The sequence below is a fragment of the Biomphalaria glabrata genome, chromosome 5 (genome assembly GCF_947242115.1).
Source record: "Biomphalaria glabrata chromosome 5, xgBioGlab47.1, whole genome shotgun sequence".
Taxonomy (NCBI): Eukaryota; Metazoa; Mollusca; class Gastropoda; family Planorbidae; genus Biomphalaria; species Biomphalaria glabrata.
This window is the reverse complement of record NC_074715.1, coordinates 37,285,008-37,400,124: the sequence shown is the minus strand read 5'-3', so window position 1 is coordinate 37,400,124 and position 115,117 is coordinate 37,285,008. Positions and strand designations below refer to the sequence as shown.

The 115,117-nt window shown below is 34.2% G+C and overlaps 6 protein-coding genes and 2 long non-coding RNA genes across 23 annotated transcripts; 4 read left to right on the top strand and 4 right to left on the bottom strand.

Moving 5' to 3' along the window:
• Positions 1-9,796: 9,796 nt before the first annotated feature.
• On the bottom strand, positions 9,797-21,333 carry LOC106059651 (uncharacterized). Its single transcript, XM_056028931.1, has 5 exons — positions 21,243-21,333; positions 20,634-20,893; positions 13,058-13,562; positions 12,061-12,211; positions 9,797-11,226 (listed from the first exon to the last, which is right to left on the bottom strand). Exons 3-5 carry the CDS (start codon positions 13,370-13,372, stop codon positions 10,643-10,645), a joined length of 1,050 nt encoding a protein of 349 aa, XP_055884906.1. The 5' UTR covers positions 13,373-13,562; positions 20,634-20,893; positions 21,243-21,333; the 3' UTR covers positions 9,797-10,642.
• LOC106059671 (vesicle-associated membrane protein 3-like) lies at positions 19,858-30,298 on the top strand. Of its 2 annotated transcripts, none has more exons than XM_013217348.2 (4): positions 19,858-19,910; positions 27,531-27,670; positions 27,792-27,935; positions 28,589-30,298. In XM_013217348.2, the coding sequence occupies exons 1-4, from the start codon at positions 19,873-19,875 to the stop codon at positions 28,693-28,695; spliced, it is 429 nt and encodes a 142-aa protein (XP_013072802.1). In that variant the 5' UTR covers positions 19,858-19,872; the 3' UTR covers positions 28,696-30,298. The 2 variants fall into 2 exon arrangements, with proteins under 2 accessions (XP_013072802.1, XP_013072811.1); XM_013217357.2 differs by lacking the exon at positions 19,858-19,910 and adding an exon at positions 25,723-25,882.
• Positions 30,299-31,298: 1,000 nt separating this feature from the next.
• On the top strand, positions 31,299-34,698 carry LOC106059683 (uncharacterized). The gene is made up of 2 exons (XR_001216284.2): positions 31,299-31,833; positions 34,232-34,698. It is a non-coding gene; the product is annotated as an uncharacterized LOC106059683 (long non-coding RNA).
• LOC106059635 (prolactin regulatory element-binding protein-like) lies at positions 34,144-48,693 on the bottom strand. Of its 2 annotated transcripts, XM_013217317.2 has the most exons (10): positions 48,538-48,667; positions 45,927-46,004; positions 45,368-45,566; positions 43,938-44,158; positions 42,399-42,482; positions 41,654-41,772; positions 40,295-40,465; positions 39,585-39,657; positions 36,453-36,612; positions 34,144-36,177 (listed from the first exon to the last, which is right to left on the bottom strand). In XM_013217317.2, exons 3-10 carry the CDS (start codon positions 45,483-45,485, stop codon positions 36,092-36,094), a joined length of 1,032 nt encoding a protein of 343 aa, XP_013072771.2. In that variant the 5' UTR covers positions 45,486-45,566; positions 45,927-46,004; positions 48,538-48,667; the 3' UTR covers positions 34,144-36,091. The 2 variants fall into 2 exon arrangements, with proteins under 2 accessions (XP_013072771.2, XP_013072764.2); XM_013217310.2 differs by lacking the exon at positions 45,927-46,004 and having other exon boundaries at positions 48,538-48,693.
• Positions 48,694-49,547: 854 nt separating this feature from the next.
• On the top strand, positions 49,548-62,455 carry LOC106059692 (serine/threonine-protein kinase RIO1-like). Of its 3 annotated transcripts, none has more exons than XM_056030125.1 (17): positions 49,548-49,640; positions 51,272-51,493; positions 51,702-51,724; positions 55,439-55,545; positions 55,676-55,736; positions 56,132-56,150; positions 56,313-56,493; positions 56,991-57,052; positions 57,827-57,907; positions 58,019-58,105; positions 58,382-58,519; positions 58,694-58,797; positions 58,896-59,068; positions 59,734-59,826; positions 61,253-61,306; positions 61,427-61,648; positions 62,003-62,455. In XM_056030125.1, exons 2-17 carry the CDS (start codon positions 51,297-51,299, stop codon positions 62,105-62,107), a joined length of 1,707 nt encoding a protein of 568 aa, XP_055886100.1. In that variant the 5' UTR covers positions 49,548-49,640; positions 51,272-51,296; the 3' UTR covers positions 62,108-62,455. The 3 variants fall into 3 exon arrangements, with proteins under 3 accessions (XP_055886100.1, XP_055886102.1, XP_055886101.1); XM_056030126.1 differs by having other exon boundaries at positions 49,619-49,740; XM_056030127.1 differs by lacking the exon at positions 57,827-57,907.
• LOC106059704 (tetraspanin-9-like) lies at positions 59,919-78,848 on the bottom strand. Of its 3 annotated transcripts, none has more exons than XM_013217403.2 (9): positions 78,714-78,842; positions 72,920-73,077; positions 72,459-72,659; positions 72,239-72,313; positions 70,096-70,215; positions 69,482-69,569; positions 64,557-64,720; positions 63,762-63,845; positions 59,919-60,195 (listed from the first exon to the last, which is right to left on the bottom strand). In XM_013217403.2, exons 2-9 carry the CDS (start codon positions 72,986-72,988, stop codon positions 60,163-60,165), a joined length of 834 nt encoding a protein of 277 aa, XP_013072857.2. In that variant the 5' UTR covers positions 72,989-73,077; positions 78,714-78,842; the 3' UTR covers positions 59,919-60,162. The 3 variants fall into 3 exon arrangements, with proteins under 3 accessions (XP_013072857.2, XP_055886103.1, XP_013072852.2); XM_056030128.1 differs by lacking the exon at positions 59,919-60,195 and adding an exon at positions 62,016-62,718 and having other exon boundaries at positions 78,720-78,848; XM_013217398.2 differs by lacking the exon at positions 59,919-60,195 and adding an exon at positions 62,016-62,718.
• A 2,507-nt stretch (positions 78,849-81,355) lies between these two features.
• LOC106059723 (tetraspanin-18-like) lies at positions 81,356-107,533 on the bottom strand. 4 transcript variants are annotated; one of them, XM_056029981.1, is made up of 9 exons: positions 107,376-107,533; positions 89,707-89,817; positions 88,282-88,482; positions 87,819-87,893; positions 85,585-85,704; positions 85,024-85,111; positions 84,675-84,841; positions 82,827-82,910; positions 81,356-81,454 (listed from the first exon to the last, which is right to left on the bottom strand). In XM_056029981.1, exons 2-9 carry the CDS (start codon positions 89,773-89,775, stop codon positions 81,395-81,397), a joined length of 864 nt encoding a protein of 287 aa, XP_055885956.1. In that variant the 5' UTR covers positions 89,776-89,817; positions 107,376-107,533; the 3' UTR covers positions 81,356-81,394. The 4 variants fall into 4 exon arrangements, with proteins under 4 accessions (XP_055885956.1, XP_055885955.1, XP_055885957.1 ...); XM_056029980.1 differs by lacking the exon at positions 107,376-107,533 and adding an exon at positions 97,040-97,174; XM_056029982.1 differs by lacking the exon at positions 107,376-107,533 and adding an exon at positions 97,040-97,054 and having other exon boundaries at positions 89,707-89,821.
• On the top strand, positions 91,510-98,762 carry LOC106059741 (uncharacterized). Of its 7 annotated transcripts, XR_008778022.1 has the most exons (5): positions 91,510-92,009; positions 94,207-94,393; positions 95,163-95,279; positions 98,121-98,215; positions 98,524-98,762. It is a non-coding gene; the product is annotated as an uncharacterized LOC106059741 (long non-coding RNA). The 7 variants fall into 7 exon arrangements; XR_001216309.2 differs by lacking the exon at positions 94,207-94,393; XR_008778025.1 differs by lacking the exon at positions 94,207-94,393 and having other exon boundaries at positions 98,040-98,215.
• Positions 107,534-115,117: the final 7,584 nt, after the last annotated feature.

Below are 115,117 nucleotides of genomic sequence, written 5' to 3'. Positions count from 1 at the left end.
TCTAGAATTGGGTTAGTTAGTCACATCAGATTCTGCCAGAACTCAAGAAAAAAAAAAATGTTTTGATTTTTTGTTTTTGGCGCATCCATCGTCTGTGTGTGTGTGTGTACGTGTGTGCGTGAGTCCTTTTATTTTATACTATTTTTAACTTAGTTTGGTTTGATTTGAAAAAAAAACTACAGACATGATATATATGTCAGTGATGACGACCGACCCAAAAAAAAAAAAAAAAAAAAATTAACATATTACATTTTAAAAATCCAACAGGCCAGATATGTTTCACACACACACACAAATGTGAAATGAGAATGAAGTTGAAATAATTATTTCGCTTATGTAGACAGAATTGCTGTTTGAAATCGGAGCACAGTTAGGACTGGAAAAGAAAAAATCTTGAAATGAAATTGTATTATTACATAGAAGCTGAGAAGTAATTAGATTTAATGAGCCTCAAAACTTCAATGATTTTCACACACACAAGAATATAAATTAAATCATTAGTGAAACATTAGCTCATGAAATGGACAGTCTAGAATTGTTTCTCTTTATTTTTTAAAGTATATTAAATGTTATCTGTAGATATAATAGTGACAATTAAATGACATGTTATCTACATAATTATCTCAAATATATAAATTCTATACATAATTCAGAAAATAATATAATAATTTAGTTTTTTTTTTAAGCTAACAAAACTCATAAAGTAAAACTGTCATAAATGGATGAACAGGCCAACAATAAAAACTATGTTTGAAATCTAAATTGCATGTTTAATGTATCAACCCAAAGTTAGATTGACAGACACCACATGAAGGATCATCCATTTATGACGTCCACATAGATGAGTTGTACAGATGAGAGTACAGTATATGAATATAAGAAGGAAAAATATGAAAGCAATTGAAATCAACATAGTCACCCACATATTTAATTAACAATTTACACATGTATTTGTTTAACTCAAAATGATAAAACAGAATAGCTATTTACACTTTTTTATCAAAATAATACTTTTTTTTTGTATATTCAATACAATACAAAAGATTTTGTATAGTGTACTATACGCTAAAAAATGTAGGTCGCAGCTGGGACTTAGTAACCAGGTGAAATACTGCACTCCTCATTAACCTTTGGACTGAAAGACAAGCTTTTCTATTATACTATAAATTTGTTAGCATATCGACCTCGTATGATGAAAATACGCTGTTAGACACATGATGTTACATTTACGTCTTATGTCTGTCCTTCCGCATGGCTGTTACAGACAAAATATTTACAGAAGCTATTGAAAATCTGATTTATCCTTTAGGAAAAAAAACAACTAATAGTAATAATAATAATAAATTAAATGTAATACAAGTCAGAAATGCTATCGTCCCATTGTCGCCTAGACTTCTCAAACTAGTTTGTCTGATGTAATCAGCATACAAATCCAATCGAACTGTCCTTATTCCATATTACCAGTGTACTAGGAACATATGCCTTGTTTAATCAGCGATGCACTCAATGCCCCGTTACACGTAATGAGATGTAAGTCAGTTAGGTCAGACCAAGGTGCAATGTTGTTTATTTTCACTTTTCTTCAACATTTGAACTCATTCTGAATAACCGTAGTCCTAGACTTGTAGGGTAATTAGCAATTTTTGCAATTACTGCGCTCGCCTACTATTGGCATCAGTCGGATTCAGTTCAACTAGGATAAGCCGCCATTTCACATTGTACAAAATCTTCTTCTATTAGCTAAATGATCAGTTTGCAAGGTCATTCTAAATTCTAATCATGGTTTTTCATAAATATTTAAACAAAGATACATAATTTAACTAATGGTACGACGAAGTCTCAGTGAGCTCTTAAAATGATGTATTATCCACTGACAAAAATTGAATAATAGATAAATACTATTCGAGCACCAATGATACAGAAGCCTGTTGACATGTCACGTGTGGTGCCCCAATAGTTCTTTAGACTTAGGGATAGGTGAAGGTGTTTGAATAATTCTTTAATATATAGGCTGGTGAAAGTTGATATACTCTGTACGTCATACCATGGTTAAACAATGCAATTCAACAATTCAAGTGTGTGCAGTTACTGCAGTACAAAAGATTTGTAAAACTTATCAGCGCACGTGACCAATGATAAGTAAAGAAATTTAACAGTGTCCAAAGTAATCAAAAAAAAAAAAAAAGAATGCAAAAAAAAAACAAAAAAAACGATTCAGTTCCTTCAGATTCGCAAACCAAACTTGGAGCACGCGATCTGCCTCTGTTGAGTTCCAAGAAGAACATTGAAATAGCGTAGCTTATTATTGCATGCAGTCAGTGCTGTTTCGATGGATTAGCCTCTTACTGTCATTCCGTACAAGATCTAGTGTCAGGCTCTAGCCACGTCATTTACTATCTCTACGGTTTGGGAAGATTGCCGTATGGGCGCGAGGACTGCAACGTAAACCTTCTGAAAATATCAACAGTGCTAAATGTGGCTACGCACTAAGACGATTGTCTACTCAAGTCACGCCAGGTTGAATGCCACAACGATAAGCAGTTTGATATACACACGTCACTAACACACATTTGACTGAGGCTTAGATATAGTTGGAAAGTAATCACTGGGATTAACATACACAATACAATAAAAAATATATACTAAAAACTATAAAAGCATTATAAAAATAATTTAAAAAAAAATAAAGAAAGCTTATTTTAAGTGTAATTTTGTCAATTAGTTTGGATCAATTATGCAATTATGATATGGTTCAGTATAGATATAATAAATCTTTGCGATTAGAAATATTTTTACCAATTGTTTTTGTTTGGTTTTTAGCTTTCTCCATCCGCTATGCTCATATCGCTTGTCTGGACAACTTTTGAAAGGGGGAGGGAAGAAGGTGGTGAATTTTTGTTACACCATCGTTTTTTTTAAATGCATAACAAATGTTCATTTAAGGCTCGAGTCCTCAAGGGGACTAACTCAACTCATGCCATCTGTCAAGTACGATATCTTTCCCTTGTTCAAGTTACCTAACAAAATAATTAATTATCAATAGTTAATAAACTAATTTTTTTTATTCGATTCTTTTGTTTTGAGATAAAGGAAATAATTGTGAAAAATTTCCGCTTAATCCGAGATTGGGTGTTTGAGAAATAACGTGTACAAACCTTCTACCATACAGAGAGACAGGCGGACAGATTGAATGAGTTAATATAAGCTTTGTAAAAACATACCAAATCAGGTAACTATGGGTTTAACACCGGCGCCTAGTAAATTAGGTGGGATTAACATACTTATATCTTCTCTACTTGTGATATACTTATAGTTTTCTATAAAGTTAAGTGAAAAAATACACGAGGTTAAGATTTTATTTTAAAGTTTATAATATGCGTTCACACTTTGAAAACTTATTGTACTCTGCGTTGAATAATATTTCAGAAAATGCTACCGACAATCTCATCAATTATAATCAGTCAAAACAATCTTGTATAACTGTGTATGTGTTTGTTAACCTAACTGTGTTACCTCCCTTCGGCCAGTTGCACTATTCTTCTCTGGCAATTACCGGTGTGAAGTAATTTGGTTCCTGGCGTGGAATATCCTCTTCCGTAGTTATGTGAGACTGTATTCACATGGCTATCCCCTCAACGTGAGTAGTGCACCAGCCGTCAACGAGTGGAATGAGCCAGGCTGTCGCGATTTGACCTGACGGGACTTGAATAACACACACATTTTCATCCTACCGTTATTGACTAATAAGTTGCCTAGGGTATGGCGTCAGAATACACATAAACAGAATGTACATATAGTTTGTATTTGTATGGCATCAGTTACAATACACATGAACAAAATGTACAAATAGTTTGTATTTGGAGGCGCGGTGGCTGAGTGCTAAAACACGTCTGAACCAAGGGGTCTCGGACTTGAACCCCGGTGAAGACTGGGATTTTGAATTTCGAGATTTTTAGGGCCCCTCGGACTCCACCCAACTTTAATGGGTTCTTAACATTAGTAAAGGCGGTTGGTCGTTCTAATGGCCACATGACAGGCTGGTTAGCCATGGGCCACAAAAATCTGCCGTACAGATCGCAAGGTCTAAAAAGGGGGACTAATTTATATTTAATAACAAATCAATTCCTGAAAATGTTTAATTGCATGAGTGGCTAGTGGGATTAATAGAGTGTAAACATTACCCTTGTTTTTTTAAATATAGGAATACAATATTCATATATAGGATTATATTGGGACCCCTCAAGTCAAGATAACATTAAGAAACTGGAACAGACACAAAATAGAGCAGTGAGATTCATAACAAACGAATATTCACATTTGACCAGAGTAACACCTTTAGTAAAATCACTAAATTTAGAAAGCCTTCAGGACAGAAGGCACAAAAGTAAAGTAGCAATCATACATAAAACACTGAACCATAATCTTCAAATACAAAAACAAAATTTAATAAAATACTCTGAAAGACACAAAGATAAAGGCAAATTCCTCGTCCCATATGCTAGGACAAATTTGTACAAATACTCCTTCTTCTCTAGTAGTATTAGAGCATGGAATGGGTTGCCTGAGCTAGCCAGGAAAACCAGTGACTTGGCAGAATTTAAGTCATTGGTTAGTATGCATGACTAAATGCAAGACGCGTAGGACGTAATCATCTTCTTTTTTGAAGTAACGTCTGTATTATATAAGATAAGAAGAAGATATTCTATACTCTATGCTCTGTAGTATTCTAGCCTTTGTCTAGTCGTTCACCTAAACAATGTGATCATTAAGTGAATGTAGTAGAATACACTTCCATTGACTTTAACACACATACCCAATATCTGAATTAAATTATTTATTACACTACATCAAACAAAATCTTAACCACGTATATGTTATCTGGGTGTTAGGATATAGAAGAAATCAATAATAAGTCAAATATAAAAACAAATTACTTTAAAACAAGAAAAATAAAAAAAAAAACTTAAAAAAAACAACAAAGCTTATACTAAGCGTGTTTGTATCAGAGTTTGGATCAGTCATGAAAATACTTTGTATTAGATCTAGACTAATATAATAAAGCAGTGCGATTAAAAATATTTTTACCGTATGTTTTTGTTTTTAGCACAATATCATGCTTTTAGTTTTCTCACTACGCCGTGCAAGGGAAAGGGGTGGGGTGGGGGGGGGAGAAAAAGTGGGTAACTAGGTGATCTCTTTTTAAATGCATTTTATTTTAATTCTAAAAATTAAAAAGAAAGAGCGACATGAATAAAACAAGCAAAATATTAAAAAATTCTTTTTTTAAAAAAAGCTAATCTACAGGGGAAGAACTCCGACCTTAAAACTATATCTACCAATAATGTACAAGTTATTTCCCTTTTTCGAAATCTACAAAATAATTAATTACCAATAATTAATTGAATAATTGAGTATTTTTATTTACTGATTCATTTTTTGTTACTTACAATAAATAATTGTTTAACGTATCAACTTGATCGGATAATGCATGTGTGAAAAATGGCGCTAACAATTATTTAAGGGGACTAAACCCATATGTGAATACTGAAGTATTTGTTTTACTTGTTACTATTAAAATAACGAATTACCAGCTTAATTAATTGTCTAATTGGATACTTTTTTTTTTGTTTTATTGATTCATGTCTTGTCAATGTCAATGAATAATTGTGCAAAGTTTCAGCTTGATCCTAGTATGGGTGTAAGAGAAATAACGTGTCACACTTTTTACAAGACAGACAGACAGACAAAATGAGTTGATATAAGCTTTGCACAAAAAAAAAAAAAAATGCTTACTATTTTCATTGTCTAACTCGGAAAGAAAATTAGCAAAGATCAAGTAGCAGTCAAGATATTTCCATTTCTCTTTTTCTCTTTTCTGTTAGACTTCACGTGCCCTTGAGAATGTCTGGATGGACGTGTCCTGTCTGGGCTCTGGCACGCGTAACTTAAGATTGCTGACATTGCTTCGGTGCGCTGTTATGACTTGATGGCAAGGAGGGAGCTAGGACGCTGTTAAACTTCAATTTTCTCTCTCTTCTAATGATTGCTAAACAAGGAAGACAATTAAGGGCGCTGACCACTGACGACGCACTTGTCACGTGATTAGCATGACTCTTCTCGGCACGTGGAGGGATGACTTCGGCGCCTTGGTGAGTGTGGGTGGACAGGGAGAGTATTCACAAATAACATCAGTGGGTTGCAGGTTGATTCGATTAATATACTTTTTGGATTAAATTTAAATTTAAAATTGATTTAGCCTTTTTTTTTTAAATAGTGTATGTGTATGTGTCTAGAATGTATAAAGAAGCGGTAGATAACCCTAGGTTACTCACAACATATGAAATGTTTTCTGATTAAAGTTTACATATAACCAAGACAGCAACTGTCTACAGTGGACTTTTGTTCACTAAAATATCCAATGTCTAAAATGGTTATAGGATAGTCTTACAATGCTCATCCCCTATCCAATGGATATAGAAGGGTTATAAATACTCTAGAAACTTTATTGTTTCACGTTGAAGTTTGGGCTTTGTGCGTGTGTGTTTGTGTGTGTGTTTTAAGCTCTGAGTAAGATTTGTATGAAAAGATATCAACATATTTTGCTCATGGGTTAAGTCCATTCTAAAATAGTGCAGAAAATGAATTAAATAAATTTCAAATAGTTAATGTAGCTTAAAAAATATTTATTTATGTTTCAGGACTCTTCCAAATATTTTGAGGTATAATTGTTTTTTTTTCTTTTTTTTAATATTTATAAATTAAAATACAAAATTGTCAGGACATTTCTTCTTAACAGAATGTTTGCATTCAATTCTCGCTACTCAAATTGCGACTCGGATTGGGAGACATGACAATGCTATGGCCTTTCATATCATTAACATAAAATAGAAAGTTATCGAAAATCTCAAAATGTTTGTATTGACATATGTGAGTGATCCCACAATGTTTGTCTGTATTGACATCTGTATCTGAATGATCCCACAATGTTTATCTGTATTGACATTGACAGCTGAATGTGAGTGATGATCCCACAATCTTTCTCTGTATTGACATCTGTAGGTGAGTGATCCCACAATGTTTCACTGTATGACATCTGTATGTGAATGATCCCACAATATTTGTCTGTATTGACAGCTGAATGTGAGTGATGATCCCACAATATTTCACTGTATGACATCTGTATGTTAGTGATTCCCACAATGTTTATCTGTATTGACATCTGTATGTGAGTGATTTCCACAATATTTCTCTGTATTGACAGCTGAATATGAGTGATTCCAACAATGTTTCTCTGTATTGACATCTCTATGTGAGTGATCCCAAAATATTTCTCTGTATTAACAGCTGAAAATGAGTGATTCCCACAATGTTTCTCTGTATTGACATCTCTATGTGAGTGATCCCAAAATATTTCTTTGTATTCACAGCTGAATATGAGAGATTCCCACAATAATTGTCTGTATTGACAGCTGAATATGAGTGATTCCCACAATGTTTGTCTGTATTGACAGCTGAATATGAGTGATTCCCACAATGTTTGTCTGTATTCACAGCTGAATATGAGTGATTCCCACAATGTTTGTCTGTATTGACAGCTGAATATGAGTGATTCCCACAATGTTTCTCTGTATTGACAGCTGAATATGAGTGATTCCTACAATGTTTTGTCTGTATTGACAGCTGAATATGAGTGATTCCCACAATGTTTGTCTGTATTGACAGCTGAATATGAGTGATTCCCACAATGTTTCTCTGTATTGACAGCTGAATATGAGTGATTCCTACAATGTTTGTCTGTATTCACAGCTGAATATGAGTGATTCCCACAATGTTTGTCTGTATTGACAGCTGAATATGAGTGATTCCCACAATGTTTCTCTGTATTGACAGCTGAATATGAGTGATTCCTACAATGTTTGTCTGTATTGACAGCTGAATATGAGTGATTCCTACAATGTTTGTCTGGATTGACAGCTGAATATGAGTGATTCCTACAATGTTTGTCTGTATTGACAGCTGAATATGACTGATGATCCCACAATGTTTGTCTGTATTGACAGCTGAATATGAGTGATTCCCACAATGTTTCTCTGTATTGACAGCTGAATATGAGTGATTCCTACAATGTTTGTCTGTATTGACAGCTGAATATGAGTGATTCCCACAATGTTTGTCTGTATTGACAGCTGAATATGAGTGATTCCTACAATGATTGTCTCTATTGACAGCTGAATATGAGTGATTCCTACAATGTTTGTCTGTATTGACAGCTGAATATGAGTGATTCCTACAATGTTTGTCTGTATTGACAGCTGAATATGAGTGATTCCCACAATGTTTCTCTGTATTGACAGCTGAATATGAGTGATGATCCTACAATGTTTGTCTGTATTGACAGCTGAATATGAGTGATGATCCCACAATGTTTGTCTGTATTGACAGCTGAATATGAGTGATGATCCCACAATGTTTGTCTGTATTGACAGCTGAATATGAGTGATGATCCCACAATGTTTGTCTGTATTGACAGCTGAATATGAGTGATTCCTACAATGTTTGTCTGTATTGACAGCTGAATATGAGTGATTCCCACAATGTTTGTCTGTATTGACAGCTGAATATGAGTGATTCCTACAATGTTTGTCTGTATTGACAGCTGAATATGAGTGATTCCCACAATGTTTGTCTGTATTGACAGCTGAATATGAGTGATTCCTACAATGATTGTCTCTATTGACAGCTGAATATGAGTGATTCCTACAATGTTTGTCTGTATTGACAGCTGAATATGAGTGATTCCTACAATGTTTGTCTGTATTGACAGCTGAATATGAGTGATTCCCACAATGTTTCTCTGTATTGACAGCTGAATATGAGTGATGATCCTACAATGTTTGTCTGTATTGACAGCTGAATATGAGTGATGATCCCACAATGTTTGTCTGTATTGACAGCTGAATATGAGTGATGATCCCACAATGTTTGTCTGTATTGACAGCTGAATATGAGTGATGATCCCACAATGTTTGTCTGTATTGACAGCTGAATATGAGTGATTCCTACAATGTTTGTCTGTATTGACAGCTGAATATGAGTGATTCCCACAATGTTTGTCTGTATTGACAGCTGAATATGAGTGATTCCTACAATGTTTGTCTGTATTGACAGCTGAATATGAGTGATTCCTACAATGTTTGTCTGTCTAAAAGTAACTTGGACTTCATTGAAGTCTGCTTCCCACTACTACTACGTTTTCATAAGATAACTGGGGGAGCATTAAAAGCAGGACACACTGGCGTGTAAATGATGTAGAATTATATAAGGCAGGGCACACTCGAGTGTAAATGATGTACACTTATACAAGACTGGGCTTACCAGCGTGTAAATGTGTATACAGGAAGGGCTCACCAAAGTGTAAATGTGTATACAGGAAGGCTCACCAGCGTGTAAATGATGTACACTTGTACAAGACTGGGCTCACCAAAGTGTAAATGTGTATACAGGTAGGGCTCACCAAAGTGTAAATGTGTATACAGGAAGGCTCACCAGCGTGTAAATGATGTACACTTGTACAAGACTGGGCTCACCAAAGTGTAAATGTGTATACAGGTAGGGCTCACCAAAGTGTAAATGTGTATACAGGTAGGGCTCACCAAAGTGTAAATGTGTATACAGGTAGGAAGAGTTATACACCACACGTTTACATAGTGTCAGAGTTGTAACAATTACATCTGTTTACAGAAACCCAACCTCACGCATGCACTCAAAAACAATCTTAGAATGATAATGAAAGAAATTGACCAAAAATATATTTTATTTGACGTTTCAACAGTAAAATGACCAACAATGAAATGACAAAAAATGGCAAATAGCACAATGACCGAAGTAACCAAATTTTGTATTGTTGTTATCCCAATACAGCAGACCAATCACATTTAGACTAGTCATGTTATCTACAACATATATTCTTGCCATCTTTCAACACTGTGCGAGTTCTATCATTCAACAGGATAACAGCTAATTCGGGGTCTCCAGATTTTAAGGTTAAAGAATTTTTATCCCTAATTGTTATCATTTAAGAATATCGATCAGTCACAGACTATGCATGTCACTAACCTAGCGTAGTTTTTTTTTTATACTATACGTAGAAAACACCTTCTTTTTTTTCTTTAAAATGATATTCTAAAAACGGAACCATATTACACTAATTTCTAAACATCTTGATAAGATAATCCGTTTTTTTTTAGAACACTGTGTTAAATACATTATTTTAGAATATTTTTTAATCATAATTATTATAAAGCTGTTTATTATTTTATGAATTATACAGACTGTGTCTGGAAAGAAAGCAAATTTAAGTTGACAAACGAATTAAGCACATTAAAAAACCCTCAATCTCAACAGATTTAGTAATATCTGCCACTAACACTGAAGCTATCATATTGCATATAATTAACTTTCGGTAAATAGTAAATAGACATACTAAAAGAACTAAAACAATGTTACATTTAATCAATTTTTAAATCGATTCTCTATCATCTACTCTTTAAGTCTCCACATTAAATATTAAACACTTGGAACAAATATTAGCCTTAAAAAACGCATCTTAGTCTAAAAAAAAAAGTCCACATCAGATTAATAACTACTGATGATTAAGAATTGGCTCAGCAATCTTTTGTCCTGGATCTGCCTCCTGAGCGTCTAGCATTTCAAAAAGATAATTCGATATAGAGTGCTTAAACTTGCGATTGTTCGCTGGCGTCAGCTGCCTGACAGATGGAAGAAGTCCTTTAAAAAACACCAGGTCATCATCAGAGTCTGAGGTTAAAAGCCTTACCAAAGTATCCGCCATAGGCGAGGCCGAGTCATTAAAGTAAGATGATGAGGATGGTTTAAGTCTCTTCAGTGAGGTAGGTAAAATAGCATTGGGAGAATGATAGAATGAAGAACCTGAATCGTTTGTGGAATCCTCGAGCTCCTTCTCTTGTTCCTTGATGTAGCTGTCCACCAGCTCTTCAGTGGATGGACCAATCTCATCAAAGCCATTGTGGTTTCGGCCAACATCCAAAGCAGACATGGTGGACATGTATTCCCTTAGAAACTCCATCTGGTCCTTCAGATACCAAGTTGTTTTTCTACCACCCGTCAAGCTTTGCGCCTTCTCACTAGCCAGACATCGTGTGTAGGAACTTCTTAAGTTCTGCCAAGTCTTTTTAGCCACATGACCTGCACAAGAAGCAACACACAGCTCAGCATTCAAAAAATGTATTAACTTGTTGTTTCTAACAGACACTGATGTATAATATAAATATATATTAGAGCGCAGATTGTTAATAAAGAGAGAATATAGTTTTTCGTATCTAAATTTTGTAGGGGGCATGGTGACCGAGTGGTAAAGCTCGAGGCTTCAAATCCTAGTAAAAGCTGTGAATTTAGGACATCCCTAAGTCCTATAAAGTCTGGCATTATCTGAGAAAGTAAAGCTGTTTCGTCATTGTGCTAGTGACGTATACCGTCAGCCTGAGAAACAGGCGAGGTTTGTATCATTGGGAAACTACATATTTTTTAACAATATTATTTTTTCAAATATAAGCTTTTTTTTTTTAAATAAATGATTTTTAGAAAAAAAAAGTAGAATAACAAAAAAAAAAAGATTATCATTTCAATATTTCCCATACATTATTGGAACTTTAAGAAAAAAATGCAACAGAAAACAGGTAAAGGAAAAAAAGAAAAAAAACATCAACCATATAAAATGGCTGCCTGGTCGTGCGGTTTGCGCGCTGGACTGTTGTTGGGACTTATCGATGGTCCCGGGTTCAAACCCTGCCCGTTCCCATCCCCATCGTCCTGTGGGAGGTTTGGACTAGGAAGTAAATTATCTTCAAAACATCCAAAAATGTAAAACAAACAAACAAAAGTAATCAAAACGTTAAATTCCCATTAAAGAATTTCGCCAATAATTTATTCCCAAAATTGGCTACGGCTGACATTTGGGTGATCAGAATCATGTAATACTGGGTAGACAACAATATCAGATTGTTTTTGGACAAGACTCACCTGAGACTCCTAAAATCTGGCCAATCTCTGTCCACTCTGACTCCAACTTCTGCCTGTCTTTGTACTGTGGGTGGGTCGGCACATACAGACATTCTCGATTCTGTACTTCCTGTATCAGGAGTGAGTACACTTCTCTGTTTCCTTTAGGCATCTAGAAGAGGATACGTCAAAACGTTAGTTATTAAGTCTACGGCTAAACATTTACCTTGGTAGGAAAGAGGAACTTGCGTCATTAGCAAAGGAGGTCATTCATTTAGAGAAATGAACATAATTTCTGGAATTAAGGCTTGAAATCTATCTGACTGTAAAAATGACTTTTATTAAAAAAATATACAACTTATATGTAGAGTCCCTACCAGTAAAATACTACTTTATGTGTTAATAAAACCAGACAACATGGTAAGATCTAGATTAAAATGAGAAAATATATTTAATTTATTCAGCTAGCAAAGACCAGAACTGAAATATAGATATGGCCTAGTGACTAACACAGTAGTGCTATGTCCTAAAGAGGAGATACCACACCCATTGAAACCATTTGTATAATGGAAATGAATGTTCCCCCTGGTGTGAAGAAAGGTTCTGGCCGCTCCCTCTGTTGCAGACTCATTCAAATGGCATCAAAATAGATACCGACATCTATTATAAGGCTCTCTCGCTTCTCCTTCCCCCCCCCCCCCAGAATGAGGCAAGAAGCTAGGCATATTTTGAAAGAAAAGTAACTAGTAATAATTGCAGAAGTTAAAAATTGGTTAGCCAATCTCGAAACTAGCATAAACAAAACAACAACAACTGATATATAAAAAACTAAGAAGGCTTCATTTTGTCGGTAATTATTCGAACTTCCGAGTTATTAAACAAGGTGATTAAAAGAATCGATGGACGGTGGTGTAAAAGACCCTTAACTAATATAGCTCCAGTAGAAAACAATAATAAGTATAATAATTGCAAGTCAGAGCAAGTACAACAAAAATATGTATATTTAAAAGATAATTACCAAACGTAAGCTGCCCCCTAATATTTTGTCTCCCTCAGATTCAGGAAAACAAACGCCATATCTGTATTTCCAACGACACAGCCAACTGTCTGTTGCTTTGATATCCATGCGGCCCATATCCTGAGCAAACTCTTCTAACTTGGCTTTTAACAATGCATCATTGACTATATCGCCCTGTTTCGACAAGGCTGAGAACCACTGATACAAAGCCTCATCTAAGTCTGGGTCATCGCCTTTCCTCTTTCGTTTTGATGGAGCTTTTTGAGATCCCTCGGTCCCTAACCATTCTTCTTTGACTTTCACTTCTTGCTGCATCTCTGATGAATCTCTAGAGTTGTTGACAAGGCTATCTTCTCTTTTAAGTCAAGAAGTGTATATTCTCTTTCAATTACACTAGTTGAATTCAATGTAGTGAGACGAGTATTAGAATGCTGATTAATTAGTCGCTTTAATAATACGTTGGTTTTCTCTTGATATTAAGTCCTTGTGCAGGATGGGAAAATAACTGAAATAAAAAGAAAAATGATTCAGTGAACCAAAGCTCAATATTGGCTAATTTCAAAACAAATAAAATGATTACACAAAAAGACACTGTTACTTCTGGCATGTCAATTTTAAAATTTCGTCTCGAGCTTTAAATAACTGTTACGTTAAAAAGTAAAAAGACTAGAAATATCTCATGTTCTAGAAGAGTAATCCGTTCTACGCCGTGTAATATTTATTTGTCACTTGTATATATGTTTGTATCATTGTATTTGTGTTGCAGCTTTGTACTAAATCTTTACACTAGTAGGCAACATTGTAGTCTGTACTAAATCTTTGTGCTAGAGGGTAACAATGTAGTCTGTACTAAATCTTTGTGCTAGAGGGTAACAATGTAGTCTGTACTAAATCTTTGTGCTAGAGGGTAACATTGTAATCTGTACTAAATCTTTGTGCTAGAGGGTAACAATGTAGTCTGTACTAAATCTTTGTGCTAGAGGGTAACATTGTAGTCTGTACTAAATCTTTGTGCTAGAGGGTAACAATGTAGTCTGTACTAAATCTTTGTGCTAGAGGGTAACAATGTAGTCTGTACTAAATCTTTGTGCTAGAGGGTAAAATCTTTGTGCTAGAGGGTAACAATGTAGTCTATACTAAATCTTTGTGCTAGAAGGGTAACAATGTAGTCTGTACTAAATCTTTGTGCTAGAGGGTAACAATGTAGTCTGTACTAAATCTTTGTGCTAGAAGGGTAACAATGTAGTCTGTACTAAATCTTTGTGCTAGAAGGGTAACAATGTAGTCTGTACTAAATCTTTGTGCTAGAAGGGTAACAATGTAGTCTGTACTAAATCTTTGTGCTAGAGGGTAACAATGTAGTCTGTACTAAATCTTTGTGCTAGAGGGTAACAATGTAGTCTGTACTAAATCTTTACACTAGTAGGCAACATTGTAGTCTGTACTAAATCTTTGTGCTAGAGGGTAACAATGTAGTCTGTACTAAATCTTTGTGCTAGAAGCGTAACAATGTAGTCTGTACTAAATCTTTGTGCTAGAAGGGTAACAATGTAGTCTGTACTAAATCTTTGCACTAGTAGGCAACATTGTAGTCTGTACTAAATCTTTGTGTTAGAAGGGTAACAATGTAGTCTGTACTAAATCTTTGTGCTAGAGGGTAACAATGTAGTCTGTACTAAACCTTTGCGCTAGAGCAGTGATGCTCAACCTAATTTGACCTGCGGGCCATTTTAACTTTCGACACGCGTGTTGCGGGCCACATCAACATAATGGTAAAATATGAAATCAAAATTCACTTGAAACCATTTGAAACTATTGGATCTAGTTCTTACATTAATTAATGGGATAGTTAAAGTCTATCATTTTTTACGCGTCTAAAAAATGTTGCTTCATTTCTACTTTAAATGAGAGCAGCATTGTAGCTACTTTTACCACCAACTATTTTCTTGTCTCTTTTAGGTCAAATCTCTAGGCGTAGTTTAACCAATCTTTTATACGCAGCTCAAACCAAGAAGGCTCAAACCAAGAAGGCCTTCATATTTGTTTTATAATGCCACTGTATATGTTGTTTTTTTTAAACATCCAGACTTTCTTTACAAAACAAACTATGTTGGCTTATTATAATGTTCCACAAAAAAGATCCATTCACTTATCCGGGTAGATTCTACATTCAGAGTTCCATTGCACAAACTCATACTCGTTAAAGGTCATGGTACCAATCCATCAGAGAAACAAGTGAGGGCCCTAACAAAGGTAAAGATATATTTTAAACTTTTTTTTGAAGGGGAGAGAATTTATTACTTTATGTGCCGACTTTTCGGCGGGCCGGATGCAACCACGACGCGGGCCGGTTCTGGCCCGCGGGCCGTACTTTGGGCATCACTGCGCTAGAGGGTAACAATGTAGTCTGTACTAAATCTTTACACTAGTAGGCAACATTGTAGTCTGTACTAAATCTTTGTGCTAGAAGGGTAACAATGTAGTCTGTACTAAATCTTTGTGCTAGAGGGTAACAATGTAGTCTGTACTAAATCTTTGTGCTAGAGGGTAACAATGTAGTCTGTACTAAATCTTTGTGCTAGAAGGGTAACAATGTAGTCTGTACTAAATCTTTGTGCTAGAGGGTATCAATGTAGTCTGTACTAAATCTTTGTGCTAGAGGGTAACAATGTAGTCTGTACTAAATCTTTACACTAGTAGGCAACATTGTAGTCTGTACTAAATCTTTGTGCTAGAAGGGTAACAATGTAGTCTGTACTAAATCTTTGTGCTAGAAGGGTAACAATGTAGTCTGTACTAAATCTTTGTGCTAGAGGTAACAATGTAGTCTGTACTAAATCTTTGTGCTAGAAGGGTAACAATGTAGTCTGTACTAAATCTTTATGCTAGAAGGGTAACAATGTAGTCTGTACTAAATCTTTGTGCTAGAGGGTAACAAACTAACAATGTAGTCTGTATTAAATTTTTGTATCATGTTGTACTAGAGGGTAACAATGTAGTCTCTATTAAATTTTTGTATCATGTTGTGATAGAGGGTAACAATGTAGTCTGTATTCAATTTTTGTATCATGTTGTGATAGAGGGTAACAATGTAGTCTGTATTCAATTTTTGTATCATGTTGTGATAGAGAGCAACAGTGTAGTCTGTATTCAATTTTTGTATCATGTTGTGATAGAGGGTAACAATGTAGTCTGTATTCAATTTTTGTATCATGTTGTGATAGAGGGTAACAATGTAGTCTGTATTCAATTTTTGTATCATGTTGTGATAGAGAGCAACAGTGTAGTCTGTATTCAATTTTTGTATCATGTTGTGATAGAGAGCAACAGTGTAGTCTGTATTTCAATAGACAAAACAAATGTGTTTTGTTTTCGTTACATGTTTCGGTTGTTGCTTAAGAATTGAAGATTAATACATCCTAGTCCAAACTGACCCAAAAACTTCCGAATAATGGCGGGGGACGGCAGAGTAGGGAGGGTTTGAACCATGGACCATCAGGACAATAGTTCAGAGCGCGTACCAGGCAGTTGCCATTATATACTGTCAATTATAAATAGAGAATTCCTCCGAAACACGCTACAGGATGTCCCATTCTAATGTGTTGACTGCAGCTGTTATTCGATCTTGCATGCCATTGATATTTACTGGTAAAAGTAAGTAAAAAGTTTCGCTTTCAGACCTTGTGGTCTATAGGACAGATGGTGTAAAGGTCATCTGATTCTGTGGCCTACAGTTAACGTGTGTGTCATGTGGCTAGCACAAAATTTACTTTTCCCCAACTAATGTCAGGTACCCATTAGAGCTGGGTGGGTTCGAACCCGAACCCCGGTTCGGAAGTTAATCGCTTTACCGCTCAGCCACCGCGCCTCCTATTTACTGGTAACTGGTAACGTTGGAACAAAAACTTTGTCTTGAACAGTAAAGTTTTACACACAAGCAGATGTACTTTTCCAAATTTTATAGTAGCTTCCCTTGAATTGGGTTCATATGCCTTTAACTGACAGATTATTCTTACGTCACACACCATGACGTGCTCATGACACGCTTGAAAGAGATCACGGAGAATAAGTAGGCACTATCTGTTTTTAGCTTAAAGAAAACGTCAGTAACACCTAACCTTGAATGACGGAGGACTTCAAGCTGTGGAACTAACAAGTTACTTATCTTGATATAATTTGTATTCAATTTTGGGGGGTTTAAGAAGAAAATAAAAACAGTTAGTGTAAGCCTCAAGAACACTTTGTTGTCAAGAGTTACATGCCCAATAAAAGCTGGCATGTCTCTATCAGATCTATGTCCATTTCCTGAAAAAAAAAAGGTATATGTTTGTGAGTTGCTCTTTCTTCTGTTCTTGTGCTGGTGAAGATGATTGGCTGAGTGAGAAGTGTAGGATCAATAGCATTCCTTAAAAATTGAGTGAAAATAAATGCAGCATTGCTAATAGACAGCTTTTTTAAAAGGAGAAGGGGATTCTTCTCCTTGCCACTGCACACAGCTTACATGTCTCCAAGAAGGAATACGGTTTCAAGTTTCTTTTGAAGTCGTACTTCCGCATAACATTACACACAAACTCACACTTGCTTAAATTACAACCCACATAGGCCGCCATTTTATTAACTCTAGAGACAGAGAAAGTCTCTTGTTAACACTTGTTACATTTGTTTGTTTGTTTTGTTTAGTAATCTTAATGAAGTTTTAAAATGTTAAAAATAGACCAATTATAGATTGTATGGCTTAAAATTCTAGCCTTTAGCCATTTGATTGTGCAATGAATATGTCGTGCTGGCGGTGCTGCAAAAAGTACTTACGAAAGGGACAGGTATTTCGCTAACATGATCTAAACTCTAAACCTTGTGTGTGATCTCAGGGAATTGAACATTTAAAGATTTACGAACATTTTCTTGAGATGACGAATAGCTAACTCTTAACATTCACATACTAACATTCAGATTCTTTTGTACCTGTATTGACTTTGTTTAATGCAACAATAGAAATGTATTTCTAATCCCATCAACTTATTACACATATAAAAAGAGTCATGAAGTTCATAAGTGTAAATCTCTACTCGTTTTTCTTAACTTAGACACAACTAACCAACCAACTTAACATGAACATTAGAATCGACATTACTATTCAAAGATATTTCAGTCATCTTATTGGTATTGAAACAGAAGACAAAACTATGACAAATTATGTGAATAATAGGCCTTCTACTGGTGCAAATTTTAAAATGTTGCATTTAATTGACATATATTATGTATTTTATTATATTACACAAGTTTGAGAGAATAGTTTATAATGGTGTCTGGGATTGAGACTTAACAAAATCAAGTGAGGATTGGATTCTAAAAAAAGAAAGTAGACCAGTTATTTTCATATTATAATTTAAATTATCAACATGAATAAAGAAATATTAACGTTTAGCAATATTGCTGACATTTTACAGGTAGAAATCATCATCTGTCCCATGACTTTCGTCGTAGGGTTGCTGTGACAGTTCGTGTAACCAAATCCCTCCACTTTTCCATGTCAGCAGCTGTTTTTAGCATGATATCAAAGGAGAGGCTGATTAATTCTTTAACGTCATCCTGTCAGCTTTTCATTGAATGACCCTTTCTTTGAACGACCCTTTCTTTGAATGACCCTTTCTTTGAATGACCCTTTCTTCGTGATCCCTCCAATGTACCTTGAAGAATGACTTTTGATAGTAAATCATGTCTTACGATATGAACGAACAAGCTCAGCTTTCCTCTCTTTGCAGTAGTGAGGAGTTCTTTTTTGCAAGCCAGAGTTGTGACTTGTTAAAGTACAAACTTATTTGTCTTTCATGGTGTCTGATACCCAGCAATTTTCTGTAGCATTTACTCTCAGAGGCTTGAATTCTTTTTTCAGCCTCAGCCTTCAGTGTCCCACTTTCACAACCATATAATAGTTTTATAGTACAGAGACTACTTGGGAAGAAGACTGCTTTTAATTTTACTTGAAAGATGAAGCTCTCCTTTTGTATTTCCAACAGTTTGCTCAAGGCAGGCAAGCTTAAAAGGGTTTCTATTTCTTTTAAGTAAACGCATGCTTGATTAATTTGTTAGTATATCGGTTAATATACATACAAAAAAATAAAAATAGAAGAGGAGCAAGTAAACATGTTCATGACTTAAATGATGATTTTTTAATGCAACTGAGTTTGTGATATAAAGCTAACTTTGTGTTTATGTTTGTTTAAACTCATGGATATTGTTCATTCTTAAAAACTAGATTTCTACCTTTACAGAGTTACTAAACCAGTGTGCAATATGAAAACCAGGTCGGAAATCGACCAAGGGTTATATATGATATGATTTCACCCTGACTGCTCCTCTTTTCTTTTTTTTTTTTTTTCACTTTTGGCTAAGAAAAATAAAAACTCACATAAAGGGATGAAGAGTGGTTGGAAAAGTTGGTAAAAACAAAAAAAATCTACGAAATTAGCCCAGACCAAACTAACGAAATACAAGAGTTTAAATAGAGCAAATATATCAACAATAGTTTCTGAAAATGTGGATAGCTTGGTCTTTATCTTCAAAGTGTTATCTGTTAAACGTGATGACGTAATCAGGAGCAATACATTTAGATGCACAGTATAGGTCATTAAAATTGGAGCTCTACCGCTGTAGACAAGCATTGGTTCAAACAGTCCTCTCTCCCTTCCCCTCTCTCTCTCTCCTATTTTCTGTTGCTCTCTTGTTATTTCTCACCAACCATGCAGAAGAGATTACTGATAAGAGAAGACATACGAGTGGGTCATGTGTTATAATTGTTAGCAACCGAATTGTTCATGAACAATAATCATGAAAGAGGCGCTCAATTCAATATGTAAGGAGGGTATTTTTTTTTTTTATCACTCTTTAAAATAGGTAAGAGCTTGTAGCGGGGATACCATGGGAAAGGAGTCATTGCAACACACACACACACACACACACAAATATATATATATATATATATATATATATATATATATATATATATATATATACACACACACACACACAGTGCTTTTATTGTGACGGTACGCACCGGTTAGGCGTACCGGCACCTTTTTCAATGTGGGGAAAAATTACTACTTTTCTTGTATTTTAACGTTTATTATTAATTTATTAGTAATTAAAAGTTAGGCAATCCATCACTGAGTATCAGCACCTATTTTTTTTTAAGCACTTTTGATATATATATATATATATATAGGCCTAATCTACTCTTATCTCGCGTGGACTTTCAGTATCATCGAGGAATTTAGTTTTTTATTGGTAAATATTTGTTTAATAATTAAATTAAGGTCCAGATCAGTGCTAAGCTAGATGTAGATCTAGGCCTATATAGCACCTTTTAAATCACCAAACATTGCACATGCTACTTATTAGATCCCGATCTGTAGATCTAGAATTAGCTCTAGTATCATAGACTAAATTCTAGATAGACGAACAGATAACCGTAGGCCTACGTCTATTCCTTAATCTAGATCTAGAATCAGTAAAAGTAATTAAGATGTTTCTATTTTTGGTTTCGATTTTTAACTGTTAGAAGGCTAGGTCTACTAACCTCTACTTGTATGCATGATGGTACTTTGAAAAGACTTATGTTTCGGTCTTTGTGTTGGATTCCATCTGCTGCTACACAAACATGGCTTGCCTTATGACTGATACAACATGGCGGATGACGGGAGTGAAGTGTGTTGTGTGTTGGTCCTGTGCGGGGCGATGCGAGGTTAGTTTGATCCAGCCAGTCGTACGACAGACGAACGCTGTCCGTCCTGCGTGCTTAGAGCCAACAGTTACCCAGTGTGTGTTTGTAGGCTTTGTCTAAATGAGAGAGAAATAGAAAAAGGAATTGGTAGACGTTGGTGGAGGCTAAAAAGAAATGATTTTATTACAACTAGAGATCTAAATCTAGTTAAACCTATAGTCAATTAAAATTTAGATCTACATCTAGATCTAGTTTTCGAAGACAAGATCCATATTACGACATGATCATTGATATTGATATGCCTGATATGGCTATTCCATAGATCTAAACAATTCTAGGAATAAATCAAGATTAAGATAACAAGGCCTATTATATATTATATTTTTCTGATGTTTAATAATTTATTGACCTATAATATATGTAGACCTAGATCTAATCTAGATCCAGAACTAAAACATCGCTTACACCTATATATAAGTATATATCTGTTCAATACACCTAACAAACAGGCGAGTGTAACATAATATCTAGATCAAGATTCGATCTTTATGCGGTAACGTGCTGCATGGTACGCACTGTCGCGCTAATGTGCAAATGTATAAATACATTAATATGCAGTCATAGACATAAATAAAGACTGGTTGAAGGAATTAACTTCATGTAACTTGAAAACATGTATATCTTTTGTATTCTGATTTCCGAATTATGAAAAATTGCATGATCTTCGTCCTTAGAGATTAAACAAAACTACAATGCCTCCTTATTTGGGCCTACAATATATATATATATATATATATATATGGCTCCTTTTGTCTCGAGAGGCAATGAATGCGCCCAAATGAGTCACTGGTTTTGGCTTAATCTTCAGACGGGGCAGAATCTGGTGTGGCTAATCAAGCCAATTCTAGAACGGCAGACTTTGCCACATTTCGTACATGTGTATGCCTCTGATTTAGGGCTAGCAGACAGGGCAGCTTTCTTTTTTTCCCTCTTGATTAAAGCCGCTTCAATTCTTTTGTTCTCAGCAAGGGTTGTCCCAGCACGCACAGTCTGTCTCCATGCACTCCGGTCTTTGGCTATGTTTTCCCACATACTTTCGGTGATGCCTAAGGCTCTCATGTCTCGCTTGCAGACATCTCTATATGTTAGTCTTGGTCGGCCCTTGGGTCTGACTCCTTCCACAAGCTCAGCATATAAGATATCTTTCGGGATTCTACCATCTGGCATGCGGGTGACATGTCCGAGCCAGCGTAATCTTCTTTGTGTCAGGAGAGCATACATGCTGTTCATATTGGCCAATCTCAAAACTTCCTGATTGGAGACATGGTCCCTCCAAGAGATGCCCATTATGCTTTATATTATTATGCATTATGCATTATATATATATATATAGGTTATGGCTGAAATAAATATGAATACTTAACTTTTATACTTCTCATAAATGCTGTATAATAAAGTACACAAAATTGCAAGTCACAAATTTTCGTTTCATAAAACTCTTTAATCGGCCAGTCTATATTTATTTATGTCTATGTATGCAGTTTAAAAACCGGAAATAATGCTTATAGTTATCGAAAATAATATAAAGCTTGTCTTCAAGTCCGAAGATTAATGAGAAATTCAGTATTCCTCGTGGCTACGCAGCACCAGCTGAGACCTACATATTTTGCCACAGCCATTCTTTACAAATGTATTCTTTTTGCATTCTGTATTTTATAAGATAAGATAGGAATAACATGAATTAACATGCATGACTAGATAAAAACTGTCATGGATACGCCTATGACGTAGAATATATTATAGTAGAATATATTCTTTTTCATGTTGAAGGAACGTCTGTAATTTATAGGATATTATATAATGTTATGTCTACATCTCTCTTTTTTAATTAACAACTACAACTTACAGTAAATGAGTAGGCCTACACACAAAGTCAATTTAAGATGGATAGATAATTTTATTGGTTTAAAATCAAGTGATCTTAATTTTAAAACTATAATTTTTTAAAAGTGAAATAGATCACTACAATTCAATTCTTTTTATAAATAAAATATTATTAAGATAACGTAAATTCTTTAGCATAAAATAAAAAAACAAAGAATGCACCCAACTGGCATAGAAGAAATCTCAGAATGGTAGCTGGCAGCAGTTGACTTCTGAAAGAGACAACTGATAGAGCTCAACAAGGTCGCGGAACACAAGAAAAAGCCCTTGTTAAACAGAAGGTGCAGAAGACGAAAAGAGAACTTACATAGAACGCCTCCGCTAGCTAGGCTCTCTGACGCCCTCAAAAAATACAAATAAAGCAGTTAAAGGACGTTGTTTTCCCAAAAATAATATACATTCATTGTTCAAGTATATAGCTAATTCACAGAAAATCAATTTTACACCAAGAAAAATATTTTAAAATACTTTAAAAAAAAAAAGTTTATAATAAGCGTAGTTGTATCAATTAGTTTGGATCAGTCGTGTAATTCAATTTGTAATATATCTTGACTATTAATAATAAATCTGTTGATTAGAAAAATGTGATCAGTTGTTTTTTCATGCTTTCTCAATGCACTATGATCTTATCACTTGTCTGGATCAATCGGGAAAGGATTGGAAAAAAGAAAGGGGGGGGGGGAGATTGAAAGAAGGGTGTATATATGTGAATCGATCGCTATTTAAATGCATTTAGAAAAAAAAAGTTGATTAGTACTCGAACTCAAGGGTTCAAGCCTCCTCAAACAAACACACTAACCATTGTGCCAGGGAAGTGCTTCTGAAAAATAAGAGGTTTTATAGTTATCTATTTTTAGTTTCAAACTTTAAAGCAGCAACCTATTTCTCTCTACAAAATATAAAGGGGGTGTTGTGTATTTATGTTTCTTGATGTGAAGACATGAAGACATCCGCAGAGAGTATGGTTCCACTTGCTTTAAGAGCAGAGGAAAACACCATTGAAAATGGACAAAAATCACCTGCCAGAGATACGCCCATACAGCACTCATATAATCTCAGAAGTAGAGCGAAAAGAAACTAAACGCGGGGTGACATTGTGTATTTATGTTTCTTGTTGTGTGTTGTGAACTGATCTGTATTGGTGTGTCAAAATGTCGTAGTGTCTAGGTAAGCTTGTGTGTGTGTATAGGCTACTGTATTCTTGTGAACTGTTATAGCCTAAGTAAAAAAAAAAAAATTCCTGCAGTGTTTTATAAAGGAGACTAATTCAACTTATCATGAGCGTAGACAGGATATTTGTTTTCGGGGAGGGTATTTGTTTTTTTCTCCACCACCCAATTATATATGTATATGTGTGAGTGTGTGTGTTAATGATTTCAGTTTGAGTTGGCAGTCTCGCATTGACGATCTTTTTTTGAAAGTAGGTTTAGGGTTATTTCAGTTAATACAGGGGTCCTAAACCCAAGGTAGTGAGACTGCATTAGATAAGTTAAGTATTTATAAGTATAGTATATAAGTATAAGTATATATATATATGAGGCGCATTGGTTGAGGGTTAAAACTCTTGCCTTCCAAACCGTGGGTCCCGGGTTCGAATCCTGATGAAGACTGGGATTTTTAATTTTATGATCTTTAGGCTCCTCTGAGTCTACCCAGCTCTAATGGGTATCTGACATTACTTTGGGAAAAGTAAAGACGGTCGGTCGTTGTGACACCCTCGTTAAAATCTTAGGCCACAGAAACAGATGACCTTTACATCATAAGCCCTATAGACTTTTACTGTATATATATATATATATATATATATATATATATATATATATATATATATATATATATATATTAATATATATATACATTTTCTCGTGCATATAAGCAAAAAAAAAAAATTGCCTCTTTTACACTACGAATCACTTCATCGGTAACTGTTTTTTGACATCTGTGTGGTCAGTAATTTTGAGTAATGGATAAACTTTCGAGGTCTTCGAACTGCGAGGCCGTGGGCGGTTACTCGCGTCACCTACGCCTTGTGCTGCCTCTGATGAAAGGCAATGCATTATTTTGTACAGGAAATTTCTCTCTCTCACTATCTGTCTGTCTATCTATCTATCTATCTATCTATCTATCTATCTATCTATCTATCTATCTATCTATCTATCTATCTATCTATCTATCTCTATCTATCTATCTATCTATCTATCTATCTATCTATCTATCTATCTATCTCTATCTATCTATCTATCTATCTATCTATCTATCTATCTATCTATCTATCTCTATCTATCTATCTATCTATCTATCTATCTATCTATCTATCTATCTATCTATCTATCTAATCTATCTAAACAGTCAAAATATGAGGGATGATTTGATATCAGTGCCTGTGAAACAAAAGTATCTATTCTTATATTATCTTCTGACATATAGACGTTACTTCCTAGGTCAATCTAGTCAAGCAATATGTTATCATGCAATGACTTAAATTATGCCAAGTCATTGGTTTTCCTATTGCAATATTCAAAAATCTCTTGCATAATTGTTCGCTGAAACAGACTGAAACCTATATAGTGAACTAATTTGAATTATCATAAAAGCCTTCGATCTAGATTTAGAGAGAAATGTCACAGGCCAACATCATGATGTAGATTTAGAGACATGACATAGGCCTACATGATTCATGTACATCTTCTTTATCCACAATTGCATAGTTGCAAAGCAAGACTTAAGCTAATCCATGTCTAGATCTATATTGCTTTGCCTATATAAGGCCTACATATCTTATCTTATAGATTACAGACTTTACTTCAAAAAAGAAGATATATACTTTAGATCTAAATATTTTCACGAAAAATATTGCATCATTATTTGTTACAGATATAGTAACTCAATAATCGAGCAATTATTAAGCAAATAAAGTCAAATTATTATTATTATTATTTTTTTTTAGAAATAAAGAAAGAATGCGAAATACTGTTTTACCGCGCCCCATCGTTCTAAATTTATCCCTAAGCGGGTTAACTCTTGTTAGTCAGCTGATCATGACGATATTTTACTTTACCTTCGAAGGGATAGATATTGTTAGATATAGTCTAGTATAAATTCTAGTCTATAGATTATAATTTATTTCAGATCTGAATAGACCTACTTGACATCTTAAAGATGTAAGATGCACAATCTGATTTAGATCTAGACCTAGTTTATACCCTTTTTTAACAACATTTAAAATCATTTATCAAAAAATGAATAAGTATAATAGTATCTGAGAATACTATCTGTATTCTGTATAGTACTATAGACGACTATAGTATAGAATTCTTAGAATTAGTCACTCAATTAGATCTAGAGTAGACTATTAGTATTAGTCTAATTAGTACTATTAGTATTACTAACCCGTATTTACCGTCACTATTCTAGAATCTATAGTCAGTAGTGCCACAGTGACAGTAGAGTCCTAGACTCTACTCTAGACTAGACTGTCACTAGACTAGTCTCTAGAGTCTTAAAAAAGACTACTACTTAGTACTAGAAATATCTAGATCTAGTAATACTACTACTACTATCTAAATTCTAATAGTAATGTAATAGTATAGTAGAATGATAAGTAGATCTAGTATTTCTAGTACTATTAGTATTAGAAATTGGTTGTTTAATTTAGTATGAATATGTAGATTTATAATTAAAATAATTTATTTCATTCAGTATGATTCCATAAAATAATTTTGAATTGAGTGTAGTGAGGTAGTGTAGACTAAATATACTAACTAGATCATGATCATGAATGATATGATGATCTATAATTAGGCTATAATATAATAGTCTGACTATAGAAATAGATCTCATAGTCATAGTATAGATTATAATAATATTAATAAAATTAATATGATACATGGTTTCACTTTTTTTGTAAAGTTTGATTTTATTCTATGATTTAATTGCTTAGTAAACAAAAGAACTTTTTGTTTTGTGGTCATTATAATTATAGTCCACTTAAGAGAGAATCTCATTATGGGTCCATCCTTGTAACTAGCTGGTCTGGGAGCTCCCATCATTTAAATTTTTTTGTTGTGTACATCTATACTGTAGCCCTGAACAAGTTTTTTCTTCATTCTGTGCTTCATTTAGCAACAACATTGAGCATACAATACGTGCAACTTAAAAATTGTGAATGAATGGGTTTTGAATTGTGAAAGCTAAGTTCTAATGCTCCCACTTAGAGGCAATCTAAAACATGAATTTTAAATAATTTTTTTTTGCTTGTAACCATGTCCTTGGAATAGCAATTTTTGTGTGTTTCAAACCTATATCAACTTCCATTTGGAAACAATTAATTGAGCTCATTTTATCATCTCCCATGTGATTGCAAAACCCTAACAAAATTCTCAAAGTTTGTCAGGTAGACAATAAGCCAGTCAATTGAATGATTAAGCCATATATAGATTCCATAGTGTTTTAGGTTATGTAAAGGAGATTATCTGTTTACAACCTTTTATAGATAAATTACACCATCAATAGAGCATTTTCAGATTTTTATGTCTTAGGATAACACATCCCCAGCAAGCTGTTTTTGAATTGAAATTAGGCTTTTAGTGACAGAAGGGATGTTTATTTATACAGGGAAAACCTTAAACTTTAGTCTCTCCTTGCACAGAATTAAATCTCTCTCTTTATCCCAGGTTCAGAATGATTTTAAAATATTTTATAATATTTTGGACTAATTAATTAAAAATAAAATACATTTTAGAATTACCTTTTTTTTTTTACAAGAAATTTGGGGGAAAAGTTGAATTTGTTCTCTTTTTATGTTGACAGGGCATACAGTAATGCCAGGCGTACTGATAACTTGGATCATCTTCAAAATGAAGTTAGTGAAGTAACCTCATTATTAAAAGACAATGTGGAAAAAGTGTTGCAGAGAGGGGAGAGAATTGATACTCTCCAGTCCAGATCAGGTAAATAATTAAGTAATAAAAGCAGGTTAAAATGAACTTATTCTTGCAACTGATACATTGAAAAATTTCAGAAATTTCTAAGAATAATTGCATTATTATGTTTGCCACTTTGTTTTTTCAGAGGATCTAGAAAATAATTCCACACAATTTAAGAGAGCAGCTGTGCAGATTAAAAAGAAAATGTGGTGGAAGAACTGCAAAATGGCATGCATTTTGGGAAGTGTAATCTTTCTGATCATTGCTATTATAATTATTGTCATTCTTGGTGAGTAAAAAAAGTATTCAATTAAAAGTTAAAACTGTATTGCTTATTAAATATATAGTTCAATTTTTTTTTATACAAATATATGCCAGAATTTTTAAAATAAAAATTTAGCATTTAAAAAAAAGGAAAATGTACAAACTTCTTTGTAGTTTTTATAAAGTTTAGACATTTCTGGTCACTTAAAGTAACATACCACATCAATTTTTTTTAAGCACTTACATTATCTTATCTTATAAATTACAAATGTTTCTTCTTAACATGTAACATGTGAAAAAATAATTTTTTTGATATTTTAAAAACTAATTAGAATGTTAAAAAGAATTTTCTTGCATATTCTCTTCCTATTACATTAAATAATGGTAGGCTATTTTACAATCTGTGCAATGAACCTTGCACATTTACCATTTAGAGTGTTTTCACACTTCTTTTTCTTCTTCTAGCCAGCTTTTTGCTGCTGAGCATTTCAGCTCTTTTGCAGACTGTGCACTTATGTTTCATGGTTTAGTTCAATTGTAAATATACACAGTATATGAATGGCATTTAGAAGTTTTAAGTAAAAATGGGTATCGATGTAGTAATATTATTTTGTTTGTTTATTTTATTGAATTTGTAATTAAAATGACTTTAATGAAGAATTTTTCTTTGACTCACAGTGGAAACCAAACCTTGGGAATCTTCAGGAGGGCATAGTGGAAATGGTTCCCATGTTGAACATCTACCATCTACAATTAGACCACCAATCTCTTTTCAACATAACTGAGGTGACATCTTGTGTATAGTGAACAGGACAATAAGTTTTATCTTTTGCAGCAGCACACACTGGCAACAAGATTGCATGTAGAAATCCTCATGATGATATTTTGATCACAAGTGCCATTGGATCTATGCTTTTGTTCTTTGGATGAACTTGAAATGTTGATGGATGTAAGTTTCTGAAAATGGTGTCTTTCTCTTTTTTTTTTTTTTTTCATGTGCTCTTTTTAAGCTAATTATAATAATTATACACCTTTGGCATATTATTCACTGTATAGATGTGTATAAAGTACCAGTCCATAACACACAAATCATTACATAGTCATTTCAAATATTTTATAATTTATGTTATACCCATATTTGATTATATTTTACTTGTAGAAAAAGAGTTGAAAAGTACTAAATACTTGATGCCTTCAATGAGGAAATCATTAAAAACAAACAAATGTTTTGTCTTCTTCAAGTAATTTATGTACTAGACTAAAGTTGGTTTCATTAGAGATTGAAAATTGTTTAAACAAGTTTATCTGAAATGTATCAAAATGTAAATTGACTTTGTTATATGTGTGTACCTATTGTTGATATAAATATTTTTTTTTTGACAGACAATTGACATTAGAGTTTGTATGTGATAGAAACCTACATCTCTAGTACTATAGTATGTTCTTTAGTCAATACATAGAAGAAAGCCTTACAAATCTATACAAACCACATCACAACCACATCACACTTACATTTTTGTTTGACACATTTGGATTATGTGTATTTGTTTCCTTCAATCGACATTATTTGGGAATAATGTATATAATATATAGAATGGACTTTATGTAATATACATGCCTATTTACATTTTCTGCAAACTGTTTGTCTATATTTTTACAGGCTCAAATCAAATACATTTTCTTGTTTTTAGTCCTGACTAAATGTCTGAACTGGTGGATGTATTCTGAAATAGTTTTCCTAGGCCTTATTTAATTTCTTCTAAGGTGAATTTGGAGACTCAAAGACATGTATGATTGCTTTGGTCCCTGCTTTAATTCTAGCATGACATGGTATCTTGAATTAGGCTTTGAGACTTTGAAAAATTTATTATGTTTATATTAATATGAGTGATACATTAGACACAAAGCTCAGAGTTGACAAAACAGTTTAATGCTAACACAGTATGCCTAGAAAGAAAAAAACAACTAGGATGAAGCCTCATTTACCCAGATGCTCAATGGACCTTTTTTTTTTTTTAAATATTATATAATGGTATAGCCCTGACATGAGGTCTGTATCCCTGGACAACCCTTTCATAGCCAGTTGTGTCCATATCTGCATTTTTTATATAATTGAATTCATTCCTGTGTGTGCAAGTGGATGTAACAAACTTGATGAAATTTGATGATAATGTGATAAACTTTTATTTTGACATCAAACTCATTGTTTCAGTTTGTGTTAGTAAAAATTGTTTACATTTGTAAATGTCTCTGCAAATTTACCATTGTACAAATAGCATATGCAAGCCAATATCAACCCAAAATGATTTTTAAATCTCCCCATGTTTCATTGACACATCTTTTTTTTTTTATTCTTTAAAAAGAATAAATGTTTAATTTATATTTCTATGCACTGTTTCATGTTTTATTCTTGTTTTAGATATAATTCTGGACAAAAAAACTGCACAATTGTCAATATTACACTATAAATAATTGTGGCCTTTTAATTTTCATGATGGGTTAAAAGTTGTGTTGTTTTCCCTGTCGCCCAGTATGTTTGATGAAACCACTGAGTTAACTTGTCTCTATTTGAAAGCCTTCATCTTCAACTATATAAACAGGAGGGGAGCTGAATGCATCACTGCATTTAGGAAAATGGAAGCAAAATGTTTACATAGTTGTCAATATTTCCCTTTGGCTTTGACCAGGAGGTTATGCTCCAAACCTTTAAAAACTTTTTGGCTTTGGCAGTCCTAAAGTTCCAGAAATTTGTACGGATTGAGTTCTTGCTCTTTCATTGTTTACTCTGTCTGTCTTTGTTAAGTGTGTGATGAAAAGCAAAACTTTTACTTCTTCTATTCCTTCTACTAAAGATAAGAAATGGGTGACACATATTCCATTCATTTTGAAAACTTTTAAAAGAAATATTCTTGCATTCAAAGGTCTTGAATGGACCTCATTCACCAATAGTAAACAAACAACATTTTGTCACGTGATCTTATTGATAAAACAATGGAAAAAAACTCACGTGACAACCATCATGAATTAAACATGAGATCGTAAATTATATAGAAGTGATAGAGCACCACGTGGCTAAATGTTGTTTGTTTACGATTGGTGAATGAGGTCCATTGAACCAATTTGTTCAAGTTTGCTTTAGGCCTACTAGACATCAACCTTGCCTGATAAGTCCATTTTCTATTATTTTACAGCCAAGCTATAGCTCGACAGCCGAGTAATTAGCTATGCTGTTCAGAAAAGCATTCAAGTCATTACAAATAGTGAAAGTAAACATCCCTAATAGTTTTCTGGTGGTTGAAATTGAGAAATTTAGTTTGCTCTTGTGCGTTTGTAACGAATGATTTTTGAGGCATGAAATCAACCAAACTACTGCTCTGCCTATTACAATTAAATACCAAAAAGAAACATTAATTATCACTGAAATTCCCTTTCCACATTTAGTAAGCCCTTTGTTAAAAAGGCTTTAATCTTAATGCTGAAAATGATTTCATTCGAATTAAATCATTTAGGCCGAGATAGCGCTCAAATTTCCCACTTAATCTCTGATGTTATTCTAAATGCACTGTAACGGGAAATCCCGACCCTTGAACTCGTCCTGTGTGGGCTACCCTTTGACCTCTCAACACTTCGTCTTGTATAATCAGCTAGACGCAAATAACATCACTATACCCCCCCCCCCTTTTTTTTTTTCCATCTCCTTTTCTAGGTCTACGTGACAAATGTCCCCCACATTTCTGGACCTCGAGTTGGCGCTCAAGTTCACTGTCCACGTGCTGTCCTCAAAACGTTGTGACCAGTCTTCTTACGTCTTTGTCCTATCTGGTGGCCATCTCGAGTATTGATTTTCTATTTCTGTTTTTAAACGGATCGACAGTCTTCCAGAGTGGCCGTATACTTATTTGTGGCATCGTCTGTCGTCCAAGGTTAGGGAATAGATCTATTGGGGCGCGGCACTAGGTGGGAAGTGGGGATATCAAAAGTGAAATCATTTCTAATAGAATTAATGTCTCGATTGTTTTTGTTAGACACTAGAGCCACAGTGAACTAGATTTTTAGGTTAAACATTTGGTATTTAATCAAAGTGTGCGAGCATTTTTAAGAAAAATGTGTAACGAAGATAATAGTTTAACTTATAAAGCAGAGATTTATTATTGTTGAAGTGAAGCTCCTCTTTGGTGCACAAAGTTAACCTTTATTTCCTGTGTGCACAACTATGTGCAATCTTCGCCTTAAAAAATTACATTACGCTACATTTATGGGAAGCGGGGTAAAAAGCGTTCCATTTTGTTTTAAATATCTAGTTATTGAGATAAACAATAATCGCTCTATAAGTTGTATAAAGGAGGTATTCTAATTCTTCTTGTTAGAATTCCTCTTCTCACCTTGCACATTCTTCATCGGGTCAAAAAAACAACAACAAAAGTTCGAAAAACTTGGACGGCTCTAACGATTTTCCTAGAAATTCGATGCATATCTTTTGGAAAAGAATTACCACCTAATTGGCATCACTTGGAAAACTCTAGATTGACCGTTATAATTTTTCGAAATTATCCTCTAAAATTAAATTTGGCTTAAGCAACCTTTTTTTAAGTGTGGATACACCTATCATTAGAATTTTATACTATGGTAATAGTACTATAGTAGATTTATACATTAGCTTAGCTATGATTTTTTTTCGCAGGGGGGGGGGGATAGGAGTGGGTTATAGTGTGATTCTCTTTAAATTTATCATTCATTCGTCATTAGGAGCATAATAATCATTCATATAAGAGGTTGGTGAGCTGTAGAAAGTAGGAATGTCTTTTTTTTTAATGTCACTTGTTAATTGTATTAAAATGTCTGATCAACAGCGACTTTTTCTTCCAGGGGCCGCAGAGTTCAGGTAGATATTTTGTGAGACTTCAAATGTCTCCTGAAAACGTGAAAGTAAATGAGTTTGTCACAAAATGTAGATGTTCAAAGATCAATAACTCCTTATCACAACTCTGGTCATGATTTTACCCTCCAGAAATAGAGCACTGACATCATTGGAAATTCCGATTTTTTAAGCAGTGCTTTTAAGCTTGTCGTTTAATAGGTTTGAACATTACCATTTCGAATATTTTTTCTTAAAAAAATAGAACAAATGTTAGCTTGCAAACCTCGAGAAGCAAAAAAAAAAAAAAAAAAAAATTTAATAGGTTACCATGAATCATTTTTAAAGAAGATATTAGAAATACAAATGGAGAACTAGATGTCTTTTTTTCCAATTAGCATTCAGTCAGTTATCTTTAACCATTCAATTTAACTAGAGCTAGACTAGTTGGCCTATTGACAAGTTGGACCATCACCATCTTTCAAAAAGCTAAATTGCTGATATCTATCAGTAGGCCTAAATATTAATATACTTTGGGTTGGCTTCCTAATTGTGTGACATGCCTCCTTATCTGAAAACCCTTTTTGGCAGGAGATTACAAACTAAGATTATTCCCTTAGAACAAGTGAAAATAATTGGCAGTGTCTTAAGGTCTCTGTCTCGTTAAAGGAATAGCCTGATCCTGTACCAGTTCTCTCTTTCAAAACCTTGTCAGCATGCAAGACGCAACATTCTATGAAAAGTTGGCTTCCTCGTCCTCTCATGCACTAAAGACTTTTTTCATGAATGTTCCGGGTTTGAATGCTGCCCTCAGCCATGCCATCCCTGACAGGTTTGAGCTAGAACCTACAGAAATAATCTGCGTTTCTGAAGGAACACCTCGAAACTAACAAGTCAATAGTTTTTTTATCCCTGATTATTTAGTCTAACATAGAAAGAATTCACATTTGAAAATCCTAGCAATAGTATGCATAAAAAACAAAAGAACACATAATTTAGCTTCATAAATCCATGTTTTTACATTATAATTTAGTTTTATTAAAAAAATAAAATAAATGCAGAAATAATTTTAAATAACAGAATCAACAGAAAACTGGAGCATATAATGAAAGATTGTCTTAGACAATAGGGTGAACCCAATTCACTAGCATACTGATAGTACTATGTGTAGCATACAAGTTAGTCAAATCTGTTACACTAAACTGAAGCCAGATTTATAAAATAAATAAAATACTAACAATAAGTGACAATAGGAGATACAAATTTTAAGGGCAGACTTCTGAAATATATTTTTCAAATTCACCTCATGATACACAAAAAATTTAAAAAACAATTGATCTTAAGCTTAATTTTTTTTGTTGGGGGGGGGGGGGGGGGGGGGGGGGGGAGTGGGGGGGGATAAAACTCTGTATTTTAGTACCTGACAATACAATACCAGTAGAAATATGTTGCCTTTTTTTTTTCAGATCTACACAAATGTTCTAATCTCCAGCCAAGTGAGTGACAGTAAGATTTGTGTTGTCAGTAATGCAACAATGTGTGCTACAGCTTCTGAAATACCTGAAGAATTAGATTCTACAATGTGTGAGTAGTGGGAATCACACAAGTAAATGGGACCAACCACACTCTATCAACAGACCTTTATGTGTATGGGATAGAATTAGGACAGTTTAATAAATACTTGAACGAAAATGGTAATGTCTACAGTAAATTATCACACACTGCCAGATTCAAACCCTGACATTGCCTTTACTACCAAGCACTTCCTTTGAGATACCACATTGTACAAAATATGTATATCACATATTGAATTTCATTTCTATTTGGAAAAGCTTTTTCAATGAAAAATAAAATTCTGCCCATTTTGAAATTCTAAAGTGAAATTGTAATTTTTAGCCACAAAATTAAAAGTGAAATAAATATTTTTCTGAGTCATTTGTGTTTTTTTTTCTTAAATGATCTCATTTTCATATGAGTGTGAACTAGTCTATTAAATATACGTTTAAGTAAATTGTCATTTATTACATGCTTACAGTAGTTTTTAATAAATATTTTTTTTAGAAAAAAAAGGGCAATAAAAAAAGTGTTACCATAGTTACTTATGAAATATTTAAATAAGATCAGACATGCAATAATCTCTGACAAAAATTTATGCTGACATTTAAAAGATAGCCAAAAAAGTAAGGATATTCTACTGGATAAAGCAATACAAATATTAAAATGCTACATTCATTGTGCACATTATTATAGCTAGAAATGAGCATTTTACAGTACTTCCTGATTACTGATATTTCAGTTGTGCAAGCCATACAAAACCAAATTATTTCGCAAATGAAGAAAAAAAAAGATTGAATGAATCTATACATTCTGTATAGTTGTTGGTGCTAGCTGCATATAATGAACATAATGTTACTAGCCTTCAACAGTCCTTACAGTTACTATAGATCAAGTAGACAAACTGACACAAATGGTAGAAACATCATTAAAAATTGGCGTTTAAAACAGCAGAATATGCAAATGAAATATAAGTAATATGAAACCACTTTGCTGCATACAATGAAAAGCCAAATGTTCACAGATATATGAAATATTTAGCTCTGAAATAAACCTAATTTAATAGTCAACACTTGTGAATATTTACTTTGATGCATGCATAATGTAATAGTTATTCTAACACTTCTAGCTCAAGCTAGTTGTAAAATAGAATGGAGAAATGTGTGAAATAATATCTGGCACTATGTCAGATACAAAGTTTGATAATGAAAGAGTTTAAAACAAAAGAGTATGCATACAATGTCAGGGTCATAACCTTTAATCACAATGGCAAAATAAGTTGCCTTTATAAAGCTACCAAAAATGAATAAAAATATGAAGTAATAGAAACAAGCTGAATGTATAAACATTTGAAGTTAAAACAACAAAACATTTGGCTGATGCACAAGGGCAACAGATAATGTCCATAACAGTTCCAATTTGAATCTAAAATTTCATTCATGCTGATGGAAGGCAGTAAATGAACACAATCATAGAAACATGTTTGACTCAAATTTATCATGTATTGCTGGCAAATCTATACAAGAAATAACTATCTTTCTTAAATTTTTGCAATGTTTGGTTCTGAGTCTTGTACCATCACAACTATTGATCTAATCCAGTAGCAACATCATATACTGCTAGGGAATCTATATAGGCGATAACTGTTGTAGTTTTCTTTCACAATGTTTAGTTATGAGTCTTGTATCATCAAGCCTTTTTTTTTTTCTCTAATCCAGTAGAAGGTAAGTTCAGAAAACACTAATATAATGATAAGAGTTAATATCTTTACATCAAAGTCCCAATTCTGACATCACATAGAACATTGCAAAGATAATAAATATCAAGGCAAGTATCAACCAAACAGGGTGGATGGTAGCTGCAAGTAGAAATTATCATTTTAATTTACTGAAAAGAAAAAAACTTATCTTAAATTAGAACTATAAACCTTATTTAAATATCTTTACAATTAATGATCAGTCTTATTTGAAATCAAAAAGTTTTATTTCATTGTTAAACAATTTTTTTAAAATTTAAATCCTCTTATAAAATTTATACTATGAAGTATTATGTTAGTATTATGTTAGTATTAAAACTATCTATATAATTCTGGTTAAGCACTAAAACTAGCTACATGACAAATAACTAACATACATCTCTCTGGGCACTGGTGAAGGCGGATGGTATTATCAGCAGATACGCTGAGCAGGTTAAAGTCTTGGTTACCAGTGACTGCTCGGGCAGCTTCAGAACATGGTAAGAAGTCAACACTGGTGACAAATATACTATGAGCTTCTTGAACATGATACAGTCTCTGAAATAAAAAAAACATATATATAATCAGCATTATAAAGCTCATTTTATATTTTATTTATTTGTAAGTTATTTCCATAATTTAAAATTTGGTGAAAAACGATTGAACATGATACCAAATGCGAAGAAATATCCATCACTTTAAAGTAATTAATAATGTTGCAGTAGCTGCTGATATTAGTGAAACAAAAAACATTGGAGTAAGATCAAATTTTCTGAAAGTGTTACCAACAAAAATCTAATTTTGAAAATTTAGGAATATATTTTCAGATATTTTAAACAGAGATGTTAACAGACTTAGCAAAAATAAAATAAAACATTAAAAACAACACAGGATATTGAAATTTTACAAAGAGAACTAGAAGAATTGCAGAAAATGGTAATCAAATTGGAGCATGTTTTTCCACCGAGAAAAATGCCAAGCATTAAAAGTTACAAAAAAGCAAAAACAAATGCATACTACTTAACTTATTCAGGATAAACCAGTAACACAGACTAAAAACTCAAAATATCTAGGTAATTAATGAAGAATTATCATGGAATCCTCATATTGACAAAAATTTTTTAAAAAAATCATATACATTATTTTTGTTTAACCAATCAAACAAGATAAATTTTAAATGCTATTTAACCTTGGTTAGGCCAATATTAGAATTACAGCCTCTCTTTAGGACACCTCAACTCTAGAAAACAAGAAACTAGAACAGATGCAAATAAAGCTGTGAGATTTTTAACAAACGAATATTCACATTTGATTAGAGTAACACCATTACTAACATAATTAAATTTAGAGACACTTCAGGGCAGAAGTCTAAAAAGAAAGGTAGCAATAAAACAAAAAAACACTGAACCATAATTTACAAATACTAAAACAAAACCTAGTAAAATACTCAGATTACAAGAATTGTAGTAAATATAGATCAAAATAAGATTTTTCTGAACAGATTCATCTAATCTAGATATATCTAGTGGGAAAGATTGAAGTCTTAGTTCACATTCTTCCAGAAATGGAAAATAAAATCAAAACCGGATTACATCCACACACAAAAAAAAAAATTAAGCAAGGTTACAGAGAAAGTTTGTGTGGAAACACAAACTCAAAATCTGCCCCCGAAGTGGTTCACCCATGCAGGTAAAAAGGCAGGTTTCAATATTTTCAGAAAGTATATCAGAATGAAATTCTATCAAAGACAAAGAATGGAGAAAGAATGTTGACAGATCTTGTGTGATGCCTCAACGATCCAGCAGACCAAGGGATAGGTGAAAGTGAAGGTGAAGTTGGATGTGAACCAGGCCTAATTGATGTCATATAATGATTATCTAATTGACTAATTGATGTAATTGTTTCGTAAAGGGTCAATCTCTTTTTCAAATCCTTAAGAAAAAAAAAATTCATTCCTTTAATAAAGTGTCTTACCAATTGGCCACTGCAGTGCAGTTCATGCGATAATGTGAAAAACTACTAATTAATTGTTGTTTTAAATTATGTTCCTTTTATATGCATACAAAATAATTTTTTTCTTTTTTTTTGTAAATGTAGTAGTTAGTAAGACAGAACTTACTTAACTTAGCAAAATATTATGTAAAAAAAATTTTTTTTTTGACAAATAATCTAAATCGGTTTGCATAAATGTGATAAAAATATGTAAAAAGTCATCTCCCTTACTAAATAGCCTCCAATGTTTGTTACTATTGTTACAAATGAACAGTGATAGGTAGAGGTCAACGTATGACCCCGGCGAGATGACACAGCAACTAGTGTTCCCTGGAATCTACATGTGCAAACAAAGACAGGATGTGACGTGTCCACACGTGTTGTTCCAGGGGACGAACAGATCTAAGTAGGGGGACAGTTACTAATGAACAGTGACAGATAAAGGTCACTACGTGTGACCCCGACTTGATGACACTGCATCGAGTGTTTTCTGGAATCTACGTGTATAAATAAAGACAGGATGTGACGTTTCCTCACGTGTTATTTCAGAGGATACTAGCCGTGTTTGTGCAACTTTGGACAAGCGATTAGGGACTCTATATAAGCCAGAGAGTTAATGTGAAAGTGAGTCGTATGGAGTCGTGAGTGAGTCGTCGGTACTGTTGTCTGCTGTGCGAGACAGTAGAAGAGAGATGTGTACGACTCGATGTAAGTTAACTAGGGTAGAGTTAACTGGAGTGGACTACTGTCGTTAAAGTCTATACAGTGAATTACAGTGGACTTGAGCCGTTACAGTCGATACAGTCGATGTAAGACGTGTGCGGCTCTGATGTGGTAGACTTGAGTACGACTTGGTTCAGCTCTGGGAGACCTGGAGCGACACTGGGAAGTGTGTCGTTGGTCTGTTCTGTGGAATACGGCTCGATGCAAGTTGAGAAGAGATGAAGTGCAACGAAGTGAAGAGATGCAGTGCAACGAAGTATAGCTAACTGTAAACTGACAGATATTGTACAGTCTTCTACGCTACATGTTAGAGTTAATAGTCATTAAAGTTATATGAAACTGAAAGTTTAGTCGTCAAGTTTTTTGCTGTGTTTTTATTTGTGTGCCAACTAATACATCTAGCCAGAAGATACAGAAATACGTAACACTATTAATAGTGAAAAGTAGTAAAAATAGTGTATTTTTATGAAAAAAGTGCTTGCATAGTTGATTTTAAAAATGTATTTTTTTTTGCTTTCAGCAAAGAAAAAAGAAGCTGTTGCACCAGAACTTTGAAAGGCCTAAAATATTTTCAATATCTTTTCTAGTTTATGAGATCTAAACATTACGAATGAATAAACAGAAACAGACAGACCACACAAAGCTAATAGCATCTATTTCCATTTGGGGGGGCCTCTAAAAATCAGATATTTTAAATTTTTCTAGGTGAAAATTGGGGAAAAGAAAATATGGATTTTTTTTGGCCACAAAAAAATGGGTGTGACAAAATAATAAAAGGCAGACATATTGCTTAAGAGTTGGGCTAATGACTTTACCTGAAGACTAAATGAGATATACACAGAAACACTCCCAGATATTGAGCCAACACCCAAATAGATCCCATCATTACTGAAAAGAAACAATTATTTGAACAGTTAGTGTTTTCTAAACAAAGTGAAAACAAACAGCAAATAGGTCATGTTTCTTTGGTAGGTCATTCTTGTTAGGACTATTTCACCACAAGGTTAACAAACTTCTTTTGTTTGTTAAGATTTAAAGTACAGCTAGCTCCTTTCAAGATCCAGCAGTACAGAAATCTGTTGTTTCTGTGGATAGTGAGTATAATATGAAAAGTACAATGGCCTAAGGTCTTAACTCCACCCCTCACATACAAATGGTAAGGTATTCATGAGAGCAGTTTGAAATAGAAACTTTCAAAATCCTTTATAAAATCCCAGTCATCATCATTATTAAATTGATACCCAAGTTAAGTCAAGCACTAGTAGACAACATCCATCAAATTACAGTAGTCTTCTTTAATTAACATTAATCAAGACCAATTGTTATGGAAGGCCTTAACACTGACCTGCAATTTCCCAACCTGAAGCTTTCGCTACATCGTGTCCTGGTGTAAAACATGTGACATGGCAACAAACTATTGGTCTAAACAGGTCAGTATTGAGGCCTTCTATAACAATTAGTCCAGCATTAACTATGTATATTAAAGTTTGTCTATAACTATTAGCACTTTGTGCACAACATCTACCTGACAGCAAATGCAGAGATGACTTCTGTACCAGCACTGGCTGTTTTCTTGAGACTAAATTTACTACTATCCCACAATGAGATGTAACAAACAGACTTTGCTGAACGAGTAACAGGAATGTTTACAGTGTAAATATTAAACTTGTCACGCTTGCCTTCAATAAGACCATATCTGAGAGAGAAAAAAATCTTAGTTTTGTAATAACTACATATATGACAACAAATTGGACTTTAAATATAATTCAATAAAAACAAATTGATAACAACAAAGACCAACAAATTTACTATCTAAACATTCTGATAAAAGGATTATTCAATTCAAAGTAGGGATTTTTGTATGCCTCAAAGTAGCAACAAAATACATATTCTCTAAGCCTTTTTAGAAATTTGTTAACTATAGCTCATTTGTTTTTTTTATTAAAAGAAAACAAATGTATATCTAAATAGTAATAATTGCCATTTTTCTTTACCTAATTATGTACCTCAAATTTTATGTTTGAAAAAAAACAAAACAACAACAAAACCAATAGCACAATATTTCCCTGAGTTGAAGATTAAAAAAAGACACACGCATGTCGCAAGGATGAGGAATAAATATAATTGCGAATGATGTAAGTCGGGGGTGTAAGGGAAAAAAAATTGACATGATAACAGAAGCTAATTCTTTTAGGGTTCACACTATACCCCTATTAGCCTGCCAATTGATGGCAGCCTTCAGCCGCAAAGCAACTATAGATCATCACATGGATGATGAGATGAATGCCTGGGCATTAGCTATGGTCTGAACAATGTAGCCAACACATCAGTTCCCCCCTCTCAACTCTACTGATGAATCCAAAGGAACAGTAAGTACAGATACAGTTAGGATCAGCAGCATCGCAAGCTCTTCCAAGGTGTAGCACTGAGTGCCTAAGAGTCCCTGGCTCCTGATTATTCCTCAGGGTTGACTCCCGAAGCCTTTACCACAACTAGGTATAGTTGCAAGTCAGCAGAGGTTTGAATTCAGAGTTTTCCTTCTCCTAATGGCTAATGAGCCACTGAAGCTTACTGGTTTAGGTGCTAGTTACTCATTGAGATACCTACATTATCACATTTTTATTTTCAATTACAGCACATCTGATAAGCATTATCTTAAGGATCAAATGGGATTAAGAGTAAATGAAATGCAATGTTATGCTAAAGTTTGTGGATATGATGTATTAATCAATTTAACATTCTTGGTTTCAGGCCGTGAATGTATAAAAAGTAAAGTTCCTCTTTCACACCTTACGATCTATAGGGCAGATGATGCAAAAGGTGAAAAAAAAAGATGGTGGCAAACTTCATTTGGATAGAACATGGCATATTAGCTAAATCTTACTTGCAAGCTTTAAATCTGTAAGGTTGAGATGTACTGTAGTTCCAGATTAAATCTGTCACTTTCTTGCCATTACCAGTATTCCAAACACACCCATTTTTATCTCGAGATATAGTAACAATCTAAAAAAAAAATAATGAACTGATATTTATCATCTTTTTAAAAAGCTAAAATTCAACACATTGTTTTTAAATTAGATTTTTTATTCATTAATAAAAAAAAAAAGGACTATATTACTCTATATAAATTTAGTAGTATTCATATAAAACCATCTGCAATGCCAGCTGCAGGGGGGGGGGGGGGGGGGGGGGGGAATTAGGGGTATGTATTATTTCTGTAGCTATGCAACTTAAATTGTTCAGTGTGCTATTAACTCTTGTCTACTTCTATTTGTGACCATTACAGATAAGACTATATCTGGGAGAGTTCATGTAGTCTAGAGCTAGAAGTAAATCTCAAATGAAGATTTTCCAGTATCAACCGGGATTGAAATTCAAGCCCTTCAGTTTTGCAGTCAAGTAATTTAAGCTTCTCAGCCCACCATTTTGTTTTTTTATAGTTATGTTTTGTTTGGTGTAATGCACAAATTGTAAGACAAATTTCCTTATGGACAATAAAGATTATTATTATTACATTTAAAAAAATTTAAAAAATGTACTAGAAGAATTGAACAGATGTATATTTTTTTTAAGGATAATGTATTAGGACATACAAATTTAAATAAAATAGTTGTCAAATATTAAGAAACCTTTGAACCATCAGGGCTAATATCAAGGTCATCTATTTCTTGTTTATGTCCTTCTGTATCCCAGACTTTCTCCAGCTCTGGGTACTGTAATAAAGTACAAGAATAGTCATTAAAACAAGACATTCATTACTTGTAAATATTAACAACATTGGAGGATAAACACACACACACATATATATATATTTCTTAATATTTCTAAAATGGCTAGTTCCATAGTAGTTGGCAATAAGTAAAACTGAAATTAAAAACAAAAAGATAATAGAGGAAGTGTGTACTACATATAAATTAATCACTCTTATTACTATCAATGTATCGATAATATAAGATGGACACAAAATGTAAAACAAAAAGATATATTGAGATACTGAACTCTAGCAAGAGTCAATCTAAACCTGAACACTTACAAAAGTTAATCATGTTAACAGCCTAAATGTTAATAGCATTTGAAAAAGATGAGATAGCAAAGACCACATTGAAATGAGATGTCAGGCTCTGTTGGTCTTTCTGAAGAAGTTTTTTAAAAGACATGCAGATTTCTTTACATTAAGTTTAAAATAAGGGTGCTAGTCCATTTCATGCTATTAACATTTCTCTAGACCAAAATTTGAAAGTTTTTTTGCTCCAACTACTAGGGTATTACTCTAATATAAGTCGAAAGGTAATTTTTGTTTCATTCTAAAATCCATCTTAGCAGACAAAGTTCTATCAGAAAGTTTGGTTTTAGAAGAAATAGATGTACAACTGCTATGATTGGGGCCCTTTAGTTCCACATCATTCTCAATCAAAGAAAAGTTAACTTTAGACAATGATGACCTATTTATTTCTCAGTATATAAAGCATGGAGTGTTCTGGTTCATACACATTTCTTTGGTCTGAGTTTAAAATGTAACAGCACCTGCTTGAAATATCTCAGGTCAAAAGATGAGTGCTACAGAACTTTTCAATGCCAACCATTGCACAAATAGAAGCTTCAGACTGTTGTAGATAAATTTACTCAAATAGTTACTTTATTTAGAAAACAAAACTGTTTTTAAAAAGTTATGTACCAGATATTCCTAAAGTAAATCTATTTGATTCAATAATCATTGAGATGCAGGCACACTGCTGAAAAAATAATCAGGACAAAATGATTTCTCTTAAACTTTTTCAGTATATGGACTAGAAAAGAGGTTACCTGTAAGTTCAACTATTTTATTTGTGATTTAAGTTGTTTGCAATCATACACTTTTAATCATAACAATTTAAGATAAACACAAAATTCATTTTTTCCTTTTATCAAGGATGCACAATTAACTGGTCTATTCTTTTTCTTTCTTCTTTTGTTTCAAGGCCAATACAGGCAGTGTTGTTCACTCTTACTACAAGTGTTTCTCAAGACCAGAAATAAACAACACAAAATGTCATTGAAATATGTTTTTTTTTGTCAGAATGATTGTTACAAGGTGAAATAGTATGTACAGAATTGCAAAACAAAATTATTTATTAAGTGATTTTGAAAATAATTCTTTTGATCTAAAAATAAATGCTAAATTTAAGAACCTTCCAAAATCTGAGATGACCATCAGCTCCTCCTGTTGCCATGTGGGTCATCAGAGATGAGAAGCGCACACATTTCTGAAAGCCACCATCAGGTGAGAAATCTGTCACAACTTTGCCTGTATCTTCTATTAGGAATGTTAACTGTTTAGTATTACTGTTGCTGTCACTTTTCTCTTTTAAATCATTTTCTGGTTTTCTCAACCGAACTCCATCTTGTTTTTCTATAAATAATAAAAAAGGGCATATAATGGGGGAAACTCTCTACAGAATATAAAAGGTCAAAAAAAAAAGAAAAACTTTGCTAGAAATAAAAAGCATGATAAATTGTAGTATGTTATTTATAATTTATAGAGAAGAAAATATTTTCTGAAAAAAAAAATGTTTTCACTCCAAGACCTTAATGTCCATAGGAAAACCTACATTTTCATTTTAATATAACTTTAGCCATTAGAATAGATAGTCAAGCATCAACAAGTGGGATAGACCAAGGCAAGTGAATTGACAGCTATTATTTTCTTCTGTCACAGCTAAGTAAAACAAAGAACAAAGCCTAAGCTTAGCACTGAACTACAGGTTTAAGATAGAGAATGGCACATCTGTAAACTTTGATTCAATTTTATTAAAGGCATTAACTAGGACATAAGAACTTTTACTGTGGAATTTGTTTCACCATAGCCTTTAATCCATTTATCCTGAGTGTTCCATTGATGGAACAGCAACCCCATGGTTGTTATTTATATCCTACTGATCAAAGCCACAGCTGGGATATGATTTTGTATTCATGTAGGCATTCATGGGATACACCTTATCATGTCATCCACATAGTTGTAGCAAGGCAGATATATTGGTGTGGCCTCCTCAAAAATGTAATTTAAATGTTCTGCACATTTTTGAGGACACCAGGGAACAATACCAGAAAAAAGAAGAAGAGGCAGAGAAAGAATGGACGGGCCTGTCATTGAAAGAGATTGTATGAAGGCAAAAGATCTAAAGAGGAAAGGAGAAAGAAGGTCAACATATCTTTTGTAGTTCCCAAACCGTCAAACAGACTTAGGAATAGGTGAAGGTGGAAAAGTATATTAAATTCAATCTCTTCAAATATCATAATTATATTTAAATTTATTGAACAAGTTGGTAAAAAAAAAAAAAAGATTTTATGTACACAAATTACCCTAACAATACAAAATTATAAAATATTTGCTAACAAAATACAAGGTAACTCTATTTGTAAAGGAAAAGTGTTTTTTTAAATTATCATTTATTGCATAAATAAAATCTGGCCAAATTGTATCAAAAGAACATTTTTAACACTATAGTCACATTGTCTTAGATTCTCCATATTTAAAAATGTGAAATTAAACTATTTAAAAATATTTGATAGTACAATAATAATTTCGTGTTTATTAACAATCAAATGTAAGCATACAAACCAGCTTTGTCTGAAGATTGTGAAACGACCTTGTATTTCACAGCATACGTATGACAGAACTCATCTTCTCCTGTTGCTAAGTGATGATGTCTGCCATCATAGAAAGTAGCACAGTTCATGATGGCACGGATATCTGTTTCATGTCTGCAAATGTTAGTGCTAATGACACCATTTTGATTTGAGCTTATCTTGTAAATTTCCTGTAAAAAAAATATAGAAAGTGTTGAAGTTGAAGTTCAGTTTGTGCAAATACATAAATACATGCAGGCTGTTTGACATTAACAGAGCTTAAGACTTTATATTAGATATTGTATTCAGTAAAATAACATGGTGCTTTAAAAAAAAAAGAATGCAGTTCATTTTTGCAAAGATAATATCTCAACTCACTCTTGGTGGAATCTTGTACATATGCTATTTCTCCCACTTCCCATTCTCAGATCAATTTGAAACTTTGCACAATTATTCTTTTTGGATGACAACACAGGAATCAATTTATAACAAAATTAAACAATTATTTAATCAATTAGATGTAATATTTTTATTTTGTTTTTGTTACAAACCTTGTTTCCACCTCGGGTGTTGAAAGATTGACTATGGTTACTTTTTCTGTAGTTTAACTCTGACTTATTCCCTTGTCACTATGTTTAGTAAACAAAAATTGTTTTAAACTTCTATCTATGTGTAAAGTTCTTTGAATGGTGTACTTGTATTACTTTAATACCTCTTCTGGTATTATTAGAATGTATGTATCACGCTCACTCCAAACATTTGCTCATTTATTCTCTATAAAAAAACAACAAATAAATCAAAAGAACATGTTTTTCAATATAAGATCATTAACATTGATGTCCAAAACTGGTTGTTTGGAATAAATTTTGGTAAATAGAAAATTGTAATTTAATACAAACACCCTATTACATTTTTTTTTTATGAAATCAAACAACTTGGCTTATGAATCAAATAAATCAGCTCCAAAAACACAATAAATTTTGGCGGGCTAATTAGTATCTACTATATAATATATCTAGACGAACCAAAAAATATCTAGTCTTAACCCTACATAAAAAGACAGCTAAACGGAAGCCAATTGGGTCAGAATCATTGGAAAATGGACCTGCACATTATACAGCGCAATAGTTTCAAAACATCAAAATAAGATGCAATGACCACAAGAAAAGCGAGTTGTTTGGATTCATGCTGAAAAGGATGTTTTGGGACAGCGCATGCCTAATTTTAGATATGTTCCGGTATTTTGGTTCCGCTTTTCCAAAGTAGATGGCAGTTTTTTAGATTCTCTGTAATCATGTATGTAAAGCTATTGTTTTAACCTCCCCCGGCAATTCACACCCATATAAGGGATGAGGGCTATATTATGAGCCTGTTTGATCGTAGGCTGATGGGCATATCAAAATAAGCTTCCAAACATCTTTAGAAAGACATTCCAATCACATTTATACTGTTAGCTGTTAAATAAAATTTAAAAAGGAGCTGTCAAAACAAATAAGAATGAATTTAACTCATTCTCTTTCATTGGACACGGAAAAAACATAATAAGAAATATTATTGGGATTAATAAATCTATGATTTTTTCAATGAATAAACATCACATAGATCGAAATATCTAGAATATATCATTTATGAATGAAAGAAAAAGTGTGGGCTGCTAATTTGAAGCCAGAGACCACGCCAGGTAAGCTGGTGGTGAGGAGAGGTATACACTAAGTGTGTAGTGTCACAAACTATCAAACAGGCAGTGTAGGGAAGGGGGAGAGATTCATGAAAAGAATTATAAGCATCTATGGGAGGGAGAGGGGTGTTAAGGTGTAACAAAAGACATCCAAATTAAGAAAACAAGAAGAGAGGGTCCATGGATGGGAATTAAAAGAGAGAGAGAAAATACATGAAGCCTAGTTGAAAATTTCATGTTTATTAAATTATAATAATTAATTTATAGATCTATAGTCTATATAGATTTATTTCTGTCTGTTTCTACAAATAAATTATAAAAATATATAGCATATATATAGTATAAATATATATATAAATAAATAAATATTGCAGAAGTGAATCTATCTACTTCTTTTAATACAATCTAAATTATTTTTAATTAACAGAGATATATATATATATAATTTATTAGCAATTACATAGTAGTGTTCATTGACGGTGCTCAGTATCCAATGAAGGGGAAAGCACAAAAACTGTGTTCAGTATAGAAGCATGAAGTGACACAATTTATTTTAAAATAAAATCTTGACTATGAGTGGTAATTCAAAGGAACACAGCTATTTTTATTGTTCATTAGATTAGTTGAAGAATAAGAATAGAATCTGTTTTCAGTTTTTTTGTAAGTTAAACCTTCACCAAATAAAAATTAGACCTAGTTCCCGAAAGTCTGTGTTCAGATATATCTACTCAGAATCTACAGTATATAATTATTATATATATACAGTTGTCTAGTTTAGAATATTCTAGATTTAGATAGAGTGATAGTTTCATTCATACTAGTTAACTAGTCATTACTAGTGATAGATCTAGACAGTCTTCTACTAGATCTAGAGTAATCTAGATCTACTTCGTGTTCTAGTCACAGAGTGAGAGTGCTAGAAAATAGTTTTGTAGTTAGATCTAGATCTAGACTTTAAATTTTAGTGTTAAGCCTTAGCGTTAAGAGAGTGACTTACTCAGACTCCAGAGATAAGAGTCATCATGATCAGTCATGATCTGTCATATGATCAAATTCAGATTAAGATTGAGAATATTGGCAATATCATATGATTATAATATATGATAATACTATAATACAGAAGTTACTTAAAAAAGAAGATGATTACGACCTAGATTCTAGTCTCAGATAGAGACTTTTGAGTAGAGAGTCACAGAGACAGACAGAACTCAAGAGTCAGAGTGTCACAGTGTGACAGTGTCAAGACAACTGACAGGTATAACTTATAAATAACTATTAATTATTATAAGACTAAGTAAGTGAGTAAGTCCAACTCCAAGTGACAGTCAAACTCACTGTCACTGTCACTCACTCAGTCGTCTCACTCAGTGACAGTCAGTCACAGTTGAAGTTGAGTGTGAGTCACTGTGAGTGTATAAATAAATTTTAAGTGTTTAGATTAAGTAACTGGTATAATTTTGTAGATAGTTAAATAATACAATTACAATTGCATTAGCTATTCCAGTTTTAGCTTGCCCTCCTCCTCCGGCAACAAGAAAATGTCTTTCGTCAAGTGCACGAACAACATAAAGTGGAAAATCTGTATGTGCCAGCAAGACACCTTTTACCGGTGCCATATTGGAAGTAACCAAAATACTTGACGTAGCTCTGATTTCTATCGATACGTAAACTGAGCTAGAATGTAGTAGAAATGTTATTTATACATGTATTAGTATTAGCTCTGGTAGATCTAGCTGATCATTAATATATATTTTTTAATTATTTAAAAGACGTCTTGGGCTATTGACTAATTATTTGGTTTGTAAGTATAGATCTAGATCTCTCTGTATAGATATAAAGAAGACAATGATCTAAAATAGACTGCATTATCGTTTATTATATACTAGATCTAATGGAACATTCGGATATTACATCTACCTAACGCCAAAAATCTTCCTTTTTAACCTCTCCTTCCTCTCCCCCCCCCCCCTTTCAACCCTTGAAACAAATTAATTGTAACAAAACTCAATAACCCCCCAACCCTACCCCGTAGCGTAACAACAAACATAACAAGAAAATTTGAATTTTAGAAAGATATATTAAACTAATTATCATTTTCCCGTATTTTTCCAAAACAAATTTAATAAGACATTAAAATTATAAAGCGCGGTTAACAAACATAATCGTAGGCTCAGGGCGTTGTGACTGTGAGTGTGATAACGTCTGTTTTTCGTAAGAAAATACATAACATAAACACGAGAGTTCATTAAATTAGTTAAAATGGCAAAATAATCTTTAAAAATGTTGTTATTTCATTTAACTTTTGTTTTTTTGCGTAACAAATTTTCAAACTCACCCTCCCCTTTGAAACAAATCGGGTAAAACTTAACATCGAAGGACCCTTTTGAAGAATGTTACGCAAGTGGCAGCACCGCGCTGTCTATCGCTACGGTAACACACAAATCGTAACGCAATATCCAAACGTTCCTTAACCCGTTATAAAAAAAAAAAAAAACAGAAACAACATATCAAGGGAAAGCACTCCAATCAACTCTCATTCACACATGTAATAGACTATGTTTAGAATCTTCATATAATCTAGTTTCAGGTAGATCTATTAGTATTACGTATGTGCTTCGCAATACTTGGCAATAGGTTCAATAAGCTACTGATTGATTTAGAATCCAAAGATCTAAACTAGACCTGAAGTATATACTTATACTCATACCATACTTCATTTTGATTACGGCATTTACTATTGGATTTACGCATACTCATACTGATACTAGAATCTAGATCTAGTAATACTAGACTAGTACTAGATGTAGATCTAGATCTAGTAAATTATACTTGTATACAGTTATACTACTAATACTAGGTCTAGAGTCTATTAAGTTATTATATTAAGTCTATAATTATAATATAATTAAATATTAGATCTAGATTCTAGATCTATATAGTATATATATACGGATCTATATCCGTATAGTATACGGACGAATATTAATTAATTAATATTAATATATAAATATTAATATATACTATACTTACTATTAATATTATTTTATATTTACTATATTAGTGTATATTACTATATTTATTTATATTAATTATATAATACTATTACTATAATACACTTATTATATTACACAAAAAAAATATAGATCTATTTAAATCTATTATAATATATATTATAATAATTATATTATATATTATATGTTTGTAAAATGTTTTACTTGTTTCGGATGTTCCCTCAGAGTTGAAGATAGTAACATAGTTTACTTCAGAAACTTCCTAGTCCAAACCTCCCGCAGGACGAGGGGGGATGGAAGCGGGCAGGGTTTGGACCTGGGACCATCGATAAATCCAAACAACAGTCTAGTGCGGAAACCGCACAACGAGGCAGCCACTTTTAAAGGATTTTTAAAATCTGTCTGTTTTAGTCCTAATGGAAAGGAGATGACCACTGTCACCACTTCACTCAGATCTGATGTAACAGTGGTTTAATGGGTGCAGGTTGTCTTTGAGAATCGTGTGTGTTTTGGAAAGGCATCTTTAATGAAAAGGTTCTTAAGAGATGGTAGCTTTGTTTGAGTGATTTACAATAACCTGTAATAAGACCGATGATTGCTGTGTCGTCAGCAAATTTTATGATGGGAGTATCAGCTGATAGCATGCACCTCCTCCGTACTGTGTTGCCATGGTCACCTGACCAACTGAATAATGGTAAAAAATAAATTTTGAATAAAAAAGCATTCAGTACCTATATAAATCTGATGCTCAGTAGAATTGATGCCTGCCATAAAGTATTTCAGCCTGTAGCTATTTGATGGATACACACATATGTTTGCAAGCAACTTTCAGTGCTATTGTCTATTATTGATTTCTTAAAATGTGTCTCTTTTCAAAAAGTTTACTCGCCTCATGAAAAGCAAGATCAGTTAAAAAATAATATTCCATTATTGTATTAAAAACATTTCATGGAAGAGCTGCAGCCAAGGAGTCAAAGAGCTGCATGCACTGGACTATATTTAGTAACTAGACCTTTACTGAGCTAATCATGTGTAGTACCAGGTGATAGCCACTGTATAATTTATTAAATACAATGTAGTAGAATCTAGACCTAGTCTAAATAAAGACATAGTCTGACTACTCATTCTGTCTCTAAATTATAGAAAAAGTTAAATCTACATTAGTTTTCTAAATCTAGTTCTAATTTAGTCTATTTATTTTTTTTAGAATTTAGGGCTGTTTTTGATTAAAAATGAGTCAACTTACTATAAAGCAAATGATGGATTATGGACATTATGGTGAAAGCCAAGAGGATGATGTTATTCACTTAGAATATGCAGACAGTGATGTTGTTAGTGGTCAGTTTGATGATGCAGATTGTGATGCTGTTAATGATGAAGATCTCAAAAAAGATCTAAATGATTCCAAGAACTGTTCCAATTTTAAAAAGTAAGATTCTGGTTTTAATTTTATCCTTTTAATTTTCAATTATTTTTTTTTAACAGTTGATCTAGATTCTATGTAAAGTAAGAATATATATCTAAATCTAGTTTTTATGATCTAAATTGAACTATAAATAAATATTAATTTAAATTATTTTCTTTCTATTTATTTACACATTTATTGGATTATAAATTAAACAAATACTTTTTTGCAGATTGACTATATCAGATTTTAAAGGTAATTATATTCGTTGTGATTCAATCTAATTTGATATGGATGATTAACTTTTTCTGCTATCTTTGATATTTAATATAACTCAAGTTTAGTGAAGTGAAACTTATGTCTGCATATATCTAGACATACTTCTAACAAGATCACAGTACTATTAGGCGTGCAAAAAAGAAAACTTGCTTTAGTTTAACATCATATTAATCATCTAGTAAAAAATGATGCTTATCTAGCATTGTGGTTACAATAATTTCAGTTACTGGTATATTTAATTTACGCATCTATTTATATCTAGCATTGTAGTAATTTCCTTTACTATTTTATTTGAAGCATTCTAAGATTTTTGTTTGAACTGGTACAAATTAACTAATTGTGCATAAAAGTTTATTTTTGATAATAATAGTAATGAGGGCATTTTTTTAAGGTTTTTAACTAACATAATGTAGACTCAAGGCACTAGAGAATGTATCACACAACAGAAAAAACAAGAGTTTAAAGTGCAAAGTAATCTAATTAAATTCTGAAAGTGTAGGTCTTAATGTTCTTTTTAATTCTAATGAAGTAAAAAGTGGCCTTTCTGAGCCTGATGGGGAGTGAACTCCATACTTTTGATAATGGCCAATTTGCACACAAAGCTAGAAGAGTATAGGTATCTCTGAGATGCATATAAAGAGTATAAAAAAATATGCAAGTCCCCCTTTCAGACGTTGCAATCTATAGGTAGATGATGTAAAAGTCATCTGTTTCTGTGGCCCACGGTTAACAAGGGTGTCATGTAGCCAGCATAACCACCAACTGCCTTTACTTTTCCCCAACTAATGTCAGGTACCCATTAGAACTGGGTGGACTCAGAGGCACCCTAAAGATCCCAAAATTAAAAATCCCAGTCTTCACCAGGATTCAAACCCGGGACCCCTTGGTTCTGAAGCCAAGCGTTTTACCACTCTGCCACCGCGACTCTATATGTAAAGTGTTCACATTTATTTTATCGTTGTTGATTCAGTGTTAAATATGAAAGATGTGATTTTTAAGTCTTTTACTGTGCATTAGATTGTATATATACATTAAATTAAAAAAACCAGTACTGTCATTAAGAACTACATATACTTATGTGTCTTAGATATTTAAATTTTCTTGTTTATATGATACAAATAAGTGTCATAGTAAAACTACAAAATAGGCATGTTTCAAATATCTGACTTGTTTTTTGTTTTACATGTTTTGGATGTTCCTTCAGAGTAGAAGATAATTTACTTTGTAGTCCAAACCTCCCACAGGAGGGGGGATAGCAGCGGGCAGGGTATGAACCAGGAACAATTGATAAGTCCTAACGACAGTCCAGCTCACATACCGCACAACTAGGCAGCCATTTTTAAACTCTGCTATAATATTTGCTCTACTCATACACTTTACATCCCAAACAAAGCTTGTCTTATGATGCTTCACAGTTTTCTTATACATTGAAGGACTTTCAAATAATGTATTGGGGAAAAGATGAAATGTTTTTTGGTTAAAAGAAACACAAACACACTATGTAGTAAACTGCTTTTAATTTTTGTATATGATATAATACATCATCTGCTCTGTAGATTGCAAGGTCTGTTACAGGAACTTTACTTTTACTTATACTATATTTAAGCAAAACAACTAAAGAAATCATTAATAAGCCATTTGTAATTTCCTACAGTAAAACAAAACAAAAAAAAATCTAAATAATGTTTGTTTTACAGTTCTCTACATTGCTAAGAAAAAAATTATTATATAGCTAAAAATTTTAATCTATTTTTTAAATCGTTTAAAGAATCCTGGTACTTCTTCTTCTTCTTCATCGTTCTCATTGTTATGTTGGAGTGTTCATATGACTAGACCAATACATGAGATGAACTGCGCAGTGGTTTCCAAATCAGGGAGCTCTCCATATAGTTTTCTTTCTATTGGGGTGATTTGGGGCCAATGTCTTATACGGGCCTCTTGGTAGAGAGAGCAGTTTTGGAGGACGTGGTCGGCATTTTCTGGTGATACTCCACATGGGCAGATTTCACTAGTTCCAATTTTGAGCTTCCGGAACATGTGTTGTCGCATTCTGTTGTGTCCGGTCCTGAGTCGAAAGATTAGACGTTGGTCTTGTCGGGATAGCTTATAGTAAGCATCATCTTTCTTGTGATTTGGATGGGAGCTCGTCCATTTCTCATTTATTTTTTCTACAATTAATTTCTTCATTTCTTCTGGATAGAGTGCAGAGTTTACTTGTGAGTTTGTTCTCCCACTCTTGGCGAGTGTGTCAGCCTTCTCATTTCCTGCTAGTTGTATGTGAGCTGGTATCCATTGAATAACAGTTTTTTTGCTGTTGTGGTTGAGCTTTGAGAGTGCTGTTCTGAGGTTTTTAATATAAGGGGAATCAGAGTTTTGCAGGCTTTGGAGGGTTGTTTTTGCGTCTGTTAGAAAGACAATCTGACTGTGAGGGGAACTTGGATGATTTGCTAGCATGGTAGCAGCTAGTGCTAGTGCTTCCCTTTCTGCTCTGTGACTGTCAGAGAGCTCTCCAGTTGCAAAGGATTTTTCTAGTTTTTCTCCATCTGGCCATTCGATAAGTATTCCAGCTCCTCCATTTGTGGTGGCTTTATGGGATGAGCCATCCGTGTAAACTCTGATCCACTGATTGCTAGGGTAATTGGTATGTAGAAAACAGTTCACTATTTCCTTGAGCTCTGTTGGTCTGTAATCAGATTTTCTTTTTATGTTTTCAATATGGTCCCTTATAGTAGGAAGAGGGCTTTCGTCCCAGGGTGGAGATTCATTATAGTGTATCGAGGATTCCAGAGTAATTTTTTCAAGTTGGTGTTTCTTTTTTAGGTTTAGGGATTCCTGTATAAAATTGGTCCTTTTGAGACGGTTTTTTGTGCCAGTTTTGTGGATTTTTGTTCTGAGTGGGTGCCTCTCCAAGGTTTCCAATTTAGTGAATTGGGAAAGGATTTTTATTTCTCTTCTTTCATCCAGAGAGATCAGGGCAGCGGTTTCCTCCATAGCTCTTATGGGTGTTGTTTTGATTGCTCCTGTCATTATCCTTAGACCAATATTTTGAACCTTGTCTATTTTTCTTAGGTTGGTTTGGGCTGCTGAGCCCCATGCTGTGGCACCATATTCTAGTACAGGTCTTACATAACTGGTATAGGTCTTTTTCAGGATGTTGTGATTAGCTCCCCAATCTGTGCCAGCTAATTTTTTCAAGAGGGATAGTCTCTGGATGCCTTTACTCTGTGTTTTATCAATTTGGTTTTTCCAGGTTAGTCTCGGGTCATAGGTGACTCCAAGATAAGTAGGGCTGTCATTTTTTTCTAAAGCTTCCTTATCTAATGTTAATTTTATTGTTTGTTGTTTTGTTGACAGTGAGAATATGGTATATGTTGTCTTTTTTGTGTTAATGGACATGCCCCAGTCTTTGGACCAATTATTGAGTTTATCAAGAGCATCTTGTAATCGAAATTTCGATGTTCCTACATATTCTTCTGTGCTAATTAAGGCAAGGTCATCTGCATACATGCTGCTCTTAACTTTTTTGGGTAGGTTTTGATTTAGATCATTTATGAATATTAGGAAAAGTGTTGGGGATAGGACTCCTCCTGGTACAATTCTATACTTTTTTGTTGCATAACCTATTTATTTATATTTATATTCCTTTTTTGTTTCAGTTTTAGTAAATTGTTTATATAAACATATTTTTAGATCTCAATGTTCTGGATAATCCTGAAGATGATGAAGATGAGGATGATAATTTTGATGATGATGATGATGATATTGAACAGTTTCATAGAGTATCTAGAGATTTTAATGTATGAAATTGTTTACTTTTTTTTTTAATACTAATTAGTCCTTATAAAAAAAATAAACTCCATTAATTTTCTCATTTGAAAAGTTTATTAACACATTTGATTTAAAGTCTACTTATATTTTTGTTTAAAGGTCCAAACTCAGAATGCTAGCCAGGGTCAACTTCATACACAAGTCAATAAAATCAGTATTGGTAATTTTTTGTTTATCATTTATGAATTGTGTTTATAGGAATCTTCATTTAGTCACAAAATAATTACTATGAGATAATTTGAAATTATGTGGTTAGTTTTTTTTATTCTATTTATCTATTCTTGAAAGTTAATATAATTATGAAGCTTATGCATTCAAGTTTTATTTAATTCATACAGAAAAGAAATCATATTCTTACATAATATTCAAGATAGAAATAGAAAATACTTGTTCATGCAAGATAAACAGCATATTAAATGAAACTATGCTACCTATAAAACCTATTTTAAAAGAATAACATGGTTAATTTTCTAAAATTAAGTATGGTGTAAAGAACAAAATATCATTTTGTGATAAAATCTCACCTAAAAATTATTGCTTAATGTGTTCATACAGGTGAAAGTAAAAGGGGCAGGTATGTAAGAAACATTTTTGAAATTTTTAGTTTGACATAAAAAAAAAATTATAAAAAAAAATATTCTACTAGTATGTTGCAATTGGTAACGTTCAGTAAAATATAAACAAAAAAAAACAAGCCTTCATTTATTTGGAATTTTAAATGTCACTGTCAATGTAGACGTAGAGACAAATCACAGCAGGCCACAGTAGAGCAAGTATTAGATCCCAGAACCAGAATGATTCTCTACAGACTGCTCTCTAAAGGGACATTGTTGGAGATTAATGGTGCCATTAGCACAGGTAAAGAAGCCAATGTCTACCATGCAACAGCTAAAGATGGAACAGACAAAGCTATTAAGGTAGTTTGATTATATTTATTTTATTTTGTTTGAATTTAATTTTGTTTAAGAAAATTTATTTAAAAATAATGCTACTGACAACTATTTTAATACTATATCTAGATCTATATTAAAATAGAGTGGCATTAAGTTAAAACGATTTGGTCTGTTTATACCACAAATTCACAGGGTAGCCTTACATTTTTTTTTAGTGATTTCAATTTTTAAAAAAGCAAAAATGATTTACAGAATTTGTACCGGTACTTGAGTTTTGGAATTTTCTTGTTAAATATATATCTATCATGGCAAACCTTGATTGCCAACATATTCTGATGTGTAAAGGTCAATGAACTTATACCAAAAATATTATTCATTGCTTTCTATTTCTATTACAAGAATTTCTTTAATAGTACAATCTAGAAATGTTTAATAGCATTTGTACATTTTATTGTAATCAGCAATACTTTCCATTTTCAAACTTTTTTCTGACTGAGATGATATATGTTTTCTCTACACAGATTTACAAAACTTCTATACTGATATTTAAAGATCGAGACAGATATGTCACAGGAGAATTTAGGTCAGTAGCTAATTTAGTTGTTTTTTTTCCATGATGATCATTATGTATAAGTAGTGCCCAATATATAGTTGGGCCTGAGGACCATATACAATTTTTACATGTAGCATCACCGCCAAAGAAAATTGCCTAAAAACCAGTGGCTTTTGTATTATGAATTTTGAGCAGATGTTCTAAGTGGCTGTATAGCATCAAGGGCTTGGTGTGGTCAGCAGCACTACTCAATATTCATTTATGACAAATATTTAATAAACATTTGAATTTACAAAAGCTGTCATCAACTGTTATGAACTTTTTTAAAAAAAGTTTTTTAATGCATTTCAGAGCTTACAGTACTTGCAAAAGGGAAATTTGTAAAGAACATTTTTTATGGGGCTTTTAGTTGAATGTAAAATGTTTTCTCATTTAGTTTAATTTTTGGTCTTTTGCTTTCACTGACTTAATTAAAATTAAAATATTTTGTTTTACGCATATTGAAGCAAAGCGTGGGAAGCGTGGCCGAGAGGCTAAGTGCACTTGAACTTGGCTTGTCTTGGCTACCTACAAGGGGGCTCGAGGTTCGACACCCGACTCGGGCAGAGTTGCGTTTACTGGGCGCCTAAAGGCAGCACATAAAACCAACTCCTAGATACCCCCCCCCCCCCCCCCAAACTGGTTCACAAATGAGATTGGACCAAAGCGCTCTGAGCATGCTTTAAGCATGAAAGTAGTGCTATATAAAAGCTATAATAATAATAATAAAAAGCTTATCAACGCAAATATATTTTTTACTTTCAGATTTAGACATGGCTATTGCAAATCAAATCCAAGAAAAATGGTGAGACTCTGGGCAGAAAAAGAGATGCGCAACTTGACAAGGTTTAAATATATTGTCCACTTACTAAAAGCCACAGAATGCTACACTTTCATCTAATCTTACTTAGTTACTGCTAAGAATTACAACGTTTGTATATTTATATCTGATTTCAGGATGCACAAAGCTCAGATTCCTTGTCCTGAGCCTATACTATTAAAGAATAATGTATTGCTGATGAGTTTTATTGGAGAAGATGGAGTGTAAGTTTTATGACTTTTAGCTTCTGCAGATTTTGAATAGCATAATAGTTTTAGCAGTCTAACTAATAATGATGCTAAAAGTGAGAATAGGTGCATCCTTCAATTTCTTTTACATTTCCTAGAACAGTTATAGTTGTGATTATCAACTGGATACTTTATCTTTCAAGTACATTACTTCTGTTTTTAATGTACACACTCTTAAGAGTTAAAAGCTTAGCATTAGATTAAATAGATGACCAAAAATTGTTAATGCAACACTAATTTTGTTCCACACAGTGCTGCTCCATTATTAAAAGATGCTACATTTCCAGATTCAAAAGCCCGAGAACTCTATTTGGATATAATTTTGATGGTTAGACGTTTATATCATGAATGCAAGTTGATTCATGGAGATTTGAGTGAATTCAATATGTTGTAAGCATCTACTTATTTTTTGTATTTTGTTCATTCAAATTGAGAAAATTATATCATTTTATAGGTCTAATGCTCGTTTAACAAATATTTTCAATGGTTTTTAATTTACTACTATTAATAATATATGATATACTATGTTGCTTTTTAGAATGATTTTAAAATATTTTTTTATAGATATTTTAAAGGTAAAGCTTATATCATTGATGTTTCGCAATCAGTTGAGCATGAACATCCACACGCAATGGAATTTCTGCGTAAAGATTTAGCAAACATTACAGGTTGGTGTTGTCAAATCAGACATATCAGCAATTTCTTATTTATGCATAGCTCCAGTTTGATTTGGTTACTGACTTACCAACCTTTTATTATCTTTCAGACTTTTTTCGAAGAAAAAATGTTCCGACAATGACAGTTAAGGAATTGTTTGAATTTGTAACAGACTCCAGTATAACTACAGAGAATATTGATGCTTACTTAGAGCAGGCAATGAAGATATCCTCAGAAAGGTCAGCCGAGGAAATATCAGAGCAAGAAAAAATAGATGAAGAGGTCTGAATGTCTTTTTATTTACTAAATATTTTATGCCAAATATGTATATATAATGAGAAATCTTCAATCCTCCTATTAAAAAGTCTCAGCTGAAACTGGTTTAAAACCAATTTTTAAAAAAGCAATGTAAGTCTTTAAAGCATTTTTTTACATAAGCATTTATAAATTACTAAATAATGGTTATTTTCTAAACTCAGTTTAAAACTGTTATTAAGACAGAAATAAAGTATGATGTAAAACATTTTATTATGACAGCCTTGTAACTGAGATAGGAGGAGTACATTTATCATTTATTAAATTTCACAGATTATCCCCTGAAACATTTTGAAATATATAGTTTAGTGCTTTCCTAAGTGACATAAAGAGCTATTACTGTCAGATGTTTTAGAGAAATTTTATTTTAAACATAGAAACATTAGCTGTCAGCTTTTCAGAATTATTGCAAGTACCTAATTTTTAGAATGAAAAGTACATAACAAAAAACATTCAAGCATTTCACTGCATAAAGTCAAAGTATCTATTTGTGCATCTTTCCAGATAAATATTTTTCTGTTTTCCTTAGAGGGAAATTTCCTCTTGGTTTTGCATTGCTACATTTTTCTAACACTTAAAAAGGGGCACCATAAGAAAATGGCTAATAGTACTCTCTGTGTTTGTCTCTTCAGGTTTTCAAGAGATCCTTCATTCCAAGAACTCTAGATGAAGTTGTGGACATAGAACGAGATTTCCGAAGGACTCAGACATTTGAAGGAGAGCAGGTTGGTGTTCTAGATTAAAACATAGTGAATGCTGTTTACAAACTAAACAACAGCTAATTAAGAATGTAATTTAATTATAGAAAAATGAAATAAAGGTTTTTCAACATTTTATTATATAGTTGCAATGCATAAATTTGAAATAGTAAAAGGAAAACACATATATAATAATCTAATTTATTGTAGTGTATAATATAAATACTGAACAAAAAATAACTATTTTACTATTTTATACATCGGGGACGATCTTAGGCCACTTCAACCTATGTGGCTGCAGTGGGCACGCACTTTCATAGGCCCTGCATGAATTCTAGGTGTAAATTTTGTAATTAAACCATTTTAACTTGTTATTAAAGGGTTCCTGGAATTCTCCTGAAATTGCAAAAATATACAAAAAAGTAATGAAAATCTTCATAAATTATTGAAATCATTCAGACAAATCTCCTTAAAAAATAGACAAAATGGTCATTTCGGGGTGTCATACAATATGGAAAACGCAAATCCTACCGTGATTAAAAAAAAGTATTGTCAGCTTTCATTTAATACAAATCTAATAATAAATTGAATTTTAACCAAAACAATAATTTCAAATATTTAATTTACTTTAATAGTCACTGGCATACAAATATTGATCTAAATCTATCTTGACCTCTAAAAAAAGCGATATTTTGCTAGTCGATAGTAAAGCTAAAAGTCAGATCTGAATGTTTAATGGCTTATTGTTGGAAAACTACTATCTACTATAGATGGCTCGTAAAGTTCATTTGGCCGTGATTATGTACGTAGTAAAGTGTGAATAAAAAAATGCAAAGACAAATTTATTTTTTAATACAAACTCTTAATTTTCACTTATTATTGTCCCTACCCAGACTGAGCCCAGCACAATCCGTTTTGCATAGGGCCCCGCAATCTGTAGGACCGGCCCTGATATACATTGTACAATTGTAAAACAAATATTATCTAATCTAAAATCTGAAAAAGTGTTAGAGTCTGAATTGCATTATTTTGACTTACATTGCATTAATTTGTAAAACATAACATTTTGTTTTAAATGTAGCAGTTATAAATATTATCATATTTTAATAGTGTAACAGAATTTGAATGTATAATTTTGCAAAGAAAATAGTTACAATCATTAAAAAAACACAAATGTCTGTAAAAAAAACAACTCATTTAGTTAGTTTGTTATTTTTAGTTACTTTACTGATTGATAATATAAAAATGCATGGAACAGCAAAGAATTTGTGTTTGCAAATTTACTTCTGTATCTAAAAGTCAAGCATTCTTTAATTTAATATTAGATTTTCTAAAAATGTAACAAAAATCAACTCAACATAATTGACACACTAACATACTAATTGTTTCTGTTCTACCTACTATTGTCTAATGCTACTAGCTTACAAGTCAAGTTATTTTTTTTTCTCCCCAGGTTTTATATCACACAGTCACTGGACTGAAGCCAGATTTAAGTGGACCTAGTCAGGTAATAGAAAATGAAAGTGTGAATGACTTTTTGTTTCAGTTCACTGCATCACATTTGCCTTCAGTAAGAAATGAGTATTAAATCTTGGCACTTCTTTAAGAGCTCTGATCTTGCATGTAGGTTCCTTTACTTCTGGAGCAAGTCACTGGACAGAATGAGGAGGATGATGATGATGAAGAAGATGAAGAAGATCAAGATAGTCACAATGAGGGAGGAAAGGATGAACATGAGAAAGAGAGCTTAAGTGACTACTCTGACAATGGTAACGATGGGGAGAGTAACAATAAAAGTAAAAAGCTTCATCCTGTGCGACAGAGAAATGAAACAGCTGAAGAGAAAAAGGTAAGTCTATCTATAACATATAAAAGTTATAAGTCTACCTATAATATGTTATAATGGTTTGATATAACTCTACCTATAACATATAATTTTTTAATAGTATACAATTATAAGATTGATGTAAGCCTTATACTTTTGTTTAATAGTATGTGTTTTATACATTTTTAATGTATATAATTTTTTTTCTGTTGAATTCTTAAAATAAATAGCTCAACTTTTTTTTACCAACAAAAATTATTCACACTTTTCAGATAATAATTGAAATAAAATCGTTTCTTTTACTTGTTGTACTTTTTAAAATTTAGTTTAAAAAGAGCCAATTTATTAAACATTTTCTTTTTTTTAATGTTTAACTAGGAAAGAAAGAAGCTTGTGAAAGACTCACAAAAAGAAAAGAGACAGACGAAAATTCCAAAGCATATAAAAAAGAGACAAGTAAAACTTGGTGCTGCAAAGAAATGATTCCATATCACTGCATGTTGTGCATATCCTGTGACAAGTAACATTGAGGACTATTTTATGGCTTGAAATATTCAAGTTGCATCTCTGAATTTAGAAGTAAAAATATCTCAACCAATTCCTTTTACTTGTGGGATGCCATTGGAAATAAAAAAAGAACGAATTTCTTTTTAATTAATTTAAAATGATAGACTAATGTAATTCTCTTTTTCTTGTGAAGAAAAAAAAAAGTGTAAGTAATTAGTCATTGAAAACTTTTTTTTCTAAATTTGATTCTTACATAGTATTGGATGTTTTTATATGCTGATTTGTAAATCTAATTTGTAAATAAATAAAGATCTTCATCTTTCATATGCTCTTGTTCACACAGTCACACTATAAACAAACTGTTTTGAGCCATGTTTGGGAAACTGTGTACAACTGTTTAGAAAGTATAGCTCCAGTGGTGTCAGAATAACTCTTCTTAAATCTAGTACTTTGACATTGTTTTTGTTATGTCCCCTTTTGGGCCCCTTGTCTTGACGCCATTGAACTCACTGCTGTTTTTTTCACACTATGTAGTTATATTGCCTTATTTCCATACAAACACATGTTGCTAACATAATACATAGTACCTGCATTGGTGAGAAGAAATGTTATCATATGTAATATTAATAATAAACTCATGACTAATCCTGGGAAATTTAAAAACTTGTAGGAACATACAATATAGAAGATAATTATTGGCAGTAAAAGCTAAACATTTTCATGAAGGATTTTTTTGTAGGGTAATTATAGAAATGTGTAACTAAAACTTAATAGTTATAAAGTAAACTCTCATCAAAGGCTTCATATCAATGAAACTATTTGTTGTATTAAAGCAGTAATGCCCAACCTAATTCGACCTGCAGGCCATTTTAATTTTGAACACTAGTGTCGCGGGCCACTTCAACGAAATATATAAAAGGAAATGAAATTGAACTGAAACTATTTTATTAGAAACCCGGGGATCAAGTACTTACATTAATTGATGAGATATTTGAAGATAATCTTCTTTTTTTTTAAGCATCAGAAAATAGCTCCACTTCTCTAAAAATGCAAGTGACATTGTAGTTAGCTTTACAACCAACTCATTTTCTTGTATATTCTCATAAATTCTCCAATCTCTAGTCTTGTAGTTTAACAATATTCTATTTGCGACCAAGAATGCCACCATATTTGTTTCATAATGCCGTTTACATGTTGTGTTTTTAACAGCCTTAGATTCTTTACAAAACAAACATGCTGACTTATTAATATTATCATGTCCCTCAAAAAAAAAAAAAAAAGATCTGTTCACTTTTCCTGGTAAATTTTCATTCAGAGTCCCATTTCATAAATGCACAAATGTTAAAGGTCGCTGTACTTATCCATCAGAGAAAAGGTAAGGGCCCTAACGTAGGTAAAGACACATTTTTCAAACTTTTTTTGGGGAGGATTTTCTACACTTTTTGCCAACGTTTCTACGAGCCGGATGAAACCATGTCTGGCCCGCGGGCGGTATTTTGGGCATCACTGTTGTTAAAGTGTGAATGTTTATCTTCCTTTGGTTATTTAACTGCTAAATACTCATTCAATAGAAATATATTGTTGTAAATATTGCTGATCAAAGGCAAAAGGAAATGTAATTGTATCTTACCGTGATTACAATACAGACCAGAACAATGGAGGCTATTGTGATAGTGTTCTGTGATATAGACTCCCTAACAGCATCATAGCAGCCCTGATAACAATGGTGATGATATAGGTTATTGCGGGTGATTTATATGTAATTAAAATACATTTATGTTTTAAACAATTCTGTGTACTGCTATAGTCAAAAACATTGCCACCCACACAGATCAACAGATGAACCATTGTTGTCCTTTGACTAAAGGTGACTAAAACAACATGGACTCCTTAATGATACATTTTATTTTAGGGAGATATAAAACTTTTTAAAATTTAGTTTAAAAAGAGCCAATTTTCTTAAACATTGTCAAGCTTTTTTGGAATCTAGGGTTGCAATTATTTTTATATATTAAAAACTGCAGTTAGTACTAAGTGTTTTGCAGTTCACTTAATGGTTCTACTTCAGCCCTATGTAGGCCTATATACAAAGTGCCCACACCCATGGGCATTTATTTTTACAATCACTGCTGTTCATATGGCACTTGTGTCTGTAATTGCAATAACACTTAGCCTTAGCCACTATACTATATACTATACTATAGTGACTATAGTAATGGAAAAAAGAATTCTTAAATTAATACAAAAATAAGTAATCTTGTTTTACATGGATTAAATGGCTGAGTAACAGACCTACATTTGATCATTCAATTCTATTTCCATAGTTGAGAATGAAACAAAGGTTCTCACATTATATGTCACTGATCTCTGTGGAAGCATATTTCTTAAAGTACTACACTATTCAGTTTGCAATACTTATACTCACTCTATGATACAAAGCAGGATTAACGTCTGTCACCATAGAGGGCTCTTTCTGTACTGGGATAATAAGAGAGCCAGCTGAAGGCTGCAACTTTTGACATTCTGTCAGGTTGGTGATACTGACATTGCAACAACTCTCTGGCACATAGTCTCTTGACAGAGCTGGCGCTGCAGCAATTACATATAGATGTGCTTATTGTGGCATCTATCTTAATGATATGGAAATGTTTAATATTACTGTAAATGACATTATGTATTCATACAAGTATACAATGATGTGCTTGAAGTAAATCATGAGACTTAAAGAATTACATACCAGTAGTAAATGTATTAAATCTTATCAAATAACTTTATTACATCAGTTGGAAATTTTCTAATAACTCTATAGCACTGTGGAGAGTCACAGAGAGGCTGATAATTTAAGGAACTTAACACTCCGTCTGTCTCAGTACTTTTTTTTTCTTATGGAATATATTGAAGGTAAACTGGATCTTATAAACAAACCATTTCAAAGTTTTGACTTTGATAGTGCTAAGTATTGTTTTTTTATGTTATTTTATTCATCAATATATTTAAATGACTGCATTCTTCTCAGAAATGAAAGGCTAAGCATTAGTGTAATTAGGACTTACTTCTAAAACATAACAAAAAGAATGTGATAGAAAGTTTGCTCAACTAATACTATTGTAAATGTTCCCCTTCCCACCTCTTGCTCCATTGGTTTGTGTTTTTAGGTTGAAAGTGTTTTTAGCAGTCCTCATTGGGAAAAGGACTTCATCCGTTTGTTTGTCTGTCTGTCCTTCTGTCAGTTTTGATTTTAAAAAAATAAACATACTTTTTGTACCTAACTATTTTCAATACTATTTCATCATCACTTTAACATGTCCAGAGAAAGTTGTTGTTTTTTTTAATTAAATATGCAAATTGATGTTGTTTTTTCATACACATGCCTGTTCAGTATACAAGTATTAGCACAAGGCTATCTTATGTAGTGTGGCAATACTACTGTAGTGAAAGGGAACTGATCATACTGTTTGGTTTTCTGGAACATATATATATATATATATTGTTACGAATCTCACTATCCAGGCTCTCTGCAAACTGCACCATACACCACCAACTTAAAGAACTTGACAAGTCAGGGCTCCAAAATAACGTAAAGGTTTAATGTCCATAAATAACAGCCAATACTGTACAATTGGCAGCACGTAGAACAGTACAAATAGCTCTGCGATAACAAATATCTCTCCGATAACACCGTTCCGCCGTATCAAGTCTTGCACTGGCCTCTCCGTCTCGTTCCGGGCTTGCACTGGGTTCAACAGTTCAGGACTGACTTCACACACTTGGGCTCGTTGTGTCGGACTCGATCACAGACCAAGATCAAGACGCCGTTCGTCTCAACTGTACTTGATAGTACTCCGCACTGAACCGTCGTAATGCTCCGTACAGAACCACACCGCTGAACTGTGCTGTAGTCGACCGTGTTCTGAACTCTTGTCGTGAACCTCCTTTCTGAACCTTGCTGTATTGAGCCCCTTTTCTCCCCGTCTTGACTGCGCAACCTCCGCTCTTATATAGGGTCCCTACTGGCCTTCTCGAACCGGACAGAACGCCCATCGACGTTTCTAGGTGGTCAGATGACTATAACTCTCGTGACGCTCCTGAGCTCTGTTCACGTCGGCGATCCTTCCCGAACTGTCCTGTTGACCCTCGACTCGGCTGACAGTCGTAACTCGTCACGCTTGACCGCTCGTCTAGCGCTGGCCTGGGGCGATTTGCGTCGGCTGACTACACACACACCACTACCCCCATCTGTGCCACCACCAGGTTTATAACACTGCCCCCTCCTTAGATCTGTCCGTCCCGGACAGAATCAACATCATGACATTGGCTGTAAGGTTTCATCGCTGCAGGCGGGGGTCGATCAGTGGCAGTCGGCTTGCCTCTTGAGCTTGATGGAGCCATCCATGTTGCAGTCAGCTTCCTTCTTCTCCTCCAGTTGGCCTTCACCTGTTTGCCTCGACGTCGTGCTTTCATCGCCACCCACGTTGAATTTAGTAAACGTTTTCTTCTTTTCCTCCAGTTAGCCTTCATCTGGTTGCATTGATGTCGTGAGCGCATCGTCATCCATGTTGCACTCAGGAAAAGTCGCCTTCTTCTTCTTCTTCTCCGCCAGTTGGTCTTCATGTGGCTGCAGTTATTTCTTGGTTGAATCACCATGCACGTTGGACTACGCAAACGCCGCCTTCTTCTTTTCCTCCAGTTGATCGTCCTCTTGTTGCAGTGACGTTTTGGTTGCATCGACCTCTTGTCTGTCGGTACTGAGGACAGCCACTTGACACATGGAGAGGTATAGGATGTAAGGGCTGGGGATACCAAGATCGTTGGCAAAAGAGGTAGCTTCATAGGGCTTTGCGAAGAAGGACTGGGATGGGCTTCAAACCCACAGGACAGGGAATTGTGGAACAGGTCATCATCTTCAGCCTTGTCTGGGGGGCATGCTCGTGGGGCAGGTTGGTAACACTCCTCGTGCAATGGTCCTTCGGCTTCAGGCTCCATTCGGCTTTCTTCTTCATCATCAGGACCTCTCTCTCTCTCGTCTCAGTATCGGGCCAATCGCCTGTTGGTTTCAGACCTTGTCGATGGCTTTCATCGTGCAAATGTCCATCATCTTCAACGTCAGGCTTCCTTGGGTTCTCTTGACCACCATCAGTGCTTCTCTCGCTAATCTTCGCATCTGGACGAACGTCTGTAGGGTCCAAGCCTCGCTGGTAGCTTTCATCATGTAAACGTCCCTCAGCAACAGGCCTGTAGGCAAACTCAGCGTTCTCTTGATCTGTCTTGCTGTTTGAGGTGCTCATATCAGGTACAGCTGCATCACGACCTTTGATCAAACTATTGGTCTCTTTTCTCGTTTCTTCATCAGTCTCCTTCTGCTTCTGGTTCTCGTTGAGAGCACAATCTTCATCAACACTACACTGGTTTCTGCCTGTTTCTTCAAAACTTTGGATGGGTTGTAGTTCGACGTTGAATGATGGTGCGGCTGCTCCATCCTTCAAATCACTCTGGCAGCATGGGGTTTCTACCACGTCTTTCGAATTTCTCAGCATGGGTCTCGTCATTTCCTTCACCGAAGTATACATCTGTTCGAGCCCGGAACAGGTCTGTTCATTCAACATGTTCCACATTGTACTCGTGGCACGAACCTCTTCTCGTACGGCGCTCATCTGCTCTTGCTTGCTACGGGTGATCTCTTCTTGCATAGCTGCCATCTGTTCCTGCATGATACTCGTACTGGTGATCAGTTGCTGCATGCTACTGGTGAGCTGTTCCAGCAAGTTAGGTTCAACTTCAAAAAGGTATGTGTCCGGATCTTCTTTTTCTTCCAACATGTCTTCTCGGAGGCGTGCTTGTAAAGTCTCCTTGTTACCATATATCTTCAGCCTTCGTCCACGGAGTTCTTCCTTCAGTTCTCTAAATTCAAGTTCGTACAGCAGTTTCAGACGAGCCATAGTAGATCCGATCCAATCCGATTCCGATCCGATCCCACTTCTGACACCAGTTGTTACGAATCTCACTATCCAGGCTCTCTGCAAACTGCACCATAACCACCAACTTAAAGAACTTGACAAGTCAGGGCTCCAAAATAACGTAAAGGTTTAATGTCCATAAATAACAGCCAATACTGTACAATTGGCAGCACGTAGAACAGTACAAATAGCTCTGCGATAACAAATATCTCTCCGATAACACCGTTCCGCCGTATCAAGTCTTGCACTGGCCTCTCCGTCTCGTTCCGGGCTTGCACTGGGTTCAACAGTTCAGGACTGACTTCACACACTTGGGCTCGTTGTGTCGGACTCGATCACAGACCAAGATCAAGACGCCGTTCGTCTCAACTGTACTTGATAGTACTCCGCACTGAACCGTCGTAATGCTCCGTACAGAACCACACCGCTGAACTGTGCTGTAGTCGACCGTGTTCTGAACTCTTGTCGTGAACCTCCTTTCTGAACCTTGCTGTATTGAGCCCCTTTTCTCCCCGTCTTGACTGCGCAACCTCCGCTCTTATATAGGGTCCCAACTGGCCTTCTCGAACCGGACAGAACGCCCATCGACGTTTCTAGGTGGTCAGATGACTATAACTCTCGTGACGCTCCTGAGCTCTGTTCACGTCGGCGATCCTTCCCGAACTGTCCTGTTGACCCTCGACTCGGCTGACAGTCGTAACTCGTCACGCTTGACCGCTCGTCTAGCGCTGGCCTGGGGCGATTTGCGTCGGCTGACTACACACACACCACTACCCCCATCTGTGCCACCACCAGGTTTATAACAATATATATATATATATATATTTATGTAGGTATATATATATGTATATTTATTTATTATTTTGGTATTTGTTCTTAGATGCAACAGCAATGTATAGTCTTCCGAAAAATGTATTTTCGTTAATAGAAAATGAGTATACATAAGTGTAGACAGGACTGTAAAGGACATACCTATTTAAACAAATGCAACATTAACACATCATTAGACTGAAAACAGTTAAGATTAAGTCTGTACAAGTCTGTATGTAACATTATGTAAGTGTACAATGCCCACACAGTGGCTCCTCTCAAATATACAAGTTTGTATTTAATGCAAACTCCCTTTTTTGTCTTTATTGTTAATGAAATTGGAATTGTTTAAATATTAATTATGAATTAATTGAAACTAAAGCTTGTTGATTCCATGTGATATCCACTTGTCTTGGATAGGGATGTTCTTTCTTCAATCAGTACAACAAATTACTTGAGATTGTGTAGCAATAGATGAGTGTATAGAAGACAAAGGAGTCATCTTAGATAATATTTGAGTGAGCTGGATAGACTTTAGGCTGACACATTACAAAAGTCTTTGGAAATAAATTTAAAAAACATGCACCATCTTGATTGTGAAACCACTTGCTCCTCTGGTAGAGACACCAAGACCAGCTGCTTTTTAAGCCTCCACTTACACCACAGCACTGGAACTGTACGGAAATTGGAAAACAAAAAAATCCAAATTATCTAGCAAACATTTACAAAAACTATTACGGTATATAATTGAAATATTGGAGCATCCCAAGCAAAAGACTGTTATTTAAGGTAATATTCAGTATAAAGAGTTATTTACATGGTGCCGTTTCTCGTTTCATTGTTTTTTTGTACATTTTAGGCAGTTTCCCACCGTCTTGACAATCTACTTCTTTCCTTGCTCCAAGGTCAAGGTGTTAAAGAGAACTCCTGACTTTTCCTTGGCATATTTTACGCTTGACTTGTCATAGGTGTTACTTCATCTTACAGTGACCTCAACAAAGAACGTTTACTAAATGTTTAAAACGCGCTACCAAGACAAGGTCTAACACCAAGATCTAGACCCAGACTAGTTCATTAAACCAAGACTGTCTAAAACCATCTCTGCTAAACTAAAAAGTATAATACCAGGTATATCACTTACACATTTTGTTTAAATAATGGGAAAATCTTTTACTGCAAAACAAAATGAAACTTTCTGACCTCTTTCTGTAGTTTATTCCATATGTCTGTCGCCAGTTTATTGGAACTGTCAGTGGTGTAGTTGACGTAGAACTGGTCTGTCAATGAGCTCTTCATATGTTGGGACAGTTTGGCTTCAAACTGAAAGAGAGAAACTCTTACTTCCTAGCCGCATATGTCAACGTTTGGGATCATGCACAAATCAACATCTTCATTCAACAAAGCTAGTTCAAATACATTATTATGGTACTAAAACATAAGTAAGTCTATAGGCTACATATGAGATTTGTTAAAACCTTTGAAAAGGAAGGTCCTGTTTGGTGAAGACCTACACGCCTGCATGGATGTGTGTGGTTATACCATTCCGACTGTCATCATGATAGCCCCGAGTTAGAACCTTGCCCGCTTTTATCCCCTGTCGTCCTGAAGGAGGTTTGGGCGTAATGTTAATTAACGAAACCAACAAAACTGTTCCTCTGGCCTCATTTGCTCTACGGCACCAATAGTTCCTAGATTTCTATTAGCCGTGTACCCAGAACAAACATTTGCTATACGGCAGTGCTCCTTCTTCCCTAGTGCTATTAGTGCATGGAATGGGTTGCCTGAGCTAGCCAGGAAAACAGGTGACTTAGCAGAATTTAAGTCATTGGTTAATATGCATGACTAAATGCATGACGCGTAAAACGTAATTATCATCTTTTTTGAAGTAACGTCTGTATTATATGAGATCTCCAGTATTTCTCCAGTAGCCGTGTACCCAAAACAAACATTGGCTTAATTAAAGCTAACTCAGAGGAGTTTTTTGTAAAGAGAGTCTTCTGTGAAGATTATTCCATGTCCATGCTCCACAGTATGTTTTCTTTTAATGTATCCAATGTGAGCCCAACATCGACGGTTTCTTAATCAGAGGTCCGCGGATTTCAATCGCCCACGTAATTAAACTAATTTCCTTTACTTATTGAGACACTCACAGACGCTCTATTAGTGACTTGTTCTTACAAAGATGTGCTCCACCGGAAGTATGGTCTGAAAAGATTGCCCGCGTTATGTTGCACATCTAGCACAGACTATTTTATTTCTAGATCGAGTGTGAATATGAATCAATACAACGATATTTTCTTTTCATCTCTTTTTGTTTTCAACAGCTAAGACTTCTAGGCTATACAAAAATCAATACATTGTTCAGGCCAAATGATTATATTTTATTGATACACTAACGCATGCAGCCAGAGTGAGATTATTGATGGATTTCAGAGCGGGTACTCGTTTACTGTGGTTTCAAATAATTGATGAATATTTTATTTTTTCTCTCACTTCGAAAGTAGGCTCATTTAAAGATGTGTCCTTTGTACAAAATCTAGAGAACATATTTGTCTTGCGCATTGAGCTAAAGAAAGACACAGCGAAACAGGAATTTTTATTTTTTAAAAAAAGTACGATTATCTGACACCCTTCCTGCATAAACATTAAAACCTTGGAAAATCGAATACAGTGACATGAAAACTGGGGACATTGCACCCAATTCTATGATTGATGAAGCATTCATATAGGCTTTAGAAATCTGTGGATGATTAGTTTGAGTACAAGATATTTGCGGGATAAGGAATCAATTCTTATTTTAAATTCAGTTGTGGATTTCAAAATGTAAAGCAAATAAATCAAGATTTGAGATATAAAGCAAATGTTTTCCCAGAACAAAAAGTTTCCACTAAAACTGTTAGAATTGAGTAGGCCTACACATCGTGCTTTTTGAGAAAAGAACTGGAAGGTAGTTATATAGTCTAACAAGTTTCCCTTGTGGTCGATGATGTAAAGATCATCTGTTTCTGTGACCTAACGTTAACAAGGGTGTCATGTGGGCTACAAAAATAAATGTTCTTATTACGTATGTAAAATGAAGCTTGTGAAGGTGTTTTAACGCAATGGTATAAAATAAGGTCGCGTTAAAGGAAAAAGTTAATTTGGTCTATATGGTACAATTACAGTGAACAACGTTCCAGAAGTAAGACGTTACACTAAGTCACTCATCTGTTGTCACTTCTTAACGTCTTTGGCAGTGGCTAGAATAGTTCATCTTACAAGACGAGATGTTATCTTTGTTTTGTTTTGTTTTCAAAAAGCTTTGGCTTTAAAGAGCAATGCTGCGTCAAAAACATATACTTACGTTCTCTTTGAAGAAGAATCCCAGGATGGCACAGACAAGAAACAACAGCAGTATGATCATCATAAAGAATAAATACTGTAACAAAACAGAATATTTGTCTTTGATCACCACATTTCACTGGAATATATAAAGTGGCACTGACTCACTTTGCTGGACAACATCCACAACTTTCACCCGTATTTATTCGTCCACACTCAAGACTACGTAAAGCAATGCTGACCAAGCCTAGAACTGGTTTGCTCTCCAAGAGTCCTCCCAGACAGCCCGCGAGGGAGATGAGAGACATGACAGAGCCACCAACCAACACAATGGTACACGCTGCGTGGTAGAGCTCTTCACCAGACACTAGCTTCATCTCACTGGCGCCATACTCAGAGGATGTGGCCCAGACTCCTAGACCAATGGTCGTGGCTCCCATAATCTGTGATAAAATATGTAGGCCTATGTATTTAATGATTTGGTTCACAGATATACGTAATATAAAAAATACACTACTCTAACTCTATACGCGAAATGCCACTCATTCTGCGTCTGATAAGGAAATCCCCCCCCCCCCCCAAACAGAAATTACATTTATTATTTTTATAGGAAATAAATATTAAAACATATTTCTTTAAGAAACTCAACGCTCTGTCAATATACGTAGGTAGATCACAAACAAAACACAAACTTTCAACCTACCAAAACAAAAATATTAAATCCAACCAGAATATATTTCATCAAACGGTTTCCAAGTCCATCGAGAGGCATGGCTGTGCGTGCGTGCGTGCGAGTATTAAAAGCAAATTATTACTTTCACATTATTATTAAATATATGCTTGAAGAATTTCACCTAATGTCTGAAATAAAAGAATATTTTGATTAATATAGATTGTTCAATTTTTGGAAGGGTGCTAAATTTAAAAAAGCATATCATTAATCAATGAACCATGTGAATGATCATGAACTATATACAATTTCTCGATAATGTTGGAAGCTTGTTCGTGTTGTACAGTCTGGAGGGCGATCCATGAATATGTTTGTCTGGGTTTATTATTGTAATTGAGAAAAAAAAACTGAATGAAACAAATGTTTAAGCAGCACACAGAAATAGCACAAAGCATACTACATAGAAAACAAAGAAGACAAAGACTTTGCCAAAAAAAAAAAGCCAATATTTAATCAGTAAAAGCAAATGTTTTCGACGTTTTTTCTTGTATACACTTAGAGAACAGTCTTAGGAGTTCAAGATATACACACTAAATGTAATTGCATGAAGCAATTTAATTTCAAGTCACTAAAGAGACTTGAGCGAGGACAAATATATCAAATCTTACGCACATTTGGCAAGTCTGTGTTAGTGTATACATGTTGATCTTATATCAACAGATTGAGACAATGTTTGTAAAATGTTTTAAATATTTCGGATGTTCCTTCAGAGCTGAAGATAGTTTACTTCCTAGTCCAAACCTCCCGCAGGACGACGGGGGATGGGAGCGGGCAGGGTTTGAACCCGGGACCATCGATAAATCCAAACGACAGTCCAGCGTGAAAACCGCACGACCAGGCAGCCATAGGCAATAGGTTACATCAGTTCTTCCCAACACTAAGCAAAGGATTTGAAAGGCCTTGAAGGATTTATTCAACAATCAGCCGCCTTAACTTTACTAGATCTATCTGGTTGTGCGTTGGACCATTAGGGCGCAACAGATGATCTGGCCGTTATTTTCACTCATTCCTCATGTCTTGATTTTAAAAAATCCAGCAGGGTTTGCACACTATTAGATATGATCCAAAAATTGTAGATAAAATAATTTTGCTATGTACATTATGAAAAGTATGATAGTAAATACAAGGAGACATTATGGATGCATAGACCAGTCTTCGCCAATACGCCTATGACATTCAATGACCAAGTCAGATAAGAAATGATAGGTTTTAAACAAATGGCTAGTTGCCTTGCACTCCCCATTGCACACGCCAAATTTCGATTCGCAAATGTCGCTGTGATTAAACGAAGCTTATAATATATCTTTACACGTGACTTACAAGCTGAGGAAGATAACATAGAAACAGTAAACAAACAACATTGGATAGTTGCCTGGTCGCTTGGTATGTGCTTTGGACTCTCGACTTCATAGTCCAGTGTTCGAGCCCTGCCCGCCGCTTCCCCCCCCCCCTTTCCCAACCAGGCCGTTCTGCCAGATGTTTGGGCTAGGTTGTAATTCTTCAACGCTGGTAAAAACATCCAAAATATATAAAACAAATAAAAGAACATGGACAAAGTAAACTCAAAACACAGAAAGACGAAGTAAACTCAAAACACAGAAAGTCAAAGTAAACTCAAAACACAGAAAGACGAAGTAAACTCAAAACACAGAAAGACAAAGTAAACTCAAAACACAGAAAGACGAAGTAAACTCAAAACACAGAAAGTCAAAGTAAACTCAAAACACAGAAAGACGAAGTAAACTCAAAACACAGAAAGACAAAGTAAACTCAAAACACAGAAAGACGAAGTAAACTCAAAACACAGAAAGTCAAAGTAAACTCAAAACACAGAAAGACGAAGTAAACTCAAAACACAGAAAGACAAAGTAAACTCAAAACACAGAAAGACGAAGTAAACTCAAAACACAGAAAGTCAAAGTAAACTCAAAACACAGAAAGACAAAGTAAACTCAAAACACAGAAAGTCAAAGTAAACTCAAAACACAGAAAGACGAAGTAAACTCAAAACACAGAAAGACAAAGTAAACTCAAAACACAGAAAGACAAAGTAAACTCAAAACACAGAAAGTCAAAGTAAACTCAAAACACAGAAAGACAAAGTAAACTCAAAACACAGAAAGATAAAGTAAACTCAAAACACAGAAAGTCAAAGTAAACTCAAAACACAGAAAGACGAAGTAAACTCAAAACACAGAAAGACAAAGTAAACTCAAAACACAGAAAGACAAAGTAAACTCAAAACACAGAAAGTCAAAGTAAACTCAAAACACAGAAAGACAAAGTAAACTCAAAACACAGAAAGATAAAGTAAACTCAAAACACAGAAAGTCAAAGTAAACTCAAAACACAGAAAGACGAAGTAAACTCAAAACACAGAAAGTCAAAGTAAACTCAAAACACAGAAAGACGAAGTAAACTCAAAACACAGAAAGACAAAGTAAACTCAAAACACAGAAAGACGAAGTAAACTCAAAACACAGAAAGTCAAAGTAAACTCAAAACACAGAAAGACGAAGTAAACTCAAAACACAGAAAGACAAAGTAAACTCAAAACACAGAAAGTCAAAGTAAACTCAAAACACAGAAAGACGAAGTAAACTCAAAACACAGAAAGACAAAGTAAACTCAAAACACAGAAAGACAAAGTAAACTCAAAACACAGAAAGTCAAAGTAAACTCAAAACACAGAAAGACAAAGTAAACTCAAAACACAGAAAGACAAAGTAAACTCAAAACACAGAAAGACGAAGTAAACTCAAAATACAGAAAGACAAAGTAAACTCAAAACACAGAAAGACGAAGTAAACTCAAAACACAGAAAGACGAAGTAAACTCAAAACACAGAAAGACGAAGTAAACTCAAAACAAAGAAAGTCAAAGTAAACTCAAAACACAGAAAGACGAAGTAAACTCAAAACACAGAAAGACAAAGTAAACTCAAAACACAGAAAGACGAAGTAAACTCAAAACACAGAAAGTCAAAGTAAACTCAAAACACAGAAAGACAAAGTAAACTCAAAACACAGAAAGTCAAAGTAAACTCAAAACACAGAAAGACGAAGTAAACTCAAAACACAGAAAGACAAAGTAAACTCAAAACACAGAAAGACAAAGTAAACTCAAAACACAGAAAGTCAAAGTAAACTCAAAACACAGAAAGACAAAGTAAACTCAAAACACAGAAAGATAAAGTAAACTCAAAACACAGAAAGTCAAAGTAAACTCAAAACACAGAAAGTCAAAGTAAACTCAAAACACAGAAAGACAAAGTAAACTCAAAACACAGAAAGACAAAGTAAACTCAAAACACAGAAAGTCAAAGTAAACTCAAAACACAGAAAGACGAAGTAAACTCAAAACACAGAAAGTCAAAGTAAACTCAAAACACAGAAAGACAAAGTAAACTCAAAACACAGAAAGTCAAAGTAAACTCAAAACACAGAAAGACGAAGTAAACTCAAAACACAGAAAGACAAAGTAAACTCAAAACACAGAAAGACAAAGTAAACTCAAAACACAGAAAGTCAAAGTAAACTCAAAACACAGAAAGACAAAGTAAACTCAAAACACAGAAAGATAAAGTAAACTCAAAACACAGAAAGTCAAAGTAAACTCAAAACACAGAAAGACGAAGTAAACTCAAAACACAGAAAGACAAAGTAAACTCAAAACACAGAAAGACAAAGTAAACTCAAAACACAGAAAGTCAAAGTAAACTCAAAACACAGAAAGACAAAGTAAACTCAAAACACAGAAAGATAAAGTAAACTCAAAACACAGAAAGTCAAAGTAAACTCAAAACACAGAAAGACGAAGTAAACTCAAAACACAGAAAGTCAAAGTAAACTCAAAACACAGAAAGACGAAGTAAACTCAAAACACAGAAAGACAAAGTAAACTCAAAACACAGAAAGACGAAGTAAACTCAAAACACAGAAAGTCAAAGTAAACTCAAAACACAGAAAGACGAAGTAAACTCAAAACACAGAAAGACAAAGTAAACTCAAAACACAGAAAGTCAAAGTAAACTCAAAACACAGAAAGACGAAGTAAACTCAAAACACAGAAAGACAAAGTAAACTCAAAACACAGAAAGACAAAGTAAACTCAAAACACAGAAAGTCAAAGTAAACTCAAAACACAGAAAGACAAAGTAAACTCAAAACACAGAAAGACAAAGTAAACTCAAAACACAGAAAGACGAAGTAAACTCAAAATACAGAAAGACAAAGTAAACTCAAAACACAGAAAGACGAAGTAAACTCAAAACACAGAAAGACGAAGTAAACTCAAAACACAGAAAGACGAAGTAAACTCAAAACAAAGAAAGTCAAAGTAAACTCAAAACACAGAAAGACGAAGTAAACTCAAAACACAGAAAGACAAAGTAAACTCAAAACACAGAAAGACGAAGTAAACTCAAAACACAGAAAGTCAAAGTAAACTCAAAACACAGAAAGACAAAGTAAACTCAAAACACAGAAAGTCAAAGTAAACTCAAAACACAGAAAGACGAAGTAAACTCAAAACACAGAAAGACAAAGTAAACTCAAAACACAGAAAGACAAAGTAAACTCAAAACACAGAAAGTCAAAGTAAACTCAAAACACAGAAAGACAAAGTAAACTCAAAACACAGAAAGATAAAGTAAACTCAAAACACAGAAAGTCAAAGTAAACTCAAAACACAGAAAGTCAAAGTAAACTCAAAACACAGAAAGACAAAGTAAACTCAAAACACAGAAAGATAAAGTAAACTCAAAACACAGAAAGTCAAAGTAAACTCAAAACACAGAAAGACGAAGTAAACTCAAAACACAGAAAGTCAAAGTAAACTCAAAACACAGAAAGACAAAGTAAACTCAAAACACAGAAAGACAAAGTAAACTCAAAACACAGAAAGACGAAGTAAACTCAAAACACAGAAAGTCAAAGTAAACTCAAAACACAGAAAGACAAAGTAAACTCAAAACACAGAAAGATAAAGTAAACTCAAAACACAGAAAGACAAAGTAAACTCAAAACACAGAAAGACGAAGTAAACTCAAAACACAGAAAGTCAAAGTAAACTCAAAACACAGAAAGACAAAGTAAACTCAAAACACAGAAAGACAAAGTAAACTCAAAACACAGAAAGACGAAGTAAACTCAAAATACAGAAAGACAAAGTAAACTCAAAACACAGAAAGACGAAGTAAACTCAAAACACAGAAAGACGAAGTAAACTCAAAACACAGAAAGACAAAGTAAACTCAAAACACAGAAAGACGAAGTAAACTCAAAACACAGAAAGTCAAAGTAAACTCAAAACACAGAAAGACAAAGTAAACTCAAAACACAGAAAGACAAAGTAAACTCAAAACACAGAAAGACGAAGTAAACTCAAAACACAGAAAGACGAAGTAAACTCAAAACACAGAAAGACAAAGTAAACTCAAAACACAGAAAGACGAAGTAAACTCAAAACACAGAAAGACAAAGTAATCTCAGAAAATAGAAAACAAAGTATAAAACACAGAACCGGCATCATAACAGCAGGTCAAATGTTTCTAATAAGTTCAATAAAGAAATCTTTACACTAGTTTCGATCCTCTCTAAGTATGAAATCATTCAACCCACTTTAAGAAGGCCTGTTAAATAGACAAAAACAAAAGAGGAAAATCTCCTTAACGGTAAACGCACATTTCAATGCAACACAAATGTAGTCCCTGAATTCAATGAAGGGAAACACTTTAAATAGATAACAAAGGAGAAACAATAATCACCAATACCAACGTGTTTGCTCTCAACACAAAAGATATGAGCATTATAAGATCAAACAATAGAGTGCTGGCTATTGCATTTGAAAAAACAAAAACTTTTGCAGGTTTAGCCCGAGAGGTTGTGAAATGGTGCATCTCAATTCACGCATGTATCGATGAGGCGTAGAGCAATCTAAGGCAATCGATAGAATCAATGACAGCTCAATGAGCCTTTGCTCTCTTCAAGAGCTGGGAGAGAAAAAATTGTAGACAGATCGAATGTCTAGATCTAACACTTAATCGGTGAGACTGACGAGCGTTATACAAGAACGTGGTAGTAATTCTAATTAGTGTTTAGTTCTTTGTTATCTTTAGCTGCATCTGACCATTCATTAATAATACTGTCATGTTGCTGTATTGGAACAAATGCATTAAATTGATTAATGCATACTTGTCTACATTGTTTTATAAGTTTCGGAAATTTATTCACAAATGGAAACTATTGTTCAAAAGGCAGGGGATGGAAGCGGAGTGGTTTCGAACTCAGGACCACCGTGACGACAGTCATTAGTGCATAAGCTACCACATGACCAATCATCCTATATCTTTATCGACCCGTATAAAACATATACTCTAAAGAAGTAGGTCTATCTCTAGAACAAAAAAAGACATATATTATATATATGCCTAATCCTTTTCTTAATGGAAAAACGCCAATAAATAGTTCCTGCTCCTTTTATAAAAGACATTCTACATTCCCCACAGCAACAATTATATCATATATGACATTTTAGGACAAATAAGTTTGAACATTGTTTTCCATCAATAGGGTGGTAGACTGGGTTCTCATGTGTTTAAATACAGTCGAATCCCTCAACATGAAGAAACTGGGACAGACAAGAAACTGGGACAGACACAAATATAGCATTAAGATTCATAACAAACGAGTATTCACATTTGATTAGAGTAACACCTTTAGTAAAATCTCTAAATTTAGAAAGCCTTCATGACAGAAGACTAAAAAGTAAAGTAGCAATTAAACATAAAACACTGAACCATAATCTTTAAATACAAAAACAAAACTTAATCAAATACTCAGAAAGAAACAAAGAAACAAAGTTCCATATACTAGGACAAATTGCTAGTGCTATTAGCGCATGGTTGTCAGAGTCAGCTAGGAAAACCAATGACTTGGCAGAATTTAAGTAAATGATTAGCATGTATATAGCTTCTCCTTCGTAATCGAAAATGATCACATTTCTCATATCTTTAGTCCACCCACCTACTATGGGTACCTGATATGAGTTGGGCAATACTATGGCGTTTTGTCATTGTGCTGGTCTTATTACGTCCCCGTTAGACTTCAGCCATAGAAACATACCCCCCCCCCCGGCCTTTATATCATTCGTTCAATAGACCTCCAGGTGTGCGTACTAGTTATGTGTGTCTGTTTCATAGTATTTTTATCATCTATTTGTAAAATGTTTGTAAAATGTTTTACATGTTTCGGATGTTCCTTCAGAGTTGAAGATAATTACTTCCTAGTCCAAACCTCCCGCAGGACGACGGGGGATGGGAGCGGGCAGGGTTTGAACCCGGGACCATCGATAAATCTGAACGACAGTCCAGCGTGCAAACCGCACGACCATGTAATAAAAAGTTTTTAAATACTTTTTTTTAAGCAGATACATTCACCACTAGATACATGACGACTCTTTCTGAAGGATATTGTATAAGTTGAAGTGTTAACACCCAAACAATCAATACATCAGCAGGATCTCTTATTGACCAGTGCAGTGATTAACAGTTGATGGGAAAATTGATATTCCATGTTCATGCTGGCTATTGTTGGGAATTTACAACAGCAAGACAAAAGGACTAGAAAGAATGGAAAAATATTCTTATTAAGGAAAACAAATAATTTTTACTTAAATTTTCGAAGGACAATTTCATTCATTGTAAAAATTAACTTTATTGATTTTTTTGAAAGTGTTTGTAAAAAAACAAAACTGCGAATTCTAAATTTGTAACAAAACAACACATTGTAGAATTGTTACGTTGAAAACAAAACTAGAACAAACAATTTCTCAAGTTATTCAAATATGTATTGATTAATCATAATGGTATATTTGGTAGAAATTCAACAAAGTCATATATTACATGTGATAACATAAATCAATGACATTGAAACAAAGGTTTAGTTTGAGAGTACAAATATAGTTGTAGTTTAGTTACGATATGTAGATAACAAACGATGTTTTAAAAAATAGTGAAACAAATATTTTTTTACAACTTTAGACAAAAGGGTAAAGACGCCTTTAAAAATGATGAAACAATATTTGAGCTGGAAGCACAGGTCTTCATAAATCTTTAAAATGTGTGAATAAAAATTTTAAATAGAGTTTAAATGATCTCAAAACACAAATAATAACAATACATAGTTGTATTAAAAAAACTGAATTAAAAAAAAAAGACAAACCCAATTTCTAAACTTAATGAAAAAGATTTCCAACCAGGCTCTGCTTAAAGACGACCATACATAAATTATTAATACGTGTACAAGAAACATTGGAATGATATTTACAGAAATACCGAAAACAACGTACTTATGATAAATAGGTTTCAAAATTTCAATACATAGTCACACACACAAAACGTTTTTATTCCCCACTTGTTGGTATTCAAAGAACAACGCTGTAAGACTTTTAGGATTTTCTTTTTCCAATCATAACGCACATGCCCACAGAGAATATTACTGTAATAAACTGAAAATAAAATTTAGACATTTGTTTTTATACAAATACATCATGATCATTACATTATCAGCTAAAACAAGAAAAGAGTATGGCTTTGAAAAAGAAAGACAATCACATTAAATAACTAAGTTTGATTTTTTAAAAAACTGCAGCTGTCTAGTTAACAACACTTTTTTAAAAATGTAATAATACTTTATCAGTCTGAGCCACTGTGTTCGACATTTGGCCTAAAGAGTGCACAATCTACTACCACACTAAAAATACCTAACGCAGGCGGAATGCCTTACAATGTATCACCAATTCTACGTAATCATGCAAATTGTGTACAAAGTCTACAAAGTGTTATCATACTTAAATCTTCAAACCAATTTATGTAATATAATATACCATACATAAAAGTTTGCACGAACCATTTACTAGCACAGATCACGAGTGCCTTACAACCTCATAAACAAACTAGATCTAATTATCACACAATCTAATCTTATAAATCACATACGTTTAGTTGCTTCTTAACCTAAAATAGTTGTACTATTTGTACTATAATTGTGTTTCAAATGATAAATACTTCTTAAGATAATCATCTTTCTTGAAAAAAGAAAAAAAAATATAGATTTGGTTTTATTAATGGATTTTGGTTATTTTGAATGAGTACGTGATAAAATAAAAACACAGGAAATGTGCAGAACTAACCATTTAAAGTTGAATCACAATATTTTGCTTTTAAACACTAGTATGTCGGCTTTATAAAAACGTATCATGACGAAGCTGCCAATAAATGATTTGGGGGGAAAATTGGCCTCTGCTGTTTCAATTGTAAAAGGTGCTTAGCTGTTCTAGACACAAGGTTAGTAGTAACAGGTACAAGTTTTCATTTTTTCTTTGTAAAGCCCAGGCTAGTAATTAGAGGGGAATATTTTAATGAATCAGTCAGTCCGCTAGGGTCTTTGCATTTATATTATAGATTCACAGATGCACTAAAAATGAGATTTTTATTTTTACAACTTTTTAGTTATTTGATTAATAGTCACAATCACTTGGTTGATAAACCTGATCGCTCCTCATGGTGAGGAATCGTGAGTGTCGGTGTTTCAAGCTACGAGGTCAAGAGGATAACAATCAGCAAATAAAGAAATAGAGCAAAAAAAAAAAATTAAAAAAAAAAACACACACACACAAAACAGACAACATTGATATATGTCCAATCTATCCTTGCCTTAAGTATAAACGGATTTTTCAAGCAAAGATTGGACTATGTGGATGCTCTTATCGTTCAATTACATTGAGATTGCCTTATCTGCTATCGAGGAACAAACTTAAATATGGTAAAATTTGTATGTATATTTGTGTGTTTAAAATGAAAAAACAAAGTCAAACTCACCACAACGATAATGATAGCGACAGCAATGCCAGCAATGGCCAGGATATGATTTTTAATTTCATCTTCAATGACACTTAGACAACCCTAGGAAGAGAAGTTAAAACAAAACTTCAGTAAAGACATTAAAGCATGGGCCTATCCAGGATTTGTTTTTTTCGGGAGGGTGGATTTTTTCCTCCCCCCCCCCCCCCCCGCAATATAAATAAATAAATATATATATATATATATACAAAATAAAATATAAAATAAAATATATAAGACTAAGACTGCTTTATTGATCCTAATGAAAATTTGTTGTGATGACAAGGACTCTTTTCTCATGTAAAGACAACACAACAGAAACATTCACATAAATAGAACAGACACAACATAAAGAGTTCATGAACGACTAAACACATATCTTGCTCCTTTTCATGTTTCTTGATCAATATAATAATATCTAGATATAATAATATCTGGTATGCTTTAGTCTTACATTGAAGAGGGGGGGGGTATCATAAAAAAATTCGGATGAGGTTTTAAATTCAAAATCCCCTCTCTTGGCTACTCTCATGGAATTTGGTGACTGTGTATTATTTTTTTGTGTGAGCTTGCGCTCCCAGAGCTATATTTTTATATATTTTATTTTTATAGGCTAGTGCCAAACTTATTATTTGTACTTCCGCTTTTTGTGTATAAAAAGTGATGCCACGCTGTTTTAAAGACAGTTCAGTGTACAGTTGACCAGTGGTCAGTACCATATCTGTCTGTGTGACAGCTGAAGATCGTTGTGGTCTGTCGTCTACTTATATTTTTATTCCTGTACCTGGGACGACCTGCTATTGTTACTGCTTTTAACTGCTGTGTTACTGCTTTTAACTGCTGCTGTTGAATATTACTGCTAATAACTGCTGTTGTTAGATCTATTCTAATTCTAGGGAATCTAGTGTTACTTTGTTTCTGCTATTGATAGTTTGTTATTGTTTCTGTAGATCTATTCTAGATCTAATTCCAGGGAAGCTTAAGCTAGTGTTATTTTGTTTCTTTATTATCGCCTTAGTAAACTTAGTTATATTTATAGTCTGTTTCTCAGTTCTGTTCTTAGTGAATAGTAAGATACTGAGCCTAAGGATAAGATATTCTTGTAACATTCTTGTTTTAGTGTTAGTGTTATGAGTGTAATAGTAGGATATTGTAGTGTGTTTGTGCAGATCTAGGTCTAGTGTAGTAGTTGTAGTGATTTTGTTAGATAGTTGGTTTGATCAGTTTGTGTTAGTTAGTTTGTTAGTGTTTGTAGTGGCGTAGGTTTAGAGGGTAGTTTATAGTGGTTAGTGTATAATATATTATATTTTATTATTATTTGATTACATGTAAATAAAGTTTCATTTTGTTTATTTATACTAAACTAAAGTTTGTTATCTTGTTTCCATTTAGTTTAGTTTAGTATGTCTGGTTACTTAGGTGACTCTAGCCCCTTGGTCGTAGACTGAGGTGTCACAGATGAGCCCACCCAGTAGCGCAAACATCTGCCTACTTTTGGTAAATTTTAATGTTGAGCAGCAGAGAATAGGTCCTCTCCCACTCGCGCCTGCCTGACCTGCTCACATTTGTTTTATAGAAGTGAGGGTTTTAAATTCAAAACCACCCTTGTTGCGCTGGGGTAAGTGATGGTTTAACGCCTAAAATAAACAAAACAAAGCAAAAAAATAAATCATATATTCTACACCCACCCTCTTTGCTTGGGGGGGGGGGAGGATTTCATTTCCGGGGGGGGGGGTGTGCCCATGCATTAAAGTATTTGGACTCAAAGAAAACTCGTTACAGATATTGATTGCAATAATTTGGCGGACATTTCTGAAAGTCACTTACATTGTTATAAAGTGCTGGGTTTAGTTTCGTCACTTTAGTCAGATTACCCAACGTAGTTTGAATAGGTTGACTGGTATCTGGATTAGTTTTCTGACAAAGTGCCAGACCGGTAGCATTTTTAAAATTTGGATTGCAGCAGCTTTCTGGTACATAGATTCTATCTGAGTCTGAAAATGAGAATATTTTTTTTGATGGTGAAACAAACAGTAGTAAGAAAGCTAAATTGTTACATCTGGAACAGTCAATAGTATAAAAATTAAATTACGTTTGTACAGTCAACAGTAATAAAACTATGTTCTGTAAGCAGTCACTAATGTTACAAACACTGTCGTTGAGAATGACTTCTAACCTTGTTGTTGTGTAAAGAATTTGCTAGACTGGTAAATAAACCAAGCATCAGGGCTTGATACGTTTCCACTCACACCGCAACATTTGAGCTTTAAAAAAAAAGAATGGAAACTATTAAACGTGATGAAGAAGCTAAGTTTCTTGAAGATCTGTACTAAAATAGCAAGTCCATTTACTTCTAAAAATGTCCCGTTTTTCCCAATATTCTTGTTCATATTTACCATGTAGTTATACAAATCTTCTAAATTTTAATTAGTGCTTTCGTATAGTATGTCTTTGAGGTTTAAAGAACAACTTTCGGATTTTAGTAAATGGAGGTCCTGAGAAGAATTTTTTTGTGGATTTAATATAAATGCACAATAATATTAATAAAATATCATATTTGTGAAAAGAAAAATAGAACACTTGTAAATTTACTTTTCTTTCCCTTATTTTCTTATAATTAGTATACATATTCAAAAAATATTGATTTCAATTTGTCCAAACATACATCTAAAATGTATATGTGCTTCACTATTGCTGAAGTGTGTATCCAGATATTGATATCAAACTATTCTCTTACCTCAGTTTGTATTTTATTCCACACATCTGTTGCAAGTTTGTTGGTATCATCTTTATCGTAGCTGACATTAAAACGCTCTGTGATTGTTTCTCGCATCTGTTTTTCAAGAGTCGCTTCGATCTTTAGAGAAAGGGACACACACCATCATTAAAAGTTTACTTCCATCTGAGGACTATGTCTACATAAAATATTTTACCACATATTTCTAAAGTAATACAATGTATTCATTGAGTAGCATCTTATCGAACAACTTAGGACAGGAGAAATAGTCCATACAAATGAATAAATCAAACATTACAACAATTGTAAAAAAAAAATGTTAAAATCGTGTACACACAAGTTCTTGAAGATTTAGTTCTCTAAAACCTTAGATCAGGGCCTTAAGGAATCCTATCCCTCTCCTCCACTTCGACTCCAGAGCATAGAAATGTCGAATGATTCATGTATTATTATGTTCCAGTAACAAACAACAATACAGAATAATATTTGGATTCGTATAAATGCGTCAAAGGAATTAGTGCTGTTTATATTTATATGCGTCTGCGATGAATGTTGCAAAATATGTAGGTCGCAGATGGGATTGCGTGTCCTCTACTCCAAATTAATATTCAGACTGAAGAGAAGCCTTTTAATTATTATGTTAGAAACGAACGAGGATTCATTCACGGGCACTATTATTATTATGTGAAAAATGAACTAATTCATTCTCTGGCACTGCCAGGGTCGAGCTTCGTTAGAAAAAAACAAAATTCATTGTAGTCTTTTTAGCAGTGTCCGCTGATAAATTTTCTGGTAATGTGGCCAGTCTGCAGCAGTAATTAATATTATTATATGTACATATCTAGACCTACGTGTATAAATAATCATGATTTTATCTTTATTTACCTGCACCTTAAATTGAAAGGTAATATGATTAGTTTTACAAGTAAATTATCAATATTGTTAGCAGCATGCGAGTAATTCCTAAACAGGGCCAGATTTACCTACAAAAACATCAGCTATAGCTTAGTGCCCCCAAGAAATATTTAGCACTGACATATACCATAGTATCTGGACTTTTGATCTCAGATAGCTGACAAATATAGCTTAATATCTGGACATTTAATCTCAGATAGCTTAAACCCCCAAGAAATATTTAGCACTGACAAATATAGCCTAATATCTGGACATTTTGTCTCAGATAGCTTAGTGCCACCAAGAAATATTTAGCACTGACAAATATAGCCTAATATCTGGACATTTTGTCTCAGATAGCTTAGTGCCACCAAGAAATATTTAGCACTGACAAATATAGCCTAATATCTGGACATTTTGTCTCAGATAGCTTAGTGCCACCAAGAAATATTTAGCACTGACAAATATAGCCTAATATCTGGACATTTTGTCTCAGATAGCTTAGTGCCCCCAAGAAATATTTAGCACTGTCAAATATAGCTTAATATCTGGACATTTGATCTCAGATAGCTTAGTGCAGCCCACAAATATTTAGCACTGACAAATATAGCCTAATATCTAGACTTTTTGTCTCAGATAGCTTAGTCCTTTTCAAATCCAAATACGTTTCCGTTCCTAAACCAGCTATAATTCGTACTTCTCACATATACCACCCATCAATGTGTAGACTTTTGCCCCTCACAACTCCCTCATAATCTCATCTCTGCCTGTGGTCCCGTCTGGGGCAGCTTCCTCCAGGTGTCTCGGTTCTGGGCGAGTCTTTCCAACTGTTTCCACGCCTTGCCCGTCTGTTTGATATCTACTACCTAATCGCAGCGCCATCTCTTTCCTTGGGGGTTCTAGGTTAGGGCTGGCTTTATGTTGGATGTAGGCTTGCGAAGGGTGTGACCTATCCATCTCTAGCGTCTCTGTAACATATCTATTTCAATGGGGGTTGTCTGGCCAGCAGATCATAATAATCTTCCTCAGGCAGGTATTAATGAAATACATGGATTAAAGGTCTCCAGATTTTTGCTCCATAAAGTAGTCTTGACTTATCAATGGTGTTGAAGAGCCTGATGGTGGTGCTTATGTCCCTAGATTAACAGATGTTCTTCAGTTGATGTAAGACTGCTCGAGCCTTAACAATCCCAAACCAGCCTCCCCACATATATATATATATATATATATATATATATATATATATATATATATATATATATATTATTCTAGATAATATATATATTTGAAAAGAGTATAAAGAGTATTTTAAATTTGACAAAATTTCGATTGATTTGTACCTGGTCCCTGAAGAAAAATCCAAGTACAGCCCCCACCACGAACAGAATGAGGATTAGAAGCATGATCACAAAGTACTGAAACAAATTCAAAACATATTTCAATTTAGTTATCAGATTTGTAGAAGTACTTATTTAGTAGAAAAGAAACAAATCCTGATTTATTTATCTTATTTTCAATACCGTATAATTTTCTAATAAGCCTACCTCGTACATTCCTTTTGAAATATTGGAGCATTATTTAAAAGCAAGAACGAGTGTAGCATACTGTTGAGTATGTAATTCGTGTTTACAGCAACAGTCTAATATTTATTTCAATGTAGTGTATCAATCAAACATTTTGTAATTAGTCTAAGGTAGTTTGTGTTTGTCTGTGTCATTATTAGTATTATCCCTTTTATATTATATTTAAAATTACAGATTGATTGGATATTTTTACAAGCCTAATTTGTTTAAGATGACTTACGATCCCCAAAAGGACTCTATTCTCAAAGAATGCTCCGAGACATCCACAAAGGGCGAGAATGCAGATAATTGAGCCTCCAACAATAAGCACGATGCAGCCCCCTTCATACAGCTCGCTGCCTGTAATGGCCTTCATTTCTTTGGCTCCATATTCTGAGGCCAGAGCCCAGGCTCCAAGTCCAATAGCAATGGCTCCAGCAGCCTACAAATAGCATTGTTGTTCAAGAAGGTAAATTAATTTGTTAATTGTTATGCTTTTGGGCTAATTAATACATGTGCTTATCTTTCAACAGCTAGTTACTTAGTTAAACGTATTTTAAAGAGCAGGGTGGTTTAAAAAAGAATGCGACTATAAAACAAAGTATATATTTGTTTCGAAAACCTTGAAATGGACTGAATTAGTGGTCTATCATACAGTTGATATCTTTGCTTAACTTGGCCTCAATTTGTCTTTGTAGGATAATCACTTGTTTATTTACCCTCAAAATGGCGACTCTTTAGCATTGTCACAGTGTGGCATTAAGAATTGAATTTGGTTATTAACCAAGACGGCGGGTTAAAGAGACTATGCTTGAGAAAAGGAACGAGTCCTGGAGCAGCACGTGTTTCAGAAGAGCACGTGGAGAATTTTCACGTGCCGCCGGTGCTGGTCACATTGAGCTCTTGTGAAGCATAAAATAAAAAAACTTGAAGTTATATGCAACAGTTGTGTCTTGCTAGGTTATCAATTAAAATATATATAGATACTATGTAGCGCAATGGTTTTGAAACATTCTTTTTGAATCACCCTGTGTAATATTTACTGTTCTGATAGACTATATAATAAAGTCTAAGAAGAGGTTAAAACAACGTAAAACAATCTAATAAATGCAATTATTATTCTGATATAATATAGATACTTCCAAGAAAGAAAGTTTCATACAGTAGGGAGAAAAAACAAAAAGGTGTTTGGCCTAATGGTCTATCAAGATGATTAGAAAGTTCAATAATCTTTTCTTTTTTGCATAGTAACAAGTGTTTCTTAATAATGATTAGAGCCTCGACAATTGAACTATTGTTTTTGAACATTTTCGCCGCTTCCACCTGATAGCTACTCACGTCTGGATCTAAGCTGCATTCAAGTAGTTATGGTACTTACTTCTTCATGTCATTCTTAACACAGACAAAATACTGAACGCCTCACTTTCTATTCTATCACAAAACTTCACGGTAGTGTCTTTAGAAATAAGACATTTGTTGTAAGTTGTAAGCATGTAAAACAAATCTTGCAGCAAGATGGCCGACCTTATGATCACCTTTATACTTGTTCGGTTGACATCTTTCGTTTAAATGATATATATATATATATATTGCTTCTTCTTCCCTTGTTGGTGCTGCTATTTCTGATAAAATGCTAAAGTAATATTCTTTAAACAATAGGTCTCACCAAAACTAGGAAGTTGAAGAACACCAGAACAAATTTCATGAACTTGAACCAACAGCCTTCAGTCCCCATTCTCTAGGACGTTTGGAAAGCAAACCTTCAGATTCGTTAATCCTAGCTCAATAGGAACAAACATTTCATTATAAACACAATAAAATACTAGTAGCTTAACATTATTTTATTGTCTTAAGTGAAACTGTTTTGACATGATAGTAATTCATCCTTCACCTTGACGTGAATAGATAAAAAGCTCTCATGCATGCTAGACCAAAATCTATGGCCTCCTTCAGTCGCGAATCGACTATGGATCATCTCATGGAAATGAAATGAATGCTTGGGCATTAGTTGTGGTCGGAGCGAAGTCGCCAACACATCAGTTCCCCCTCACCACGCAGCTGATGTATCCAAAGGAACTGCAGTGTCGATACAGTTTGGGGCCGTAGACTAAAATGCTTTATACATAAAAATAAAAGATGTGTGAATGCATGTTTGTATAGGTCAGTGTGTTTGAAAAATAAAGTAATAAAGACCGATAATAAACCTAACACATTGAATTGTTTACTTTAGGCACAAGAAAGTGACTTGTTCCAAATAGTTGTTTTTTTTTTAAACATAAAACATCCCTGCTTCTTTGCATGTAGGATTTTTGGGGATTTTCATACGTGGCGGAAAAACTTGCCAGACTTTTGGTGTATCTGGTAAACAAAACTAAAGTTATCAAAGCGTGTAGCACTAATAATCAATCTTTTCAAAACAATCGACCAACATGTTCAGCCAAGCTATTGGACCCTAATCCTAACCCTAAGACAAAAATACACCTACTTAACACAATCGTCATCCTAACAGCAACATATGCATGTGAGACATGGAAATTATCTGTCGAAATTGAGAAAAGACCAAATTTGTCTCAACAAAAATGGCTAGATGAATTTTAGGTGTCACTTATAGAGGTCAGGTCTCAAACTAGGAAATCTTATGCCGAACTGGGAATCGACCATTTAATGAGGTTGTGACAGCGTCGCATGAGGTTTTCGGGACAAAATGAATTACGCATAATAAGAGTTGCGATGACATGGAGGCCAATACGAGTGAAGCGCAAACAGGGAAGTCCTTGTTTAACTTGGTGACACACTTTCCCAACGGCTATAAGTGGCCGAAAGCAGCGCTAATCATGGGGAGTTTGCCTCGTATTCATATACTGTAACCGCCATTGTTCCGTGCAGGAACCGCTACTCCAGCTAACGGGACACTGATGTCGGTTCCCTTTGTGGAATGGCTTGGCGGACTTTTTGACCAGCTCTTCTGTCAACTTGTTCCATCCCCACCCAAGGACACCAAGTGGAAGAGGCTTCCGACATTGCCAGAGACAGATCTTTGTGGAGACAGCTTGCCGAACTTCGCGGGAGGACCTAAGTCTAAGTAAATAAATGTCAAAAGATTTCAGCTCCTCAACCAGTTTATTGGTTAACGCTTAAAATTGTGGAGACAGTTTTCTTAATTAATATCGCTGATGATGAAATACTGATATGTAAAAAGAATCCGATGCTGGACTTAAGAAAGTTTTTTTAAAGACGTTTGAACTTGTAGTAAAACAAAAAGTCTACAAATAGGTCCTTGACATAAACTGTAGCTACTTTTAAAATGTAGAATGAATCTGAGGTGTTTTCTGAACAGCAATCTGTTCCAAATTCAGGCACTGAGGCTAATGCAATGTCCATGAAAATAAAGAGGATCGGCATACTGACGAAAACGAAGTAGACGTGTTATCTCACCCGTCAGTGTCCTCAATAAAGTACATTGAATTACCTGTCGTAAACCACTTTCTAAGAGCAGTGACTCCTGCACACGGAAGTTGGTGTGCCACAATGCTAATACGGATAGGCAGATTTGTTTTGTTACAGCACAGAGGACAATATGTTATAACCCAAATACTTTCGCAATGCTTGTACCCAGTGTTTCCAAAACTTTTTCGTTAACGGAACACTTCGGACATTCTGAGTGGAACACTTCGGACATTCTAAATGGAACACTTTGCTAATTTTTTAGATTAATTCACGTGGTGGCCTACTCTAGTTAATTATTTCAGTAGTTCGTGGAACATCTATTCAGGCCTCGAGGAACACTGGGGCTGACTGGGGTTCCGCAGAACACAGTTTGGGAAACACTGTTGTAACTGGTTTCTATTTTTCCTGATCACCGACCCATATCCTGTACGATAAGAAGGAAGGATACTGTATATTGCAAAACCAATTGGAGAAGACGCCTTTATTGTCTTGGTTATTTATAGATTCGTGTATAACGTTTGTGTAAGTATCATTCTGAAGGTATTAGATTTCAGGTTCTATAAGCACGACTTATATTTAAAGAAACATTTTTGGTTAGACATCTTTAAAACTGAGGGTGGGGCTGGGCTCGCCCAAACTTAGCTGTTGAAAATTGGAAAAGAAATATTTGTCATACATTTATATTGTGTCGTAAATTTGTTATTTGAACTAGATCTTTGATTATGTCATTTGATTCTTAGAAAAAACAACTTTGCCTCTGAAATGCATTGTCTTACACATATCACGTGACTACTATTTACAGAAGAAAGATCTAATACAGGTGCACCAACATTCGTTCGTATATCGAAAAGTGTTCACCTCAGAACACAAACACACACACACAGACACATGTCTATAGGAATCCAAATAAACTCTGATTTCATTGCATTATTTTCAAAGTTCAAAACGATGTATTTCAGACTCCAATGAAGGAACCATTCACTCATGCTAAGAGTTGTTAAAAAGTCGAATCAGAAAAAGACGTTTAAGTCATAATTAATAGCAAAATGCTTGGAAATTGATCTGAATTTCAACCCTGTCATAAATTTACAAAGAAAACTCACCGATAAATAGACAATAAATCAGCAATAAAGAACATATAGGGAACCAGGCATAATTACACGTTTTGAAATACCTGAAAAACTATTTTTTTATCAATTGTACAAGAAAAGCCTGAATTATGTTTTTTCAGACTCAAGTGGAAACATTTAAAAAAAAAACCCCAGACATTATCTCTGTTTGTGATTGGCTAAAATTTAGATGAAAATATTTGGAAAATCAGACGGAAAATTTCTTTCCCTTTTTTAAAGTAAAGTTTCTGTTTACATTAAGAAAAAAATGTTTCTATGTGCCAGCAACTTTCTGTTTATTTCTAATTCCAAATATCATGTATATGTCCTAGTTGTAGTGAACTGGGATTACTTCCATTCTGGCTATATTTTCAAAACAAGATCGATTTATTGAACTAAAATCAGCGTTTATGTTAAATAATAGGAAAAAAAAATTATAGGAAATTACAACATAATGAAGTTCGCAGCATTTTAATCTATCGCGGTATCGCCATCAGTAATGCTGATAAGGAAATACTCTCGCGAACAAAAAATGACGCATTATGTTAATTTATCGATCTAAATACGACATCAAATCAGTATTTCAAATCAGTATGTCAAATCAATATTTCAAATCAGTAAGTCAAATCAGTAAGTTAAATCAGTATGTTAAATCAGTATGTCAAATCAATATGACGCTACAAGGCTTGTGTCTTTGATTCCGACATTCCGAAGGATGATTGCAGTTTTCTCGTGGCCACGCAAACCCAGTTGCAACATGTATACTTTGCCACATGTGATTCAGACAAAGTCGTTGTCCAATAGGTGTCGATTTAAGTTTTGTTATCATCTTCGACAAAAAAACAACAATATAGAAATAAATGACAAATAGTTGACAATATACGACTAGAGGAGACAGAACTCATAGAAAATATCAGACATTTTTTGTTGTTGCTTTGCACCACAGTGCATCCGAGCAATGGTGTCGCAAGATACCCGTGGGCCCGGGTTTAGGAATACGACATTAGGTCCCCTTCGGTAAGTTGAGAGTGAGCCGAGAGTTTGAATCCAAACTGAGCCAAACTGTGTACTTAATGGGGGGTGGGGGGGGGGGGAAACATTTCAACACAGAAGACAGACACTACCTAAAGTTCACGCGTTCCTCATGGGTAAACGAGAATGAGGTCGTCTAACTTCCGGTCATTTGAAAAGTTAATGTCAATGGACATCCATGTCACTTGGTGGGATTTCAAGTCAAAGGCTGAATCTTCAGATATTCTGAATGTGTATTGTTTGTCACTAATTTATAAATCTGTAGACATTTTCCTAACAGGCTCAAGACAAGATAAAATCCTGACTAAATGTTAACTTCACAGGAGACAAAAAGTTTTTGAAGCACTTTTGTTAAGATCGTTGTTTTTTTCCTACTCAGTAGAATATCAATTATTTCCAAGGATGAATTTCTAAAATATTTTGAATAATTGGAAGAGTCATCGCCAAAATGTGGGTGAGGCTTGTGTTGTGTAACATTTTGAAATTGACGACTGATGCTACCAAGGATGATGTGCAGTCAGCATGATAGTTTATTTCGTTTAAAGCCAATTGATTTTTTTAAATGATTTTTTTTTCAGTGGGGAACCTCTGTTACGTCGACCATCTTTCAAGTAACCAAAAAGGACTGCTTTTTTTGGCGTACGATTGTCCCCCCTACTGGATACGTGCCTTGCCCAGCGCAGCTATCAGACCATAAAAAGTACCTCTATACTGTCCATACCGGTTTTCGCAAGGTCATCGCTGACTGTAGTGCAGCTTGCCACCGTATGTTTATGATGGAGCGCATCCATCTTTAGTTTGTGTTCAAAAAGTCTAGTTGCTTTCTTAATAGTACCCATATCTCAGATCAATATAGAAGGGTCGAGAGAACCACTGCTTGGTAGACACTGATTTTAGTAGGCAATTGGAGCGATTTATTCCGCAGGTCTCGCCTGGAAGCGTCCAAAAACACTGCTGGTCCTGGCCAGTCGATTATCAACCTTCAATGAAAGCGATGTGCCATTCGATACCATGCTTCCTAGATATGTACAAGTGGTCTACCACATTAAGGTGGTGCCAATTTACAGTGGAACTTTGGGGCTGTGTAAGTTTTATTGGGGGACTTTTGGAACATAGCTTCCTTTTTTTCCGAGGTTTATAGATAAACCAAAATAGGCGACAGCGTGTGCTAATTCGTTGACCGCGAGATGGATCATGTTCATTGTGAGCTAATAGGGCACAATCATTGGTATAGAGAAACTCTGTTATAACCATTTATATTACACATTTAATTGCATGACTAATCCAAACTGATACAATTACACTTAGTATATTTTTTTAAGCTCTGATTTTGTTTTGTTATTCTGTTCATTTTAAAATACGCAAGATAATTTAAGAACAATAAATAGGCCTATATAGCCAAAAATGGTTTTAAGTAAAATTATGTACAAATCATTTAACTTTTTACATCAACACATTTTTTTTCCCTTTGCATTTTGGTCCCCTGTTGGTTGTTTCCCGGGCGCAATGAACACCTCCACACCACGGTTGCTAGGCCACTACATCCTACCTGTGTTAACAGACGAGAGAAACTGAATTGAGGAAAGATTTTATTTTGACGAGTATTTGGACATGATGTCTGTCCACGTACATCCGCAAGCCCTACTCACTGGTAATATGTTCAAATTTATGTAAATATATTTAGTCACTTTTGATTGTAGTCCTGTTGATTGTTCATTGCATTATCTTTAGATGCGAATGAAAGACACAGAAGAAATACCATAGGCCAACATAGATCTAATTATTGCCAACTTAAAAATGGTCGATGCTTTGATTTAAAAAAATAAATACGTTGGCATCTTCATTTTGTGCATAACTCAAGACCATAGACTTCACTATGCTCAAGACAAAGGTAGGAAATGAAACGCTTACATTCCAGCATATGGCACTCAAGAATAGGTTTTGGCGCCCTTGTTGTATCTCAACACTTCTAAACCTAGAACTTGTCTATAACCTAGAACTTGTCTAAATCTCATTTTATACATGATCCAATAGGACCTGATAAAGAAATCCCAATTCTTACCTTTAACAAGATAGGAAATAAAAACAAGTCGTGAATTTGAGACGTTTAAACTACATACAGTAAAGAGATACAAATTCAGACACTTTTGAACTTGACAAAGATTTTAAATATAATTGTAAAGGTGTAGATCTATTTGTCTCAATAAACGTGCGTCCCACAGAACTGTTTCCTTTCAAATGTCTTAAAGAGGTTACGGGGTGGGTTGCGGGCTGCGGCATATATAGAGACGGGTGGGGGATGTCAATAAACACGTTAAACTGTGTTTTACACCTGGTCTATTTATAGCTTTAAACCCACTTTGTCCTTGTGTGGAAAAAAAAAGGTGGAAATAGTGGTTGAGACAAAAACGTAAAATGGGGGAGGGGATGGTATGCTCTATGAGTACACCAACCAAGTCAATCGGGTCGACCAGTTGAACCTGTTTAGCTCTGAACATAGCCCCCCTCAGTGGTGAATGCATTACTGAGGACAGAGGGTGCGGCAAGGGGCGGGTTTGAAACTCATCAGACAAATTCCTTGCCATTGATTTTCTATTTTACTTGATGGAAACCTCCAGTGGCTCACTTCAACTAGTTCGTCGTAGTTTGAGATTGCGTTCAGTTGAGTGTTGAACACCATTCTTAGGAGATGTCGAGAAAACTCACTTTATTTATGGAAATAGGTCAATACTACATTCTTATCTTATATAATATATAGACTAACACTTAATCCTATGTCTCCAAACAAATACAATGTAAAGGTCTCTATCAATATCTTTACAATCAACAGCAAGTGTGTGTCCATTACAAAATTAAATCATATTTTTTTTTTATAATCGACCGACATCCTTTACACCAAAAAGATTAAAAATAGAAATAAATGAAATTAAAACACAAAACTTTTTAAAAAAATTTAAATCACTTTTCACTTAGATTATTACATGTTTTAAATACTACAAGGTAGGATACACTAATACAAGAACTTCACTAAAGTTATGCCAGTTTAAAAGTTTGAGAAAACATTAACTACAACAACTGAACGTAACGTAAGCGCAAGTATTTCCAAGTATTTCCTAACTTAAGGACTCAATGTGTTGACGTCTATTGTTGTAATCTTAGTTTTAAAGGACCTGTTACACATAAATAAACTAGGTCAGTGCTTACTAAAGTTTTATTTATTGGAATTCAGAAAATTAGTCTTAAGTGAAAGACTTCAAAAAAAAAATAGTTTGCTAAAGGCGGAGACGAGTGTGTTGTGTGTTCATGAGAATGACACTATGGCCCGCTCAAGCAAACGTTTATGGAAGTCGAATAACACTTCTTATGGCTTTATGTTTAGACAACAACAAATACATTAATTAATAAACTCACCACAGTACCAAGCACACACCTTTAGGAAGAAACACAGTCACTGATGTAACCAACACGCTAAGACTATGTGACCGAGATGGCACGACTCGCACAGAAGCCAGCCCAGCCAGGCGTAGCGACAAGACACGCCTTATGGCCTATAATATGTTATCCTACACACTATAATTATACTGGCTTTTAATACACCCGAAACTTATATGGCGGATATTTTACCTGATCTTTCTTTTTTGTTGTTTTTAGTAAATACCTAGGTATCTTGTCTTCAGTAGACAGTTTGATTAGAACACAAAAATGTTTAATGCTATCAGAATAGATCGTAATCTCACACAGTATTCTGCATACAAAGACATCACGGTTAATTCCCTTATTGTAGAGGTAGCAGAGACAAAGATCTTCTGAATGAATTAAAACGTATATAAGCAACTTTTTACTGACAACAAACTTCGAGAATATTAAGTTTATAAAAGTTTTTAATTTAAACTTGTGCGAAATATTTAGAAATAAAGTTGAAAAAAAAAGTAGAGCTTTTAAAATCTAAACCATTTTTTGTTTCTTGAGGACTAGAGAATTATTTCGTTTATTTTCCTTAATTAATGAAAGTTACGTTAAATTCTGAGTAGTTATTCAATATTTCAAAAGTGTTACTGCTGTGAACAAAGCAACCATCAAGTTATGTTACTTTAGTGTCAAAAATATCCTCACTGAACTAGAAAGTGCGTCTTTTTAAAGTTCATTAACAATATCATCGAATATAAAAGTAATTTTAAATCGCGATTTAAATTAAAAAAAAAAAGAAGATCAAGATCTAGATTCCACACATTTTGCGTTAATGACAATTATGAGAATTAAAATAACACAACAAAAATATGGCAATGAAATGTTTGATATTTCTATAAACGGACTGTATATTTCATGACATACCTTATCACAATCAAGCTACTTTCTTACTCTTTGTAAACATCCGAGTCGATGTAAATTAGTTGTTTTTGTTTTACCTCAGCCACTAAATCAATTGAAACACGTGACAGTAAACAATTGAATTGGAAAAGAAAAAGAAAACTCCTCAGTATTATTTCTACAGGTAGCAAGTCCCTTGACGTTTCTCTGTACACCTGGACCTGTCCACTGCTTAGCCAGCCCCCATCTCTTCTAGTGTGTCAGCACGTGCGAGGTGACGTAAGTAACAACACAACTGAAGCTGAGGGAGTTTCTTCAAATTCCTTCAACTTTGATTTTGAAAAGTTGTTCCTTTTTTGTAACAAGTGCAAAGATGTGTGTGTGTGTGTGTGCGTTTCAACACAATACTTCGACGTCAGCGTTTTGTTTCAGTAACAAAAAAATGAGGTAGTTATTTTAATTTGGTACGACCTACAGTAACCAAGTCTGAGGTAATTGAAGGCCTTCGCTTTAGCTTCAAATTTTGGGTAGTGTGAACATAATTATTTAATAATTTTACTTTGACTATTGCTAAACTCTTCTTTCAGACGCTATCCCAATGACAGCCCCGACTTCCAACAATCAGTTGCTGGAACAAATTCAATAAAGAAATCTTCTATGGCGCGACCACATCAATGTGCAGGCAATGTCATTTTCATATTTAAGATACTTTAAAAAAAAATGAATTTAATTAATTGTAAGATTAACCTTCATTTGTGAAAAATACTATTTAAAAAAAACAACACTATATTAATATGTTCCAGTTTTATAGATTTTTATATTGCCCCGCCCCCCCCCCCCCCAATAAATTGCTCTCACTGAAACGTTCTGGATTCTTTCTTGCTTAATGTACTGTTACGGAGTGTATGGGTGTGTGTGTGTGGTGACGCTGGGAAGAATTAGCGATTGGTTGTGAGTGATGCGAGATGAACGACATCGTTGTCAACTGTCTTGTGTAGGACAGACGACTCTAGATTGCAACAAAGAAAAGACGTATTTTTGTAGTGAGTTAGATATTGTTCAGAATAGAATATTACTTAAGTCAACATATAGTTCATTTTATCTCAAGCCGAATTTGTTTATATTTAGTTTCGTTCACAAAAGAAAACATTGAAGTTATTTCAAATTGGACAAGTTAAGATCTAATACGCCTACATCGGTTTAGTTATCTACCAGCAGTTTGGTGCTACAAGTCAACGACCGTCCACAACACATAGGCCTACAGAAAAATAAACCCACGCAGAATGTACTTCCAATGTGACGCACCTGGCCGGCTCTGCAGACGAATATACTTAACATTTAAAGATCAATAGCAGTATAGTCGGTACTTATTTTCCCATTGATATTGGTTAAAAGTTGATAATAAATAAAATATATAAAAAAAAAGATATCAATCAAATCAAAAGTAGGTCAAAATCTAATTTTAGAAAGTTTCTCAATAATGTACGTGTTCGGTCAAGCGTGAAAGTTTGTATTATTAAAAGAAGGTGGGGCAGGAAGGTGTCAAGCATAAGAAATATGAAGGTATTGTGTACTGTTTGCAATTGTCTCAATCAGTTAAAGTAAAACTACATACCTGTACCTTTCGTGTTGGACTATGCCAGTGATGTTTTGTTTTACACAATGCTTCGTTAAAAATAGAAAGATAAAAATGTTTATTGCCCTGCCAACTTTATTGGACCACTAAAACTACTTTCCTACAGCGTTCAATATTAGACTGACTTCACATGAGCCGTTGTAAGACTAGAAACGTCAAGAAAATAAATAGAATTAATGACCAAGACCACTACCACGAACAGCATCAACCACTTGTCAGCTTTTGGTGGGAAACATTTCTGTAGCTTGCATACAGCTTCTTTTACAAGCTCGATCTGAAGTAGCGGAAAAGTGTTGACACTTTCTTTGCTGTTGAGATGTTATTTATATGCAGATGTGAATCTGATGCTAGGACACATTTATAAAAAATGCTCCTGCTTCCCTGGTGCTATAAGAGCATGGAATGGGTTGCATGAGCCAGCCAGGAAAACCAATGACTTGGCAGAGTTTAAGTCATTGGTTAACATGCATGCCTAGATGCATGGCACGTAAGACATAATCATCTTATTTTTTGAAGTAACGTCTGTATTTTATAAGATAAGATATGGTGATTCTATTTGTATTGGTGAAACTGAGTCCTAATGAAAAATTCAATACATTCCAATAAATGTTCACACCCCCCCCCCCTGCGGGTTCCAGAGGGCATTTTTTTTTAAAGTTTAAAACCCCTCCAGATGGTTTTGAGTTTAAAATCCCCCTACAGAGAGTTTTGAGGTTGAAAACCTATCTCTTCAGTATTATTCTAAAGCAAACTACAGTCACCAAATTCTACGAGGGCAGCTAAATGAGGTTTTGAATTGTTAACCCAACCCCAACACATGATTTTGACGATAAAACTTCCCTTTTCGATATAAAATCTAAAGCAAACTACAGTCACCTAAACTCCAAGAGCGTAGCTAAGAGAGGTTACAAAGTTCTACCAGTGTCTGGTCTCCATTTATAACTTGCAGTGAATAGTCAACTGTCGAAATCGAAAAACACTAAATGTGGCTCAACAAAGATGGCTAAGACGGATTTAGGGAGTCAGTTATAGAGATCGGGTCTCAATTAAGGAAATCCTATGCCGAACTGGGAGTTTACCCCTTGGTAAGGTTGTGACAGAGTGTCACATGAGGTTTGTGGGACATGTTCTCCGACAAATGAATTACGCATAATAATAGTTGCGATGACATGGAGGCCATTACAAGGAAAGCGCAAACAGGAACACCCTAGTATAACTTGACGCCACACTTTCATGGAGGTCTTCAGAGCAGGTGTGAGAGGCTTTCTGACATTGCCAGAAACATATTTATGTGGAAGCAGCTTGCCGCCCAATGCACCGAACGGCGCCTGAGGATCTAAGTAAGTAAGAATAGCAGAATAGGTTTTTGGAATAAAACCTTTTAATAGCAAGATAATGCATTGTAAATATCTCACAATTTGCATTTTGTTGGCTTTCAATACCGGAAATAGTGTTTAGTGGCGAGCCTCCGCCCCGCTTCCCCCCAAAGTCCCCCCCCCCGAAAAAAATTCTGGCTACGCCTATGGGATTGAGATAGAATGAAAGAAAAACAAGTCATGTCTTTATGTCTGTCTTTTAGTAGTGCAAAATATATGCACGCACAGATATAAAATGGTCAAGACATAAAAATATTTTAAAATTCTAGAGTGTTTTTGTTTTAATTAGTAAAAAACATTTCAGAAAAGTAACACTGATCAATGTACCAAAGCTAATAGTACATAAGAGTGTTATGAAAAATAGATTTGTCGAACATAGCCTTGACCTTTATTGAATGACAATACTTACAGCCTATGTAGTCCTAGGGTGGTCATCGTCTTCGTGAAGCTTCAAATTTCTTATTTTCGTTTATTTATAGGTGAATTGGTTACTGGGTATTTTCATTGAACTATTGATTACGTGTTTTTCTGTTTAGATTTTGTGTGTAGGAGGGATTTTGGTGGTATTGGTGAGTTTAAAAAATAAAAATAAAGAAATATTTTAAAGTCATAATGGAGAATGTTTTTTATTTTAAAAAGCCATGAAATAGTAGTACATTTGTATTTATATAATGACAGAACTTTTCACTGGTAGCAAATTTCGGACTAACTAATTCGACCTATATGGGCGAAAATATATAAAATAATATGGTGTTAGACCAACTCATGCACATTTAATTAGTTCATGATTAAAAAAAACAACAATCCAGCAGGCCATTTGTTTGACCTTATTTTGTAAAAAAATACTTCACTGGTCAATAAATTAAGAAGTATACCTTTTAGCAAGCTTTTTTTTCTCAAATACAAACACTCTGCCTCTCTACCCTTCATTGTGCTCACTTTTACTTCATGGCTAATTGAATAGAATGTTTCGCCACTCCGCCACATTGCACCAAGTCAAAAGTGAAAGCACACATAGACTTTTGAAACGCAGCCAACACGTTCTGGCCAAACTTCCTATTGGAATGTACGCCTTGCTTAGGTATTACACAATGGGAGGACCCTAAAGGGAGGACCCTAAAGGGAGGACCCTAAAGGGAGGACCTCTAAAAAGAGACGGGTGTAACGACTTCATCCAAAGACCTGCTAGACTTCTATTTTAATATTAGAATTAGATCTGTGTACATGGATGTCGTCAAGCTTCATGGAAGCAGTCAGTCGTAGGAAAGAATTTCTGTTCAATGGATCTTGTCTTATTTACCTGGTGGCCTAATGTGTTGACAACATAGCAGCATGCCTGGTTCTCAAACTGTGTTTGCGGTACATATGCAGGATTAATAATAGATCTAGATCCTCCGAATCAAAACAACTCGAAAATGTTTTTAAATATTTTTTTTGAGATTCAGGATGGCCGAGGGGTTTGTTCGCCTAGTCCTGTGTTGCTGGAGGATCCAATGTTCGTGCCCTGGTCAAGACTATTTATTGTTAATTTATATTTAATTCATCGTTTTCTTTCATTAAAAGTGTGGTACTTAGCGCTGCATTTATACACACGCATTTCTATCACGATCTATGTATCTATGTAGATAGATAGATAGATAGATAGATAGATAGATAGATAGATAGATAGATAGATAGATAGATAGATAGATTAGATAGATAGATAGATAGATAGATAGATAGATAGATAGATAGATAGATAGATAGATAGATAGATAGATAGATAGATAGATAGATAGATTAGATAGATAGATAGATAGATAGATAGATAGATAGATAAGGACAATGAAAAAACATGGGCATCAGCTCTAGAAGAAAAGCGTGCCATACGAGAAAAAATGGCCGGCTTCTCTACCACCAAAGCAAGAACCACCTTAACCTGCGATATTTGTGGACGGGAGTGACTCTCCAAAATAGAGCTCCACAGTCACATAAGAAAGTGTTTGAGATGAATTATAGTCGTTCTACGACTGAAGGAGGCCAACAACTATTTGTAGTATTAAGCGCATTTCTATTGAAGCATGAAAAGGCGTTTTCAAGCGCATACTGCCCAGGCAACAGCAAGTTTATAGTAATAAAGGGAAATCATTGTGCATAGCTTCTAGTTCTACATTGTTAACTGCTTCTAGTTGAAGTGTCTGATGCGCAACTTTTTACTCCCCAATTGAAAGCATACGAATTCTCTGCCCTTGGTCGGTGATGCAGTATGTCAACAACAACAACAACATCAAAAGAAAAAAACAAAGCAAGAGAACAAATACTTCAAACACCAGAAGAACACAGTTATTTAGATCTATTAAAAACTTTTACCGAGTGATACAAGCTCGGCTTTTGTTGGGAGGTGTGGCTGTAATTGAAACATTTTTATAGTCAAACGATCCATCACTTTCATTTTAAGAAAAAAGCTATTATAAATTTGTTACTGTATATGGGTAGACGATGTATACATAAACATTTGTATGTAGGCGTATTCGTGTATTGGGTATATGCTATATCAAGACCAGGTTCTCAGCGTTTAGGTTTTATTAGCGGCCCCCAAAAGGGGAAAAGACGCTATTAGTATTGTGTGGCCTATCTGTCCGTCCGTCCGTCCCGTTTAGATCTCAGAAACTAGAAGAGAAAATGAAAATCGGACATCACAATATTCTAGATCATTCAAAGTTCTGATGCAACGTCTAATTTTTCTTTTCCGAAAGTGAAAAATCTAATTTTAATTCACTATTAATAGTAACAAAAAAACGGGAGGCTCTTTAGTAGGGGAAATAGGAATGTATCATATTTCTAACACAATAATGCAAACGGTTTTAGATTTTTTGTCTAAAAATTTTTTTTTTTTATATTTGTATTACTAAGTTAAGTAAGTTCTGTCATACTAGCTACTACATTTACACACAAAAAATGTTATCAATTTTTTTAAAGAGAAAAAATCTATTTTGTATGCATATAAGTTGGAATAATTTAAAACAACAATTAATAAGTAGTTTTTTCATATTTTAACATGAACTGCACTACCCCAAATCTGCATAGGAAACTCAGCCAAAGGGAATTTTCTTTTTTTTTTTTTACGGAAAGGTTTTTTACTTGAAGATTTGAATAAGAGATTGACCCTTTACAAAACAACAAAACAATTAGATATTAATTATAAGACATCAGTTAGGCCAGGTGTATATTTAACTTCACATTCACTTTCACCTATCCTTTGGTCTGCTGGACCGCTGGGGCACCACACAAGATCTGTCAAACCTTTTTCTCCATTTTTCTCTGTCATTTGTCTTTGATAGAATTTCATTCCGATGTCCTTTCTGAAAATATTGAAACCTGCCTTTTTACCTGCCTGGATGGACCACTACGGGGCCGATTTTGAGTTTGTGTTTCCACACAAACTGTCTTTGTAACCTTCTTAGAAATCTCTTATTTGTTGTTTTTTTAAGGACTCTCAAATGCAAAAGCACTTAACTTGGATGCTTTGAACATGCTCTTATAAAGTCTTATACATTTTAGATAACAAAAAATTCTAATTTGTGTTAAAAAGAGTAGACAGATTCGCCACCTACCATAAAATCGCGAATGGCTCGTGATAAAGAGAACTGGACATTTATGTTAAAAGTCTTTATAAAAAAAAGGTTCGGTCAGTGGAACACTGGACGAAGGTTTCAAGAGCGAATATTTGTTTCATATGTGACTGTGTCTGTGTTTTTACAAAGCTTATATCAACTCACTCTGTCTATTTGTCTGTCTGTCTGGTTAAAAGATTGTACAGTTTATTTCTCCTACACCCATTATCGGATCAACATAAAACTTTGCACAATTCTTCATTGGCATAGAAAAGAGATGAATCAATTTTAAAAATTAGTTAATTAATTACTGGTTTTGTTTGATATCAACAAGGGAAATTAATGTATCAGTATTAACAGATACGGCTAAATATGTCGGGTTTCGTCTCCTTTGATAATTGAACACGTTATTTCTCCCACACCAATTCTGTGATCAAGTTGAAACTTTAAACAATTATTTATTGTAGCTAACAAAACATGAATCAATTCAATAAATTAATTGGTGATCACTAATTTTGTTTGGTGTTGAATAAAGGAAATAAATTCTACATTATTGAGAGATATATAATCATAATCGATATGTGGATATAGTAAAACGGGACCTCAAAGATGTGGACATCGATGTTGACTACTGGGAAGACATGGCCCCAGACCGCGGAGAGAGATAGTGACCAAGAAAGCTACGGACAGCGAAAAAGCATTGGCTCAGCGCTGGAAGAGAATCGTGCCGAACGAAAACTGGCTGGTTCCTCCACCAAACAAGAGAAGGACTCTTTTACGTGTGTTACATGTGAAGGGAAATGTCTCTCCAGAAGAGGATTGTACAGCCTAATGAAGATATGCTCTACGAAAGAACCAGTCAAAAAACCAGTCGTTCTAAGGCTGAAGTAGGTCAACGCCTCTGAAAGGGTAAACATGAACTTGAGAAATTCTAGACCATAACCACTAAATAACAAATCGATTTCCAGTAATGCGCATGTGCAAATGACCTTCACTTCCTCTGATTAGCCGACGGCCTGTCACTCTGAACAACAGGTTTCGCCCTGAAAGTATCACACCCATAAATATACCGCCAAGGTGGGACTTTTTATTTGCTTGTCAGACCAGCTGTTGTATTGGTTAGCATTCGACTCCTTAGCACAATCGATACAGACATTTCCGTAATCTGTTTTCAGTTCATTACATCTATGTCTTTGAATCCCATCAATCAGTGATTGTAAACTACACAGGTGAACGTGCTTACACGCTGGTTTTATTGTCAATACAGGCTAGCTACGCCTTGATTACATGTAAGCGTTATTCGTACAGTGATTTACACACAAACACACACTAAGACGTACTGTAAAGTGCTTGAGCAATGTTTTGATCAAAGAGTTTGTCTGCTCACAATATGAATTCAAAGAGAAAATAGTGAAGAGACACCGAGAGAAAGAGGTAAAGAGAAGGTGACAGACAGACAGAAAGAGATAGAGAGAGAGAGAGAGAGACTGACAGACAAACGAAAAACATACATCGAGAATATATAGCTTCTAAATCAGATATAGTTTTCGGAGCAATCTCCTTCACCCTCTCTCTCTATTTCTAATCCTCTTTCTCTCTCTCCCTCTCTCTCTCTCTTTCTCTCTGTTATCCTTAAAAAAAAAAACCAATAACATTGCGTTCTTTTTAAAAAAAAACATGTCGGTTTGATTAACTTTGAAAGAAATAACTTTTAAAAAAATATAAATGAACAAACTCAACGTCTTAAGAAAGTAACTGATGAAAGCAATGTCCACAAACATTCTTCTTGAGTATAAGCTCACTGCATACAAAGGTTATTAGCATAATAATTATCAGATCAATGTTACATTGTACACTCTGTACATATTTTACTAATAGAACGAGATGGCTGAGTGGTAGGGCACATAGTTAGCTGGACTCAAACTCAGGTCTTGCTTAAGATAAACAAGTCTGCATAGCTTTAAACGAGGATGCGAGGTGGCTGAGTGGTTAAGCATGGCTTCCGAACATGAGGTCCTGGGTTCAAATCTCGGTGAAGTCTGGGCTTTTTAATTTCGGGATTTTTTAGAGCGCTACTGAGGGAATAGTAAAGGCTGTTGGTCTTTGTGCTGGCCACATGACACCCTGCTCGTTAATATCATCTGCCCTATCCCCAGAGAAAGTGACATTTTTAAAGTATCCCCAGAGAAAGTGACCTTTTTATAGTATCCTAGGAGAAAGAAAGGTTACACCAACTGTTATATACTAGATTGAATTGGACTTTGAATACATGCATGTGATCCTGTAATGTATGATGTTTCTTTAACAATCTCTTCGATTCATTGTTTCCATTTCTCAAGTCATAGGGCCAGATGAAACCAAGTAACAAAACAAGACAAGCCTAATCAAGCACCAAGAAGCATTGCGCCATCCAGTTAGAAGGAAACGCACGTGCTATGAAGAATAGATTGAAAACAGAGTCCAATGTACTTTCTTGTTTTAGTTTCCGGCAAAAATAATCAATAATCGATACGCATGGAAGCTCGAGAAAAATCAATAACTATTAGAGCATTCAAGATGGTAGCTAGTATTTCAATGTCCTAATGGAAGAATGTATGCCATGGACAACGAGACATCAATTCCCTGGGCCGTGTGCATAATTTACCAAATGTCAAATCAAATTATCAACAAGAAATTGACAATGATCGATATGCTACAAAACAAAAACTTAAGGAAGTGGAAAAGCTAAAAATAAACCAAGACACCGTTCACATGTTTCAAAAATAATATCGCATAAAACCTTTTAATAAAATAAAGTATCGAATTATTCAAGTTTAGAGTATAAAATGTATTACCTTAACGTAAAGGCAATGTGTCCAAAACCACTTTTCTATATCTCAGTGAGTCAACTCCTTAAGACGTACACCCGCAACTAAAAAGTCAACTGAACATTGAGACCTATAACGAACTGTTGACTTAGACCACTGTTGACTGTGTGGGTGTGTATGTAGGAGGCTCAATGAGGTGAAGACCCTAACTGTGGTACAATAAAAGTCTGTTCTTTTAGGACTGCGTCACGTAAATCGTGGGTCAAGGAGTCGGCAGGAACGCTTAGGCCAGTCATTCATTGACAGAAAAACTGATAGGTTACTGAATGACATCTGTTGTAGATTAATCTAAAAGCAAACATGAGCCTAACCCTAAAGCATCACTCAGCTAACGATACACCGATCTTTGCTGAAAAAAAAAAAGATGTTTATTTCTAATAAAAAAAATTAAAAATAAATTGATCAAGAGACCAACAATTAAGTTTCAAGTTAATTAAAAGTATATATATATTTTTTTTTCTTTCCTTTAATTCATAACAAAGATAATAACTTGTAAAAGTTGTTCAGATATATTGTTACAAATTAGTGACTTCGTCTGATTTTGAAAATGCAAATCATGTAAAAATGTGCGATATAAAAAAAATATTAACAAAACTAACAAATATTTTCGTAAACATTACTTGTGGTTTACTATTTTAAATGTAGCCTATACGCTGTACACTAGAAGATCAGGTGTAAAACATGACACGTGAACATTATGTGTGTGTGTGTTTTTTTTTTTTTTACCATTTAACCTTTCAAGTTCCAAACATTAAGCATAATGTTTACATTAAATAAGTCATATTAAAAAGTGATGTTCATACATATATACTGTCTATACAATGTCCATACAATGTCCGCAGACTGTGTTTGAACTGCAGACTTAAATGATATAATATTCTAATTCTTCATTATCAAATGATATAATATTCTAATTCTTCATTATCAAATGATTTAATGTTCAATTTTTTGTGCTCAAAAGAACTCCCGTCCCCTCTCCAAGACATCATTATATTGGCCGAGTATTTAATGTCTTCCTATGTTACTTTATACAGATCTAAAGTCCTATTGTTTCTAATGAAAAGTTTGTGTCTTGTATATACAACACAAACTATTTCGATTGAAGTTTTATTTACACTTCAATATACTGGCCACCAAGAAATTTATTTTAACCCTTTACGTCCAGAGGATGGACGCTAGTTGATATAAAATTATTCAGTAGTGAATTTAGTTTTCGACACCTGAAGGTGATAGACGGAAGACCTCACAAAACCAACAGACCTGGGGAGGGGGGGGGCACACAAGCTTTAGATTGTGTCTCTTGAAGAACTATTACGGACTTTCAAGACAAAAGTTTTGCTTCTAAACAATGGCAAGGATGCTATTGTAAAAGGTCAAGTTCTGGCAGCGTACCAATACACACATGCAAATGTTGATTTTAACTAGAAAATGAAAAAAAAAAAAAACAACAACGCTAAATTTGACAAGGAAGACCAATGCTTTCCTAAAAAGCAAAGAAGAACGATCTGCAGTCGCTTAGCATTTAGTCAAGCATGCTATAAATGTTACGACATAGAGCCTAACTTCTTGGTTTTCTCCTGGCCACATATGACATCGAACAGCAACAGACGGAAGAACTCTAAACCTACGTGAATGTAGAGTATCACATGACCTACTTCTCGTATTTATGTAGTCCATTTTTACACTTCCAACTCTTAGCTTGCACTGTCTTCATGGCTTCAGCAAGATGGAAGGGTAGTTCCAAAACGGCTATAAAAATTTTCCCCCAAAAATTGACAGTTTATGTAGATCTTTGGAGAAAAAAAAACACTAGCTGATTGGCCATACAGTGAAAATTCTGAATCTCACTGTTATAATTTTTCAGAAATATTTCGTTTCACATGAATTCTTTTCATGTCTTTTTATTCTAATATAGTTTGAAAGACGTCAAAAACAAAAAGACAACATTTTATAATTCTCAGTTTGAGCTTCCATTATCTTCTTGGGTTCAAGAATAAAAAACAATGCAAATACATAAAAAAATAATAAAAACTGAATGGGTAAATGGGTGAGTGAACAAGTATTTTAAAAACAGTTCTAACAATTTTTCAAGAAATTTGACAGTTCCATATCTTTTGGAAAATATTACTACCTAATTGACCACTCATGAAAACTCTGGTTTGAACCTTATAATTTTTCATAATATAATCATCTTAAAAATTAAATTTGTCTTTTTTTTTTTATAAACACGGCATCAGCGGGAATTCACGCACTCGACCCAAATGTTTCACTTGTATTTAGTGAAAAGTTGAATAAATAAAAAGACCAAAATAAACATGCGTTTAGAGCAACTTATTATGTAGAGGTTCCGGTCCACATGCACTTTTAGACTCATTAGTTGGACAGTTAATAGGCTGTGCAGTGCTTATTATATAAATTCCTACCGCAAAGAAAAATTACAAAAAATAATTAGTTTAAAGAATTTAAAACAAATGTTTAGTCCGTCTTTTCGGTTGGCTTCACAAGGGGAGGATCCCTTAATGCTTACCCTAGGCTAACTGTATATGATTAACTCTGTAACATAAGAAGAGAGCACACACTGTGACGATCTTCCTGTTTATATGAGATTGCTGAAGCCGATGTGTAATCGGTGATTGCGCAAACGACACATATTGAGTCGAATAATTGAAGTGTGACCTTACTTAAGAGCCTACATTTTTCCCCCTTGAAATAAAGCAAGGTATCGATACCTTCTGATTTTGATGGTATTCGGGCTATAGTTCTGTGTATTTTTTGAGCTAGATCTAGTTTCAACCTATGTGGAGCGAATTCTTCCGAGTAAGGTTATTGTTAAAAAATACTATGATGTAGTCCTTGAGTTGATAAATAAAGCATAGTTTTGTATTTCTGGAGAAAATATATAGATAAATTAGTTATGAAAGATAAGTCGGTTTAGTCCAGGGGTGGGCAACCTATAACGCATGCCCCAAAAGTGGCACCTTACACAATTACAAGTGACGCATTTCACCTTGAGAAAGTATCATGAAAAGCGTGCCTGTTTGTTAAAAATGATAATAACCGATTTCTAGAAAAAAAAGTTTGAGAGGAATTTCATTTACTGGCTATTACGACTCCCAAATTGACTGAAATGTTTATAACACTAATCAGACCAAAAAAAAAACCCACTCACATACAGAATACGTTGGTTTAATGTAGTTGTTAGCTTTGGATTCTATTCATGAAAATATATGCTGTCATTTTGTTAGCCTTTGACTTTTTTTCTGTTAACTATTTAAGTTTTTCGTTTTTTAGAAAAAAAATGATGATGATTTCAACATTTTAAAAGAACTTTTTGGCCTTAAGTCACTCTAAGGAAAAACCAGATGGTCAGACATATTTGAGGAAGCAAAGTCATGTCTACGAAATCATCAATTAAATAGAGTTAACTAAAGTAAACTAAGCCGTCAATGACAGAGTTACAAATACTTTTCTAGCATATTAAGAAGCGTTCATGTCTTAAAACGTCTTACAATGGGGTTGAGACAGAGTCATAGTACGATGCGAGGGACAGTCCAGTTACGTTTCATGGGCGTCATGGTCATAAGATCATTTTCCTGTATTTTAAAACATTGTCACGAACCTTCACGCAAAAGTCGTCAACGTAACTTTGTTCAATAGTTTATTATATTCTAGTTACAGCTTACATCATGGTCGAAACACTTTTGTAGACCAGTGGAGGTGGGTGTCCGAAAGAAGAAGGTTGTCTGTGCTGCCATTAGGCAGACGCTCACCAATCTGCTCGACTGAGGATTTGAACTCTAGCCCCCTTGTAAAGTAGCCAAGTGGTTTTGGACTTTCAACATATCCCATATGGAAAATTCGACCGTTCCGACAAAAAGAAAGTAGATGAAAATCGCGTTTTGAAATGTCTTCTTCAAAAACGTTTTCATTCGATATTTTTACTGACGCCTGTAGGACAAACGGAAAACATTGTCTAAAGATTCTAGCGTGATTAACCACGTGACAGTCACGCTCTTACTTCCAATGAGTTGTTTTACTATTTGTTACACTTTTGTGGTTTACGTTCTAAACATTGATCTGTAAGTACTATCAGACTAAAATGATTTCAAAATACCATTAAACTAAAATGATTTCAAAGTACCATTAAAACTAAAATGATTTCAAAATACCATTAAACTAAAATGATTTCAAAGTACCATTAAAACTAAAATGATTTCAAAGTACCATCAAAACTAAAATGATTTCAAAGTACCATCAAACTAAAATGATTTCAAAGTACCATCAAAACTAAAATGATTTCAAAGTACCATCAAAACTAAAATGATTTCAAAGTACCATCAAACTAAAATGATTTCAAAGTACCATAAAAACTAAAATGATTTCAAAGTACCATAAAAACTAAAATGATTTCAAAGTACCATAAAAACTAAAATGATTTCAAAGTACCATCAAACTAAAATGATTTCAAAGTACCATAAAAACTAAAATGATTTCAAAGTACCATCAAACTAAAATGATGTTTGTGTCTCTTGAAAAGGAAATTAACCTCCCACTGCCCTATTCGTTGTCAGGAAGTCGCGATAGTGGGGCGCGCATCCGATTTGAGAACCACTAGAGTAACCTGAAGTGATAAAAAAAGCCTGATTTATGAGTTCGAAGTGTGGTCGTTGTGCTTATTGATTTCAATTGGCACTGAAATTGAAAGTCTAGTCCAATTTATATTCTTTCTTAATTCCTCAATTCTTCCTTAATGCAAAAAAATGAAAGCAGTAAAAATAGTGATTAAATAAATGACATTTTAACGATATAACTCAGTGATGCCCAACCTTATTAGGTCTGCGGGCCATTTTAATTTTCGGCATTCGTGTCGCGGGCCATATCACCAAAAAGAAAAAAAATGTAATATACAATAAGCTATTTTTAATAGTTTTATTTGTGGACCTACTTACATAAATTAATGTGATTTGGAAACACTTTTGCAGGTAACATGGAGTAGAAGTCAATGATCTACATCACTTGAAATTTGTCAAGCAGGGATGTTTTAAATTCTGAAAATCCACAAATCTTTCACTGAAAAAATTCATCAAGATCCTGAGAAGTTGGATCATTCTTTCTTTAGGGAAACACATATTTAGCTGCTTATCATTTTTAGAGTGGTACTGGTTGGAAAGTGGACAACATGCACCTTTTCCGCCTGTTGAATGAAGAGTTGCAATTTTGTTTGGAAAGCACATATGTCTGCATACACATGCGAAATCAATTTGTCTTTCTCTTGTAGTTTGGTGTTGAGTTCATTTAGATGTGGTGTGACGTCGCATAAAATAGCCAAATCCCACAACCATGAGGGGTCGTTCAGTTGTGGCACTTGTTTTGATTTATCGGTCATAAATATTTCAATTTCGTGTCTCAAATAAAAAAAAACCGTTTTAATACCTCTCCTCGACCAGCCCCCCCCCGGCACTTCACTGTGAAATAGAACGTCTTCATATTCGGATTGAGCACAATCAACATCACATGGTCCAGATTCAAAACCTTTCCACAGAGACTTTGTTGGTGAATGATGCAATGAAGCCGCTGGGGTTCAGTTCCATTTGACTGAACAACTTTTTAAATAACTCTTGCTGTCATTCCGCTGTGACATCCAACCATATTTCTAACGCCATCAGTAGTCACTCCAACTAATTTATTCCAAGGAAGAGCAAGGTCCTCTATAATGGTTGACACTTCTTTAAACAGGTCTTCTCCAGTTGTAGTCCCATGCATGCTCCTCATAGCTGCTAACTCCTTTGTTATATCAAAATTGCTGTTTGTACCGCGAATAAGTACCAAGAGTTGCGCAGTATCAGTTATGTCAGTGGACTCGTCAGCTGCAATAGAAAACATTTCGAATTCTGCTGCTCTGTCTTTTAATTGTGAATGAAGATTTACCCCAATATCTCCCACTCGCCTTGTAATTGTCAAGCAAGAAAGGCTGACAGCATCTACTGTATTCTTCTTTTCAGGACACATTTCTTCCATCGTTGCTAGCAAACACTTTTTTACACATTCGCCATCGGAAAAAGGCTTCATTGCTCTACTTAAGATGTGAGCAACTCTGTAGCTGGCCCTTATCGCAGACTCATTTTCTTGTCTCTTTTTTGTTAAATACTCTTGTCAATCCCACAATCTCTAGTTGTAACTTGGCAATCTTGTCTTCGCGGCTCAAACCAAGAATGCCACCATATGTGTTTATGTGTTTGGCTTCATAATGCCGTTTAATGTTATGTTCTTTAAAAACAGCCACACTTTCTTTACAAATCAAACATGTTGGCTTACTATCCTATTCCACAAAAAAGTAAAGATGTGTCCACTTTTCTTGAAAGTTTCTGCATTCAGAGTCCACTTTTCGTTTCTTAAGCTCTCCCATTTCATTAAATCACAAACGTTAAACAATACGGCACCAATCGCTTTGACATCAAAAGTACACGACCCAAAACGATGCTCTAAAGATGCTCTGTGTTGCACACACAAGGTGTCAAGGACACGGCTAGCTCAAGACAGTATCGGAATTTTCCAAGAATTAAAAATAGCTGTCTAGTTTTATCGCCATTGAACAAAACAACACAACAACACTTGTGTTCTTACAATAAAAAAATATTTACTGTGAATTAGTGTGAATATTAGAATACCAAACATAAAGATGGAATTCATCAAAGAATGAGTGAGAATCCTAACTGAAATAGAATATCTTTTCAACATTCTAATTTTTAAATTTATTTTTTTATTTTTACATTTTGTTCTAATGCTTTGGCGGGCCGGATAGAAGCACGTCGCGGGCCGGATCTGGCCCGCGGGCCGTAGTTTGGGCGTCTCTGATATAACTAATTCATTTTTATGCAAAGGTAGATAATCCGTGTTTTCTGTGTCTCTCTTTTTATGTGTAAGTTACCGGCCTTATCCATTCTCAGCTGTCACATCATAAGCCCCAATGTCCAAAAAGCTCCTTATATAAGTGAGGTGATCTACACCACGGTATCGATAGGACCACGACTATGTAAGTGACTATATATAATAGCTACAATGAGATTATTAGTTTTACACTTAACACAAGGCCTATAGTGAACACTTAGTATGCATAACTTTAAAGTGAACTATTGAAAAAATACTTTACCCTGACAAGTGTACTATATCAGGAAACAAGTCGGCACATTTAGAGGTAAATCAAAGCTCAATAATAGCATATTTTGTTACATATATACGAACTCGTCAATCATTTTTGTTCAATCATTTTTGTTTTTAATTTCAATGCGTTACATGACATCTATAGTGCTGGATTTATTGATGACAACAGAAGCTATAGCTTAGGGCTTCCCACTTATTTGGGGGCCCCAAAGATGATTCCTGGGATATTTTCAATCATTTTGAAGAAAGAGTAAAGGTAACATTGTCTTGTGTAGATTACAAGGGGCCCCATATCTCAAATAGCTAAGAGCCTTATCAAGTCTTAATCCATATCAAGACATCTCCGCCATCTATTACAATATCGTGACATATATCTTTTGTGTTCCTTTCACTGTGCATTATGTCCGAGCTTCTGTCGAGTTTCTCTTGCTTCACATTTTTAAGTGGCTCCTCATTTTGATTGAAAAATATACGTGAATTATATGTGTACGACAGACTCCTTTGTCTTCTTTCGGTAGATGTGTCCAACAATCTTTCTTACTTGCAAC

Coding starts and splice junctions, on each gene's coding strand:
- LOC106059671 (XM_013217348.2), top strand. CDS start 19,873: ATGAACAATAATCATGAAAGAGGCGCTCAATTCAATAT. Junction 19,911..27,530: donor AGAGGCGCTCAATTCAATAT/GTAAGGAGGGTA, acceptor TTATGTTGACAG/GGCATACAGTAATGCCAGGC. Junction 27,936..28,588: donor TATAATTATTGTCATTCTTG/GTGAGTAAAAAA, acceptor TTTGACTCACAG/TGGAAACCAAACCTTGGGAA.
- LOC106059704 (XM_056030128.1), bottom strand. CDS start 72,988: ATGCCTCTCGATGGACTTGGAAACCGTTTGATGAAATATATTCTGGTT. Junction 72,314..72,458: donor GCAAACCAGTTCTAGGCTTG/GTCAGCATTGCT, acceptor GTTTTGTTACAG/TATTTATTCTTTATGATGAT. Junction 64,721..69,481: donor GTGGTTTCACAATCAAGATG/GTGCATGTTTTT, acceptor TAATTGCTGCAG/CGCCAGCTCTGTCAAGAGAC.
- LOC106059651 (XM_056028931.1), bottom strand. CDS start 13,372: ATGCAGCAAGAAGTGAAAGTCAAAGAAGAATGGTTAGGGACCGAGGGA. Junction 12,212..13,057: donor TAGGGGGCAGCTTACGTTTG/GTAATTATCTTT, acceptor ATCCTCTTCTAG/ATGCCTAAAGGAAACAGAGA. Junction 11,227..12,060: donor CCAGATTTTAGGAGTCTCAG/GTGAGTCTTGTC, acceptor CTTCTTGTGCAG/GTCATGTGGCTAAAAAGACT.
- LOC106059692 (XM_056030125.1), top strand. CDS start 51,297: ATGAGTCAACTTACTATAAAGCAAATGATGGATTATGGACATTATGGT. Junction 57,053..57,826: donor TATGTCACAGGAGAATTTAG/GTCAGTAGCTAA, acceptor TTTTACTTTCAG/ATTTAGACATGGCTATTGCA. Junction 57,908..58,018: donor GAGATGCGCAACTTGACAAG/GTTTAAATATAT, acceptor ATCTGATTTCAG/GATGCACAAAGCTCAGATTC.
- LOC106059723 (XM_056029981.1), bottom strand. CDS start 89,775: ATGGGGACTGAAGGCTGTTGGTTCAAGTTCATGAAATTTGTTCTGGTG. Junction 88,483..89,706: donor TCTTCAACTTCCTAGTTTTG/GTGAGACCTATT, acceptor TGCTATTTGTAG/GCTGCTGGAGCCATTGCTAT. Junction 85,705..87,818: donor GATTTTTCTTCAGGGACCAG/GTACAAATCAAT, acceptor CTTTCTCTAAAG/ATCGAAGCGACTCTTGAAAA.
- LOC106059635 (XM_013217310.2), bottom strand. CDS start 48,669: ATGGCACCGGTAAAAGGTGTCTTGCTGGCACATACAGATTTTCCACTT. Junction 42,483..43,937: donor GTCATCTCAGATTTTGGAAG/GTTCTTAAATTT, acceptor ACTTTATTACAG/TACCCAGAGCTGGAGAAAGT. Junction 39,658..40,294: donor ATCTCTGCATTTGCTGTCAG/GTAGATGTTGTG, acceptor GTTTCTTTTCAG/TAATGATGGGATCTATTTGG.